The sequence below is a fragment of the Ostrinia nubilalis genome, chromosome 27, assembly GCF_963855985.1.
Source record: "Ostrinia nubilalis chromosome 27, ilOstNubi1.1, whole genome shotgun sequence".
Taxonomy (NCBI): domain Eukaryota; kingdom Metazoa; phylum Arthropoda; class Insecta; order Lepidoptera; family Crambidae; genus Ostrinia; species Ostrinia nubilalis.
In genome coordinates this window covers 7524012-7632793 of record NC_087114.1, presented here as the reverse complement: position 1 = coordinate 7632793, position 108782 = coordinate 7524012, and the positions used below count along the sequence as shown (strand labels likewise).

Genomic DNA, 108782 nt, shown 5'->3' with positions numbered 1-108782 from the left:
GTGAAAATACACAGTACGGCCGCATGTGCCGGTCGTAACATAGTGCAGGGCTCGTGTTCTAATACGGTTTCCTATTATCGATAAATAGAAGTAAATTATTATTTTCTATTTTCTAATTTTGAATGAAAAAATCATGAGTTGCTTGCGATTTTTAAGTTTTTACAAAAACAATAACAATAGTAGAAGGGATTAGTAACTGTCAACTATGTAATTACTATAAGAGCTAGTTGAAAGCCTAATATAGGCATTATTTTTGATAAACATAGGCGGTACGAATTTCGCCATAATTAAAAAGTTAATGCGCGATAGTAGTTAATAATAATTACAGTGATCCTGTTATTATTATTAAAGTAAATAATAATATATTACCAATATTGTAAATACTGGTAAAAATCGCAAGTACCTACTTAACCCATGACTTTTCATACAAACTTTGTCAGTCTATAACTTCTATACTCCATCGATAACGACATTGAGCTTTGGTTGGGGTAAATTAATATAAGGTAACTTCATTTAGTCCCAATAATTGATTCTGAGTTTTTCGTCCATACAAAATGGAACTGACTCCTTTATCATGCAAAAATCGTTAAAGAACATAATAATAACGTATAATAATAAAAAGGTTTTCATACAAGCATTTTTTAAACCAATTTCGAGCCTTGCCCCCAGGATTTAAAGTATCGATATCTTATCGACTCCATTTTATCTTTCTTCTCTCTAATTACTTTTTTTCAAAGTGTGCGTCACGTCACGCGGCCATTGATTGGCCATAAGGCACGCCTTCTGGCCAATCACAGCACTTTTAAGCCGGTTGCACATGTTGTCGTAGACTCTCAGTCGCTTTGTTTTTACACAGTTGAATGTGTGTGTGGGAGCTGTGGTGGGGGAAATGTGGGGACACTGGTTCTCGTTGTAGTTACGCGCGACTTCATATCTATTCTCTTTCTATGATCTGAGCTCAAAACCCTGATAAAAGTTTTTTGCACTAAAATATTCCTGCACTATTCCCAAAGGAATAGAAACCTTTGCTAAACCTAACTTCTTAATTAAAATTGGATTGTTTCGTCATTTTACATGTCTTGGAGATTTACGTCAAAATTAAATTACCTTTCAGAATTACTTCTAAAGTTGCATCATCGATGGATCATACTAAAATTACATCTATCCTGCAGGCAGCAGTACCTGGGAGAGATTCAGAAATAAACTGCAGTGTTGCATACTATTCTAGTTCAAAATATAGACAGTTTACTATAACTGCGGCTTCGCAATAAAATTTGATATCATTGATTGTCGCAATCGGAAATACTGAATCAGCATGAATTTTAATTTAATTTTAGATACAGGGAGTTTTGCAATATCATTAAAAATGGCTGAAATGATGATGATGATGATGATTAAAAAATTTAACTAAATAAGTGTGGATAGTCTGTCTAACTGTAAAAATAGCTTAAAAGAAGATAAATCTTTAGTTATATCACAGAATAAGTAATAGTACAGGTACAGAAGGATTACTCCGCAAGACGATTTAAATAAATGCGAGTCTTGCTACGACGCGATACAGTGGAATTCAGCTCGCACAGCACTACGTACCTACAATTTTATTCACCTACAAGTTTTGTCTCTTTCTATCGCGTGCCTCTGAACTCTTCTTACGCTGTTAGGGTTGCTGTCTAGTGAAAAAAATAATTAATCTACTTATATGTCATGAGGTACGTACCTCATGACACGTATGTAATGTAAGTACGCATTCATTATGGAAAACCTTGGGAGAGGCCTTTGTCCAGCAGTGGACGTCATTTGGCTGAAACGAACGATCGCATTCTGAGCAGTAGTCATGGTAGGTTAGGTTCCTATACTATCCTAAGAATTCTTGATTACCTACATGGCCAACATACCTTTCAGCATCTTTGGGAAGCGAAAAAAAAGATAAATCCGGTAGATTTCTTTTCGAATTTAAACACCCGAACGCCGCACAATAATATTTCTTTCTCTTTATGTCCATTTTTAAATAATACTTCGATCATAGAATTAGGTACTACAACGCACGCCAGCGTCCTGACGGGCGCGCGCGTGACACTCGACTGATATAATACCCGCCGGCGGGGCGCTTCGCTGTAGGTAATTATCGGATGTACCGCGCGGAGTGAGCCAGGCCTGGTTATACAGGGTGGCCAAAACAGTGAGGTCTAAAAGAAAAATTTAGATTCCTTACATCAAGGTGTACCTAAATCACCCCCATGTATATAATACGATTGTGCTTAGTTTAGGAGATCGAGTCAATTTTGTGATATTTTAAAATTTTATGACCTAGTAGGTTTTAAACATTTTTATCTTTTTTTTGGGTTGACTTTTTTCGGATTTCTTTTTTTCGACAGATTTGTTATTAATTGCAGATGTTTGAAAAAAATAATCACCTTCCTATCTTTGATTCAAGATACAAAAGTTTTGCTAGAAACATTAAAATTATGCTTTTATCAGAATACTATCAAATTTTCAACTTAAAAGTTTAAGTAAAAAAAAGAACTTCCATAGGTCCAAAATCATTTTAAAAACTGCGCCGTTTCCTAAACATTCATAATAATACAAAAAAACATGTACTTAATGGGCCACTATTTCCTGTAATCGGTCCACTAAAGTGGTAAGTCGGAGATTCCGTTACATGTTTTTGACTTCCTTAGAGTGAATTAATATTAGGAATCCTCTAAGTTTACATTACGTAGAACAGATTTAGAGCAGTAACTGGATAAAACATGTTTTTATTCTCAACGAGGAAACTCTTGCCCTTCATCACACCTGGCGGAAACTGATGATTAGGCTGAAGGTGGAAGGGAACTTCAACTACAGAGGAACTATAGCTTCCTACCTCGAAATTCTGGATTCTTCACTACGTACCTACAATTTTATTCACCTACAAGTTTTGTCTCTTTCTATCGCGTGCCTCTGAACTCTTCTTACGCTGTTAGGGTTGCTGTCTAGTGAAAAAAATAATTAATCTACTTATATGTCATGAGGTACGTACCTCATGACACGTATGTAATGTAAGTACGCATTCATTATGGAAAACCTTGGGAGAGGCCTTTGTCCAGCAGTGGACGTCATTTGGCTGAAACGAACGATCGCATTCTGAGCAGTAGTCATGGTAGGTTAGGTTCCTATACTATCCTAAGAATTCTTGATTACCTACATGGCCAACATACCTTTCAGCATCTTTGGGAAGCGAAAAAAAAGATAAATCCGGTAGATTTCTTTTCGAATTTAAACACCCGAACGCCGCACAATAATATTTCTTTCTCTTTATGTCCATTTTTAAATAATACTTCGATCATAGAATTAGGTACTACAACGCACGCCAGCGTCCTGACGGGCGCGCGCGTGACACTCGACTGATATAATACCCGCCGGCGGGGCGCTTCGCTGTAGGTAATTATCGGATGTACCGCGCGGAGTGAGCCAGGCCTGGTTATACAGGGTGGCCAAAACAGTGAGGTCTAAAAGAAAAATTTAGATTCCTTACATCAAGGTGTACCTAAATCACCCCCATGTATATAATACGATTGTGCTTAGTTTAGGAGATCGAGTCAATTTTGTGATATTTTAAAATTTTATGACCTAGTAGGTTTTAAACATTTTTATCTTTTTTTTGGGTTGACTTTTTTCGGATTTCTTTTTTTCGACAGATTTGTTATTAATTGCAGATGTTTGAAAAAAATAATCACCTTCCTATCTTTGATTCAAGATACAAAAGTTTTGCTAGAAACATTAAAATTATGCTTTTATCAGAATACTATCAAATTTTCAACTTAAAAGTTTAAGTAAAAAAAAGAACTTCCATAGGTCCAAAATCATTTTAAAAACTGCGCCGTTTCCTAAACATTCATAATAATACAAAAAAACATGTACTTAATGGGCCACTATTTCCTGTAATCGGTCCACTAAAGTGGTAAGTCGGAGATTCCGTTACATGTTTTTGACTTCCTTAGAGTGAATTAATATTAGGAATCCTCTAAGTTTACATTACGTAGAACAGATTTAGAGCAGTAACTGGATAAAACATGTTTTTATTCTCAACGAGGAAACTCTTGCCCTTCATCACACCTGGCGGAAACTGATGATTAGGCTGAAGGTGGAAGGGAACTTCAACTGCAGAGGAACTATAGCTTCCTACCTCCAAATGCCGGAATACAGTAATGCTATTAACATTATTGTTATAGTGACAGACTTAGAAAAATAGAGTTGCTAGCCAGGCAGACTTAGATCAAACCCTACCGCCAACCAAACCGAGCAGAAAATTTCACCTCCACTGGGAATCAAAGCCGGGACCTCTGAAACTTACCTCTTACCACTTGAAGACAGAGTCAGTTGTTACATTTTACTGTTACCCTTGAAATACCTACTACAGTGAGAAGAAGAAGGAGGGATATTTGGTTTATGTTCATTAAAACTTACTTAAAATAACAATGTGTTCCAGAATTTCGAGGTAGGAGGCCATAGTTCCTCTGTAGTTGAAGTTCCCTTCCACCTTCAGCCTAATCATCAGTTTCCACCAGGTGTGATGAAGGGCAAGACCTTCCTTGTTGAGAATAAAAACATGTTCTATCCAGTTACTGCTCTAAATTTGTTCTACGTAATGTAAACTTAGAGGATTCCCAATATTAATTCACTCTAAGAAAGTCAAAAACATGTAACAGAATCTCCGACTTACCACTTTAGTGGACCGATTACAGGAAATAGTGGCCCATTAAGTACATGTTTTTTTGTATTATTATGAATGTTCAGGAAACGGCGCAGTTTCTAAAATGGTTTTGGACCTATGGAAGTTCTTTTTTTTCCTTAAACTTTTAAGTTGAAAATTTGATAGTGTTCTGATAAAAGCATAATTTTAATCATTCTAGCAAAACTTTTGTATCTTGAATCAAAGATAGGAAGGTGATTATTTTTTTCAAACATCTGCAATTAATAACAAATCTGTCGAAAAAAAGAAATCTGAGGAAAGTCAACCCAAAAATAAGATAAAAATGTTTAAAGTCTACTAGGTCACAAAATTTTAAAATATCACAAAATTAACTCTATCTCCTAAACTAAGCACAATCGTATTACATACATGGGGGTGATTTAGGTACACCTTGATGTAAGGAATCTAAATTTTTCTTTTAGACCTCACTGTTTTGGCCACCCTGTATGTCCGACAGTTAGTCACTAACAAATCTAAGATAGGCCTACAAGAATTATTTTCGATAACTCGACAATCTATGGCTTGAATGCTGTTACGTTCAGCTTACAACGCCCTATTACTAATTTGTACTTCCCAGCCGAGTAGAGACCTCACCCCAGCCGTGGGGTGTGGTGTGGGGTGGCTATCTACCTAGGCATGTAAAATTTGCCAGTCCAATATCACCCTTGCAGATTCTATGCATATTTGCAAGCTTCCATCCCAGTAGTTTATACGTTCATTACTGAATTGAATTCGAATATTTTTGGACTATTGAAGTAGATATTGATTTTAGTATATGACATAGAAGCAACTTCTATTTTTACTAATTTTAAGCATACCTATGGGCTGTTTATATGGAATTTGCCCTTTAAACTAATCGGTTTGGATTTCGTATTTTCGGATGTTATGTAAACATGTTTTGAAATCATTTTAAGACTTTTATATTGTTTTGCCAGATAAACTTGATAAAAACCTAAACGTAATACCTCTTTTATGATACGTGTAGCGCCATCTAGCGAGCGCCAACCGAAGTATTCAACTTTGCCGCCGATTTCTCTATCGCAATAGTTGTAATGGTAATGTAATCGTATTTTTTATCAGTAATTGCATTAATTTAAAGAAACGAAATCTATTGTTACCGGTCAATTGCACATATTCATGTGAAGAAACGCGAGAGCCGTAATTGGAACTGGCAAAATGATTATAATACCTAATCAGAGGCATAATACACGTTCGACAACAATCACATGCCCATTTATTTTAGAACGAATAAGTATGTATAGTAATGTTTACAACTGATGAGCTCCGATGACGTAAGCTGTGTTGTGAACCGCGCATTTCAAGTCCGAATAATGCCCGTGGATGTGTGAGTGCGACATTCGCGCGTGTGCGTGACTCCCGCAAGTGGTAACCTTAATTTCCAACTTATGTGTGCGTGTTGTTAACATCTGCACATCAATTACGAAAATTTTAATTTATTTAATTACCGCCAATACGATGTAGGATAACTTATTTATCGCGTATTAAATTTATCCATTGTTAAAAACGTATAGCCTTGAAACTTCTTATCGAAACTCATTACGAGTGCGACGTTGCCAGTGCTCCGCGCTATTGCGTCGCAATTTTAATGGCGGCCATCTTGTCTGGGTTATCAGGTGTGCAAGTACTTGCGATGATCAAGACTTTTTTGCCTATCCGTAACAACCTCATTGGATATCCACATGGACATGTATCGCCAGCCTTAAAATTAAAAACCGTACCGTTAGCCAGTTAGATGACCAGCTTGTTTGAATGATTACGTAACCTGAAAGAAAAGTTGGTACCTACACGCATTTCGCATTCCAAATCATCATCTACACGAACATAATAATAGTGCTATGGATATGCGAGCGATAGGTGCCGAGATCATTCGAGATTCGTCAGCTCAGAGCATCCTATGGAGTGCATATCCATAGCTATCTATGTCAGGCAAGTGTCGGCGCAATATGGGTTGGATACGTACATTGAGCGGGTCGGGAGACTGGCCCTGGCGCGGACCACGAGCCCCGGGGCCCCAGCTAAGCTCTCCGGCCGACCCACCACCAGATAGAACACAAATTCGGACATTTTCAACGCAAATTCCACGGTATCGATCACGCACAGACGCCATTTTGAACCGACACTGAGCGCGGTGCCGCGACGTTGCCACGTCGTTCCCAGCCACTATTTCTGGCGCCCTCCCCCCGCGCGCCTTCACGACTGAGGTCGTCAAACAGCGACAAAACATGATTTGGATCGGCCACACAGTGTACTTAAATCCTTATTGGAAAAACGAAAACAACATCTACATGGCTACGGAGCGAGGGGGGAGGCGGACAGCTCTGTGATAAGATAGTTATACACAGTATAGAATGTGCAGCGGCTTTCACCGCGGGAAGGCGCGACCGCGCAAGCTCGCGCCGACATATGCCATTGGCCAGTGTCGAGATCGATAGGCAAACAGCGACGAGGACACCGACCCAGAAACATAATGCGCTCTATAGCTACAACCGCACGGCTCACTTTGCCGCGGCAGCTACTATAAACAAACTACCACACCACCACATACAAGTCCTCACGTACAAACGCACGACCACAGCCGCGGAGAGCGACGCTCGGCAATGAATGTATACGTACATAACATCATGTATTATGGCAGTTTTCTAGAGTCGAAATTCCTGTATCACGTCGCGCCCAGCGCTCCCTACCGAAGGACAAAGGGCCGATTTCACACGAAAAACAAAGGGAAAAGCCGGTGTGAGGATAATAACATTTTTTTTCGTTGCAATCGCGGCGAAGTTTATAACAAGTGTATGGACGTTGCCAAGTCGCACGGTTAGCATCGTAGAGAGCGCGCGGTCTACACTTATGAAATTCAGATTTTTTCACCAACTGCACATGACACGATAGCATTCTGATAACACTTTTATTGAATAATTGGTCAAAATTAATGAATTTTCGACGCCTAGCCTACCACGTACGATAACGCGGCAGGTGTGACTATCATCTATATACAATATGGTACTATACGATACCTATCTGCATTGATTGAAAGCTGTTTTTATCATCAAAAGCAATCAGAATCAATTAAAAACGTAAAATAAAGCTCGAAATAGGAAAAGACGCAGTCTGTCAACCATTCACTCACCTGTATTTTTAATCGAAATGTGCTTCTTTCTTCACAATATTCACTGGGACGCCACTTCAAGACGCAACAAACAAGAATATTAAGGTATTTTAAGGATTTTAAATGATTTGATATGCACAAAAAAATTATACATTCCGCGAAGCATACGTCCTACGCGCAGTTAGACCGAATGCGAACTGTTGGTTTGGTTTGGGTCGCCTGACGGGTGGGAGACGGCGGGCGGAAAACCGGAGAGCGGGCGAGCGAGGGAGACCCGAAAGGGCAATGTTTTACAATCGCAAATGCATTCAATCAGTTAAAATACTTACGCTGGTACAACTCTAAAATCGAATCATATTTTTAGGACAAGATTCCATTAGAAATAGGTATGTTTGTGTAAGTAAATAATAAGACAAGTATTTGTTTTGACTCGTGACTAATTGCGTTTCCTGTCGATCATTTTCTTTATTGACGTTTCTTGACACTTTTTTTTCGTCGTAATTGCTACTAATGAGGTCGTATAGCTGAATTAATTTAAGAGATATTGGTGTGGCGTGTAAATAGCCACACCAGGAATTATTATTTTTCCCATCTAATAATAAGATAGATAAAAATTTTATTTGAGCGCAATGATGTAATTTTACATGTTTTTAATATTAAGCATTACTATTTTATATAGTTTTTATTATTTGTTACTAAATTAGCTATTCAACAGTTCTTTTTGTTTCAGATTAATTGGTGTTATAAATTAAAGCAAAATTATACTTGACTAAGTTGTTTATTTATTTATGCTATTGCATATTTGGAAATTATTCATTAAAAAAATAAATAAGCTACAAGGATCTGTGTGAACGTGGCTAAAAAAAGAACTGACGGATTCCTTAGGAATTTTGACAGCTTAGCTTGGAACTAGCGCCCTCTTCTACGTTTTTTCATATTGTCACTTTGTTGTATCTAGAAATACACCAATCAGAAATCGGTGCGTGTATTTTGACAGGAAGATAAACTTCTTTACCACGTCGAGCAAAATAATTCCCATTATTTCGAATTTTCCGTGGAAATTACACTTATTCTGTTGCGTTATCTAAGTGATTAATAAAATGCTGTACAGCAGCAAGTATTTTGTCGTATTTGCAATTTTATTTGCGGCTGTTTCGGCCAGAATAGACCCAAAGAATTTGCAGTGTTTAGGTTTGTAATAAAACTTTATTTTAATCACATTTTAATGTGTTACCGTGTGATTAAAATGATATAATCCATTCCAGTGTGCCGGACGACCTTCGAAGAGCTTAATGATGCGATAAAGAAGATCGATAAATGGAAAAAAGTTGATGTAAGTAAAACTTTTGTATCCCTCTATTTATGTTTACATTCTTATTAATCTAAGTTTACATTACGTTTATTAAAGAAAATTAATTTCCTTCGAGTATTTCAGACAAAACTTGTGTTAACTCTGGATCACAATTTTGTCTTCTTACTTAGGGCTGAATATTCAGAGATTAAATTTAAATACACAGTCCAAAGACTTGTTGCTAACTAAATTAGGTCTGTAATAAAATACATTTGACTTGATATAGTAACAAGTAAATGCACTGTTTAGCATTATCATAAAAAAATTAAACTTAGCTATGTTATGCCAGTTACAAGCAATTCCAATGCAAGTATCATTGAATGATACAAAATATATTTAATTTACTTGTAAAAGAATTTTAAAGTTAATTAAAGGGTAGGTAAAGTCACAACCTTTTTAATGCTAATGTAATTCTATCGGAGCAAGTCTTTATTGAACTAATCATAAAAAGTGTGTTTAATGTCTACATTATTACTGGAAGAATTCCCATGAAATCCTTTGAAATCGTACAAGGTGGGTACAACAAAATATATGTAATAATGTTTATTTCCATACAATTTCTAGGTTGGCAACTTCAGAATGGATGCAGCTGGCAATACACTGCAGGACAAAGTTCCCGCCCATCGCTCTGCAGTGTATATCTCTGAGATGATTGATGGAATCTGTAAGTTAATAGTCGATTGAGGTCTATAGAGAAAATATTAATAGATTTCTGCCTGCACAAAGAAACAGAGAACTAGGCCTATGTTCAAACTAACTGTAGATGTATTTGAGTGCAGTTCAATTGAAACCTACAAGATACAATAGTAGTAAAAATAATAATGTATTTTTGATCCACTCATAAAACTCTTAGCTCATTTTATTTTTGCAAGTACGCTTTTTAAAAGCAGTTTTACACTTCCTAGTATTAACCCTACCACTGCTTCGGGACAATAAATGGGCCAGTGCTGAGAAGAAGCAGCGCAAGAAACTAAGTCACTATTCGACGTTGAAGTGACAATACCTCGTAATCATCATTATCATCATCATCATCATCTCAGCCATAGGACGTCCACTGCTGAACATAGGCCTCCCCCAATGCTTTCCACGTTGATCCATTGGTAGCGGCCTGCATCCAGTGCTTCCCTGCTACCTTTACGATGTCGTCGGTCCACCTTGTAGGTGGACGTCCCACGCTGCGTTTTCCGGTACGCTTCCTCCATTCCAGAACCTTGCTGCCCCATCGGCCGTCAGTTCTGCGTACTATGTGCCCTGCCCATCGTATTGTACTTCACCGTCGTATTGTGCTAACAAAGAATTATTATCTGTATATTCCAGGCAAGAAGATGGACGACTACGTCCGAGTGTACTACAAGTCGACCGGCAAGCTGGCCATCATGCAGCTGGTCATGCCCAGCGGCACAATGAATCCTGAGTTCAGCAAGACCACGTTCGTGACTGACGACGATCTGAACAAGAGCTTGGAGTACTATGTGAGTTATTTGGGATTATGCTGTTTTATGTTGGTATTTTATGGGTTGTGAGTGTTCAGACTTTCTTACTTTAGGCACAGAATAATAATAAGTACTACGTACTATCTGCGTTATTTTTTAATTTCCTATAAAATGCGATAAAATGTTTAGTCAAATAAGGTTGAGAACTATTGTATCAAATTCGTCTCGAGATCGATTTAGTAGACCACAACCTAAACTGATTCTTTGGTTTGTAGTGATCAATGGATTATCTCTAGCCAACCACGGCACTGTATGTACCTATGCAAATTATTGTTTTGTCGTATGATTTCGTGAGTTCAAAAATAAACACGTTAACAGCGTGTTCTGGTATTTATTTGGCGACAATTTTCAAGATTCCCATAGAGATTTTTCTTGATGAATTCAAATTCACATATTAAAGGTTATAATTTGTTTCTTTGTATTATTACAGTGTGAGCGAATGTTCGAAGCAAACGAGGACGAAATCACAGATCTGTACAAGAACCGGCCCGAGGATGACGTCATGCCTGATGCTGAGAAGGAGGTAAGGATTTTTTGTTTATACATATGTTACAGGAAATGTATGAAATCCGTCATTGTATACAATTCCTAGGAATTGTGTATAAGTCCTAAAATCACCCGGAAATGTGTGATGTAAATTATATAAGACACATTTCCTAGGAAAATTACACATTTCCTAAACAGCAATCGGAAATGTAATTAAGATATTTTTTTTACACAAAATTATTTTTATTACGCCACTTTTTGTTCTCCGAAACTTAAATGGCGCTACCGCGCCGCGGCAGCTGTGTATGTGTAAGGTCGCAAGTCTAACCTAACCTAACCGAGACTTTGTTATCCAGCTACAGGAGTACTAAAACCGGGTCCGTGGCTGAGTCCCCCAGTATTCGACGCACCCGTGGTTGAAGCCCCCGATTTAAATAAATTTAATATCATATTTTTTTCGGCTTTTGCACTAAGTACAGTCAACGAAAACCATGCATGTTTGACGCTATTTAAAATGAAGTATTTATTTTTTTGTTAAAATACTTAATTTTTTATAATTAAAACTTTTATTTGTAGGTAGTTAGTTAAATGTAGAGAGAGTAGAGTTATTTTAAAGACTGATTGTTACAATTATTTTGATTAGGTAAAACGATTTACATGTTATTATAGGTAAATAAAACCTATGATAAAATATGATAGGTTAAAATAAAACCTATTATATTTTTAGGTATCACTATGGTAAAATAATATTAAACGTTTATTTGTACGATCAGTATAAATATTTATTCGTTTATAAATATTTTTGTGACTGACTGTACATTTGATTAAAAATTGCTTCTATCTGACCGGGGGCTTCGACCACGGGTGCGTCGAACACAGGGGGACTCGGCCACGGACCCCTAAAACCTTCATGTCAATAATAGTTTAATAAAAGAGATGTTAAAATTAGGGATTTCCAATACTTCAGTGTAATATGCGTGATGCCGAAAGAAAGGTATGCCAATAAATTTTAGGCAAATATTTTTTTCGACCAAAGTATAATAGTGCGAAAACAACTGTCAGGTTAAACAATAATAATTGTGAGTTAAAAGTACCTATCGGCCAATGTGGTTTGGCTAAATGAAATTTTAGGCGTACCGAGGGACACCCGATCACGCGACCGCGCTTGTGCCGCTTAGTTTTATACATTTCCTAATACAATATTGGAATTCTATAAAATTCCTAGGAAAAGTATACATTTCCTAGGATATGTGCGTATTAAAAAATCTCTGAAGCAATATTTTATACATTTCCTAAATAGCTTCGGAATTGTATACATTTCGAATATACAATTCCTAGAATTCATACATTTCCTGTAACACATATAAACATAAACTATCCGAAGTAAAAAACAATAAAAAATTAATGATACTACTGTTATGGCATAGAGGGTTGAGTGTGAGTTTACTTACATCAAACGTCGTCGTGAGCGCGTAAAAAAACCGGCCAAGTGCGTGTCGGACTCACGCACAAAGGGTTCCGTACCATTGATTTATGAAAGATTACGCGGTATTAAGCGGTTTACGATTTACGAGGTATTAAAAAAAACTACTTACTAGATCTCGTTCAAAACAATTTTCGTTGGTAGTTTTTATAGTAATGATGTACATTACTATATGTTTTTTTTTACATTTTTCATTTTCTTATATTTTAGAAATTTTTGAGTTTCAGTTCTAAGTATGGGGAGTCCCCAATATTTATTATTATTATTTTATTTTTGCATCAAAATCTTAATGCGGTTCACAGAATACATTTACCTACCAAGTTTCAACAGTATAGCTCTTATAGTTTCGGAAAAAAATGGCTGTGACATACGGACGGACAGACAGACATGACGAATCTATAAGGGTTCCGTTTTTTGCCATTTGGCTACGGAACCCTAAAAACGACATTAAATGTATGACGGATTGTACAGCGCCCCTAGCGGAAACTTTCAAGAACTAAAATTTTCGTAAAGACAACGGAGTGATATTACTGGCGCATCCATCTGATATGTCATGATACTGGGTGCGATCTAGCTCATGACAGTCCTAACACCTTCGTCTTCGAATCGGTAACCCAAACATACTGGGGGGGCACCAGACCATTCTGGGGTGCCTTAGCCAAAAAAATCTATGAAGATTTTAGTTAGGGGCGCTGTACAACCTGTCATACATTTTAATGTTATTTTTTACGCAATTGCTAGCAAGCTTACCTAACGTAAAGTCATGGTAAGCACTCTTACGCTCGTATTCACAAACGATGCTTGCTTAAGGTTAAGTGAAGCAGCAAATCGAACGCACAGCGTTGAATAGAGCTCTGTGATTGGTTCGTGTGTCACCCTGTGCGTCCACGCGCACTGTGAGGCCTCATAGTAATGTTAATTAATATTTTCCGCCACAGATCTGCTTCAAACAAGCCGGCTACTGCGAGGACTGGATGCTGCCGACTGAGGAAGACACCACCTGGACCGAGGAGATGGAGCGCGAGTATGTCAAGGTAAGAAAAGAAAACTCCTTCCCATATAATAAGGTATTCTGCATATAATAAGGTGATAGTAAGAATAGAAAAACCTTTATAAATGTCACAAAAAACAACAACCATTACCCTTAAAGTAATATAATGTATCGTGTAATGTAATGGAAATAGTATGGGCAAGCCTGTTCATCTCCGCGAGTTTACATCGAAAACAAGACACGCACGATGGCCCACCTACAGGATACTATTCGACAAGGCCTCACATACGAGCGCACATTGACTCACGCACGCGTATTCTTGTGTATGATGGAAGAAAATAAAGAAAATGGTGTCACATCATTTTACCGAAGTCAGCCCTATAGCTTCGGCGCAGTGCCGATCACTGACGTTTGTCAACAAAATGGTGCTTGACTCTTGAGACAAGCTAAATTATACCATATTGTTAATGACATTGAGCATACATTTTTTTAAATACCTTCGCGAAGTAAAACTTCTGTACGTAGTACTTATTATTATTCTGTGGTAGTACTTATTATTATTCTGTGGTATGGGCAGCACTTTACAAGTAACGTAGTGTAGTGCCACACGTAGAATTCGTGTTCCATTCGAAGTAAGCTTAAAATACATAACCTCCTTGTCAGGAATCGCTGAAAACTGTTATATTTAGAGCTGAACTGAACTGTTTATCTTTTTAATAATAAAATTGTTACATTTTTATTTGCTACCTTGGGGGAGGCCTCTGTCTAGCAGGGGACGTCATTTGGCTGAAACGAACGAACATTTTTATTGACCATAAAACAAATGTTTCAACATCGTTTGGAATCAGCTGAGCGTTCGTAACGTCACATAATCCCGTCCATACGATTTTTGTAACTGTGTTGTGAAGCATATTGACGGAATACTTTGAAAACGAATAGAATTAAGTTCATTTTTCCTCGCGTCGCTTGACAGCTTTAAAGTAATTCGTAGTTCATTCGTTTCAGCCGAATGACGTCCACTGCTGGACAAAGGCCTTCCCCAAGGTAGCAAATAAAAATGTAATGTAATGCAATTTTATTATTAAAAAGATAAACAGTTCAGTTCAGCTCTAAATATAACAGTTTTCAGCGATTCCTGACAAGGAGGTTATGTATTTTAAGCTTACTTGGAATGGAACACGAATAGACATGTTGACACCACCAGTCAATTGACGTACTTTTTAAAACTGTCAAAACGAAACTCTCCCATAGATTTTTTATGGCACTACAAGCAAGTGACGTCACTATTTAGTCAACTCAATTAAACTACTTTTTTCAATTACAATGCGACTAAAAATCGTAATTTACAGTTAATTTTAAATTAATTAAGTTTTTAAGACCAGAATGAGGGGTATTTTAAAAAAAGTTGTGGTTTCGAATTATTGGGGTATGGTGTCAAACTGTCTATTCTACGTGTGGCTAGGGTTGCCAGGTCCAAAATCACAATTGGCAAAGGGCAATTAATGTCATAGCTTACGAGTGAGTACTGTCATCGTATCATCGGTTGCCCAACATAACATCCTGATGCGTGCGCTTCATATTATTCTGTGGCTCGACTTTCGCCTAGCGCAGCAGGCCAAATAAATAAAAAGCCTAACAAAAGCCGGACAGGCTGGACAAGACAATATTTGGCCGGACAAGACCGTAAAAAGCCAAACATGTCCGGCTAAAGCCGGACGCCTGGCAACCCTGCGTGTGGCACTACACTACGTTACTTGAAAGAAGTAACTTATTAGTAACGTATTGCCTTACCAGGTGCACGGCCCAGACCCGTACGGCTTCAGTTCGTTCGGCGCCGGCGTAGGCGGGCCCGGCGGGCTGGGCGGCGGGCTGGACGCCGGCGACGACGCCGACTTCGACGACGCCGCCGGGGACCAGCTGGACGACGACGAGCTGAGGGACGAGCTGTAGTGTGGTGATGGCAGAGTTCGACAATATTGTGAAGTAAAGAAGAAAAGAAAGAAAGAAAATAACTTTATTTTGGCAACAACAAATTCAGGCAACATAGACATACACAAAAAAAATAATAACTAAGTTGCCAAAAAAGGTCACCCACTCAGTAATATCTTGACAGTGTGACTGCCAAGACACTGATTTTCAGTGGGTGCCTTTTGCAGCGCTATACAAAAAAAAAAGAAATTAGAAGAAAAAAAACATAAATTAATCATTCAAAAAATTAAAATTAAATAATAACAAAATACATCATTCATTAAATTAAAACATAACAATATTATTAAGTAGTATAGAAGTATGACTTCGTTACCTACCTTTGAAAACTGTGGCCCACAATAAGAAACACTGTAATAATAGCTGGAGTTCGACAATCCTGCCCTGGCCCATTTATTGTCCCGAAGCAGTGGTAGGGTTAATATTGGGACGTGTAAAAGTGCTTTTTAAAAGCATTTGCAAAATTAAATGAGTTTTTAAAGAAGAAGGCTTTTTAATCCGTAGTGTCAGCTGTAGCCCACAATTTAAGATGCTGAAATAAAGTTATCCGGCTCGAAGGACCAAATGAAAATCGACTTCGTAAACCTCTTGTCGTGCCGTGGCACTCAAATTAAGAGACCTAGTAAATAAACTCATAAAGCTCTCTCAAAAAACCCATTTTATTTTTGAAAGTAGGCTTTTAAAATCACTCACACGTCCCAGTATTAACCCTACCACTGCTTCGGGACAATAAACGGGCCAGTGCTGAGAAGAAGCAGCGCAAGAAACTGTCACTATTGTCAGCCTCTTCGTTTCCTCTATGTAAACTGTGGACCACAATTTAAGAGACTGTAATAAGAGTATCCGGCTCGAAGGACCAAATATGTGCTGGTTAGCTACGAATGAAACAATTTATGTATGAAAACCAGAGGGAAAACTAAATTAAATTACTATAACATACTAATAATTTATGGAATGGTTATGTAAGTCGAAACAACTGTCAAACCGTCAAAGACTTGGTGTCAGTCAGTCTTCACAAATGGCTTTATTTCGTGAAGGTTTTTCAGTGTCAGTTTTCTGTTTTATTCACTAAATTGTCGAAATCTATTGGCGTCAAATGTAAATGTGGAGTGTGCAATAGAGATTATTGTTGATGCTAGTATTAATGTCACTTGTGTGTGTGATGTGTCATGAAATCATGATCGTAAGAAATCGGAATAGGTGTTTTTTCATAATACTTGTTGAAGTTAAATTAGTATACCTGGATAAACCAAATGGGATAAATTTTGGGTTAATAATGTGTCAAAAGAAAGCGAAATTCTACAACATTATACGAGTACCTAGTTAAATTATAAATTAAGTAATAATATTATTTGTCATACTAACTTTGTCGTAGTTCATAAAAAACACCTATTCCAATGCGGGTAATGTTTCTATAACTAGGGTAACTTGTGGCCAACATACTTAAAACCATGACAGATTTCAATATAGCGTCTTCCTAAATAAAGTATATTTACTTACTAGCTTTTGCCCGCGACTTCACCCGCGTGAAATTTAGTTTGTCACAGATCGTCATAAATTATAGCCTATATGTTATTCTGGGTTATAAACAATAATACTGTAAAGTTTCATCAAAATCTGTTCAGTAGTTTTTGCTTGAAAGAGTAACAAACATCCATCCAGACATCCAAACTTTCGCATTTATAATAGTAGGATTGACTGATGTCATATACCGGATGATCATAAGTGCCACTTGTGGTCTAAACTGAATAAATATTTTTGATTTTGATTTTTGATGATCAGTTTTACATTAGATCTAAAACATTTCTAATTCAAACTTCACCCTGTACACATACATTCCAAAATATGTAAAATTGACAATATAATAAATGTGCCTTATTAAATTAGACGTAAAGATATTATAATTACTCAATATGTCATTATTAAAAATAAAATATGTGCTGAGATTATCTGCATAATGATATTGAGTTGTGTTTATGTATAAAATTGGAGATTAATTACACTTTTTTGAATAATACGTTACTTTTATTATTATTGTCGGCCGTTTGGTGTAGTGGTGGCCGGGCAGAAATTGAAATTATGAATTTTAATTTCTGTGACGGGTCTGGGTGTTACTATGTATAATATGTATGTATTTACAAAAAAAAAAGTATTTAAGTATGTTTATATCCGTTGTCTAGTACCCATAGTATAAGCTTTGCATAGTTTGGGACTAGAAGCGTAGTGTAAAATGTCCAAGGATATTTATTTATTTTCCGTTGTAAGTACTAATTCCAGTACGCACCTAGTACCCACCTAGAAACTACGTTGTTATTCACAAAATATGAGCTACTTTAGCATTGCAGTCACACTTGATGTGCCCTCGAGTGTACAAAACATACGTCCGTATTCACAAACGATGCTTGCTTAAGTGAAGCAGCAAATCGAAAGCGCAGCGTTGAATAGAGCTCTGTGATTGGTTCGTATCACCCTGTGCGTCCACGCGCACTGTGAGACCTCATAGTAATATTTGTGAATACGGGAGACAGTTTGCATTTATAAAAACTTGTCACAATAAAGACCTGCCATCTTGTTTAGTTTTAAGGTGAACCAGGGTATCTTGTAAGTGTGAGATGTCCGATGTTGTTGTGAAATTAAGAGTGATTTAAATGTATTAAATTTGTTTTTAAATTTTGACTTTTATTTATAAATAGCGGCCGCCCGCGACTTCGTACGCGTGGATCCTGTTTTACCCCCTTAGGGATTGAATTTTGCAAAATCCCGTCTTAGTGAGCACCTACGTTATAAAAGGAACCCCCATGCAAAATTTGAGACTCCTAGCACTTGTAGTTTCTGAGAATTCGTGATGATTGGGTCAGTGACCTTTCGCTTTCATAAAGATAGATGATCGTATAAAAAAACGTGTAATGTTAGAGTATTTTAAAGAAAAGCAGTTTTCTTAAGAAAAATATATATATTTATTCCTATATCACATTAGGCAAGAATTATAATAAGCAATACAAAATATAATAAACATTAACTTAAAATGTCATCTTAATTTAAGATTTTTGAATTGGTAAGACAGAATCAAAGAGAGAAAGTAACATAATTTTATTCTTTACATTATTAAATAAAATTGTGATTTCATTTCATCAAAAAGCAATATGTTTTTTATGTTGTCAAATATGTAGCTTATTTTAAACGGTTTTATCAATTAACCAAACTAAAGTACCTATCTACATTTTAATACATTAAATAAATTCTTTGCATCGAACTGTAACAAATACATTTACATAAGACCTAACACATAATTATTATTACCCTGAGTAATTAGGTCAGGCATTCATAGCAATTCATTAAAATTAATCATCATTATAAAAAATATTCTGAGTAAAATACTGCATTTATAATAAATCATGTGACTTATCTAAAGTAAGGCTGGGTTGATCCATCCATCTTACTTTAACTATAATAAACGTCAAAAACTCCATACAAAAACACCGGTTATCGTTATAGTTACGGTTAAAGTTAGGTGGTGCAACTCGGCCATAGTATTTGTGATATTAAACTTAACATTAACTTAAAATTGAGTATTTGACACCGACTCATTTTCTAAACTTGAATTTAACTTGAATGAAAATGTCAATTAGTTTTTAAATACATATCCTTGGAGGCCACTGTCCAGCAGTGGACGTCATTTGGCTAAAACGAACAAACGAAAGAACTGTACAATTAATTATGTATTTTGTTTGATATAGTTGTATAAATGATTGGAGGTGTCAAATACTCAATTAACAGTAGATTCTAAAAATATTAAAATAACTACGTGAAAATATAAATTTAAAACTTCATGACAATAACAAATTGAGCATTTTATCTATTTCTAGTGGTATTATAACATCATGGTTAACTCAATATACTTTGTGTCTATGAGAAACACTGGCGATATTATTCTACTGATTTTTAAGTTTAGTTTTTAAGATATAAAATATCTAATAATCCTTGGCACTATTGTGAAATTCTAGTTCCACAATCCTTTAGTCAGGTACCGTCAGGAAAATATTACATTGTTTTAAATTATTATTACGTAATTTATTTATTACTGTCTTTAGTCACTTGCATTCAGCAAGTATACAAAATTAGGCCACTGTCAGCAGTTAGTGTTCTGTCATATCTAGTACCGACAGCAAATAAAAAGTAATTATTTCACATAATTAACTAATTAAAACAACGTTCAGAGCTCTGAGTCAGGTACGGTCAGCAAAGTTCAACACTTACCGTACCATAAAAAAAAAGAGTAACGTTTTTCACAAGTAACTCCTCCCAAGTTTCATTATAAGGTACCGTCAGCAAATAACGAGCAATTTTTTCACAAGTAACTCCTCCCAAGTTCCATAATCAGGTACCGTCAACAAAATTTGCTGTACTTAATTAGCTTAATGTACCGTCAGCAGTATTAATATAGTCTGGTCTGCGAGCACGTAGAATTTTGTCCAATGACCCCAAGCTACCCATCCTTATCGCTCGCGCGTAATAATATTGCTGTTGCGACTGTGCGACGCGCGCCCGCAGTGAGTGTGCGAGCGCGACAGCAACATAATTACGCGCGAGCGATAAAGATGGGTAGCTTGGGGTCATTGGACAAAACTCTACGTGCTCGGAGACCAGACTATAGCTTAAAGTACCGTCAGCAGTATTACTACCACAGCCAGAACCGTCAGCAAATGAGCATTTTTTCACCTCACGACCTCAAGAGTCAGGTAAGGTCAGCAAATGAGCATTTTTTCACCTCACGACACGACCTCAAGAGTCAGGTAAGGTCAGCAAATGCACAACAACATCAGCACTCAGCAGTAAGTTTTCTACCACATCTAATACCGTCAGCAAATGAGCATTTCTTCACCTCACGATCTCAAGTCAGGTACCGTCAGCAAACTATAGTATACCGTCAGCAACACATGCTTTTCTGAAGTTCGCCGTGCGCAATGCTGTCGACACTCCATGCGGGTAGTTCTACTTTTCCTGTGTGCGTCGCCGCTTCTTCTGTGGGAGAACCTGGAATGAAGTTCGTATTGAAAGTTTTAAACTGTTCAGCGTATTTCACGCATATAAAAATAAAAGTTCATATTTTTGAAAACTGGCCCATTTATTGTCCTGAAGCAGTGGTAAGTTTAAATAGTGGGACGTGTAAAAGTGCTTTTTAAAGCCTATTTGCAGAAATAAATGAGTTTTATGAGTTTTTTACTAGATGGCGCTACTGTCTTGAATTAGAACGCGGTGTGATTCAGTCTAAAATATAAAATACTTATGCCCGTTTTCACCATCAATTCCTCAAATTCCTAAATTTTAAGTGACCCCTATGTAAACAAAATTCCTGTTATATGTTACCATAAGGGTCACTTAAAAATTAGGGATTGATGGTGAAAACGGTCATTAGTCGAGTTAATTTATAAGAGTTCAGTTATAGTCTAATGCCCGTTTTCACCATCAATCCCTAATTTTTAAGTGACCCCCATGGTAACAAATTACAGGTCTCTTAAAAATTAGGATGGTAAAAACGGGCATAAGTGTTTTTTCTTTACACAATGGTTTTTTTTTACTTTCTAGTTGCACCATGCTTGCAAACTTTGATTTTACACTATATCCACCTGGGAACCGAACCCAGAACCTCCGAGTTGAGAGATCCTCACTCTTTTTTAACGCAGGACCAACCATTGTGGAAATCCTTGGTCCTCATAGGAGGACTAAATTAATCAGAAGAACATAGGTTCTTCTGATTAATTTCGTTGCGGGTCCAATGACAGTTTAACTTTCCCCCGGGACAAACTTGACCTTCACTAGTTGGGTTTTTATTTTCGGTCAAGCTGTAGATCCTGGCTACACAGGAGTTGCAGCGGTGGGAACGAGAGGTGGGAATAGTCCCGTTTTGTCCAGCAATGGACGTTATTCGGCTCAAAAAGAATAAGGAACCATCAAAAGCTGCATTCTACGTACCGGTGGGTATTTTGTCACTTTCTCCATCTGCCGAGTCGTAGGATCGAATCGCGCCGTTACTGCTCGACATCTTCAGCAGGGCTGTGGCTACGCTGAGAAACACTTGGTCTATGCCCTGGAAAATAATTAAATTGTTGTTAAATTTATCTTTAGCCCTGGCCAGACAGATTGGGTAGGACTGATGTTAGTAGATCTTCAGATTTACTTAACACTCACTGTTTGGGTTTCATTGAAGTTTTCTGGCCCAAAGGAGGAAGATCCAGGGAAAGACAAATGAGGTATTTTAAGGCCGGGTCCTCTCCTTTTAGACACTAAAAATGAAGGATAAAGTAGCTAACGTAGATACGGGTTCAAAAGAACTAAGGAGAGGGGGGGGCACCTCTCAGTATGCTTTCTTTCTCACCTGGTCGCTGTAAAGCCGAGAGCCCCGATTACGGTAATTTTGAACGTCTCCAATCCAGACGCGCTTCATGATTCTGCGATACGATTGGTCAGCGTAATGATCAAAACAGCGTACGTCAGCTGTTTTGACCAATCGTATCGCAGAATCGATGAAGCGCGACGTTAAAAAATACCGTAATCGGGGCTGAGGTCTATTCTTTGCTTCCTATAAGTGTTTCTTTCTTCTAACCTGGTCTTGCATCGCTAATTTCTACTGCGCTTTAGGTAAAAAGGGGTTTTCTTACTTCTTACTTGCTCGTCCTGATGTCTCGTATCTCTGTCCTGTTCTTTCCTCCTCTCTCTCCCTCTCACCTGCTCGAGCAACGGAAGGATGTCTTCTGTCCCCTGTCCTGTCCCTACCTGTAACTAGTCTCTCTCCCTCTCACCTGGTCGCGCAGCGTCGAGGTCAATCGAGGTCTCCTATATACCCTTGGAGGTGTGGTCTTCTCTCCATCTTTTCTGCTCGTCACTTGACTGATGTCTTTTTTTTAATCCACAACGAGGAAGCTCTTGGCCTGTATCTCACCTGATGGTAAGTGACGATCAGGCCGAAGGTGGAAGCGAGCTGCACCCGGAATCCTCAACCACGGAGGAACTGGCTGTCTTACCTCTAACTGCCGGAACACAACAATGCTGTTAACATTGTTGTTATGGGCATGGCGACAGACTTAGGTAAGATGGTGGTAGCTAGCCAGGCGGACTTAGAACAAGCCCTACCACCAAACAAACCGAACAGAAAAATCTGCCCCCACCGGGACCTCTGCGTCTGAAGTAGGTGGTATTACCACTAGACCACAGAGGTGGTCTCCTGTCCCTAGCTGTAATAAATCTCTCTCTCCCTCTCACCTGGTCCCTCAGTGCCGAGGTCTCCCGATACTGTTTTTCTGCCACAGCCAGGGCCACTTTCCTTCTCACCTAATCTTGCAAGGCCGAGGTCTTGCAGTAAGTGTTTCTTTCTTTCCTTCTTACCTGGTTGTCATTGTTGTACAGACACTATGGAGTCGGTCCTTACCTTGCAATAAGTTTCTTTACTTCCCATCTGACCGAGGTCTTCTATAGACCTTTGGAGGCTGCGTGATGGGTCTTCTCTCCATATTTTCTGCTCATCACTGATGGCTCCTGTCCTGTTCTTACATTGTTGCTGTCTCTCTCTCTCTCCCTCTTACCTGTACATGCAAGGAAAGGATGTCTCCTGTCCCTGTCCTGTGCATGTTCCCTGTATAAGTCTGTCTCTCCCTCTCACCTGGTCCCTCAGCGCCGATGTCTCCCGATACTGCGCGCCGATGGAAGCCGCGTACTGCGCCGCTTCCGAGTACGGCACCGCGCGCCGCTCCGACAGGTCGCTCTTGTTGCCTACCACCGACATCACCAGCGCTTCGGCCGCGGTGCTGGGGCATTGGGCTCCACTCTCTAAGTTACCAAAGGCAAATGGAGGAGGCCAAACTAATTTGCATTAGTCGCTTTCTGACCTAGAGGAGGGTAGGGGGGCTGCTGATCGAGGGAAAGGCACATGAGATACTTTAAGGCAGGGCTCCCCCTTTTAGACACTAAGAACGAAAGATTAAGTAGCTAATGTAGGTAGGGGTTTAAAAGAACTAAGGAAGGGGGGTCCTTTCGATATGCCTTCTTTCTTACCTGGTCGCTGTAAGGCCGAGGTCTATTCTTTGCTTCCTGTAAGTGTTTCTTTCCTTCTAACCTGGTCTTACATCGCTAAGTTCTAATGTGGTTCTATAGATAACAAGGGTTTTGAGAGACACAATGGAGTCTATCCTTACCTTCATTATCTTCTCATATGATAAGTTTCTCTACATCCTATCTGGTCGAGGTCTTCTATAGACCTTTGGAGGCTGCGCGTTGGGTCTTTTCTCCATCTCTTTTGCTCATCACTGATGGCTCCTGTCTCTGTCCTGTTCTTACATTGTTCCTGTTTCTCCCTCTGAAAGGTTGATGTTTCCTGTCCCTGTCCTGTGCACGTTTCCCTGTATAAGTCTGTCTCTCCCTCTCACCTGGTCCCGCAGCGCGGATGTCTCCCGGTACTGCGCGCCGATGGAGGCGGCGTACTGCGCCGCTTCCGAGTACGGCACCGCGCGCCGCTCCGACAGGTCGCTCTTGTTGCCTACCACCGACATCACCAGCGCCTCGGCCGCGTTGCTGGGGCATTGGGCTTCGCTGGAGCACGACCCTCTCTAAGTTACCAGAGGCCAATAAAGGCGGCCTACTCTCTAAATGCTGGCTAGACTGGTTGGGGAGGATTGGTCTTCCTATTCTAATTCCTAAGTCGCCTTTTACGACGTCCAGGACTTCGGGATGTCAATCTGTGTTGCTATGGAAGTCGATCTTTGGATGGTCCTTGCCATAAGTGTTTCTTTATTTGTTGAGATCTAATCCTGACTTTGTGGCACTGGTTTATTTTTTTACTCTTCACCTGATCTTGCAAGGACGAGGTCTTGCAGATAGTGTTTCTTTCGTTCTTTCTTTCTGACCGGTTGTCATTTTTGTATAGACACTATAGAGTCAGCCCTTACCTTGGAGTAAGTTTATGGAATCAGGTCGAGGTCTTCTATAGACACTTGGAGGCTGCGCGTTGGCTCTTCTCTCCATCTCTTCTGCTCATCACTGATGGCTCCTGTCCTGTTCTTACATTGTTGCTGTCTCTCTCTCCCACTTACCTGTTCATGCAAGGGAAGGATGTCTTCTGTCCCTGTCCTGTGCACGTCTCCCTGTATAAGTCTCTCTCTCCCTCTCACCTGGTCCCGCAGCGCGGATGTCTCCCGGTACTGCGCGCCGATGGAGGCGGCGTACTGCGCCGCTTCCGAGTACGGCACCGCGCGCCGCTCCGACAGGTCGCTCTTGTTGCCCACCACCGACATCACCAGCGCTTCGGCTCGTTGCTGAGGCATTGGGCTCCACTGCAGGACTCTTTCTAAGTTACCAGAGGCATATAATACCTTAGGAGGGTTGGGGAGACCTGATGTTCGTATCGTATGTTAATTGCCCTAAGTCGCTTTTTATTACACTCTATTCTTCTTTTTTCCTTCTCAGCTGATCTTGCAACCTCCGACGTGTCCTGGGGACCGATGGAGGCAGCTAGATGGTTCTTCCATTGTGACAGCTCTCATACCAGACGCTAAAGAAGTCGGTGCTTACATGGTCCTCTGTTAACCAGGGCATCTTTCTCACCTGATCGTTCTTTCCTTCTTTCTTACTTGCTCGAGCAAGAATAAGGTCTTCATATACCTCTCTCTCTCGAGCATTGGACTTCTCTTTTCCATGCAGTGTTTCTTTCTCTCTCTCTTACCAAGTTATGCTAGGCTGAGATCTTCTGTGCCTCTCTTTCTGTCCTTAGGTCTTCTGTGCCTGTTGTCCCGTTCTTATCTTACTACAAATGTTGCTATCTCTCTCTCCCTCTCACATGATCATGCAAGGCCGATGTCTCCTATCCCTTTCCTGTCTCTGTCATGTAACATAGTCTCCCTCTGACCTGCTCGTGCTAGGTTGATGTCTTCTGTCCCTGTCCTGCTCTTACACTGTAATATCCTATCTCTCCCTCTCACCTGGTCCCGCAGCGCGGATGTCTCCCGGTACTGTGCGCCGATGGAGGCGGCGTACTGCGCCGCTTCCGAGTACGGCACCGCGCGCCGCTCCGACAGGTCGCTCTTGTTGCCTACCACCGACATCACCAGCGCCTCGGCTCGTTGCTGGGGCATTGGGCTCCACTGCACGACCCTTTCTAAGATACCAGAGGCAAATAGACGAGGCTTACACACTCCATGATGGCCAAACTCATTTGCATTAGTCGCCTTTTACGAAATCCATTGGAAGAGAGGGTGGTGCCATGGGTGTACCCAGTTTTTGGTCCAGAGGAGCATGACCATCTAATATACTAGAGACAAATAGAGGAGGTCCACACTACAGGCTGGCCAGACTGGTTGGGGTAGCCTGGTTTTCGCATATTTGTCCCTAAGTCGCCTATTACGACATCCAGGAATCCAAGATGTCAATCTTTGTCGCTATGAAAGTCAATCTTCGGATGGTTCTTACTTACTATAAGCTATGATTGCCTCTTTCTTTCATAACTGCTCGTGCAAGGCCGAGGTCTTATCTTTACTATGTAACACAAGTGTCTTTTTTCCTTCTTACCTGGTCAGGGTCTTCTATAGGAGGAGATGGAGGCCTCAAGATGGTTCTTGCCGTGTTTCTTTCTCTCTCCCTCTCACCTGGTTATGCAAGGTTGATATCTTTTGTCCCTGTCCTAATCCTACATGTAACAAACGTCTCTATCCTTCCTTTTCATCTGGTCGATGATGTCCCCTGTCCCTGTCCACCTTATCTTATCACAAATGTTTCTATCTCTCTCCCTCTCACCTGGTCCCTCAGCGCGGATGTCTCCCGGTACTGCGCGCCGATGGAGGCGGCGTACTGCGCCGCTTCCGAGTACGGCACCGCGCGCCGCTCCGACAGGTCGCTCTTGTTGCCTACCACCGACATCACCAGCGCTTCGGCTGCTTGCTGGGGCATTGGGCTCCACTCTCTAAGTTACCAAAGGCAAATGGAGGAGGCCTACACACTCCATGCTGGCCAAACTAATTCGCATTAGTCGCTTTCTGACCCAGAGGAGGGTAGGGGGGCAGCTGATCGAGGGAAAGGCACATGAGATACTTTAAGGCAGGGCTCCCCCTTTTAGACACTAAGAACGAAGGATAAAGTAGCTAACGTAGATAAGGGTTTAAAAGAACTAAGGAAGGGGGGTCCTTTCGATATGCCTTCTTTATTACCTGGTCGCTGTAAGGCCGAGGTCTATTCTTTGCTTCCTGTAAGTGTTTCTTTCCTTCTAACCTGGTCTTACATCGCTAAGTTCTACTGTGGTTCTGTAGAAAACAAGGGTTTTGAGAGACACAATGGAGTCTATCCTTACCTTCATTAACTTCTCATATGATAAGTTTCTCTACATCCTATCTGACCGAGGTCTTCTATAGACACTTGGAGGCTGCGCGTTGGGTCTTTTCTCCATCTCTTCTGCTCATCACTGATGGCTCCTGTCTCTGTCCTGTTTTTACATTGTTGCTGTTTCTCCCTCTGAAAGGTTGATGTCTCCTGTCCCTGTCCTGTGCACGTCTCCCTGTATAAGTCTGTCTCTCCCTCTCACCTGGTCCCGCAGCGCGGATGTCTCCCGGTACTGCGCGCCGATGGCGGCCGCGTACTGCGCCGCTTCCGAGTACGGCACCGCGCGCCGCTCCGACAGGTCGCTCTTGTTGCCTACCACCGACACCACCAGCGCTTCGGCTGCTTGCTGGGGCATTGGGCTCCACTGCACGACTCTTTCTAAGTTACCAGAGGCAAATAGTAACTTAGGAGGGTTGGGGGACCTGATGTTCGTATGTTAATTGTCCCTAAGTCGCTTTTTATTATACTCTATTCTTCTTTTTTCCTTCTCAGTTGATCTTGCAACCTCCGAGGTGTCCTGGGGACCGATGGAGGCAGCTAGATGGTTCTTCCATTGTGACAGCTCTCATATCAGACGATAAAGAAGTCAGTGCTTAGATGGTCCTCTGTTAACCAGGGCATCTTTCTTACCTGATCGTTCTTTCCTTCTTTCTTACTTGCTCGAGCAAGAATAAGGTCTTCATATACCTCTCTCTCTCGAGCTTTGGACTTCTCTTTTCCATGCAGTGTTTCTTTCTCTCTCTCTCTTACCAAGTTATGCTAGGCTGAGGTCTTCTGTGCCTCTCTTTCTGTCCTTAGGTCTTCTGTGCCTGTTGTCCCGTCCTTATCTTGCTACAAATGTTGCTATCTCTCTCTCTCTCCCTCTTACCTGCTCGTGCAAGGCCGATGTCTCTTATCCCTTTCCTGTCTCTATCATGTAACATAAGTGCCTCCCTTTGACCTGCTCGTGCTATGTTGATGTCTTCTGTCCCTGTCCTGATCTTACATTCTATCTCCCTCTCACCTGGTTGTACAAGGCGGATGTCTCCTGTCCCTGTCCTGTCCCTAGCTGTAACAAATCTCTCTCCCTCTCACCTGGTCCCGCAGCGCGGATGTCTCCCGGTACTGCGCGCCGATGGAGGCGGCGTACTGCGCCGCTTCTGAGTACGGCACCGCGCGCCGCTCCGACAGGTCGCTCTTGTTGCCTACCACCGACATCACCATCGCTTCGGCTCGTTGCTGGGGCATTGGGCTCCACTGCATGACTCTTTCTAAGTTACCAGAGGCATATAGTACCTTAGGAGGGTTGGGGAGACCTGATGTTCGTATCGTATGTTAATTGCCCTAAGTCGCTTTTTATTACACTCTATTCTTCTTTTTTCCTTCTCAGCTGATCTTGCAACCTCCGACGTGTCCTGGGGACCGATGGAGGCAGCTAGATGGTTCTTCCGTTGTGACAGCTCTCATATCAGACGCTAAAGAAGTCGGTGCTTACATGGTCCTCTGTTAACCAGGGCATCTTTCTCACCTGATCGTTCTTTCCTTCTTTCTTACTTGCTCGAGCAAGAATAAGGTCTTCATATACCTCTCTCTCTCGAGCTTTGGACTTCTCTTTTCCATGCAGTGTTTCTTTCTCTCTCTCTCTTACCAAGTTATGCTAGGCTGAGATCTTCTGTGCCTCTCTTTCTGTCCTTAGGTCTTCGGTACCTGTTGTCCCGTTCTTATCTTACCACAAATGTTGCTATCTCTCTCTCCCTCTCACATGATCACGCAAGGCCGATGTCTCCTATCCCTTTCCTGTCTCTATCATGTAACATAGTCTCCCTCTGACCTGCTCGTGCTAGGTTGATGTCTTCTGTCCCTGTCCTGCTCTTACACTGTAATATCCTATCTCTCCCTCTCACCTGGTCCCGCAGCGCGGATGTCTCCCGGTACTGCGCGCCGATGGAAGCCGCGTACTGCGCCGCTTCCGAGTACGGCACCGCGCGCCGCTCCGACAGGTCGCTCTTGTTGCCTACCACCGACATCACCATTGCTTCTGCTACGTTGCTGGACAAAGAATTAGCGAGTTAAATAGTGAGGGAATAAAGGCGACAATTGCCTGACAGTGTCACTCACTAGTGCTTCAGCTACGTTGCTGGACAAAGAATTAGTAGCTTAAAGAGAGTGGGACTAAAGGTGATAATAGCCTAACAGAATCAGGCGCTTCTGCTACGTCTGACAGTTGTCAGTGTTGCTTCAGCTACGTTGCAGGACAAGGGACAATTGCCTGACAGTGTCAGTAACGCTTCTGCTACGTTGCTGGATAAGAAATTAGTGGCTTAAAGAAAGAGGAAATAAAGATGATAATAGCCCAGCTGTGTCAGTGTCGTGTCGCTTCTGCTACGTTGCTGGACAAAGAATTAGTAGCTTAAAGAGAGTGGAAATATGGGCGAAAATTGCCCAACAATGTCAGTATCGCAACTGCTTCGAAACAGAATTAGCGAGTTAAGAAAGTTAACAATTGCTGGACAATGTTAGAAGAACTTTCGCTACGTTGCTGGACAAAGAATTAGCAGCTTAAAGAGAGTGGGACTAAAGGCGATGTCTGAGAGTCCTCCGCCTGGACATGAGCTCCCCTGGCCTACCTGGAAGTCTTTTAAAGACTTCGGACGCAGGTCGGCCGTAGTAAGGACAATCTGTTCAGATGGGGATTCTTGGATGGCTCAAACTTGGAGTGCAAGTGTGGTTTTGTTCCCCAGTCGACGAAGCACATGATGTCATGCCCTGCGTGCCCATTAGTGCCCAAACAACTGCACGCAGGAAGATTTAATGAAGGCTACTGACAACGCCACTCTTGTGGCGGAGTTTTGAGCTGACGCTGTGTAGGTTTGTTGTCGACACTACAAGAAGAAGAAGAAGAAGGCGATAATTGCTCAACAGTGTCAGTGTCGCTTCAGCTACATTGCTGGACAAGGAATTAGAGTTAAATTGTGAAGGAATAAAGGCGACAATTGCCTGACAGTGTCACTAGCGCTTCAGCTACATTGCTGGATAAGGAATTAGCGAGTTAAAAAAGGAACAATATTGACTGAGTTTCTTCTAAAATATCTTTTCAGCAATAAACGAAACCACAACATCACTTCGAGATAACAGTCTCGAGGTACAGTCGGTGGTAGGGAAAGCATATTATGTTAGACGTGTATTGTTCTTCTCTGTCGTTACATTCTTGACAGAGACAGACAGAGTGTTGTGGGTGGTTGTTGTTCCGGTCTTGTTTAAGATTCTGATTGTTTCAAGCCTAAGTAGATATACTAAAGGAAATTTATAATATTCAACCGTAAAGTTTAAGGCTCAAAATTGTGGAAAACCCATTTCTATCGTGAGCATTCTAGCTAGCTGGAGGGTTTACCGTTGTTATAGCTTTTCACCGCGGCTTTGCCCGTGCCCGGCATAGCCCCTTTCCACGTCCCAAATATAGCTAACCCTACCACACCACCACTGAGAAGTGGCGGAAGAAACTTGAACTGCTAATTCATTTGTTACTAGTTCGGGCCTAGTGGCGATAGCACCTATGACATTACAACTACCCTATGCTCACCTCTGAAGCTCCTTCACCCATCCTTTAATGGCTGCGAAGCTGGCAGCGCTGCTGATGTCGAACACCAATAGCGCTGCGTTGGCGTTTCTGTAGTACATGGGCGCCATGGCTCTAAACCGCTCCTGGCCAGCCGTGTCCCACACCTGGAAGGATGAAGACTATAGTCTGGTCTGTGAGCACGTAGAATTTTGTCCAATGATCCCAAGCTACCCATCCTTATCGCTCGCGCGTAATTATATTGCTATCGCGCTCGCACACTCACTGCGGGTGCCAGTCGCACAGTCGCGACAGCAATATAATTACGCGCGAGCGATAAGGATGGGTAGCTAGGGGTCATTGGACAATTCTACGTGCTCACAGACCGGGTTTTAGGCTGTAGACATTTCCTATTTGGTGTTTGGCTTTACAAGCGTGAATTTCAGTCTGTCCCAGAAAGTCTGTGTCCCCCAAAAACCGGGATAAAAACCATTCGAAGGCTGGTTGTAGTGTCACGCGGACTGTCAGTGCGGATCGCTACGCACAGCCGATCTGTATGAACTGCTAGGGAGTGAGCGATTCCTCCGGACCGCATTACTCTAAAACGCTCCCTAGAAGTTCATACAGATTGGCCGTGCGGAGCGGGTCCGCACCGGACGGTCCGCGTGACACTAAAACCAGCCTAAGTCTCAAAATAAATATCTGTAAATCTTTTAAGCCTGTAACAAACAAACAAAAATCCCACTTTTCACAAAACTACTCAAAACTAATCGGGCAGCGAGAAGCGGTGAAAGAAGGTTGTTCTCTCTTGGCTATTGTTAAAGCTATGTCTGGTCTAGACTATCATCATCAGGTCATTTAGTCTCCATTGCAGGAGCAAACCCCTCACTAATTCACTGGAGGCAAGTAGAGGATACGACTACTCCCCGCTCTGTCCAGACGGGTTAAAGAGGACTGATTTTTGCTGAAAAGTAGTTGTAGTTACCCCTTCGCCGCTTTGGGAAATCGGCAAATAAAAACATCATCAACATAACCAGGTCATAGTCCGACGGATTAGCAAGCTGAAGTGGCAATGGGCAGGGCACATAGTACGCAGAACTGACGGCCGATGGGGCAGCAAGGTTCTGGAGTGGAGGCCGCGTACCGGAAAACGCAGCATGGCACGTCCACTCACAAGGTAAACCGACGACATCATAAAGGTAGCAGGAAAGCGCTGGACGCAAGCCGCTACCAACCGGGTAACATGGAAAGCATTGTGGGAGGCCTATGTTCAGCAGTTGACGTCCTATGGCTGAGATGATGATGATGATCATGAACCAGGTCATTTAGTCTCCACTGCAGGAGCACGACCTCTAATTTACCAGAAGCAAATGGAGGATTTCTCGTATTTTTCACGGAAATTATCTCCCTTATTGTAGCTATAATGGAATTGAAGTTGCCTCTACCCCGCTCTAGGAAACCGCTAGCAAACAGCAGACCATCAGGTCGTTTAATCTCCATTACAGGAGCAAGAAATTTACGGTAGATTTGGCCTTCACTCCCATAAAACGTAATCCTTCGATTGTTTTCTTTGTCTTATCATTGACATTAACCATTTATTTAATTTTATCGCATGTGCGAATTGCAGCGCGATTTCCGCATATCAAAGTAAAGGATTTAGCCAAATCTGGCTTTATGTTATCGTTGCGACAAACAAAAAGAAAATGCTTATGCTTGTGTTTTACCTAAATTCCAGATTTAGATAAAGCAAGGCCGTATGTTATTAGTACAAATTTGATTGGAATGAAAATGGGGAAGTAGTTTTACTTTTTTCATGGTCTTTAAGTCCTGAAAGAAGACACACCCCTGCAACTCCTGTGTAGCCAGGATTTACAGCTTGACCGCCAATAGAAACCCAACCAGTGAAGGTCAAGTTTGTCCCGGGGGAAAGTTAAACTGTCATTGGACCCGCAACGAAAGTAATCAGAAGAACCTTTGTGGAGTTTTCCAAGGCCAGCTCGTCTTAATAATAATATCTTTTGGGTAATAATATTAAGTGGGTTCGTTGACATACCTGTAGCTTCACTCTAGCGTCATCCACGCTGATATTGCAGGTGAAGAAGGAAGCTCCGATGGTGGGTGAGATGTGCTTCGAGAACATTTTGCCGATGTACCGGACCACCAGGCTGGTTTTCCCCACTCCTGGAATAGAAGGAGATATTTTTATAGCATTTTTGTAACCATAAGCAGGAAAAACTAATATCCGATATTATGGAGCCCGCAGAATTGCCAAACTGATTTGAATTGCAAAGATGATGGCCGTTGGGAGTGTTGGGACAGTTCTCGAGTGGTGACCATGGGCCGGAACAGAAAAACGTAGTGCGGGCAGGCCTCTCTCCTCCCATTAAGTGTGGCCGTGTTGGGTCCCGTCGTGTAGGTCGGGACGTCCGCGGAAGGCCACCCGCCTAGCCACCACCATCTTACCTAAGTCTGTCGCCATAACAACAATGTTAACAGCATTGTTGTGTTCCGGCAGTTAGAGGTAAGATAGCCAGTTCCTCCGTGGTTGAGGATTCCGGGTGAAGCTCGCTTCCACCTTCGGCCTGATCATCACTTACCATCAGGTGAGATACAGGCCAAGAGCTTCCTCGTTGTGGAAAAAAAAAAGGCGCTTTGGTCGTTTCAATAGTAGGTACCCAAGGCGCCGACCACTATGCGGCAGAGGGAACACTCACATAACCTGCCGTCCCCCGGCGGTAGGTATGGATAGGCCATTTTCCTGGGTGGGCCTGGATGCGGGCAGCGCAGGATCGATCGTTGTGAAACTTTTTGTTAAGTATTTATTTAGTTTTTGCAATCATTTCTCTCACACAGACGGCGGTGCTACTGTTCATCCGATACATTCGATAAGGCTTGTCAACACGCGGCTTAAGGGCCGATTAGATATAGTATAAGCAATAGACGGTAGATAAAACACTTACTTATGCCGATAAAGTTTTAAGATATTACATCCATTGAACTTGAAAAAACTTAGCTAAGTTTTTTGAGCCACTTTTTGGCTCTGCGCCACGCCTTGTTTGGGAAAATATGCATGTTTTTTCTTTGTTTCTTAAGACAAACAAGACAATGTGTGAATGTAGGTATTTCATCATCATTTCAGCCACAGGACGTCCACTAGGCCATCCCCCAACGATGTCCATAATGACCGGTTGGTAGCGGCCTGCATCCAGCGTCTTCCTGCTACCTTTACGTTACGAGGTCTGTTAACCTTGTGGGTGGTTTGTAAGTTTGTTGGATGTAATTTCTGGAACTCGGAAATTGACATGAGGAGATCCGTAATCAAACTAAATTCGCTGACAATGACGGATTAGCAAGCTGAAGTGGCAATGGGCAGGGCACATAGTACGCAGAACTGACGGCCGATGGGGCAGCAAGGTTCTGGAGTGGAGGCCACGAACCGGAAAACGCAGCGTGAGACGTCCAAAAAGGTGGATCGACGACCTCATAGTAGCAGGGAGGTCCAGCACCTCCCTGCTACTATGAGCAGGCTGCTACCAAGCGGGCGATATGAAAATCATTGGGGAGGCCTATGTTCAGCAGTGTCCTTTGGCTGAAATGATGATGATAATGATGGTTGGACATAGTGCAATCCGCTTTTAACTCAAGTAAACCTGGTTTTTGTTGAAGGTCATTAAATGTCACACAACTAAATGATGACTCAATTAAGTCATCCATTTGTCAATATTGATTACAGATAACGATATTGATTTAGCTGCATGATCGATAGATTGTTTTATCGTTAAGTTTATACACAAGTGTTCTGTCAGCAACTGGATTTTAGTTTAGCACGTAAAGTTAAATCATCATCATCAGGTCATTTAGTCTCCACTGCAAGAGCATGACGACCTTTTCTTATTTAACAGGATTTGGCCTACTCTCACGCTGGCCAGACGGGTTGGGAAGGTTTGACGTTCGCATATTCGCAGGGACAAACTTGACCTTCATTGGTTGGGTTTTTATGGCGGTCAAGCTGTAGATCCTGGCTACACAGGAGTTGCAGCGGTGGGAAAGAGAGGTGGGAATAGTCCCGTTCGCATATTCGCCTTTTCACGTTAAGAGTGGGGGTGATGCTATTATTCTCAGCCGAAACCACACGGTACAAAGTTTTTGTTACCTAAGTTATACCTCAGTTTAATTTGTTGCAAAAGGTATTTGAACCTTTATAAGAATTAAATTATGTGTAACCTTGGGTCTAAGGGGGATGTAAGTACGAAGATAACGGTAAAGCTTTCGGTATCCGGCTCGAAGGACCATAAACTGGGGCTGCTGGTAGGGTTGCCAGGTCCAAAAACACCAAAGCTGGACTCTGTGCTTCATTGGGCCTGGACATTTTACCCTAAAAGCCGGACAGTGCAATGCCGGGGGGTGCAATTAATGTCATAGCTCACGAGTGAGTACTATCATCATCGGTTGCCTAACATCCTGATGCGTGCGCTTGGTATTATTCTGTAGCTCGACTTTCACCTGGCGCGGCAGCCACATAAAAAGCCTAACAAAAGCCGGACAAGCCGGACAAGCCAATATTTGGCCGGACAAGATCGTAAAAAGCCAAACATGTCACATCTGGCAACCCTAGCTGCGGCGGGATGCGTAAAAAGTATTTTCGTACATGTCCATTTTTTAAAGAAAACGGATCTTAGCTATTCAACCTGCGTTGCTAGTTTTTCTAGGTGCCCACTGAACTATGACTTGGGTTACATGAATGGTACGTACCGGTGTTGGGTTTCAGCAAGGCTGGTTCACGCTCTAACAGACACACGGCTTATGTACTTAGAATTTCGTACTTCGAGGCGTTTTCGTAGAGTTTTTCTATTATTATATCCTGCTTCGACTATTGATCTACGGATACGTATTGAAATCAAATTCTTTCTTTTCAAAGCATACACGGGGACAATATTATCGGATGGTTCGTTCGTTCGTTTCAGCCAAATAACGTCCACTGCTGGACAAAGGCCTCCCTCAAGGTTTTCCATAATGAGCGGTCCTGCGCTGCCCGCATCCAGGCTCTTCCCGCGACCTTTACCAGATCGTCAGTCCACCTAGTAGGAGGCCTGCCCACGCTACATCGGATGGTGTTGAGATCAAATTGGTGGATTTTTTGTTATAAACTAATGTTGATTTACCTTGACTGTGACCTGTTACTAGACTAGGGGCAAAAAGATTTTAAGATTTTGAGACTTTGGCAACCAGCAAAAGGGCAACAAGGGACCTTTAAGTTTATTTTTATTGGACGATTATTATAATTAGGACACAAGTTACAAGGGCAACAAAGGATATTGGTTCAAGTTTTATTGGTCTTTGATTTTTTTATGATTTTCAAACATGTTTTTTGCTTTTAAAATCTGTGCCAAAAAACTAGCCGACTCAAAGTCAATCTTTGGACAATTTACCTACATGCATTGATGTATCCTTCATATGAATTCGATAACTGATGCAACTGCTTATCGTACAAAGATAATGAATCAGAGCGTGCAGCCGGTGCATCGAGTGTTTACAAAGATAACTTTAACTAACTAAACGAGGTAATGTTTAGCAACATTGTTTTGACTTTAGTTGGGCAGTCAATTGACATTTGACCTTAAGCTTTAACCACACCAACGCGTGCAGATCGCCATCGCCGGAGCAATCATAGGCCAATGACAGATCGCGCGACAGTCCTCGCAACCTGTCATTGACCTATGATCGCGCCGTGATCGCGCCGGCGATGCCGATCTGCACGTTGGTGTGGTAAAATTTAAACACATTTGTCGCCATCGCCATCGCGCACGCAGGTTGATCGCACGAGGTAATTGGGCGATCAGTTGACTTTTGACCTAAAGTGTGTTTTTGTTTTGTTTTTTATAACACGTTAACCCCTCGTGGGTTAGCTTAAAAATAGATGCTAGTCACGACTTAACGAGTGCTACAATAGACCAGTGGCGGCCAGGATTTGAGCCAGCGTTCCTCGGATCTCAAGTCGGCCAGTTGGGGGAGGTATTTGTCCAGCAGTGGACGTCATTTGGCTAAAGCGAACGAACGATTGAGTATGGAAAAGAGTCATAATTATTGTCTTTAAAATGCAAGGAATTTTATCGCATTTTTATAAATTAATCAATCAAAATAGGTATTATCATAAAGCTAGGTGCTTTATAATGACAGAGTGCGGATAATATGTAATTATAAAGTATTTAACCATGAGGATATGCCGACGATATACACCTACCTAGAGTGATACATTACGATACAATGTATTGTTAATTTACTAATTACATATTATGATAAGTGTGCCCTTACATACCGATACTTCATAAGGAAAAGTGTTCGTAATAATTAATGATTGAATGCTATGAATAACTAGCTTTTAACTCGCATTTGTGTAATTATTTTAAGTATTTAACGCAATAAAGGAAATGTTAATTACATACCTAGTTTATTTCCTGCTTTTATTTATATCTGACTTACTAGACTGCTAGAGTTTGTTTGCTTGAACGCGCTAATTTCAAGAACTACTGGTCCGATTTGAAAAATTATTTTCGTGTTGGATAGCCTATTCGAGGAAGGCTTTAAGCTATAAAACATCACCTTATCTGCAGCCAATAATAGAGGCGGAGCAGTAAAGAAAAATGTTGCAAAAACGCAAAATGTTATTCAAACTATTTTCACGCGTACTAAGTCGCGGGCACAGCTTGTCAATGATGGATCTTCTAATCATCTTGCTTGTATATTGATCCTGTAATAGAATCGCGCGTTTAACCTCAATTAGAGGAGCTGTCAATCATTATTGTCTACAGTGATGATGGGTCAACAAGTATCAATGGCAAATGATACTCTTCAAGGCCGGTAACTATTTAGAAGGCTTCTTTACGTTTGCCGCAATTCGGTAAGTGTTATATATTTTCAGTTTGCCATCAAACTATAGGAGAGAGAGGAGAGGTGTGATTCCACTGCAAAGTGAAGTTTGTTTTGTAATTTGGCTTTCATTTTATTGATTTAATGTCCAAAAGATTCATACATAAGAGAAAGACGGTTAGAAAACCATGAGGAAGAGTAGGAAGAAGTGATGGGGGGAGATGAATAAGATTCGGCAACCATCAGTGCGTGAGTCTGACTCGCACTTGGCGATTTACAATACTCAATTATTGCATTACCATCATTACGGGACTATTCCCACCTCTCGTTCCCACCGCTGCAACTCCTGTGTAGCCAGGATCTACAGCTTGACCGCCATAAAAAGCCCAACCAATGAAGGTCAAGTTTGTCCCGGGGGAAAGTTAAACTGTCATGACATCATTTGAGCCAAAACAGCATTTACCATCATTAGTGGTCCTGACAAGGAACCCTTACTTAAGGATAGCGTAGGAGGATCGCCGACGGAGGAGGATGGCTGGCAGCGGCTGGAGTAGGTAAAATGAAGAAGATCGTGCTTGGTAGCGTTTTTTGGAGGAGGCTTACTACGCCCAGCCAGAGTCCTGTAAAACCTGAATGATGATAAAGCTAATATGCTGTATTCAGCCGCTTCTCATCATCTATCATTTGCGCTGGTTCTCTAGGCTCTAAGGCCCGGTTTTCACCAAAGCGAAAGGAGAGATTTGTTTGAATAAAAATCAGATTTTGTTTATTCTCACATTTGTTCTCCTCTTCGCTTGGAAAACTTTGGTTATTCAAATTCAATGTCAGATTTCGTTATTTTTTTTTAATCCACTACGAGGAAGCTCTTGGCCTGTATCTCACCTGATGGTAAGTGATGATCAGGCCGAAGGTGGAAGCGAGCTTCACCCGGAATCCTCAACCACAGAGGAACTGGCTATCTCCCCATCTCCTAAAGTATTTCCCCATCTCTACGGTTTGGTGGAAACTAGGCCTAACTAACGTAGAGTCAGTGTTGTTAACTAGTAGGTATTTACGCAAGTTGATGAGCTCATTTAAAGTAGGTAATTTAAGCACTTCGCGCAAAATTCAAGCATTATCACTCCGAAATCTTACAAAGGTCGCCCGCGCAAGCGACCGAGACTTCCGGTCAATTTACGAATTGACCGGTTCCCCTAATTGGCTATGGTTAGGGTTCCATAGACAGTTTGACTGTTTTCTACAGACATGAGGATATAGGTAATGTGCCCGCGATTTCGTGAAAAACGTTTTGAATATTTGTCCCGTTTTCGCAACTTTTCTGGTCGTGGGTTTGATTCCCGCCTTCATCATCATCATTTCAGCCATAGGACGTCCACTGCTGAACATAGGCCTCCCCCAATGACTTCCACATCGCACGGTTGGTAGCGGCCTGCGTCCAGCGCCTTCCTGCTGCCATTATCAGGTCGTCGGTCCACAAGACTAACCAAGATTAAAAATTATACTGTTATTGATGCACTAAGATTAACAATCTGCTACAGAATGGTAGGTAGGTATAGAACCTGACCTAAATCTAGATATTAATCCATGCCTAAACCCAGGCAGGTAATCAAGGATGTTAGCTATTTTAAAAGGTTTTATAAACAATGTTTTTAATTCTAAGCCTAAGCGCAGACCACCATCTTTTAGTTGGCCGATAGTTGGGCCTGATTCGAAGGCAAATCGGTGTAATGTGCGCACTTTCATACATGCCCATACTGATTAACTGCCCAATTAAACTATTGGCCAACAAAAGGTTGATGCTCTGTGCCTAGGCTTGACTTTATTTTCTGTTGTATGGAAAAATCTACTCAGTTATGAATAATTAAAACTTAATACTGTGCTATGTTGTTGTGTTAATTGTATTGTTATTGTTTGTTCTTTGTAGCTGTGCCTTAAATAAATAAGTAAATAATTACATATGTTATAAATAGATGCTAGTTAGTACAATATTAATAGGTAGGTTTAAAATAAGTACCTAACGATAAGCAACTAATTGTTTGTATAATTTAATTTTCCTTGTCATCTGTGTAGATAATGTTACTGGTTGAGGTTGAACTGCATTTGTTAAAATAGTTTATTAGTTATTTTTAAACTTTTAAGCTTAACAAACTGTAGGAAATAATATTACTTGTGCGAAAAGCTGGCTGGACCAATTTTAATAGAATGAAATGAGGATTGCTTACCTACCGAAGTCTTAGAATACCTATAAAACTTTTTTATAGGTCCATAGTGAATACACTAATATTTTAAAGAGGAAGCAAAGATTTGATTGTTTGTTTGTATTGAATATCCAAAACTACTGGACTGATTTGAAAAATTCTTTCACCGTTGTAATCCTACATTATTTCTGATGAATATTGGCGGTACGAAGTTCGCCGGGTCAGCTAATAAGTTGTTAATAATAAGCTAATATAGTTGGCAACTTGGCAAGGAAAAGTTAGTTTAGTAATACTTTTTTGCTATTTTAAGGTATTGGTTACTGGTTAAAGTGGAACGAAAAACAAAAGAAAAGTTCCAACTTATATAATGATGATGATGAATACCTACTGACAAATTAAGTACCTAATTGATAATTTAACAAGTTTGAGCATGAATTAAACATTTTTATGTCACTAGTTCAACTTTTTAAACCAGTTTCCGAACATGCCGATTCGTTTTGTAACTTCTCGTGAAGTCGATGTTTGATTGTATAACAATTTCACTATTTTCATACCGTAGAAATATTTTATTGATGATGAAATACACTTACTTAACTTCTAATCAGTTCTGAAACATCCGAGCAGTGAATTTCCAGTTTTTAAATTAAAAATAAGCGATTGCAATCTCACCTTGTGATCCCAAGACAACGATTTTTGCTTCAATGACCTTCATTTTTTTGTTCACAACTAAATAACATTAATCACAGCACGATTAATAAACAATTTAACATCGTTAAACAAAGAAAACAAAACAAAAAACTAAGTAAACAAAAGTCACATCTTCACTTCACGGCAGCAAAACGATTACTAAAATATAAAACGTACAAATTAAATGAGTTCATTTTTGTCATACAAGTAATTTAAAATGATACCATTTTTATTTGGTCGAATAACACACCTGATAAAACTGTCAAAAAAGCGACATCTAGTTAGGGCAACCAACTCATGTAACCATGCAGTGTTAGCGCTAGCCACTTTTACAACGCCATCTGTTTATCATTGTAAGCATGCCAAAAAGCATCCTTTAGTTGCTAAGTTAAAATAAAGATGGCGCTGCAGAACAAATTTGTAATCATGCAATATTACATTTTTGGGAAAATTAGTCTAAAAATGGTCGAAGAAGAAAGTGGCTTTGTCTTACCATAAAGTAGGTACCTATTCTACTTGTACATAGGTACGTTACGTTGGCCCCAATGATTAAAATTCACAAAATAAATAAGTTTTGCAATAAACAGTTACATAAGTTGATAAGTAATTAGCAAGTAAGAAGTAAATACGAATGAAATAGGTAGTGATTTTTTTTCACAATGAAAAAAATACGATTTCAATAAATGCTTATCAATCTTTGAATTAAAAGTAAGTAATACAATATCATGTAAAAATTAAGATATAATATTTAATCTGTTACATTAGGTACACAACGGCAAAGTTATTTGGTAATTAAGTGACTTGATGAGTTAATAAAATTTTTATTACCACTTCAAGTAAGTACATAACTTAAAAAGCGATTTTTATGGCATCAAGGCCGAAACCCTGCCATATATTGGCAATCACCATAATATTTCCCATAAAACCATGAGCCACAGATCATAAAGTGGGATATAAAATGTGTAGATCGCATTTATTTATGGATTTGGTCTAGTAAACGAGATATACAGGACGATTTTGCAATCAATGTCCAAATTTTTTAATTGTTTTACGTAAAGAAAACTTATTTTTTTCATAATTTAGCATTTTTTTACGCAGCGCGCGGTTCAAAATTGGCACACGTGGATAATTTGCTTCGTCCATAGAAAAATACGTACCTACACACAGTTATCTGCAAAGCTTAATACATAGATATAATGGTGCGCGAAAATAAGCCCTAACCATAAAAAAAAACCGGCCAAGTGCGAGTCGGACTCGCGCACCGAGGGTTCCGTACTTCCGTACAAACCTGCAAGGTTTACAAAGTTCGTTCATTACGACAATCGAGTCATAACTATGTTTTTTTTTTCACGGGTTAAAGGCAATTAGATCTAAGTATTTGATATGAATTTCAACTTGATAGCTCTACGCGTTCATGAGGAAAAAAGTAATAAGTTTATATTTATTAAAAAATATATATTTTGTAATGTAACTAAAAATTTAAGGTTTTCGGAATTTTTCCTTTATGTGTGCTATAAAACGTTGCTTCATGCCAAATTTCAAGATTCTAGGTCGACTGGAAGTACCCTTTAGGTTTTGATTCCCTTGCGAGTACTTGCGAGTTTCAAAATATGCAGCTTAAATTGCTGTTTCTTTTGATTGCGTTAACATAGAAGTTTGATTTTGTTACAGCTTAAAGGTATTATAGACCTGATTATTTGGTATGAATTTCAATTTAATACCTCTACGCGTTTATGAGGAAATGGGTAGTAAGTTTAAAATTATTTAAAAAATATATATTATGTGATGTAACTAAAAATTTATGGTTTTCGTAATTTTTCCTTTATCTATGCTATAAGACGTTGCTTCGTACCAAATTTCAAGATTCTGAGTTCACGGGAAGCACCCTGTAGGTTTTGATTCCCTTGCAAGTGTCAAAAAATTGCGGCATAAACGGCTGTATCTTTTGATTACGTTGGCTTAGAAGTTTGATTTTTTCACAGCTTCAAGGGACAGTAGACCTGAGTAATTGATATAAATTTCAGCTTCATACCTCGACGCGTTCCTGAGAAAAAGGGTCTTGACAGACGGACGGACGGACAACAAAGTGATCCTATAAGGGTTCCGTTTTTTCCTTTTGAGGTACGGAACCCTAAAAATTAAGATATGGACACCCGCGAATTAGATTTTCAATAAAATTTTTCGCGAAAAATACTACGGTTATAAATAATTACGATAAAGTTGTACTTATTATTAAATTGTTCTAATAGAGCTTATTATTTGGATACTGATTGCAAAGTAACCCTGTAAGTATAGCCGCCTGGTAGTTGGAGTGAAAATGCGGGTTCGACTTCCGCTTTAGACAAAATGTGAGTACGAGTGTTAAATTTATAATAGCCATAATCTTAGCATTATGTGTAAGCTGTGTATAATAATATTATTCACCTTGCCTAAGTATCATCGTCATCATCGGCCATTTAGTCTCCACTGCAGGAGAACGACCTTCTCTAAAATAGATGCAAAAGGAAGGATTTGGTCTACACGCAAAGTTTAGTAAGTTATTTTGACTCTGTAAAGAAAAACATTTCTATCTCAGATTTTTATTGCAATTTTATAACATACAAATTCAGTCATTAAGTTGTTTTTAACCAAGTTTGTCTCAATAAAACACATTTTTACTGATAATTTTTATGGCACGAAAAACAAAGAGGCGGGAAAAATAATCCAAGATGGCCGATTTGTGCTCGCTTTCCCGGGGATTTCTGGCGCCATTACAATATTGACATCTGCCATTTATCTATTGCTGTTCTTACAAGGCTTAATCCAAGCGTGATAGGGTCGCTTTCAGCTTGTTTCGTGGCTGCGAAATTTTTGTTTTTGTAAAGGAGCCCGCCACAAGTCAAGTTGCAAATCGGGAAACATTATACAGATTAAATTTTCTAGGAACTATACAACGCGATCTAACCAATTTTTTACATAACAAAGATTTTTTTATGACGTATACGTAACTACTCGATTTAAAAATTCGATCATCATCATCATCATTTCAGCCATAGGACTTCCATCCACCACTGCTTAACAGGCCTCCCCCAATGATTTTTTTTAATTACCGATTTGTAGCGGCCTGCATCCAGTGCCTTCCTGCTACCTCTTTATGAAGTCGTAGGTCCACCTTGTGGGTGGAATTTGCTGCCCCATCGGCCGTCAGTTCTGCGTGCTATATGCCCTGCCCATTACACTTCAGCTTGCTAATCCGTCGGGCTATGTCAGCGACTTCAGTACGGCTAGCACGAACAACTTTCGAGTTCGAATCGTTTGCGTATTCGAATTGCCATGAAAAGAATTAGTACGAAAACTACAACAGCGCCCTTGTGAACGTGTCGTAAAGTGATCTTAGTATGAGAAATGGTTGCACGAAACTTATTTTGAAATCAAAATTGTCACGTTATTGTTTAATTCGAAGGTTGAGTATCGAATTTTGTCGAATACGCAAACGATTCGAAGACGAAAGTTGTTCATGCTAGAGCAGCAGTTGGTTTACGTATTTTCTATTAATTTCATACTTAACTTATGGACATAGTGTACCTTTTAAAATGAAACTTAACTATAGATAAGAAAAACACAGAATCATTTGCCTGCATAAATGATTCTTAGTACTTCAATATAAAACTAACTCAATATTGGTGACTTAACAAAAATCTGTAACGTGGTTTTATCCACTTCATACAGTTACCCACTCAATGGCAGTCCCCCAAGAAATCTCGTCGAATCCGATCTTTTACATACATACAAAGCTGTTTTACATAAAAAAGCAATTGGCCTAACATATACAGCAGTTAACTTACGAAATCGACTGCTAATAAATTACTTCAATGGAAATCGTTTAGCTTTTGAGTTAACGGACGAGTTTAAACTGTCAGGGATTGTAATAGAATTATATTCCAAACTGCCTTTATTAGGTTTAGTAATAGATAGTCGGTGGACTGACGACCTACTGAAGGTTGCGGGAATCACTGGATGTGGGCAGCGCAAGGCCGGTCGTTGTGGAAATACTTGGGGAGGCCTTTGTCCAGCAGTGGACATCTTTTGGCTCAAAACATTGAAAATACTTCAATGTAAGCAGTTCTCTGAATGGAGATTTTGTAAGTAGTAAGTTGGTGTTAAAATAAATAAGAATCATTCTAATCGATTTTAAACAGCGGCAGGTTGAATCAACCTGATTCTTCGAAAGAAAAAGTAACTTATTCACTTCGAAGGATTCATTTAGTAAATTATCATTGTTAATGCAAATTACTATTACAAATAAGAAAGACTGCAATAAAATCAAGTGATTTTTTCATCTATTATTGGCTATTAACATAAATACAAACATTATTCTTCTAAATAGCTACGAACGAGGCGAAGGCAACATGCCCACTCAGCCTCGCAACAAATCGCCCGAAAAACTTTATGATACATTATCCGAATTACAAGGGAGAATCTAATCTGTACAAATATGTTAAGCACTATGTAAGAAATGGGACTAATTTAGATAAAAGCCCGCGAAATGCGGACAAAGTGGTCGTAACGCGAGAGTGCCGATAAATTCGCAGCGCCATCTGTAAATGGGTTCCATGTATTCATGAGGCTGGCTAGATGGCGTTAGTGGGCATTAATCCGCGTTCCAAAATCAAATGCTGTGCAAATAAAGGGTATTGTAGGATGTTGATTTGGGATTTTGGGTGAAAGTAAACAGTCGTCTTGTGAATTCTCAATGGAAATGTGATTGTCTGTTAATTATTGAGTGGGTTTATTGATTTTGCCTCGCAAAGTTACCTACTCGTTAAATACCGTCTATACCTTGGAGTATGAGTACTTATTCTTTGGTCTATACCTACTTACCTACATACACCCATATGGCTTAGTGGTTGGAGTTGGTCCAGGTTAGACACACAAAAACTGTAAACGAACCAAAGTCGCTGACATATCCCGACGTATTAGCAAGCTGAAGTGGCAATGGGCAGGGCACATAGTACGCAGAACTGACGGCCGATGGGGCAGAAAGGTTCTGGAAAAACGCAGCGTGGGACGTCCACCTACAAGGTGGACCGACGACATCGTAAAGGTAGCAGGGAAGCGCTGGACGCAGGCCGCTACCAATCGATCAAAATGGAAAGCATTGGGGGAGGCCTATGTTCAGCAGTGGACGTCCTGTGGCTGAAATGATGATGATGATGATGATGATGAGACACACAAAAAAATAGATCCTACAGCGTACTTCAGCTTGACGTGCTGTAGTCCTACTTCAAGCTGAGCATGCATACGACAAGCAACGCACATAATCTAGAAACTAAGTAGCATCACATAACCTTGTCCCCGCAGGGTAGGTATGCAATTTCATTTTTTTTCCCGGAAAAAAAGGGTACTATGTTAGAACAAAGTAGGTACACTATTCGTCTATCATTAGACTAAGGTCTGACTGAAACGTAATTAATGACGAATAAACTGGAGTGCGTCAGGAGCACATTTGTAGCTTTTATAGACAAGCGTTTAATTCAAATTCTTTATAAGTATTAGCCAAGGTCTCCAGACGACCTCATAAAGGTAGCAGGAAGGCGCTGGATGCAGACCGCTACCAACCGGGCGATGTGGAAATCATTGGGGGAGGCCTATGTTCACTGGACGTCCTGTGGCTAAAATGATTCCAAATAAGCTTTTAAAAAGCATTTTTACACGTCCCAGTATTAACTCTACCACTGCTTCGGGACAATAAATGGACCAGTGCTGAGAAGAAGCAGCGCAGAGCAAGAAACTTAGTCACTATTGTGTAGTAGACGTTCTTAGATGTATTACTTTTACACGTCCCAAATATAGCTCATCCTATCACCACTTCGGGACAACATATTGGCTGGTGCTGAGATGTGGCTAAGGAACATCAGTCACCTTTGTCAGCCAAGTTAATGACGAATAAACTGGAGTGCGTCAGGAGCTCGTGTTATGAGTCGTTGAGCTCGTCCTTGCGACGATGGCTGTTGTCCCGCGGCGCAATCACACGAGAGAGAAATGTGTGGACATGACCACATACTTTCGTAGTAGTTTTTACAAGCTTGGGGCCCTCATCATCATCATAATTTTATAAAACTCATAAAAAAACTCATTTATTTCTGTAAGTAGGCTTTAAAAAAGCACTTTTACTTTTCAGCCACAGGACGTCCAGTGCTGAACAAAGATGTCCCCCTATTTTCAGATTAGGCGGTCCGGCTTTTTTAGCGCTTTTCCACAACCATTGGCTCTACCATCTTGTAACTTCTTAGGACAATGTTTTACGCTGCCTGCACTTGCTTGAGCTCATTATAATAGATAGTTTAGGCCTATCGATTCGGGCATCATGGGCTCTTTTTCAGGTATCCACCACACACATTGAATAATAATTTATGGTAATTGTTTCCCGTTTGGTTAGAATAATGCGATTGTATTTCAAGCCCTCTATTTTACTCTAGTAGCGTTTGTTAATTTAGGTTAGAATATAATTTCTAACAAGTCACACACCACACAGTGTTTTTATCACACTCAAATTATTTTATTAAAAAATTATTTCAACTCTCTAAACAAAAGCCGCATCCACACTATTCCCTCGCCGCAAACGGGCAATCAGCCAGCGATCGCCAACACGACAATACCCCTCCTTGATGCCAAATTCAATTTGCACCAATCAACGGGCGTCGTCTTCCCGCCTTCGCGCTGTTGGGCCGTGGCGTTCGTTTGAATTTTCGAACGCCGGAAGCGAGCGTTTTCTTTTTTTGTGGAATTCTTTTTTGATGAACGTTATGGCTGGAAAATTGTTGTGCTGAAATATTATCTACTGCTTTATTTTGTCTCTGCTCCTTTCTTTCTTTCTATTGTTCTAAAGAAGTTTAAAAATAGGTTTGTTCACATAATAAGTTTTGTTCTTGACTTTAGTTCTATTAAAAAATATTTAATGTACAAAGCGGCTCTATTTAACAGGCTTTGAGGTCTCTAAGGCAGACAGTCATGTCACTATTCCCTAAAATGGTACATAATTGTATTCTCTAGGTGGTGGGCAGGCTGGCCTAGAAAATGCCATTTTATCCACCTATGGCGGCGCAAAGTCTGGTATCAAAGCTGTGGCCTGTGAGCTCAGTTACCATAGGATGGAGAAAGATTTAACCAGCACGATCTATGACACCAAAAATTACAATGCCATCCGAGTTCAGCCTTTTCTCTAGTACGATTTCAGAAAATGCTGTATTTCCTGAACACTATAATCCGGACGTTTTCAAGGCGAGAGTGAATAGACACTTACAGGGCAGATATGTACCATCCTAGACTGCATCTCACTTAACACCAGGTGCGATTGCGGTCTTATCTAGCATTAAAAAAAAATGTATAGTTTCATGAACCATAAGACAATCGCCGACACAGATAATAAAAAAAAAATGTATAAAAACGTAAAACGGAACGCAGTTTCGCCGTCTCTAGTTTACAAAATGTAACCAGACTAACAGAATCAATGACAACTGTAACGGAGGGAATTGGAGTGCAAATAGTATCTCGCACCTCAAACAGAATACAAAATCGGCCGGGGAATATCAATATTTGATATTTGATTTTGTAACGGCACCGTGACGTTTCGCGCGCTTTCGGCGCCGCCATTTTGGAAGATTATTTTTGGCGCCTAAATCAATATTTTAAACCGAAACTAATTTTGATTGTGTTAAACTATTACTCGATCTTATCATTTTATCCTTTCGTTCGTTTAAGCCGAAAGACGGCCACTGCTGGACAAAGGCCTCCCCCAAGGTTTTCCACAAAGACCGGTCCTGCGCCGCCCGCATCCAGTCACCTACCGCGACCTTCACCAGATCGTTGGTCCACCTAGTGGGAAGCCTGTCCAGGCCCACACTACGTCTTCCGGCTCGTGGCCGCCTCTCGAGAACTTTTCTGCCCCAGCAGCCATCAGCTCTACGAGCTATGTACCCTCCCCATATCCATTACAATCTTTTAATGTTAACTACGGTGAGATTCGAACCCACCACTGTCGTGGCAAAATTAAACGTACCTTTACATTTTTAAGTCCTGAATATCATATAGGGGAAAGTCTAGTATATTGGACCGACTATTTAATTGTACCACCTTCATTGTGGTTAATTACAATAAAAAGTATTTAAGTATTGTTTAAGGGTGTAATATCCGTTGTCTGGAGGTATCCATAGTACAAACTTTGCTAGAGGCGCAGTGTAAATGTCCAAGGATAAAAACTCATAAAACTCATTTATTTTTGCAAATAGGCTTTCAAAAAGCACTTTTACACGTCCCATCCCAGTATTAACCCTACCACTGCTTCGGGACAATAAATGGGCCAGTGCTGAGAAGAAGCGGCGCAAGAAACTCAGTCACTATTGTCAGCCTCCTTTTCAAGGTTTTACAGTCTTTAAATATAGTCATAGATATTTATTTAAGGATGTCGTCTGACTAAGTGTGACGGCACGCGGCAGACAGTAGTGACTGAGTTTGTTGCGGCGCTTCTTTTCAGCACTTGTCAAAATTAAATGTTAGTCTCGAAGCGCTGGTAGGGTAAAAAGATTATGAGACATGTAGAGGCTCCTTACGAGCAAAATATTTGACGATTTTTGTAGTAGTCTATACAAATAAAGAAATTTTGACTTTGACTTTGAGTAGGTACCTGTACTCTGTACATCCAATATCTAAACTTATTTATACCTATCGATTACATAGATTACAGGCACAATGAGTTCGATACGGTAACAACTCATCTGTTGTAAGTAGTTTGGATAAGCCCCATCAATCAGGCCCCACCCCCTCTGGGCTGGGTGTATAACGCGATCCTCTATTTGAGACCCGTGAAATACTCAAGTGTGAATCTGGGGGAGTTAAGTAACTGTTAAAGTTCAAGCTTGAGTAGTCAAGACATTTTCATATCATTTAAATTAGGTAGGTACGTAAAAATGCGTTACTAAAATAACGAACAATGAATGTTTCATTGGAGTTAGACTCTAACTAAAGTAGAGGTTATCAATCGACTGTTGATAACTATTTATCAAGAACTTAGCTTGCATTATATTCAGTCCGACACAGCCTTTCTGTCATGCAAAGGTTTCCTTCTATTTTCGCACAAAACGTACCATTTAATTCGACTGGAACAGATTAAGTTGCAAATTCGAAGGCTATGGCCCGGTTTCCACCAGATCCAAACATATCTTTTCGCTTGGTGGAAATCGGGCTGAAAACTACATCCGCATTAAGAATACGGCTTTTTCAGTAGCTCAAAACATTAAAAGAGGATGCAAGACATTGCCGTCTCGCTCTCCCGACGCGCCAAGAATACGAATCTTCGCGTTTTTCCAACGCAATCTATAGTTCAGTTGAAGTAGTGTAGGGTGGCCATCAATTTGTATTATTAAGGATAATTAGGAATTGTTATTGATAACTTTTGTTCGTTGTAGATTGTGCGGATAAGCTAATAAATTATTTATACTTTATGAATTTAATAATTATTTATTAATAAATACGTACCTACTTTCTATCAACATTTTGCTAAAAAACGCAATAGTTATTGTTTTTATTATTCTTGAAAATGTAATGAGAACAATCTCATGAAAATGTAATGCCCACAAGGGCAAACTTTTTTTGATCCCAGAACTAATTTTTTTCACATGTACCTATTATTAGAAAACATGATTGTTTTCAGTAGTCCAGTTAACCATTTATTCATTAATCATGATCTAACACACCACAGGATTAACGGTTGTTATTTCAACTTGTATTTTTTACAATTTACATTATGATGTTTTAACGGTCTTATCCTTTTTGTAGTGTCTTGAATAGTAAGTACAATTTACTTCGTTTTAATTAGGGATGTTATGGATGGATTATGTAGTTTCGGTTATGGATACGGTTACGGATATAGGAATAATATTAAACCGGTTTCGGTTACGGATCTTTTTTTATTTCGGATATCCGAAAGTTTCGGTTACTTTTACGGATATCCATAACATCCCTGGTTTTAATGATCTTATCCATCTAAAGAGTGTCTTGTTTCGTTCAAAAATGGCTGTTACCGCCCATCACCGCCCCCTCACTCAATTTACTGCTCGGAGTTCAAAGCGGTCCGTTCGAGGTCTTTGAAATATTAGCTTTTGACTGAAACTGTAATGGATACTGAGTAATAGGACGCGTGGCTATTTGATGTTTCTAGTTATACAAGGCAAAAATTCCTGTTGGATCCAAAAGATGATTTCATGATCAAATACAACAACTTTTTATAGAAACAACATCGAAAAGTCACAAAAAAATCACTTAAATTATGGTAACAACAAGGAAGAAGTGATTTTTTTGTTATTTTATAATTATCACCTCCTTTCGGAACAGCAGAGTTTTTTTAAACAGTTTTATTCTGTAACCAGCATGTCAAAGCTTCGATACGAAATTGTAAATAGTTCAAGTTTAAGATTACTTAACTCATACCAGTTGTTTTCGTGTCAATTTACAATTAAAAATTTACAGGTGACTTCAATGTTTAATGCCTAGTTAGTCTTATTTTTAAATTACTTAGTACTTATGTGTGTTTGTTGTGTCAATGAAGGTTTTTTCCAATTGTATTTAACCCATCTGGCCAGCGTGGTTAGTGTAGGACAAATCCTCCATTTTCCTCTGGTAAATAAGAGAGCATCGTGCTCCTGCAGTAGAGACCTAAAGACTTGATGATGATGATGATGGCATCGAGCATTTAGTTTATAGTTGTTAGAAGTTGGGCTTTTGATCCGGGAATATTTAGAGGGAAAACAAAATGAAAGATATTCTTTTAACATAATGACTATATTTTGTAAATCTTTACATAATTAAACACATTACTTAAGAGATCGCCATTTACATCTTATGAATATTAATACTATGTTATAATTAGAATAGTATACATTTGTTCTTACGACTAATTTAGCGTAGTTTTTTTTACATAAATACTATAAATAATATTTAAGATTTATTTTATTTATGATTAATGTTAATTGCTTTATTCTAAAAAGCATATTTTACAGTGAATTATAAATAAATTGTACATGTTTTTCTGATTAGTAAAATAAAATAAAATTAGACTTACATAAAAAAAGATATTGCATTATTTTCGCGGCCTATTAAAATTACTTTTTGACATAAATGTTTTTTTATAAATATAGCTTTACTGTGAGTACAACAGTATTTTTTCTGAGTTTTGCTCTGTTCCTTTGCTGTCTGCCTGTAATTTTGACTATCGAGGAAATCTTCTAAAGTACCTTTAAAATATATGACATAGACACAGCATACCAAAGTTACGCCCCTGCCCGTTCAATAATTATTTAAACTAAACATAGTGCGTATATTTACAGACATTATTTTTATAAAATACTATACGAAGATATTATTAAAAAAACTCTCAAAGAACACATTTACAAACTATGCTACAAAATAATACTGATTGTAAGATGTTTGCTTAAATAATATTAGTTATTCTAAAATAATTTAAGTTTTACTATCACTCACTCTACTTATTCAGTCAATAGTAAAAACAAGATTTGAGTGATGCTTCTAACAAGTTTTATCTTTGGAATAACCTAATCCTGGACATAAAATTGCAAAATAATAAAATTAGCTACTTTTTGTGAGTTATAAAAATTCGATTTACACAAGTAAATATTTAATAAGTATGTTCTATGTATATTATTAAATTATTTGGCCTATTTCAGTTCTTCATTCATTGAAATAAAATTACGAACTAATTTTATTAAAAAATGTCTATAATAAACATGAAATTTTGGACACCGCACGATTCAATTGTTAATAATAGAGGGAATAATAATTACATATTTACAATAATTAACCAATTAATAAATGCACGATATTATGCGATAAATAGAAAAATAAAAGTCACAATTCACTAAAAATACTTAAGAAAGAAACTAACGCCCGTATTCAAAGACATTAGGTACTATGAGGTCTCACAGTGCGCATGGACGCACAGTGTGACACACAAACCAATCACAGAGCTCGATTTGCTGCATCACATAAGCAGGCATCATTTGTGAATACGGGCTTCATCTTTTACCAAGAACCGGATTGATTTCGTTATTAATTAATTTAGAAATAAATTTTTTCTCACATTAACCCAGCGAACACTGCCTAAGTTGCACCACCTTAACTTTAACCGTACCATGACTTTAACCGTTGTTTTATTTGACGTTTGTTATGGCAAAAATATAGAGCAATTCACGAAAAAGAGCGATTTGCATAACTTTAATACAAGAAACAAAAATAAACTTGCCGTTCCAAATTTCAGATTGCATAAGATTGGTAATTCATTTATGGGAAAATGTATTAAATTCTTTAATAAATTACCACAAACTGTTGTAGAACTACCCATTCATAAATTCAAAGCACATATTAAAAGTACCTTAATGAAAAAGGGCTACTATAAAGTCGATGATTATTTAAAAGATAAAAATGTTTGGGATACGTTACTGCCTAGCTCGCATAAATATTTATAACTTTGTACATTTTAAAGCATGTAAACCTTTGAAAAAGAGGCTGACAATAGTGACTGAGTTTCTTGCGCTGCTTCTTCTCAGCACTGGCCCATTTATTGTCCTGAAGCAGTGGTAGGGTTAATACTGGGACGTGTAAAAGTGCTTTTTTTAAGCCTATTTACAGAAATAAATGAGTTTTAATGAGTTTTTTTTAAAGAGAGTTTTTTTTTTAATGAGTTAAAGTAAGATGGTACAACCCGTGGTAAGTATACCATCGTATAATATTTACAACAACAAAAATAAATTACAATCTAATAAAACCTTTACTTTCATACCACGTACGGCCTAAACATGTCCATGCCGGGCCGTCCGCCATCTTGGCTCATCACAACCATCCCTCGCCTGTTGTTTTCCAAATTAGAATTAAAATTAGCTGCCGCCATTGCCCTCTCTCGCTCCAACGTGATGATTCTTTCCCTGTCCAACATGGCGGGAGGTTTGACAGCTGTCAAATCGGCGGCCATGTTCTGCGGAGGTTTTTCAGGCTCCGGCGGCTGTAGAGGTTCTTTCGGTTTGCTCTTTTCTTCGTTGTGGGAGTGCGAATCCTTTTTGGAGTCTTGCTGCGCCTTTTTTGAGCGTTTCCACTTCATCCTGCGGTTTTGGAACCATATTTTTACCTGTGGACAAAGAAGAATTTGATCAATTGTTGCAATAATTTAAGTAGAGCAAGGCTGGCAATGACCATCTTACTTTAACTTTAACAAACGTGCAAAATCTGTTAAAATCCCTACAAAAACAGCGGCTATCATTAAAGACGGTCAACTCAGCCTTAGTTTTCCACAATGGAAATAATGGGATAGGGAACATTATTAACAACAATACTTTTTAATAAGAGAGATGACAAAATATTCTCTACATCGCAAGACTGGAAAATAAATCCCTGAGTACTCCTCAAACACAAAAACATCTAAAACACGTTCCCTCCCGAGACGACACTAAAAACAACCTCTTTATGACATTTGCGAAATGGCGGGAAACACCTGTCACTATGACAGATACCGGATTTGCGTTTACAAATCTGACAACCGTATCCTTAGGTGTGGGCAGAAGCGTAAACTACGAGTTTAGCGTAGAAAAAAGAACTCTACACGTAGATACTAGCGCCACTGTGACTGTAGAGTTAAGTTGGTATTGTAAATGCGGGGACAAGATTATAGGGGTGGCAAAACGTATGCCATAAAGGTTATTGCCTGGGGTGTTTGTGGGTTTAAATTAATCTCTCGTACCCTTGTCGATGGAGTATGTAATTGAAAGTGGTTTCAGTTTAGCTAGACGATTTTATTTAACGATAATAATCTGTAATTTACTTAATCGTTGTTAACTAGTTTTGTTGCTCACAAAATGCGATAAAGAGCCATAAAGTGGGTTCGAACCTCAATATTTCTATAAATAAAGTTCATATTTTAATAACATTTATAAGAATAATGTAAAGCTAAGTTTTGAACTTTACAAGTACTAGAATTTGACTAAGGTGTAGAGTTTGTTTAGTAGGGCTTAGAGTTAGAAGCTTGGCTCTACATGAAATCTGATTTTTAGGGGATTGCGTAAAACATCTCGAAATCTTTGAGGAAGATTTTCAGCAGTGAACGTCGTGTAACTGAAATATGATGGAAATGATGATGATGAGTAAGAAAACCCTACCTAATCTAACCCCAAGAGTCTGAGTTACGGGATTATTCGATCTACAGCTTGATCGCCAGTAAAATCTTAATCAGTGAAGGTCAAGTTTGTCCCGAGGGAAAGTTATAACTATCATTGGACCCGCAAGGAAATTAATCAGAAGAACATAGGAGTTTGAAGTTAGGAAGTTTTTTAGGAAGGTCTATGTTCAGCTGTAGACGTCCTATGACAGAAATGTTATTGATGAATTAAGTAAAACCTTACACACCTGCGTCTCAGTGAGGTTGGGACATACTTGTTCTATAAGGTTCTGGAATAGGGGCAACGCACCTGTAAATTCAGCGTTACTAGGTTACAGAAAAGTGCTAGATGCAGGCCACTTATAACTGACCCTACTGGAAATCTTTGAAGGCAGGTCTCCAGAGGGTGAAATTGAGGCCAATGTCCACTGTTTAAGTAGAAGTCTTGTAGCTGGAATGAGGATGATAAATTAAGAAAGTCTTACCTGCGTCTCAGTGAGCATCAAGCTGGTAGCCACTTCGAACCTCTTCGGCCTCGACAGGTACTTGTTCATCCTGAACTGCTTCTCCAGCTCCAGCAGCTGTTGCGACGTGAACGCAGTGCGCGGGCGCCGCGTCTTGCCGAGAAGGGCGTGTGGGGCTCCTGGGGAAGAGAGGTATTGGTCAATTTGGGTCCAAACTGGTAGCATTTGTTGTCTTAAGACAACACAATATTAAAGATACTTAACATATTATGGGCATTTCTTGTCAACATTTTTAAACAAAAATGGAAAACATTGACATTTTACTCTCTTACCACTTTAATATTATATCTGTGATAAACTGTAAATGTAACCAGCTTTGAGACAGATAAATAATTTCTATCTATTTATTTGTAATAGGAAAAATTTTTATATAAAATATTAGGGCAATAATTAGAAGTAGTTTCCTCGTCAGCCAGACAGTTTTGACAGTTCCAACTCCTTGCCAGTTTTTTTTAGGATAGCTACCAAAGCCACGATGACCCAAACTTCACGATTCACAAACATTATATCCTATATTAGGAGCATACGCTGACAAACTTTCAGCTTTTATAAAATGACGTAGGTCTGGCGTTCACTAGCTCTTAGTCTAAAACAAAACTGAGATCGTTGTCTAACAGCATGGACTTAGGGTATGTGGAGCTCCTAGATAAAAATTTTCTTCAGCAATTCCCCGAACATATAAAATAGAAATAGAAATATTATTAAGTCGAAAGATAAAGCACAATTAAAACAAAGCCTATTTTTTAACATACGCCAGATCGCCAAAAGTGATGACCAATATTAATTAGGCAAACGTAATTACACCCGCAAACCGAATCGCGGTTCTAATCGTCCCGTGCATTCGGTATTAATCAATATTAATCAGGGAAATGAAATCGCCGGCATTTATTGCACAAAGCGCGCCGCTATCTGTGGGCCTACACAATTGGTCAAGGGTGAGCCTTTTCCCAGACTACTACAATGTTTTTTTGTTCTGGAATTCAAAATGAAATAGAACTCATAAAAACTCATAAAAAGTTTCGTTAATTTTAAATACCTAATCAAAATTATTTTACCACTTTCTCCGCCCGCGTGAATTTCAGTTTATAACAGAAACATAATCTTTCCATTTTGAAAACCGCCATAAAAACTACACTAGGTACACACTTGTTCCCGTGGGTCTTTAACTATCTCTAAGTATACTTTTCTTTCGATTCAATGGTTGTAAAAAGGAAGGTAACAAACATCCATTCATCCTCACATTTTTTTTAAATAGCTAACCTTACATTATTTTTGTAATTAACTACCGTAAATTGTTATACTAAATAAATGAAATATTTTTATCTTATTTACAAATTACTAATCTCCGATTCCTTAACGCCAATTCGACCGAGGACCCCAAAAAATTATAATTATCAATTATCCCCTATCCAACATTTGGTCGTGTTTGCACAACGCGATAAAATGGCGGGAGCGCATCTGTCAACTTTTGGCGCGCTGTCACTTTGACAACTCGCAGGTCTTTTTGTATGTAGTTTGTTTATGCGCCGTAATTGGCTTAAATAGCATGGAAAATATTGGTTAAAGTAATTTTGTGAGGGAGTTGGCTCGTTTAGGCGCGATGGCTAATTTGATAATTTGTTTAGGGGGACGCTAGTACTGAATTTATTAGTTTTGGATTGTAAACTATTAAAGTATTTAGTGCAGTAGTTAAAATAGGGCGGTTTTCGCGAAGAAAAAGAATATTTTTTTTATTTTTGAAGGGGATTGTAAATAGTTTTTTTATATCCAAAACCAATTTAATATAACATTGTTCCTTCTTTATTTTATGTTGACCACCACCAGAGAAGAGGGAATTTGAACTCTTATGTCTTTCTTTATACCTTTACTCGTTAAAATGCACTTTAAAATGCCAGATACCCGTTCAAATATTCAAGAAATGTTTAAAAATAAATTTAAAATGGCGGCTCTGTCAACAGGCGTCCGTGCTTAAGTATCGGCATCAAAAATCAATAAGCTGGATGTTGACCGTACAAATCTATTTTTTTGTTGACCGTACGTGATATTTCGGCCCTAAGAAGGGCTTTTTAAATGTAATTTGTTTTAACAGAACTAATGTTGGAGTAATAACGGTTTATGGTCTATTAAAAGAACCCACTCTTTTGAATAAGATTTACTTGATTCAAATTGTCTAAAAATATAAGTGAAAATTACACTTTGACAATTTTAGAGCACATTCTAGCAAGAGCAAAAGTGTAGTAAGGCAAAAGTTCAATACAATTCCTCCAAGTACCTTTTTAATGGCACTAAGGACTGGTTCCTATGCAGGATCCTTCAAAACTGGATAGTCGTGTGAACACTCATTATGTCATGTATGTTTGTAATTTGAATTTCAAATTCGAACGGATCGGTTTTTTGCTGGACATCTGTGGTGAACTGAAAACAGTTCATGCAAAGAACTGGATGTCTTCGTAGGAACAAACCCTAAGCTCTACATTTCGTAAGTTAATATTTTGGGCAGTTTAAGTGGTTGATGATATTTATCAGAGAATGAAGTCCTATAGATTGGATATTATGAAACAAGAAACTTCCAAATTATAGGTACCTACAAACTAAGCATCATTATCAGAATTTGTAGCTGTAGGTATTGTACAGTCAGTGTTAAACAGTTCGAGACACTCTAGAGATCAAAAAATTGACAAAACAACCTTATTCCAATTTTATTGTAACACAAAGACACGATGCGAACTTTTTGAGGCTGACTGTATTAATTAATATCTAGTCTACGCAGTCTCGTAGCTATGATTGCTTCAGTCATAGACCATAATGGCTACTTTTCTATACCAGACCATAATGCGTGGTCAGTACAATTTGTAATTAAAAAGACTAGCTATAATAACATCACAAAGACAATGCACATCACAACAGTGACGTAATACTATATCTATACCAAGACACACGTCTTGCCCGGGGGAGGGTAGAAATCGAATTAGCTGATTGGCCCGTCGCGCTCGGCGTGGCGGATAAATTTATTGTGACGATTCGGAGGTCCACGTTCGATGCTCTGGGAGGTCATATTGACAATGTTATTGTATAGATTATAGAATAACATTGTTGTGTCGTGTATAATAATATACCTACTCTTGATATCTATCTATATAATATGAAACTCAAAGGTGACTGACTGACTGTCAGCTTGACTGACTGACATAGTGATCTATCAACGCACAGCCCAAACCACTGGACGGATCGATCTGAAATTCGGCATGCAGGTAGATGTTATGACGTAGGCATCCGCTAAGAATGGATTTTACGAAACTCCAACCCTAAGGGGGTAAAACGGGATCCACGCGCACAAATTCGCGGGCGGCCGCTAGTTAATTATAGAATTTATAGGCCATAGAGAGTCCTCAGATAAAATGAAGCGAGAATAGCCGAAAGGTGAATGGTATTCGGACTGGCCAGCCCTGGCTGACTCCAGATTGGAAAAACGCAGGAAAAGAAAACGATTTTAGAAGGCACACGAATAAAAAATCTAACTCTACGTTAGATTGTTTCAAGATTTTTATATGCTGTCGCAGAGTTGTCGTTTTCCGGCAAGTCTACTCTGACTTTCTAGCGATAAAATTGCCTCTATAAATGTTATAATGTACTTAATATCTTCATAAAGAAACATAAATGAGAGGTAATTATAATTATGATCTGCCGTAATAACATTTGGTTAGTCATTTGGTTAGCCAACAAATACCTACTTGGTTTGTAATAAAAAAAATCGTTCAGCGATTCCTGTGTCGCAAATAATCTTGATATTGTTTAGCAATTTAATCACAAAATAGGCAACTTAAAATAATATGGGTTTGCGTAATAAACATTAAATAAAAATCATCACTCTTATTTTGTGCATTACCAATAACAAAATAAACTGCTTTACATGACGCTTCAATTTTCCGCCCTTAAAAATATTTTAAATATTTCCAACTGTCTATTTATCCATTACATTCTTTATCAACTCATCCTTGTCATCAATTTAATCTGCACATGCACAGACGAAACCCATGTACCAATTGTGGTAAAAAACCCCATAAAGTAAGCGCAGACGAAAGCCGTGTTCTTTTTATTTTATAGCCGCCATGTGGCGGGCCTGTCCCGTTGATATGGGCAGGGGTGCCGTAGGGGTACTCAGTAGGGTTGGTTAAAGAATGTGTGAAGGTATTATGTTCCTCTGAACCGTTTTAATAAAAAAAAAGTAAAAAAAAAGTCAATATGTTATATTTATCACTACTTAAAAAAAAACTACTTTTTACAAAGGTATAATTATTGAAATAATTATGTATTTTCTGTCAAAATCTATTCTATTAAGTAGGTTATAACTAATTTGTTTTTTAAGCGAAAGAGCGTGGGTTCGTTTGTTCCCAACAGAGAAAACATAATGAATGTTCTTTTAAATAAAAAAAAAAAAATAGTTAGCTGGATTTAAAACATACCCTACATAAGTGGGGCAATTTTTTTGTGTCAAAAATAAATTAACGTACTTCATGAAACTCTGTTGTGTACTATCCGATAGTCGATTGTTGTCCCCCAAATAATATGCAAATGTAATGTACATCCTAATTGCCTATTTTATTTATTGGCCAGCTAAATGTACGATACAAATTGCGATCATTATAGAGTTAAAATGGATTTAAATTGTTTTCGCCGTCTGTCGCAAAGTTATATTGTATTTATTAGAAGATATTTTTTTTACATTCTTATCCAAGATGTAAAATAAGTCCTACGAAAAAATTAATTGGTACTAGTGTTAAATATTAAATTTAAGTATTCTCAAAATAGTTTCTAAGTCATATAAAAGCATTTAATTTTAAGCTTGAACTCGTACCCTACTTAGAAAATACTAGCGGCCGCCCGCGACTTCGTACGCTTGGATCCCGTTTTACCCCCTTAGGGGTTGAGTTTTGCAAATTTCCGTCTTAGTGAGCACCTACGTTCTAAAAGTTCGTGATGAGTGATTGAGTCAGTGACCTTTCGGTTTTATAGATATACCTATGGTATTTACTTATTCTCTACGTATTTATTTAAATACTTTATAGCTCAAAATAAATATCGAACAGAAGGTGGACTTAATGTTAAGCATTCTCCGTCAGTCAACCTTTGGATTTTGCAGAAAGCTGCAAGTGCGGTGCAGGTTAAATATAAAATGTCTCAAAACAAGTCATAATTCATATTATTAATACATTTTAACGACTTACAAAAGTTTGTTTTGAGATATCGAAAACATTTCTGTATTTCAATAATGTCAAAAACCTGACCACGCCATTCTCATAAATTTCGTTTACCACTAATCATAATCCCTCCCACCATCAACCATCAATAATCCAGCCGGGCATCGAACCTACGATGCCATACCTATCCAAACAAACACATCTGCTCCAATTTCACAATTAAATAGCTTTCCATAAAATCCACAGCAATAATAATTAAGACCTGTTAAGCCGTAAGTTCTTGAGTGGCGACCACGAGCTGGAAGACGTAGCGTGGGCAGGCCTCCCACTAGGTGGACCGACGATCTGGTAAAGGTCGCGGGAAGTACCTGGATGCAAGCGGCGCAGGACCGGTCATTGTGGAAATCCTTGGGGGAGGCCTTTGTCCAGCAGTGGACGTCTTTCGGCTGAAACGAACGAACGAACGAACGAAGCCGTACATGGCAACACCACCGTCAGATGTCACACTTGTCACCGAGTGTTGCCACTTGCCAGTTTACACTTTACCCCACAACTTTATGGGCGAAAATCGTTTGATGTAGATTAAAATGGGGTAGTTTTTATACAATATTTATCGGCACGATTAGTGAAATAGCTGAGGGTGACCATTGTTAACTAATTTGTTTGTTTTTATGTTTAGTTGTAGGGTGTTGAGTTAAATGCGTCCCAATTATTGAAACTATAAATCGAGGGCTGGTTTTAAGCTTGATTTGGTATTAATGGTTCGATGCATTTAATTAAATTTATTGTAGAAACTTTGTAAGCCCTTGAAAAAGAGGCTGACAATAGTGACTGAGTTTCTTGCGTTGCTTCTTCTTAGCACTGGCCCTTTTATTGTCCCGGTAGGGTTGAAGTAATGCCCCTGCATTACTTCAACCCTACCGGGACACGTCCCTACGTGTAAAAGCACTTTTTAAAAGCCTACTTGTAAAAAATTAATTACTTTTATGATTTTATTCATGTTGTAAGAAGTGTTGCGATGGCTTTACATTAGTGACGACTCTACGAAAGTGTCAATGTAAATAAATTGTCTTCTTCTATCGCGGTAACAGCTTGGAGTCAAATATTATGAGCAGAATTGAAAGCGATAAACGTCTTCTTTAAAGTTCCTCCGAAGTTATTATACTTACGAGTACTTTTTTATGAAACATAACACGAACAAAATGGCTACGCTCTTATTATAGAGGAAAAAGCTTAATTTAAGCTTTGCTCGTGTAAACTTTGTAATTTGTCATCAAAATTATCCATTACGTCATCTAGGATTACCTACAAGTAATATAGCTCTACTGCAAAATATATTTCAAAATTGTTTCAATAGTTTCATTTGTGGAGATTATAATAATTAAAGTCGTATTTAAGTTAATTTACATAACACTTAATTAAATTACAGTTAAACAATTAGAAGTGTACCTAAACTCTAAAACACACAAAATTCAGCAGAACTCATCCAAGCATATAAAATGTAGTAACAAGTAACAATGAACAATGTATTGTGGTCTACGTCACATCAAGTTTGACACTGGCATCTTAGTCTCTGGTATTAAGGTTGTATTTTGAAACAATAATGTATAGTGTAACGTGACGTATGTTATTTCGAGTGGGCGGGGCTAGTGCACGCATGCGCTGTACAAGTACCTACCTCGAAGCTACATAAGCTGTCTTTGGTTTTTGTTAGACCTAAAACCTGACAAGTGTGAGTCGGACTTTTATATGAAGGGTGGACGGGAGATTGAACATCATGTAATTTGTGTCAATAAAAAATTGTAACTGTTTCCCTTGGCCACGCTATTCCTGAAAGATTTAAAAGAGGTTTTGTAAAAGTAATGCCCAGAAAGCTTAGGGAATGTCTGACCATCTTCCTGCTCTTAGTGTTATACTGGACAAAAGCACGTTAACTAATGTATTTTAGCAGAATAGAGCACTTATGTATCTGTAACAACCTATTCTTTGCAAATAAATGTCTTTGTCTATAATTTTAGAAAGAGTTTACCGTTTTAATTTGCGAGCTCAGCTAGTTTATTCTAAAGATCGATATCTTAGGCTGTATTTTGTCTTAACGCCAATATTGCATTGGTGTGTCTATCAGTAGAACGTATCGACAATCGCCCGTCAACATAATATAACTGTTTTTTTGGCTTTTCATAGGTATTATACAATACTTTATTTCAGCTAATTTAAATTTCCCTTTGCTGAAAACCCAGCTTGAAATAGGTTTGTGACGTCACTCGTTGACAGGTTTGGTTTGTTAAAGTGATGTAGGTACGGATAAAGGCACATCAAGGTAAACACTGTGGTATTTTGTGCAGTTTCAATTGGACAGATTTTGCTAAAAGCACCCATTTAAAAAAAGCCGCTGGATTATTCTGGTGAACCCACTTATTCGTTCGTTCGTTCGTTTCAGCCAAATGACGTCCACTGCTGGACAAAGGCCTCTCCAAGGTTTTGCACAATTAACGGTCCTGCGCTTCGCGCGACCTTTACCAGATCGTCGGTCCACCTTGTGACACTTGTAACACGAACATTTTTAGCTTAAAACTGTTAGGGGTTAACAGGAAAATCGTGAATTTAGTTCCATCACAGAAAGTCTAGGCTGTCGCGTGTTTCCCCTACCGAAAACTGGGATACTTAAGTAAATCTATGATTTTCCCCGAGTCCCTATCTCTCCAGTCTCTACAGTTGCTTCTGGCGCAAACGTGTAAAAATCAGTTCAAGGGTTAAAATCCATTTCATTCTCACAAACTTTCACATGTTATTAGGAAGAAGGATTTGTGCGTTTTTATCAGGAACCGTAGAAAATTGCACTAAAATCCATACTTATAACAAATCTGTAGAGAGGTCAATTCTGTACATGAAATATATTTTCAAAATAACTATCAGGGGGTGATTGTGATCGATACTGATGCCAAAAATGCAAACAGTAAAATTTTTGTCTGTCTGTCTGTCTGTATGTTCCTTATAGAAACAAAAACTACTAGACGAATTTTAACGAAACTTGGTACAATTATTCTTCGTACTCCTGGACAGGTTATAGTATACTTAGGAATTCCCACGGGAACGAGAATTAGCGGGAAAATCCTTTTGTATGAAAAATCTAAACCGCTTAAGTTAGACGCTTGAAATTTGGCATGCAGGTACCTTAGTAAACTTAAAGCTTGGTTACAACAGGATATTGCAAAATTCCCAGGGGAACGGGAGTTAGCGGGAAAAAACATTTGTATGAAAAAATCTAAACCGCGTAAGATAGATGAAGGGGGTAAAACGGGATCCACGCGTACGAAGTCGCGGGCGGCCGCTAGTTCTAAAATAAGTTTCCATCGATATATCGACATCGACCCGCCCCCGCACTAGTCACGGGGATCTAATTTAGAAAGGGCCTGTTGTTTGTGCGTATAAATTGCTCCCTATAATTGGCTTACGTTCCCTACAGGGGGCGCTGGCTTCTCTGTCAGCGGAATTGTTTTTTGTGGAGACGGACGCTTCCTAATTGAGTGTTCCAGCATGTCAGCATTACTGTAAAAGCAATATAATGTTTTGTCTTACATATTATTTGGCCTTGGGAAAACTAACTTCCTACTTTTTTCTATTATTTCAACCGGCAGTTGTGACTGAATTTGTTGCGGCGCTTCTTCTCAGCACTTGTCAAATGCTGGTCTCGAAGCGCTAGTAGGGCAAAAATAAAGAGACATATAACGGCTCCTTAAGAGCAAAACTTTTATATTTATATTTGACGATTTGTAAGCACTATTTAATAGTCCATGCAATAAAGGAATTTTGGTTTGACAAATCAATGAATGCTTTTCACTCAGAAGTTGGACCGACGACCTTACATAGGTAGGGAAGGCGCTGGATGCAGGCCGCTACCAACCGGGCGATGTAGAAATCATTGAGGGAGGCCTATGTTCAGCATTGGACGTCCTGTGGTTGAAATGATGGTGATGATGATGAATCTATCCTTTGATTTACTGCGTTAGCCAGCGAAATTTTAAATAAAAGCAATAGTGTAAATTCTGAATAACTTAAATTGAGTGTTTTCTTTTTCCCATTTTAAGATCTCTCTCTCTCTCTCTCTCTCTTTCTTGTTGTTGCAATAAGATACTTTTTAGTGTACACCATGCAAAATATCAGGTTATCGGTATTGTCTACAATTTTAACCTTTTTAAACAGTTAAAATAGAATTACTTCAATTCCGTTCACCGCTTCCACTCAAACCCCGTCCGTACCCTGCCGGTCGGAATTTCGTTAGGCAGTTGATTTTTAAATCAAGTAAAGCGTTAGGTTAAACTAATTAGTTTAATTTGCCTAATCAGCAGTTATTTGACGGTGAAGTAACGCAGGTAATAATTACCAATGGATGTTGATTTATTTAATTTGTTACTTTAGAGAACTTATTTTGTAATCAAAATGTAAGTGAAGGATGACCAAAGGATAAAATTTCTATAGTCAAACGATTCTGAAACGGGAAAAAATCGGAACTAATGACCCAGCATTGCTAGTAGCGCCGTCCTATAAATATCATAATTATATGGGACATTTTAGTGTTGTCCAACTTGGCAAAAATCGGAACTGTATCCCAGTATTGCTAGTAGCGTTCGTTCGTTCGTTTCAGCCAAATGACGTCCACTGCTGAACACAGGCCTCCCCCAAGGTTTTCCACAATGAACGGTCCTGCGCTGCCCGCATCCAGGCTCTTCATGCGACCTTCACCAGATCGTCGGTCCACCCCTACTAGGTGGCCTGCCCACGCTATGTCTTCCAGCCCGTGGTCGCCACTAGCGAACTTTCCTACCCCAACGGCCATCGTCTCTCTCTACGAGCTATGTGCCCCGCCCACTGCCAATTGATTTTAGCAATTCTGCGAGTTATGTCGGTTACTTTATAGATTCATCCATCATCAGGTCATTTAGTCTCCACTGCAGGAGCACGACCCTCTAATTTACCAGAGGCAAATGGAGGATTTGGCCTACACTCCCCACGCTGGCCAGACGGGTTGGGGAGGCCTGATGTTCGCATATTTGTCCCTTAGTCGCCTCTTACGACATCCACGGGAAGAGTGAGGATGGTCTTAGTGTTTATTCTGTTGTATCGGAAGCACACGGCTTAGTTGATGTAGGAAAAGTATTGTAGAGGCCAGAAAAACGTGAAAATATTTTAAGCGGAGTCAAACAAGTACACAACTAATCTTTTAGTACAAAAATCGAGATAAATCAGATAGATAAACTGATCAGTTGAACTTACGTAGCTACATCTAAAAAACTGACAGTGTTTCTGTGAATTTCAAGTTAAAAGTTCACATAAACGGATGGTAGGTTAGTTGAGGCTTCCGGCGACTGGGACCGCAATTAACTGGGACCGCGGTCCCAGTCGCCGGATCCGTAAAAAATAAATAATATTTGACCGTGAATGTCTAGCTTAAATAAATAGCAAACATTACTTGGACAAATGCTTTTGGCCTTAATATAATATTTTTTAACAAGTAGATATGGATTTAGATTTATCAACCAACACCCCATATTTTATCTTGAGCGCAATCATTTATCAATAAACTCGGTATTTGTGCAGTTATGAGAAGTATTTATTGATAGATTTCATCATCCTTTTATCTAGAAAAATTGGTCAAGTGGTAGGCAACTTCGTCTAGACAGCCTTAGTCACGGTAAAACTGGGATGGGTGATCGTATCTTTACGAAACCGAAATCTACGAAGAGTCTCTATTGGCTCCGTGCACGATTACAGCGCCAACTAGCGTCCACAACTTTGTGGGTTCTGTCACATTGACATTTAGGTCGTATATTTGTGAAAAAATATCGAAATGAAAAAATAACAAATATTTTCAACTAATAAATTGTTGTGATACCACGATTTGGGTGGAAAAAAGGTTTTGAAATCATTTTGGTCATTCAAATCAAATGAGGTAAGTCCAAAAAGTGTGTTTAATTTTGATTGTGTCAGGGTTTGTTTACTTCATTTATAGTTGTAGTTTTACAGTAAAACAAAAAGAAAAAGCTACTTTAACGGTTTCATTATATAACAGTAAATATATTTAAATGTTTCTGTATCGCTAATAATAAATTAAATATCGTTTTCAGATCGAAATGAGTATCGTTTTGAAGACCGGGTTTGTGAGAGTTACAATATCAAATTCCAACCACAAACCGTATTTAAAGGAAAGTTGTTGGTATTGGCTGGACAAGTCCGAGATGTAGAAGAATTAAGAACAAAACAAGGGCAGAGTTCAATAATTCACGCTCTCATCATAAGGCAAACATCTGTGCACAACAACTACTGTGACTCATTTTTGTACTACCACGTTGTATAGTTTAGTTATTTCCAAATTGTAAACGGCTATTAAAACAGCCCTATCGAAATACAGTCCACTCTTTTATTTAAGTTCCCAGTAGGACCCTTTTCATGCGATTAATTAATTATATTAAAATGTATTATGTAGAATCGCTTTGCCATTGACAGATACATCTGATGACAGAGCTTACATTATTTCTACTTTTGACCACCATGAGCGCTGCGATAGATTATGTCCCCCCCACCTAGTACTTCGCACCCAGCGAATAGTCTTCTTCTTTTTTCGACAACAAACCTGTCAGTGTCAGCCCAAAACTCTGCTACAAGAGTGGCGTTGTCAGTAGCATTCATTAAATCTTCCTGCGTGCAGTTGTTTGAGCACGAAGGGCACGACATCATGTCTATAAATACGTCATCTCTATAAGTATTAAAGTTATTTTTTCACCTTTTGTAACGCTAACTGAGCAGTCTTATGATTTTTCTTCTTTTTCCTTTTTAAACCTGGCTCAATGTATTAAAAATACTAGGTCATTTAGAAAATATAGTTTTTTTCAATGCAGTATAGCTCAGAGATAACAGAAACGTAAGTTTTTCAACGTTTTTAAGCTTTGCTCGGGGAAAGAGCTGACAAAACTGTTTACATGTTTAGCACGGCTGTATATCTTGTTCATGGTGTTGTATGTTATTAATTGACTGACAAAGGCGACACTTTGGTGTGCTTTAATTACCCATGGAAATCACCCAGGGGATCAAAGTGAACAGACACAATAAGTATAGTGTCTGAGTTTCTTGCGCTGCTTCTTCTCAGCACTGGCCCATTTACTCTCCCGAAGCAGTGATAGGGTTAATACTGGGACGTGTAAACGTGTTTTTTAAAAAGCCTACTTACAAAAATAAATGAGGTTTATGAGTTTTTTTTAGTTTTTTGTCTGCTCTACCTTTTGTTGTTCTGATGTGGTGGTAGAGCAAACTATGTATATTTGGGACGTGGATAAGTGCCCTGAAAAGGGTCTTCAATTCTTCATACAAACCAAGTACTTGAATTTACTTTTATAACACTACCCTTCTACTAAATATAAAAATCTCCTTCAACCGACCCTAAACACCAAACCGGGCCGGTTTTTATCGCGCCAATATTGTCAATTTTATTGCTCGCACATATGGTGGCCCCGCACCTGTTATGGCGTCGATATGGCAAACCATCCCTAAACGTAAGGGTGGATCGGTTTGGCACTAATCGGGGCTATAATGGTTATTGCTGTTTAATTTTTGGTGTTTAAATTAGGGTAAGTTTTGATGGTTTGTGCGCGAAGAGACTAATTGAAAGTAATACCGAATAATGAGATTTTGTCGAATAATTAATTATTATTGTTTTAGGCTTAGTTAAGTTTTGTTTTTAATTCATTGACCTTATGTAACTAATCCATATTAAATAATGTTTAAAAGCAAAAGTAACTCTATGTCTGTTACATTTTAGGCTTAAATCACAGAACCGATTAAGATCATCATAATCATCATTTCAGCCATAGGACGTCCACAGCTGAACATAGTCCTCCCCCAATGCTTTCCATGTTGATTAAGATTAAAATTTGAGATACAAGGAAGAATGAATGGTAAGTAGTTTTAGTTAAATACTGGTTATACCATTTGATACAGATTTTGGATGATATTTATACACTTGAAATGTCATTTTACTTTACACTACTTAAAAGTGAAAACTGCACGAAGCCACAATAACAAAAATCGTTTTAATTTATACTCAAAGAAAATAAAGAAATTTTTAAACAAAAATGCCTCTAACTCACGTTTTTCGGGTGTAGAATCTTTGAAACGATTTACCAACCCCTAGTCAATCCATTATTCGCGTAAATACCAATAATAATACAATATCACTTGTGATTTTCAATAATCTGATGTATTGTGGACGTGTATTACCAATTTATAATGATAAGCTGTCAAATTCGTCGTCAACTGATATGTCTTATCAGTGATCGATCGAAATAACACATTTCAACGTTATCTGGTTGTTTTGCTACATTATCGAAGTAAGATGCTGTGATGAATTCTTAAAGTTCGTGCCAATAGTAACTGACAATTTATCCAACATAAATAATGAACACTGAATAATCAAGGAACAAAACTCCCAAATATGGCGCTTTATTTTCCCGCTTAGGTATTCTACTATTTTTATAGAAACCATCACAAATTGCACCATCTTATATAAATGCGAAAGTAACTCTGTTTGTCTGTCTTGCTTTCACGCCTAAACCACTGAACCGATTTTGATGAAATTTTTCATAGAGATAGTTTGAGTTCCGCGAAAGGACATTGGATAGTTTTTCTGTGACAGAAAAAATTCCACGCGGGCGAAGCCGCGGGCGGAAAGCTACTATAAAATATGTCAAACTCCATACAAAAGCACCGGTTATTGTTATAGTTACGGTTAAAGTAAGTTGGTAAAACTCAGCCTAAGTAGACAATGTCCGCAACACATTTTTTTCAGTGCCTCTGACAAAGCCACCATAGTAAATCACCGCGTGTTTGCTGTCGCCCCTGTTTGTCTATGCCACATGCCACTCTATCACCCCTGTCACGGGGGAGAGTGACGATTTTTACACTGTTAACACATTCGGAAAGGAGCAGTGATAAAATCAGATAATAGTTGTAAGTTGTAAGTTTTCTAAGGGTTGATTTTTCAATCGTGGAATAACTTTTGACTGAAGAATAAGTTGGCATATTGGTTTTAGTATGAGAAATATGTCAAAATAATAAGTTTATTGTTCAGTTAAAAAAAGAAGAAGGTACTGACGATTAAAAATCAGCCCTAACTAAGTATCTTGCACAATTTGGAGCTTGTTTTTGATGTTGGTGTGATAAGAAAGGTAAAACTTAAAAATTTGTTGTTTTTTTCATTTTCAAAAACCTTTCACTATTGGCTTCAACGTCCATGTATTGCTGGATACTTATAGAATACAAGACATAACTACTTTTTATGACATTAAAATTGTTTCTGTTTTGATCTTTAAATTTTTTTACTTATTTACCAACCGACTTCAACAAAAGGATGAGGTTTTCAATCCGGTTGGTATTTTTTTTAAATTATTGAACTCTAATGCCACTCTAATTGGTACATAAAGCGTACTTAGTACCTTAGGGATTCTTTGCCAGTTAACCTTCGAACTTAACCGAGAAAAAACATAGTTTCTGGAATGACTGGTTTTAAGGAATGACAGGATTAAAAATGTTTTAAAGAAAAAAATGAAACTAAAAGACACTAGTACGAATATCAACTCCTAAATTCTAAACTGCCCCCAACCTAATCATGTTAATTGGCTAACAACCTCCCCCCACTTATGATGCACCAGGGGTGCTAATGACGTCACATGTCGTTAAACGAAGTGCAAATAGTTAGCACCCTTGCACTGGTGCAGCGTTGGATTGTTTTCAACGGTTAGATTGTTTTAAACTGGCTCTGCCTTATTTGATAAATTATTTATTTGTCTAAAGGTTATCTATTAGTTTAGTAAGAAATGTCTGGGTGAGATGTATAAGATAAGGAAATTATTAACACAGTCTTGTATAGTTATACTTTTTCTTGGTGTTACGGGCAATGTTGAACTTTTAAATAGGTCTGTTTTAAACTGCCTAGGTCCTGTCTAGGCCAGTAGAATTATGACATGAAAATTAATCAAATCGGAAATAATTCCTACAAAAGGTTTTATTGTTTTAATGGCTTCAATTGTTGCTCATTAAGACTAGGTATCCTAAGTTTCTTCTTAAGTGATGGGGCCACCCGAAAGTGGTATTTTTGCGGTTTTACGGTTATACAGTATAAAGGACTTGCAGTATCGAAAACTGATCTTCATGGCGGTTGAAGAGCATTTAATCCTGCATTGAATAAGACCAAATTCATATATGTAGAGTGTGTCCGGGCATGTAGTGATCAAACTTTAAGGGCGTAATCTGTATATGTATCTTATCTTATTTGTAAAAAAATACTGTAGATGTATCTTCCGTCGGTGTAGTTATGTATAAAATGGTGAAAACTTACCCCCAAGCTCCGGTATCCTGTGGTAAAACATGCCAGTCCTGGCCAGCCACTCCAGCTGCATGTGATGAAGCACCCTGTCCCCTGGATGGTGGAAGGCAGACGGCAGGGGAGCGCCAGGGGGCAAGGTACCAGGGGACAGTTGAGGGTAGTTGAAGAGAGCCGCCGATTGCGCTGCTACCAGCGCCGGGTTTTGAGGCAGGAGGCCCGGTTTTGGGATTATGCCTGGAATAGACGAATATATTTAAAGCTGCCGGATAACTTTGTAGCTAGGTGTATTTTTAATATTGTTATACTAACACTAGGTTTGATATGTTCCCAGGCTTATAATAAATTGATTCGTTAGTCTTTAATTCAACTATATTATGATGTTCACTACTGAACAAAGGCCTTCCCCAAGGATTTCTACAACGACCGACCCTGCGGTGCCTGAGTTCAAGTGCTTTCCGCGACTTTCACTAGATCGTCGGTCCACGGAATTGGAGGCTTCAATTTACATTTTGAATTAACTTAAATTTATTTACTCTAAATTTTACATTTTAAATACATACATGGGCCGTGTTTTGGCAAATTTTAAAGGATAGGACTTGGACTTTAAAAACTTCAGTGTCGATTTTAGTCGATTGGCTCGGATTATACTTCCAAAGAAACAACGAAAATTTAGATTTTATAGGGCTAGTGCCTCAGGTATGGGAGCGGCATGGAAGGGTGTTTTAGAGACGTCAAACGTCAGCAAGACGTGGCAAGACTTCAGTTTTGTATGCTCTGTCACTTTATAAAATATGTCAATGTCACTCCTCCCGTGCCGCCCGCACCCATACTTCGAACACTGAGTTAAGCGCTAGATCTATAGTTACAATGTAGGCTTAACTTTTATAATATTGATTACAGTGAAGTGGAGGCAGCCTCAAGGATATTTCTTAACACATCACAAAACAATAACCAAAGATTATCTTATTAGATAAAAGGTAATATCTATCTATCTGACTCAGAAAAAACCCCAGGAAATTATTCACAGATAGATATTTGAAGTACTCAATTTGTTGTTTTATTACAACACTAGCTGACCCGGCGAACTTTGTTCCGCCTTAATGGCAATAAATAAGCAGACTTTTTTTTTAATTTCGAACGGGATAAAAAGTATCCTATGTCCTTCTCCTGGCTCTAAACTACCTCCCTGACAATTTTCAGCTACATCGGTTCAGCCGTTCTTGAGTTATAAGTGAAGTAACTAACACGACTTTCTTTTATATATACAGGGTGTTTGGCGCATCGTGTGCCAAAATTATTTGGCGGATAGAATGGGTCATTTCCTATATTTTCAGCCCCCATAACACGTTCCATGCCAGGCGGATACTTTTATATTAATTTTTAGTAATTTCACCAAAATACCCAAATCGCATCATTTAATTTCAATTTAAAAAAAAACTACTAGGCGTAGCCTCAAAGTAAATATTTTGTGAAGTTTTTACCTGCTTTGAACTTATTGTAAAGTAAAAAAAAAGGTTCAAAATTCAAAATTTAAATATCAGTCCGAGTAGAGTCAATGCACTAATTTAAGGAATTTGTGAAGTTGTTGTTATTATTTAAACAAGATAAGTATACCGTTTGAATGGGAATAGACTAGAGAAGTTTTGATAAAATCCGAAGATCGCTATCTCTTTTAATTTTTTTATTATAGCCATGTAAACTTAATTGTTCAGTCCATTTTTAACTTTTCGGAAAACTTCAAAGCTGAATTTAAAAAAAACTAGATGATATTTGCCAGTAAATTTAGATTTGATGCAACCCTACATCAATGCACGTCAAAACAAAATATTTACTTTGAAGCTACGCCTAGTAGTTTTTTTAAAATCGAAATTAAATGATGCGATTTGGGTATTTTGGTGAAATTACTAAAAAAATTCATATAAAAGTAGCCGCCTGGCATGGAACGTGTTATGGGGGCTGAAAATATAGGAAATGACCCATTCTATCCTCCAAATCATTTTGGCACACGATGCGCCAAACACCCTGTATATATAGATATAGATAATATAGATATAGATTTTCTAACGTTCTATTATCTAGGTATGACTAGTAGGTTTTTTTAGATAAAGATACTGATAAAAAATACTCGTAGGTTGAGAGAAATAAGGACTTTGGCAAATATCAGGCTCATTTTATTTTACGCATTTTGGCATATCTTTTTTAATGCCCTGTCTTCTATTAGATAGGTAGTTCGGGACTATTCCTACCTCTCGTTCCCACCGCTGCAACTCCTGTGTAGCCAAGATCTATGTCGGCCGTTTGGTGTAGTGGTTCAGAACGGACTACTATGCCGAGAGGTCCCGGGTTCGATTCCCGGCCGGGCAGAAATTGAAATGATGAATTTTAATTTCTGTGACGGGTCTGGGTGTGACTATGTATAATATTTATGTATTTAAAAAAAAAAGTATATAAGTAGTATATCCGTTAAGCTAGCACCCATAACACAAGCATTAAGTTGCTTACTTTGGGGCTAGCTGGCGCTGTGTGAAATTGTCCAAAGATTTATTATTATTATTATTATCTACAGCTTGACCGCCGACAACCCAACCAGTAAAGGTCAAGTTTGTCCCGGGGGAAAGTTTAACTGTCATGATACGTAAGCCCGCACTACACGCGTCTTATAATTGACTATTCCGCTGAAACGCGTAGAACGCGCCACAAAGTGATTATCATGATACACTATCTGAAGCCTTTGTGGAAATCCTTGGGGGAGGCCTTTGTCCAGCAGTGGACGTCATTCAGCTGACTGAGTCTGAAGCAAGTCTGAAGTTTCATTGACGTTTCTTCTTTTTTTTCTGCCTCGCCTTATATCGTTTTCGTCGGTCATTTGATTCTATCTTGAACGTCTTGTTCATTACGTTTGACGTAACAAATATCCATCCTGTATTTTTGTTATGCCAAACCTGCTTTACTACCGCAGGAGCCAACTCACGTAGGTTATACTTACTTAAAGGTATAGTTCTTGCAATTCACGAAGGTAAGTGAGCTTTGTGTGTGTACATTTACATGCACATAACGATAGTGTATTGTCTATCAAAACTTTTGAAAAACTAACAGTAGGGAGCCACCACACGTAATAAGCTCACTCGCCTCCGTGAATTGCAATAACTTTATGACGCGACTTCGTCCGTAGAAGAGTCCGCGTTCTCATAGGATTTATAAAAGATTTTTTAACGTTATTTACTGTTTGAATACTAAAAAATATTTAAAATGTAACTTACCAGGCCTATAGCTCTCATATTCCTCATTCCCTCCCTCCACTCCCGGGGAAATAGGCGGACTGTAACTTCCCGACCGATTCCCATCCTCAGACACTGGGCTCCCACTCCTGGGACTGCTCTGTCCACTCCTGGGACTCTCTGCTCTCTGCTCAAAGCTCTGCCCTTGAAACTTGTCTATGGTATTCTGTTCTATCTGAGCGTCATAGTTTTCAAATCTGTTTATGTAGTTTTTGTTTTGGATTAATGCTAAATACTTCTGCTGCGCCATTCTGTCCTGGAGAGTCGTCTCTGGCTCGATATGCCTCGACAATAACGCGTCAATGCAAAAGGATTTCTTGCCTTGGTTCAGTATAGTTTTGTCCTCGTCCAACTGTTTGTAATACTTCATGTTTTTAGGGCTGCTCGAGCGGCTATGGTCGCCATCATGGTCGATTTCTAAAGGGCGGTCTTGGTCGGAGGAGTCGCGGCGGTACATCGGGTGGGGTAATATCTGGGATGACATGACGGCTCGTTACATGGTACGTCTGAAACAAAGAGTAGTTTAAGCACAAGGGAGTGCTAGTTGGCAAATAGTTAACGGTCGGTCGTCGGTATTGGCTGCATGAGATTCAATGAACGCTAGTTCGATCTCCGTCATTCCTGGACTATTGTGGTACCTACTACAGAACCCACTACTAAAGAAGAACGAACGGAATTGGCCAACATTCAAAATCAATCTCGTGTTTATCTGACTGCTTAGAATAGACTAATAATAGGTAATGATTGCTCTGATTTACTTCAAGAAAAATTTCCTGTCCCTATGTAACCCAATCTTGAAATACACAAGTCTTCATAAGTGTTGGAATTATAAACGCTCCTTAACTAACACAAGCACATATTAGCTTAGTACGTGGAGGAGTTAACATTGATTTTAACAACCTTTATTGCCCGACTATGCCGAAGCCAAAGCCAAAGGAAGGATTATGATTTTCGCAGTCTACTAGTAATACGAGTATGTGTATGTCCGTAGCACCTAAACTATTGATCTGATTTTCATGAATAAAGTAAGTATAATTTATTTTAAACTTTTGCGTTGCATAATTAAAATTTTTCAATATTATCTATCCGCGTATCGCGTTATATAACCTGTTTAAATTAATCCCACTAAAAACATTCTGTAAAAAACTAGCCAAGTCTCGATGGAGCTGCTTGTTTATCTCTAAAAAGTAATGAAATCTAGACAAAGTCGTGCCAAGTCTATGGTTCCTTACTGCGATTTCTTTATTATTATAGTTAATGTTGTGTGACTTGGCCGTTGAAGGGTACAAAACCAGGTGCTCCATGATACCATTGCACCAATCTGTCGCCAGAACCGCTACCCATTGACGATGGAAAATTGCCACTTGGAAAACGTTGATTCAACAATAACCATTCAATTGTAGGTTTAATAAAGCTGCGTATTTCAATAATACTTATGTATGATTATCTTAATAAAGATTGTTCAACGGCCAAGTCACACAACATTAATTATAATAATAAAGAAATCGCAGTAAGGAACCATAGACTTGGCACGACTTTGTCTAGATTTCATTACTTTTTAGAGATAAACAAGCAGCTCCATCGAGACTTGGCTAGTTTTTTACAGAATGTTTTTAGTGGGATTTCACTTCTTTTTGTAGAAAGTGGCAAAATTATTTAACGTCGTCGTTTTATCGATATTTTTTTACGATATTAAACACAAATAAACTCAACGACCTTTAAAATGGACAACGAATCAGAATTGTTTTAATAACATAACCTTAGCGAACCTTACAATATAATAAACGAAATCAACGAACTGCAAATTTACACAACATCAACTTAATCGACGGGGGGCTCTAGAAAGGAAAAAATCTGGACACCGCTTGGACGCCGCTAGCGCCATCTAGCGGTGAGCGATACAGGCGAACACCACGGTGCCGGAGTAGTATTGATTATGAATGTGGTGTTACTCCAGATCTTCGATTTTCCTAGTTTTTATAGTTTTCCCTTTATGTGGCCATTAAACCCTAACTCTGTACCAAATTTCAGCTCTCTGAGTTGATGGGAAGTACTAGTTCTATTTTGATGATCATCAGTGAGTGAGTGAGTGAGTGAGTGTCGTAAATGCGAAACTTTGCTTTCGCATAACTTCGGAACTAAATGACCTACAGACTTGAAATTTTGGATTTTAAGTATGTGATTATAGCTTACTAGATGACGAAAATTTCTGCGTTCTGGTCTTATCCAGAGGTTCTCAAATAGGGGCCTGAAAATGCGGCGAAATGGTTCCAGTAAAGGATGGTACGGCAGTGTTTGCTTCGCGCTCGACTTGGCGGGGGCACTGCCGTGCCCCCAGATTCATCCGGGTAACATATATAGGCAACATTTTAAGATAAGGTACTCATCCGAGCCAACGAGTCGAATAATACGTTTTTTTTCCGTAGTCGGGTTACATTTTTTTATCTTTATGTTTAATAAGAACGGCAAATGGACTTTAAACCAAATACCTACTACCTATACTTTTTTAAATTACTGAACTAGAAATGCGCTTATTTGCATTAAAAAACAATTGAAAAAAGATTGCATTATACAACACATTCTGTTACAATTTTCACTAAATCTTATTTACTTTACGGACTCACATAATCCAATCATAGCCGCCAAGTAGGTACATACAGGTTTAAGTGTGCGTCTAATACATAGAAAACATTTGCTCTCCATTACAAAATTTGCATATAACCAGCTTGATTGGCTTGTATTGGCCAATTAGGTGCCGTTAGAGTATTACGTGACTAAATGAAGATTTTATAAATAAACTAACTTTGCCCGCGACTTCGTATGTATATTTTTTCAGGTTTATTTTTTAACATTTTTCACGCTCTAAGCTTAATAGTTGTAGCATGTTTTTATAATAGTTTATAGTCTTGCCCGATAACTATTCAATTAAAACCGGTAGATCCTGAGGTTAGAACGTTACACTAACCAAGCAAAGAATATTCTTAAAATGTAAGTTATGATTTAATTAAATTATGGCATAATTAACAATCGAAAGAATGAAATTATTTGTTTCATTCAAATTTTTAATTAAAGGCATTCGTAGCGCCATATAAAAGACATAAACGCATTACGGTAGAAACTTGTAACCAAAATGTGTAGGTACTCTAAGTATTCAGTACTCACTTGATACTGTAAATTATAATTGCTCTTATATTTCAACTTTTTGTATTTTTATGAGTCATATTATAAGACGAACTTTTGAGTGAAGAACCAATAATTTTTCATATGAAAACTATTTTTTAGTATTCACAAATATTACTATACTATGTGGTCTCACATTGCACGTGGACGCACAGGGTGACTCACGAACTAATCGTAGAGCTCTATTCAACGCTATGCGTTAGATTTTCTGCTTCACTTAAGCAAGTATCGTTTGTTAATACGGGCGTTAAAATACGGCCACCCCCACTCTTCCCGTGGCTTGGACGAATTAACGTCGTAAGAGGCGGCTAAGAATGAAACAAATAACAGGCCTCCTCAACCCGTCTGGCCTGCGTGGGGAGTGCAGGCCAAATCCTCCACTTGCCTCTGGTAAATTGGAGAGGATCATGCTTCTGCAGTGATAAAACTCATAAAAACTCTCATAAAGCTCATTTATTTATGCAAGTAGGCTTTTTAAAGCATTTTTACTAAATCTGGTGACTAAATCATCTGATGATGATTATGATGCTATTGGATAATCAATTAACAATTTTTGATAGCAAAAATCTACGCAAATAAACCCACGGGAAGAAACTACATAGTTCAATATTAGAAGACTAGCTTTCCGCCGTGTTTCCGTGGACTACTTTATGTACATATTTTACGGAACCCTATTTTTTCCAAAATAAAATTTTGCCTATGTTACTCGTGGTTAATGTAGCTTTCGAATGGTGAAAGAATTTTTAAAAACGGTCCAGTAGTTTTTGAGCCTATTCATTACAACCAAACAAACAAACAAACAAAGTTTTCCTCTTTATAATATTAGTGTAGATAGTTGCTATGGACACCGTCGAGTAATCATAAAATATAAAAATAATTTCAAATTACTTATCAATCACGGCACGCGCCTCTATCGACTGATATCGTAATTTTATTATTAATAATGGCCGATAATAATAATAATAGTTATTTACGGGCGATTTGGTGAAATTGATGGGAAAGCCAAACACTCGCTTATCTATGGGTTTGTGTGCGTGCGAATATTAAATAAACGACAGGTTAAGTTTGTTTGTAGCTTCTAAGTGCATTTCATACGGATGTGGAAAGTTTACAGCATGTAGTTAGTTAAGATTTGAAAGAAAAGTTAAACTAAAGATGTAGTAAAGATAATACTTTTCTTTACCCTTTTTATAGTTTTGTATTGATAGCTTGAAAATTAATTACTTAATATATGTATAACTACGAGTACCTATACCTTGACATCCACTTACCTATTTTAATGAGATAAAGACCGAGACCTGTAAGCAGGCACGAGTTTGGGAGCGGAAATAGGCAAGCAGTGTATGATAGTCTACACTCTACACTAATATTATAAAGAGAAAAACCAAGTCAATTATTCATTCAACTATTCATTAGAATAGGCTCAAAAACTACTGGACCGTTTTAAATAATTCTTTCACCATTCGAAAGCATTATCCACGAGTAACATTGGCTAAATTTTATTTTGGAAAAAATAGTGTTCCGTAAAATATGTAAATAATGTAGTCCACGCGCGCGAAGCCGCGGGCAGAAAGCTAGTTAGTTTTAAATAGGTTTGGTTAAGCAAACCTCGTTTAAATATAGCAAGATCAAGTCACAATGTAACTATGTAGGTACCTACATAGTTGTTTGTAATTGCGCTGTGAATTCTTTTGACTCTTTAATTTAAAGAAAGCAGAACAATCAATTTATTCACTTATAAATTATGTTTAGTTTTCTTAAATGACTTCATACTTTTAAAACTGTCACTTGTCATCCCCTTTCCCCTAGATTTTGGTACACTAAAGGTAGACTTTCCCTATTTACTAATCAATATCGTTGCGGGTCCCCAGACACATAAACTTTTCCCGCGGGTCTACCCAACGTTCACGGTTCTGTTTCATTGGCCATAAAACTGAAGTGGGCTGTAACAGAAGTTTCAGTGGTAAAAACGAACGTTTTCTTTGATAGAGTTGAATAGTTGGTAGAGTTTGACTAGTATGACGCGAGAGATTCAAAGATCAAATCTGAAAATGGGCTACATGTATTTTGGTTTTTATAGTGTAAATTCACTTTATGTTACGTATTTGTTCCTAGTATTGTCTCTAGCATGGTTTTGACTTAGGCTATTGTAGCTTGAATAAACCTGAAAAATCTGTAAAATCACTATCACTACATAGTATAAAACAAAGTCGCTTTTCGTTGTCTGTCCCTGTGTATGCTTCGATCTTTAAAACTACGCAACGGATTTTCATGCGGTTTTAGATATTTGTATTAGATATAGTGATTCAAGAGGAAGGTTTATGTGTGTTACTTAGCACCCGTGCGAAGCCGGGGCGGGACGCTAGTAAATAATATGATGTTTTTCAACATTTTGGGAATAGTAAGAGTGTTCATATTCGACATTCCTATTGTAAAAGTTTTTCAGGACGGATTTTGTTGAAACTTTACAGTATTACTTATTATTTATACATCAAAATAATACGTAAACTAATAAAATACTGGCGGGTGGCGGAAAAATCTGGTTACTAAGCTAGAATAAGAGAAACATGCTACGACCGTATATTCTAATCAAATCATTTACGCGACGCTGATTTTCAGCAATGATCTTCGGGGAAATTTAAATTCAATTCAATTATTCAGTACTTAGAATGGCCTTTTCAGGGCGCTTAATCTTAAAACGAAAGGATATTAAAAATAATATAGAGAAGAAATATCCTTTGAAATGGCACCCTATGTCTGTGTATGGATAGTTTTGGTCACCGTACACAAGTCAAGAAAGTTATTTGTTTATGGGCCCACAAGGGGCACTTACACATTCTCACGTTCCTCTTTACACGAATAGCTTTGGGACGTGTTTATTGTATGTTACGAAGTTGTGTGAGACGTGTGTCGTAGTGTTTTATGATGATCGGAGAAAGAACGAACTTTTGTTATTTATTGTAACTTTTTCAGCATTTTGTCTTGTTTATGACCATTTGAAAAAGATTTTTGGTTGCATATATTCGTGTTAAACGACAATAAACCCTTGCGATTGTGTAGGTAGATATAATTAGCGACATAGTTACTTAGATCAATAAAGCCGATTTTAATTTATAATTAAACTTCGCCGACATAATAATGTAAGAGGAAATTTCAACCGCTGTACCAAAATAGCTAAGGCAATATAGTTCTTACAATTTCCACAAAAATATTTAGTTATCCCTAAATTTCGCAGAAGACTCTGGATTTAATTGATTGTCCTTATCACACTAATATTTGACCCCTGCGGGGCTTAAACCTGCAATTGCAGACGACGTTAAACTTCAAACTTTTTCTTTAACAAAATGTTTTTCGTCTCTTCTTAGACCAGATATTTATGTTAATTTCTTTCTAATTTTTAATGTACAAATTCAACTACCATAGTCATCTTTATTTTACATTTCTATGTTGCGTAAACACATGTAAATGCTCGAAAGTTAATGCGTTAATTAAAAATCGAAAAATTGTAAACGTTGTTAAATTCTATTATTTAAATAACTTTATATTTTTTCAATCATACAAGTTCTTTTCTTGAATCTTTTTTGTAAATTATATTTTTTTTATATTTGATTCAAAATAAAGTAAAAACTTTTCTTTAATTTCAAAACTTTCAACAAAAAAAAGCACTCACCTCACAAAAACAAAAGAAAAAAACCGATTGCACAGATTAAAAACCACTTCACAACAGAGTCCACTCACTCGCGCCAATTTTGATCCGATTCGAAATTGGAACGCGCGTTCCGAAACCTGCCCCGTGCAGTAGTTAGTAACAACTGAATTATTTTATTAGTGCCATGGCTGGCGCCCATTATCGGCCCATATTGTATCGTATGTGGACTTTGCTGGGCGGTACTAAGCGACCAAGCAATATTGAGCTCTTGTCCTTCTCGCGACACTTAAAATTGCATGCCATTGTATTTTGGATTGTTGTTCACGCCCCACCCCATTGTGTTTTGTCCTGCTCTCTTATTTTCTGTCTTCCTCGCTCCCAAAGCAATGTACGCATGAGTGGTTGCATTCTGTTCGAGCAAACGCTAACCACAATACTGGATTTTGTTATTTGTCGAACGAAACTAGGACCTTTTCCGCTTAAGCTCATTTTGTTTGCGAGATTTCGTGTATTTTTAGCGGCGGACATTACACAATTTAATGTAGTAATTTTGGACTTAATCTGGTTATTTACGGACGTAGTAGAAGTTATTTTAAATTATTAAGTAGTCTAGGCTAGACTTGTGCACTTGTTTATTGTATTTTGTACGTTAGAACATTAAAATATGAGATTGAGTTTTCTTATTTGCAATTTACCGTTTTATTCCTATTTTAGTTTTTAAATATAGAAAGCTCTATCTAAATGTAATTTTATTGTAAAGCTATACGAAAAGCTATTAAGCTTTAGTTTACTTGGGAATTGATGTTTCGTTGTTTTTGTAACGACGTAAGCTGAAGTTTTCAATTTTCATAGTTAACGTTTAAAATTACTCGTACTCTGCCTAGTTACCTAATTTTGTGGCAGTTTTTAAATAGAATAGATATTTTCATAATACGATTATAAATTTCATCAACCCTACCTTATCCTTTAAGGACATGATATCCAATTTTTAATGAGCATCTCTTTCATATTTAACAACAATATGATGATTAAAACCACTCCTTCTGGAATAACAATGAACTATTTCATTTATTTACGTGTTTAACCCATTCTCTTTAAATTGAGCAGGTAGGAATACAACAGTAAAGATTGTCTCCAATTTAGTTTCAAAAAACTAGCTCCCCATCAAGAAAATAATCACCCGATCGACGGTAACTCCATTACGTTCCCGAATCAGAGCACACCTACACAATCGGATTCCAGACATTTTGCAATCAGGCAATTCCAGGGACATTTCCTACTTAAAACAACGTTTGGACACTTCGGAACGGAACTGAGGAGCGAGCGAGAAGGTATTATTCTTTTTTTACTCCATTGTTTAGGGCGGGGTAACAACTTTTTAAGCCAATCGCGTTGTCGGTTAGAGAGGGACGGCGCACCCTTTTATTAAGACAAAGAAAGAGTAAGACGGTGTTCTTTTTGGCATGTTTATGGTTTGAAATGAGTTGCGGACTGGAGAGCTTTTGGTGGAGAATTATTTTGTGTTTGAGTGGGAATATCTAGTTTTGGGTAATAGTTAATTGTCTGAGAGCTTGGTAGATTCAACTATGAGCACTAAGTAGCTTAAACTGTTTTGTATTTTGTTTTACGAGCACAAACACACTTCAATTCGATTTAAAAAGTACATCGCACTATAAAGTATTACAGGGTAGGATTAATATTTTTTGTTACTTTTTGTATGTTTGTTACTGTCATGTCATTAATTGATACAATTTTTTCGTGAGATTCGGGTCAATCGATTTTAGCAGTAATGTTCAATAAGATACGAGGAACTGATTATGAACAGAGAACTGTTTTAATGATCTCTACAATGTACTTTGCTATGAACAGCTTAAATTAAAAATACTATAGAAGGGTGTTATTGTTGATTGCCGTTTTGTTTGCAAGCTTGCATAACTCTATTAACGCATACTAAACAGTTCCAAATTCAAAACACAACGGCTCAAAAGTCAAAACTCTTCCCTTTATTCCCAAAAACTCCGAATGGAAATTATAATTCTATTCATTAGCCACCCCCTCACGAATTGTTAAAATTAATCTGTCCCAACTCACCAGGGCAATTTGGGAGACATTATAATCGTATTTATTTCGGTGGAGTCCAATTTGCGCGCCAAACTTCGGCCATAAATAACGGCGGCCATGTTTGTTACGTCGCGGCGCTGGGACGGAGGCTTTTGGCACGATGGATCAAAAAGGTTTTTACTTGTTAAATGTCCATTGGTAGCTCTTTAAATATATTGTAGAAATATCTAATCGTGCTATACGTTTCATTTACTTTAGATCACGAGCAATCTGTGGGCTCTGTGGTACATAATATAATTTTAGATAGGTGAATCTAAATTAGAGCATTTTCAGCTCGGTTTGGTTGTATTCTAAGGCCGCCTAGTTTTCCCAACAATTTTTATTTATTTATTGATGCTTTGTTTTGGACATAGCGTGACAGCCTAACCTTCCTCAATAAATGGGACATCCAGCACAAAAATGTTTTTTCTAATCGGACCAGTAGTTCCCTAGATTCAAACAAACAAACTACTCTTCAGCTTTGTAATTAAATGCTTCAAGAGGTTTCGAGCTTTTTAAAAAATACACTCTGTATGATATTAGTTACACCAGTAAAAGTATCCCATAAAAGGATCAAATTCTAGGAAGTAACAATTACATTTTACCACAAGCTTTCGAATTTGGACAAACACTTGACAAATTCACCTGTAATACCTACAGACTTTTTCCCATAGATAGCTATTAACCAAACAGCACTATTACATTCACATTAACTTTCCCACAGTCAGATTATCAGGTATTCTGTTTGTGTACTTACACTGTTTGCGTCCGCGGCCGCCAGCCGCAGAGAGATAGCTAAATCATGTGGTTTGACATTTATAATGGGCTGAATCGACCGATGATTGGGTTGGCATGTTCATTTAAATACATATAAGGCTACCAGCTTTCCGATCGCGGCTTTGCCTGCGTAGAATTTTGTCTGTCACAGAAAAACTTTATCGCGCGCGTCCCTGTTTCAAAAACCCGGATAAGAACTATCCTATCTCCTTTCCCAGGACTCAAACTATCTCAATGTCAAATTTCATCAAAATCGGTTCAGTGGTTTAGGCGTGAAAGCGAGACAGACAGACAGACAGAGTTACTTTCGCATTTATAATATTAGTATAGATTCTACATAGATGCAAAAGAAATGTTCAGAAGAGAGTTTTCTTTATAATCACTCCCCGAATTTTCATGAGAGCAATACAGACACAAAGTAAACGAATATTACCTTGCTCTTTTTCTTTATTTATTGATGAAAGCCCACTGTTCATCCACAAGATAGACCGACGACCTCATAGGTAGAAGGAAAGCGCTGGATGCAGGCCGCTACAAACCGGGCGGATTGAAATTTTTTGGCGGAGACCTATGTTCAGCATTAGACATCCTGTGACTGAAATGATGATTGATGATTGATGAAAACCCAACTCAAATACTTTGAGTAGTAAAATTAAAGCGTAGAGACAGACAAAGTAACTTAATTTTATAATATGTAGAGTATATTGAGATTTAAAGTGGACATCTTGCCCTCGTACGAAATAATTAACAGTTTATGAAATATGATTCTAGCTGGTATAAGCTCTAGCTTTGACAATAAACATAATGTCATAAGATCAGAATACGTGACAGAAGACGTGATGACTATCAATGATGACTATACAATGTTTCTCTTGTAAGAATCTTTTAAATCCATATTCACAAACGATGCTTGCTTATGTGAAGCAACAAATCGGACGCACAACGTTGAAAAGAGCTCTGTGATTGGTTCGTGTGTCACCCTATGCGTCCACGCGCACTGTGAGACCTCATAGTAATGTTTGTGAATATGGGCGTTAGTCCCTATTAATAATATCTTGAAGTAGAATGACTGAATGATCCACTTAGATATTGATACAAACGAAATAACGATAAGTACCAAGAGTTGACAAACCCAGATAAATGATTTAAAAAGCAAATAATTCACACATAATCTGGCTTTATCTGACAGGTGTCAGACAGCTGTCACGGGCAAATGGGAGGAAATTACGAAGTGATTCAGATAAGCTGGTGCTAGTCAAGATGAATGACTTGGCGTTAGTAGTTATAGTGATATAATCGTTCGTTTCAGCCAAATGACGTTCACTGCTGGACAAAGGCCTTCCCCAAGAATTTCATAACGACCTGTCCTACGCTGCCCGCATCCAGGTGGTAGGATCCTCCGACCGTCACACAACGTCTTCCGGCCCGTGGTCGCTACTCGAGAACTTTTAAAAATCTGTCAAACTCCACACAAAATTCACCGGTTATTGTTATTAATCTACTTTTTTATAGACATGTTGATGCACACATGTTTGCATTATGTGGGGATCGAACCCGCAGTTTAGTAGTCCGTTTGCAAACCACTCAACATTTATTTCATTAAGTACATTTTTATGTACTAAGGTACTACAAGGCTAGTTTCCTAAAAAAATTTTTTTAGTCCTTGATGTTTAATATCAAAAAATATTGGACACATAGGTATATTTTTATTTGTCAATCTAACAAATAATAATTACATAGTTATGGTGCGTTGAAGTTCCGCACGACGTCACAACGTGCGGCACTTTTATGCAAGCATTGACGTCACGGGCCTCTTCTTATGAACTTTGGCGCGCTTTATCTCTTTAAATTTTCATTAGTTTGAAAAAGTGCAAAATACGTGTAGAGTATTTTTTGATAAGTTAACTGACGGACTAATTAAAACTCTTGCTTTTTGACCCAGGAAACATCCCTAATAGTCTCATTCGAGACAGTCATTCCACTTAAAAGATTTTATCAAACTGTTTAGGCAATTTTAAACGGAAATGCCCAGATGATATGAATTGGTTAAGAACACACTTTTAGAAAACTTCTCCATGATAACCGATCTCTATTTACCACCTCTCATTTCACAATATTTTATAGTTTATCTATGAATTAATCTTATCTCAGCATCTTGGAAAGTTAGAACTAGTTGACTCACAGTTAGAATTTCCACTATCCTGTTTTAAGTCAGTTAGATTTCCACTATGTACGAGTAGCGAGGATCTACAGCTTGCCTGCCAAAACCCAACTTGTGAAGGTCGTGTTACTCGTATTTGGGATAAATATAGGTGATGTAGGTATATTAAATTGGATCCTCAACGGATTAATTTAAAACAAAAAGTTAGGTCAAGCCCAAAGTCCTAACTAACTAAAGCTCTATGCTCATAATCATTTTACAACAAGGTTGTCAAGGTTTATACTGGGACATCTGCACAGTTAAAGTGCTACTAATTTACTTCCACGTATATGCTGACAGCAATGGAAAACATAGACTTCTCTACCAACGTCGGTTTTAATACTCCATTGAGTGTCTGCGAGACACGACTTTTAGGTATTTGCCTTATCTAAGTAATGAGTAAGCGTACATCTTACAATTGGATCTAAAAGTCATTATTATCAGCAAAAAGGCTTTCAAAAAGCGCTTTTATAAGTCCCTGCTTCGGGGCAATAAACGGGCCAGGGCAGAAGAAGCGCAAAAACTCAGTAACTACCACTTACCATGCTAAAATAGGGTTAAACGCAGACTTTAAGCAAAACTATGTAAAAAACTTATATATTGACATATTTTAATAGTTTGTTGAAGGCAAATACACAATTTGGATTAAACCATCATCATCAGTTATCAGCCATCGAAATGGGTTTGTCGTACAGATGAGAAAATAAATCTTGTCGTTTCATCGATCTACAATATCATGACAAATAGCCACAGTACAGAAAGAAACCAGTAATCTTACTACAAGCACAGAATGCTACAATCAAAGTTAAATAAACAAACACTTGTAAAAGGATAAGTAATAAACCTCTAAGTAGTTAAGTTCTAGAATAAAATTGTATTTGATTTTTCTTCATTTCCTGTATGTGTATGTAAAGAATAAGATTAAACTTTATGAGACTGAATAAGTCTGTGATATTCATTACAATTTAATATTTTAATGGGCAATCAGGCTGATTCAACTCACTAAAGTTGCACTTATACCACAAAGTTTTACCTTTCCAATAGGGACTCACCGACTTATTAAAAGGCTGAACATAAATATTTAGTCTACACTAATTTAAAGAGGAAAGATTTGTTTTTTTTTTCGTATTCAGTAGGCTCCAAACCTAGTGGAACGATTTGATAAAATATTTCCGTATAAGAATCCTACATTATTTCTAATGAACATAAGTGGTACGAAATTCGCCGGGTCAGCTAGTATAAGTCACAAAAGTAGTTCATTTTTTGCAACGAATCCATCATAAGCACTTTTACACGTCCCGTTTGAGTTACTGCCTCCTCACTTCACTGTGTCCACCCGTCAGTCAGCGATAAGCTATCACCAAACATGTTCGCTTTATAATCTCCATTTTATAAGCGGTGACATGCGCAAGCGCAAACAGGCGATAATTTCAGTTCCCACCGATTAACTTGTCAGCGACTTGTTTGGGGATGTGGCTTGGGCAAAAACTTGCAGGTTTCATTCACAGGAAAGGAAAATAGTTTAATAATTAAAATAGTAGTTATTCGAAGTTTTATTTCAATTATGTTATCATTTTACATTTTATCGTCGAAAAAGCAGATCGTAAATGTGGAAAGCAAACTTGCATATCCGAAGGTGATATAAACCTAAAAATATGGAACAAATTAAAATTCATCATTATACGAGATTGTTCATCGGACTTTGCCATAGGTGTGGATCGTGGGTTTGAATCTTGCTCAGAACATTTTTATACAACGAACAGAGGGCCTAGTGTGAGTTTACATCAAACGCGCTCACTAGTGAGCACGAAAAAAAATTACATTAAATGTATGATGGATTGTATAGCGCCCCTAGCGGAAACGTTCAAGAACAAAAATGTTCATGCATTTTTTTAACGCGCTCACTAGTGAGGACGTTTATGTAAACTCACACTCAGCCCACAGAAGTCTGAGTAATCTGTTTCAGTCATTATTGTCTAGCTACATAGAACATCACTCATCATTTAGTCTGCCACAACTACATGTTATTGAGTTTTTAATACTAATTCTTTTCAGCACTGGCCTACAGAATTATCCCGAAGCAGTAATTAATATACCTAGTGCTTTTTAAAAGCCAACTTACTGAAAATAAATGAATTTATTTTGTTTTTGAATTTGTTGTATGTGAGACTAAAGTATAAATGTTACGGTCAAAGTGATAAATGTGAAAATTATGAATAATCGCCGGTTATTATGAATAATTACCGCATGATTTGGTAAATGTGATTAATATGAGGTCATTTATGTGTGTATAAAACTAAATAGGCGGCTTAGGGGTGGCCCAAGGGCCACCCCCGCCGCACCTTAACCTATTTTTCACTTTAAATCAAAACATTATGTTATAGGCATCATGGAAAAGTAATATTATGCAAGAAACATTCCAAACTCATTATGCCAAATTATATTAATATATGATATCAAAACGTTCAAAAGTTTGGCTGTACACGAGCACGTACACAAGATGTTGTTCTCTTTTATGAAATTTGTTAGTACTAAGGTTGAATTATTAAATAATCACTGTTAAATGTGATTAATTTATCACTTTTACCGCGACTGTCGGTAATTATTCATAATAACCGGTTATTATTAATAATTTTCAATTTATCACATTAACCGTAACATAAATACGAAAGTACCCAAAACATACAATCAATTGTTATTTTCTCTACCGCAATAAACAACAAAGCTTATTCCTATCAATTTCGTAACAATTCGTCTGCATTACAGTTATACATTAACTCAAAGCTTTTCAGAAGCTCTAACCAAAGCAAACATTGTTCAATCGAGCTTCCATTCCGTTATCAGTCTTATCAGCAGACACTAATTGACGTTAAGTGACGATAAGTGACTCTAAGTGTATGTCAATATCGCTACTGGTACACTGACTACTTTCATTTTTGATTATCTGCTGAAAAAGGGGGATTTTTTGCTTACATAACAAGACCGCTGTTTCGTAGTTACTTTAGTTTTATTTTTTCGCTTTCTAGATCCTGGGGTTCAAATCATAGATGGAATAATGATGTTTTTAAAGAGAAGTAGTAATTTGTATTGCACAAATTACTAATTCTCGTTAACTACACTCAGAGGCACAGAATTTGGCCCAAGCCTAAACAACCAGATATGAGGCCAAATAGGTGTTGTATACCTAAATTTTATGTGACATGTTAACAGAACATTTGTTTTTGTTAATTTAAGAGGCTAGATTCATAAAATGCGTCTGTTTAACTTTTGTGACTCTAAAAACGCATTTTGTTGCTGGGGCGCAAAGAGTACCTACGGGTACTTAAGTTTAAATTCGATATTAAATGTTGTAAGGGTTTAGCGTTTTGTTTTTATTTTATAAATTAATCTTAAGGTTATCCCGTTTCTAGAATTTGAGAATAAGTAATGCCCATTACTCCAGCTCGAGTTGCTCAAATAGTGTTGCATAGAAGTCAAGGGCGTACCCAGTGGGAGATGGCTGAAACTTTAAAATTTTCGCGTACAAGCTTTAAGATACACGTAAAATTTTCAGTAGTGTCATAAGTTTTAAGTAGGTACCTATTTAAAAAAGTTATTTTAAGTTTGTAGAAACCGGCTCTTCATTTATAAGGTAATATTTCTTTGCAGTGTGTTTTTTAACTAGGTATTCTCTGTACGTAGTTTCCATTACTGTCTCTTACGCAAGTTTCCAAAAATACCATAATTTTTATTTCCCCATAAGTGATTAATCTAATCTATCGTTCCATTCGGCGATCCTAAATGGACTCCCGCAGCTCGGCCAGAGCAAACGGTGGTAATACCAGAGCAAACAGCCATAATGTGGGCGGTCATATTTACGCGTAACCACTCTCCATTAAATGATAGGGTTTTTTTGGTTATGCGGTTTTGTAGTTGCGAAGTATGACCTGTGAACTGGATCTGTTCTGATTTTGCTTCGTAAGCAGTGAAAAAGCATTTTGGTAGTCATTAAATGAACTTTTTAACTAGGTAGGTACTATTGTTGTGTTGTTTTACGAATTACCTACTGTTTCTACAAGCGACAATTAGATACAGTTACTAGCGGAAGTTTTACCAATAATAAAACTCTTTTTATGCAAAACAAGACAGGTTTTTAGCCACAATCACACCTGATGTTAATTGAGATACAGTCTAGAATGGTATGTACCTGCCTGGATTGTAAATGCCTATTCACTCTCGTTTTGAAGAGTTGATACAGTGTTCAGGAGAGACGGCGGAGAGAATTCCAGACCCTAGTTGTTCTCATTATAAAAGAGATAGCGAAACGCTTAGTGCGAGCATGGTGCGAGCTAGTGAAATGTCTGTGAAAAACTGAAAATGGATGATAATTAAGTTTCAAAGTTACACAATAGTGTTTCTATTTGTTTCCACTATCTTCCTCCGCAACTTCTGACCAGCTATTTACTTTATAATTAAAACAATCATACCTACTTAACATAAAAATAAAAACTTAGTTTTTATGCCTAGGCACTTAACCTTAACTAGCGGCCGCCCGCGACTTCGTACGCGTGGATCCCGTTTTACCCCCTTCATCTATCTTACGCGGTTTAGATTTTTTCATACAAATGTTTTTTCCCGCTTACTCCCGTTCCCGTGGGAATTTTGCAATATCCTGTTGTAACTAAGCTTTAAGTTTACTAAGGTACCTGCATGCCAAATTTCAAGCGTCTAACTTAAGCAGTTTAGATTTTTCATACAAAAGGATTTTCCCGTTAATTCCCGTGCCCGTGGGAATTCCTAAGTATCCTATAACCTGCCCAGGAGTACGAAGAATAATTGTACCAAGTTTCGTTAAAATCCGTCAAGTAGTTTTTGTTTCTATAAGGAACATACAGACAGACAGACAGACAGACAGACACAAAAATTTTACTGATTGCATTTTTGGCATCAGTATCGATCACTAATCACCCCCTGATAGTTATTTTGAAAATATATTTCATGTACAGAATTGACCTCTCTACAGATTTATTATAAGTATAGATTATTAATTACTTAAAAAAAACTGATTATTACAGTTCAACTGTCCTCGTAGGTCGTAGACGCAGTCGTAGATGCTCGTAGCGCGTAGCGTTACGATGCCTGTAGCATCGTAGCATTGCATTAATTACGAAACTACGAGTGATCCTGAAATTAAAATCGCTCTTTTTACGAATAATTACTGTAACGACTGTTATACATTATTATTATGATTAATTAATTATGACAGATTTATTAAAACGGTATTAATCTCTGAACTTCAAATTCGGTCCCTAGGCAGTCAAAGTATCAATAAAACTATAACACGTGATTTTTTTTTATCGATGCGGATTAGTTGTGAACGTCAGAATGGCGGGTGTATGGTCACAGAATTGAATAATATAAATATGAATTTTTAATACCTGACATGTACCTTGGTGTACCTTTAGTTATTAATTTTGTACCTCCCTAAAACGGGAACAATTACAATTACAAAATGAGCCGCCAACCTGATATCAGGTTGGCGGGTGTATGCCGAAATTGGACGAAACAGGTAAGTTATGGTTTTCTTATATTTATCATTATTTAGTACCTCAGATGTACCTCACAAATATATTATTATAAACCAAATGCGACGAATAATTACCGAGAAAATCGATACGAAAAATTTGATGTCTACCATTTTTTTTATGGCCACCATTTCTTATAACAAGTTAGAAAGTTGATACTGACACAGATAATACATACCGTAGTACTTTTTAAGTCTGTTTTTATGGCACGCACACTTTTGCATTTGCCAATGCCATTAATTTGCTAAAATCAAAAAGTATTGATAGTAGCGCCCTCCTGTAAATGTCATAAATAAGGTTGTCCAACGTGCCAACAATCGGAACTAATAATCGGGACATAGTCTTCTTCTTCTTCTAATATTATTTTTTTCTTCTTTTCATCTCTTCTTCTTCATTTTCTATTCTTCTTCTGTCTCTTCTTTGTTTCTTCCTCTTCTTCTTCGACTCTTCATCTTTTCACGTTCTTCTTCTTATTATTATCTTTTTATTTTTTTGCCTTATGTCTTTTTATTCTTTTGTCATCTTTTTATTTTTTCGTCTTATTTCTTCTTATTTTACAAATCAGAGAAACAGAAGAAGGACAGGAGAGGAAAAAAAAGAAGAGAATAAAATTTGAAGAAGAGGAAGACGATGTCTCGATTATTAGTTCCGATTGTTGCCACGTTGGACAACCTTATTTATGACATTTACAGGAGGGCGCTACTATCAATAGTAACTTTTTGATTTTAGCAAATTAATGGCGTTAGCAAATGCAAAAGTGTGCGTGCCATAAAAACAGACTTTAAAAATACTACGGTATGTATTATCTGTGTCGGTATCAACTTTCTAACTTCTTATAAAAAATGGTGGCCATCAAAAAAAAGGTGGACATCAAATTTTTCGTATCGATTTTCTCCTTAATTATTTGTCGCATTTGGTTCATATTGATTATTTGTGAGGTACATCTCAGGTACTAAATAATGATAAATATTAGAAAACCATAACTTACCTGTTTCGTCCAATTTCAGCATACACCCGCCAACCTGATATCAGGTTGGCGGCTCATTTTGCAATCGTAATTGCTCCCATCTTAGAGAAGTACAAAATAAATAACTAAAGGTACACCAAGGTACACCTCAGGTATTAATTAATCGTATTTATTTTGTTAATTTCTATGATCATACACCCGCCATTCTGACGTTCACGATTAGTTGCCATTTGGTCCCATAATTTAATTTAATTTATCAATCATTGATCGCGGCTTCTCCCGCGTGTTTGGTCTGCCATAATAGCCTATGTCACTCAGGGATAATCAACATCATTATCTCAGCCATAGGACGTCCACTGCTGAACAGGCCTCCCCCAATGATTTCCACATTGCAAGTCCATTCAGGGATAATGCAGCATTCTAATATTAAAAGATTTTTACAATCATCTTTATAATAATCGTATGAAAAGTGAAACATCATCTACCAAAACCTTAGAGCACCATGTACATTGTACAGACTCTAGACCGCAGGCAGTTGAGCACTCGTTTCGTATACTTACTGAGTTATATAAGGGAATCGGCACAATACATAACAGTAAGCAGGCGCGATTAAAGCAATTAGACGAGAATGAAACGGAGAGCTATTGTGGGTGGCACAAGTTGAGGGCGATGGTGGTTTTGGGAAATTTTATTTTACCCACACCAGTAGGCCTAAGATGCGCGCCGTGATAACTTTTATCGACGTCAAAATGTATGGGCAAAATCGATAAAATGGCGTGATAACCGCTTATCGCGGCGCGCATCTTAGGCCTACAGAATATAATATTTTGGTCAATCTCTTTCCCTTTTAGATTACGATTCTTAATTTGAAAGAACGCTTATCTTAATATAGCTTGGTTGTTCCCTACCTTACTTAACGGCAGAGCGGAGAAGTGCCAGGCCGTTAAATTCTATAGAATTTGACAGAGCGGAGCGAAGACGAGAAGTGGAAACAATGAAATCTGATTGGTTATTCAACACACTTCTCTGCTCCGCTTCTCTTAGGTGGAAACCGCGCCTTAGCGTTGATAGTGTGTTTTATGACATAAGGCTAATATTTTTTTACTAACATACCTGCTTGACGGCCCGACGACTTCGCAGAATATTAGCTGATACTGGCCCGTCTGGCAAACGTAAGTTTAAGCAAAATATTCTTGCGTCTGGCAAATTAGGGAAAGCCGTATTCTTGTGAATTAGACCCTCCCCATTTGCGGGGGTGAGGCCCGGGCGGGCGTTTGGCCGTCAGGCGGCTAATTCGCCGGGTAATGGCTCCCCCGGCATATCTTTAATCTGATCGCTAATTGGATGGGGCGCAGGCCCGGATGCAGGGGCAGGTTTTTGGATTTTCATTTTTTGATAAAGTTCTAGAAGTAAAATTATTTTTTATTCTACTTTGAAGATATTACGAGTGACATGAAGATAACATGATTAATATTTTGTTTTATTTTAGAAAGTCGTAGCTAAATTCTAGCAAGTGGAGTGGAATGAATTTAAACATTAATAAGTTAGACGACTATAGTCATCATATTAGGTAATGCACATAAGCCAAACTTTTATTGATCCTGAAAATTTAATTGATTGAAAGTATATTACTCCATTTTTAGGTGCTTATTCAGATTTCCAGACTGGACAAAATAATCGAACAACAAGAGAACAAACAGAACAGAGCATTAAAAGGGATAAAATTAGATTTTGGGAAATTGGTAGAGTTGGTTGTAGGAATTAACATGTATTAGTCTATTGTGTGTTGTTTTTTGAAACTTATGCATTCCAAATAATACTTACTTCAACATTTTCTTAAAATAACAGTTTCTCTTAGAATTAGCTTTTAAATCGGAAATAATTCCTACAAAAGATTTTATTGTTTTAATGGCTTCATTGGTTGCCCATTAAGACTCTCCTAAGTTTTCGACTTCGACGGAGTTGTGCTTAAGTGGTGGGGGCCCCCGAAAGGGGCATTTTTTCTGTTCAACCTTAGACCAGGCATACGGCTAGGCAACGTAGTCATGCAGGAGGATACAAGGAAGAGGGGCAGCCACAGTAGGTAACACAGAGTCGTTCAGGTGAGTGCCAGGAAGAGGTGCAGCAACCGCAGTTAAGGAACGGCTGGGACGAACAAGGATAGGCGCATCGAGCTCGTAAGCCTTGATAGGGTTACACTGGTTGAGGTGGCCCTTTTCAAGACTTGGAAGCCTGTGGGTAACAAACCATTGGACATGGAGAGGGTCATTAATTATACGTATATTTTCTACTTTGCCGAACTTTAGCGCCAGAACGGTTAGTCCAAAACATATGAATTTGGTCTTATTCAATGCAGGATTAAGTGCCCTTTAACCGTCATGAAGACCACTTTTCGATAGGGTAAGTCCTTTACGCGGTATAACCGGAAAACCGAAAAAACGCCCCTTTCGGGGGCCCCCACCACTTAAGCACAACTCCGTCGAAGTCGAAAACTTAGGAGAGTCTTAATGGGCAACCAATGAAGCCATTAAAGCAAAAAAATCTTTTGTAGGAATTATTTCCGATTTAATCAATTTTTGTGTTTAATTCTACTGGGCCTATAATGTTTTTTTCGATAGATAAATTGCGCTAAAAATGCCATCTCCTATTTTCATAAAAATGTGGCTGTACCTACCTACCTTCTATGTTCGTTTCATAAGCGAATACTTATTTTGAAGATTAAAGAAATATCTTTGTGCTTATAAAAGTAATAACTGAACAGCTTAAAACTTAACAAGAAAATTATGCGTCTAATACATTCTAAACGAACGAGACCCTAATATCATACCCTAACGGCATGCTAACTACCCTCAAGGAGCGAAACGCCGAATGTAGCATAGACAAGATTTTTATTTATACATAGAGCTTGAAAGAGGGTAGAGTGAGAGAGAAACGGTGGGTAGGAGGGAGAAGGATGCGGTGGTAGTATTAATCAACTCAGTGTTGTTCGCAATGAGCGGGCAGGGCCGGATTCAGGGCGAGATAAATACTTTAAAAATGTTTTTAAAAATTGTTAACGAACAATGCCAATTAACTAGTCTTTTGTATAGTTTTTGAGCTTATAGAGACATATAATTTAAAGACAAGGTGTTTTCTATCACTTTAATCTATATCTATACTTATAATAAATCTGTAGAGAGGTCAATTCTGTACATGAAATATATTTTCAAAATAACTATCAGGGGGTAATTAGTGATCGATACTGATACAAAAAATGCAATCAGTAAAATTTTTGTCTGTCTGTCTGTCTGTCCGTCTGTATGTTCCTTATAGAAATAAAAACTACTCGACGGATTTTAACGAAACTTGGTACAATTATTCTTCATACTCCTGGGCAGGTTATAGTATACTTTGGAATTACCACGGGAACAGGAATTAGCGGGAAAATCCTTTTGTATGAAAAATCTAAACCGCTTAAGTTAGACGCTTGAAATTTGGCATGTAGGTACCTTAGTAAACTTAAAGCTTATTTACAACAAGGAATTCCCGAAATTAGCGGGAATTAGCGGGAAAATCCTTTTGTATGAAAAATCTAAACCTTTTAAGGCCGGGTAGCAGAGAAAATGGCGAAAATGAGGTTTTCATTTTTCATTTTAGAGGTACTGAACAGTAAAATTAAAGGCTAAGATTTTTATTGGGCATAGTTGAGGATATTTTCTAGGGCTATTAACGGATGGAAACACGATTTGATGAAGTTGACTCGATAGAATAAATTCCCAAAGTTACCTCTATTCGTTTTCTATTTATGGTTTTATTTTTAAAATAAGCGATTTGAGATTCTAAATCTTTTACTAAACTAAAGTTCAGAAATAACTTGAGGGCTTTTAACGGATGAAATTTTTATATTGCGTCTTATTTAGTTACTATGTTAAAAAATGTGGAAAAAATCGTCCATGACGGCTTGGACAATCTCAATCAGTCGCGCGGTGGCGCTTACGGAGGACGGACGCGTGTCAGTTTTTTGGTCGTGACAGTTCGCGATTTGTCAATATTTTTGACAATGATGACTTTGATGAGTCACAGTATAATAATATCAGTGTTACTGGAGAAAGCTTACATTCAATTCAATTTTGTCTACCTATTGAAATTTAAATCGTTCGCATCCTTTTAAACGAAGACTCTACTCATGATACATAGTAGGTACATTCCTCAAATATGAGACAAAACCAATGAGTTAAAATTACATTTTAATAGTACCTACATACAATCGTCTTACACTCTTTAGAAGAGCACACTGACACAAATAAATAATAAAAAATACTGTCTAAGGTCTGTAGCTAAAGGTCTAAGCTGTAAGATAGAAAAATCTTCTAGCCAAAAAGATGGCAGATGCAGCAGATGTCAACGGATTTAAAACTGGAGTTCATATGACTCCTTGTAGACTTGAGTCTCTAGAGCGTCCCTTCCTCCACCATGCGTAAGAATTTTCACAAAAATACTGTCTAAGGTCTGTAGCTAAAGGTCTAAGCTGCAAGATAGAAGAATCTTCTAGCCAAAAAGATGGCAGAAGCAGCAGATGTCAACGGATTTAAAACTGGAGTTCATGTGACTCCTTGTAGACTTGAGTGTCTAGAGCGTCCCTTCCTCCACCATGCGTAAGAATTTTCACAAAAATACTGTCTAAGGTCTGTAGCTAAAGGTCTAAGCCGTAAGATAGAAGAATCTTAAAGCCAAAAACATAGCAGATGCAGCAGATATCAACGGATTTAAAACTGGAGTTCATGTGTATCCTTGTAGTTTTGAGTCTCTAGAGCAGTGGTTCTTAACCTTTAAGTCATGAGGGACCATTTTACCAAATTTCTGTCTTGTCAGGGACCACCTCATAATCGGTCAAAACCAGTTTGACTGCAAAAATCAGTTAAAAGTGGTTTTGACCAAGGTGTGCAAGTGCACATCGTGGACTACTTGGAATGCCTCCAGGGACCACCTATGGTCCGCGGACCACCGGTTAAGAACCACTGCTCTAGAGCGTCCCTTCCTCCACCATGCGTAAGAATGTTTCAAAAATACTGTCTAAGATCTGTAGCTAAAGGTCTATGCTGCAAGATAGAAGAATCTTCTAGCCAAAAAGATGGCAGATGCAGCAAATGTCAACGGATTTAAAACTTGGAGTTCATGTGACTCCTTCTAGACTTGAGTTTCTAGAGCGTCCCTTCCTCCACCATGCGTAAAAGTTTTCCAAAAATACTGTCTGAGGTCTGTAATAAAAGTCTAAACTGCAAGATAGAAGAATCTTTTAGCCAAAAACATGGCAGATGCAGCATATATCAACGGATTTAAGACTGGACTGGCACCACCTTGCAATGTCATCCTCTCATTGTTATTTGTAATGTAAATTATTTTTAAAATGTATTTAAAAAATAAAATGTTCGTTTTATTATTTCAATAATCTGACCTCTCAACTCAACTACACTACACAAACACCTTTGTTTGCAACTGTACTGACGAAACCTCGATATTATACAGTTCATTTAAGATGGCAAGCTTTTTGCTGCGTTAATGCACTCCAGGTAACCGTGTGTGATGCTTATTGCTCATAGTGATTTTCGATACAGAGCCCCGTACATACGTTATACATAAATTATGGAAAGAAAACACCCAGACCAATACAAACAAATACTAATATGTATGCAATTTTAGTATGATATTTTTATTTATTAATAAAAAAAAAGACTGAACAAAATTGATGCGTGTACTGATTAATGTAATTAACCACATGCAAAGCTTTGTGAATTGCAACAACTATAATTTATTATCCAAGCTCTAAATAATCGCTACTAACTGATCATAAAAAATGTATGTAATAAAGTTTTTCCAATCGCTCAAGCTCCCGAGGATCTGCCGATAGGTCGGGTGACGTAATCTTGAAATTCTTTTAGCCGGCGCGGAACTTACGGAGGGTCGGGTGACGCCACGCCTCTTTGAACCGTGTTTACTTTGGCAGTTATATTCTATGTTTATTAGATTCTAAAATATTATATTCCCAAAAATTTTGAAAGTTGTTTTAATTTGTATCACTTGGATATGATTTGTATTAGAAAGTGCTGTGAGTGTGACGCTTGAACGGAAGGAAGTCAACCTAACCTAACCAACTGCGTATTTCCAAACTGCGTATTTCTATACTGTGTAGCCGCGAGAGCTCTTTGGCGCGCTGTCTTCGGCGAAGTATTGCGCGCGCAGATTTTGACAGCGCGAAATACCTACTTTAGCAGAAATACCAAGCCTTAAGTTGACCTGAAGTGATGCAGTGACCGCGCGCTCTCCGCCCTCTATCTCGAAAACGGTTCACCGTATAAAAAAAATTTTTAAACAAAATTTGTAGAGAATTTAGTATTCTACAATATTGATAATAAATACAAATAGCAAAAAACCCATAGGAAATGAGATATTTCTAAAAAAAGCGCAAAAAACCGTTTTTGTGACCGTTGACCTTGAAATTTAATAGTTGCTTACACCCTACCATATGTAGGTTTTGAGACGAACTTTTAGGGTGTCAATATACACGTATTTACAGACTTACAGCTGGGTATCTCGAATTCCGAGGTGAACTTACTATTATGACTGGACTATAATAATCTAAGTCCGATGGCAAGTTCAACTCAAATTACTCGTGGCCGACAAACTTTGGGGAAAATTCTTGTACTGTTATCAGGAACCTAGTAACGCCATCTCTCGATCAGTAGCGTTACTAAGTTTCCTCTAAAATAGGAGGAACCCTGTTTTAGTAAGCCCCGCCCCATCTTTGTACTCTGCCCTGTTACAACTAATAGATGGCGCTTACTAAATAAAGTATGTGATATTTTTTTATGGTAACTTAACAATATTGTAACTGGCGTTGTTTTCATGTAATTTAGCTTGTCGGCGCCGGACACAGATGCTGCAAATTATTATTGATGATTAATAGTACCAATCTTAATAATATGTTATCTGTATAAATCTGTAGAGCAGAAGGTTTGTGATTCCTAAACGTAACACCCGACTGATGCGCAGAAAAAGATAACTGTCAATCAGTTGTGTCATGTCAAGTGTGAGCAGGCGGCTGCGAGGTTATCTTTGAAAGCGTATTGAGTTTGGTGGAACGTTAAATTGTAGGAAAAGTGGTTGTCAACCATCCAAGATATTATCTCCTTGCCCGTTAACCCACGCCTATGGAGATTCCACCCCTAGAGTTCCTTCTGATAGAGACCCAGTGCCTTTATCAGAAGTGGGATTCGAAGGGCACTATTCAAAGGAGATAAATCTTTCAGCATGCACACCTACGCTACGCAACTCATCAAGTTTTACATGGAGGATGCTGGCTCAGACATTGAGAGTTGGTGCAGGTTGACGGAAATTATTGTGATTGACGTAAACTGGAAGGGCCTTTGTGAGTGAGTGAGTTGAGGGGGCCGGGCCAAGGGCGCCCGGGCCACCCTGTTGCCGTGGTTGAAGGGGCTGTTTACGCCCGGGCCACGCTGGTGTAATGTTGGTTTCCTGGTCGCACGGCTGCATGCCTGGATCAGCAGTAGTAGTGGTAGTTGGGTTTGAGGTAACTGGTTGAAGGAGCCTTGGCTTAAGCCTTGCGCATCGGGCCATGTTACCTAAACTCTGGTTTCCTGGTCGGCCAGCTGTAATGTTTTGGTTTCCTGGTCGGGCCAGCTGTAATGTTTTGGTTTCCTGGTCGGCGGGGCCTCACCCCGGGCCAGCTGCAATGTTTTGGTTTCCTGGTCGGGCCTGACGCCCGGGCCAGCTGTAATGTTTTGGTTTCCTGGTTGAAAGGGCTTCGCGCCCGGGCCAGCTGTAATGGTTTGGTTTCCTGATCGAGGGTCATCACGCCCTGATCAGCTGTATTTATTGTGATTCTACGATCTGATATTCGCACGCTCTGTAGTCAGGAATGGACGAGCTGTGATAATAAGAAATTGAATGTTTACAGATGGACAAACCCTGGACTAAGCGCACGAGGCCGTGCGATAGTCAGGCTGGCCGTGTCGGCGCCGGACACAGATGCTGCAAATTATTATTGATGATTAATAGTACCAATCTTAATAATATGTTATCTGTATAAATCTGTAGAGCAGAAGGTTTGTGATTCCTAAACGTAACACCCGACTGATGCGCAGAAAAAGATAACTGTCAATCAGTTGTGTCATGTCAAGTGTGAGCAGGCGGCTGCGAGGTTATCTTTGAAAGCGTATTGAGTTTGGTGGAACGTTAAATTGTAGGAAAAGTGGTTGTCAACCATCCAAGATATTATCTCCTTGCCCGTTAACCCACGCCTATGGAGATTCCACCCCTAGAGTTCCTTCTGATAGAGACCCAGTGCCTTTAAGCTTATTATTTTCCAAATATAATTCAATAAAGTTATTGATTTTATAAGAAAATCAACGTCATTTCCCCCTGGGTTGAGTTACTAATTAAAATTCAATTTGGCTGCATTTTGAGGTTGAGGTAATTTGGATAATAAAACAGGTTGTGTATAGGCTAAAATCTTTAATATTAACAACGATATACTCTACACAAGTTATAATAAACTTCCGTATAAATTACACCACACTACGGTCTTGCCATTTTACAACCGACAGCGTCGCTGTCAAATTTGACATGTTTTTGGTTTTGACAGCCCGCCTGTCAACTAACAATGTGGTCGACGTCGTTCTGTCATCGCTTGCGTCCTTTTTATCCAAAATTAGTCACAATAAAAACAGCTATTAAAATTATGATAGAAAATGTTAGATTATTTTAAGTCTAGTTACTAAAAAAAGACGCAATATTCGATGACATTTGTGTTTAGTTTTAGTCAATGTTTCACTCGGAAATATATCTGCGAAGGTTTTCACAAGCAGGTCAGTTTACCGCCAATTTCTCGATGACAACTGTCAATGATAGCACAGATTATATCAATATGAGATAAGTTCGTAAACATTAGGTTATGTAGTTAAAATCTGTTGTATTTTTAGAGACATTTATTATTATTATTTATCGTTAATGGTTCGAAACATTCACCTATAACTATAACGATTTATTCCTAAGTTTCATTACCTCCTATAACACGTCTACGTTTCTCTATGTGGATGTGAACTAACACCAATATGTACCATAAAGATTTCATTAAAATCAACGGAAAAATGCTTTTTTGTACTTATTATAATGGCCTCGTCGAGCTACTGTTTTATTAAGATAAATTCTATCCAATTACCTGAAGATATGTTGTTCTTGAGTGAAAGTGAATTAACTGACTAAAACCATTTCGACGGAACCACTTTTTCCCATTATTTTTAAAATATAGCCAACTTTAGTAACGCCTTTTTCGAATCAACCCAGCAGGTTTTTTTAGAACTAATCTCTATTTATAACCAATATTATTGTTATTGATAAATTTTAGTCCCCAAAAATCCGCTAGAAGGCTCTGTTTGTCACAATAGAAACATAATTAAAGCTTTAATACATAATTAACGTTAACTTGTAATATAATTTAAAAACGACAAATTGAACTATTTATTTCAACAATAACATTGTCGACTTATTTTAAGAAATAACGCTTTGTTAGTTGACAAACGGCTGGAGTTTTTAGATTTTTCGAAGTTACAAATGACAACTGTACAAAAACACAGGAGCTTAGAACTAATTAAGGAATAACGTAACGGTATTTGTTTATGAGAATGTTGTCTATGCCCCGACTGTAACGGTATTAACGGTAATCGTTGAAAATATTGTAACAAATGTATGACGTTAACGGAATAACATGGTAGGAATACAGGCATAGACAAATTAGTTTATGGTCACGCTTTTTAATTTAATTACACTTGAATTTCCTAATATTCAAGTTTTATTTAGTTTTTTTTTTTACTGAAATGGTTTTAATATGGCATTACATTATTATGATTAATTTATGATTATGTAATAAAAATAAAAGCGTGATCATATTTTTAAGTGAATAATCAAGTACGAATATATAATTGTAGTATACAATATATAATTTATATATTACTGATAGAGCAATGTACAATATATACGTATATACTTTTATATACTGTTTTACAACTATTTTATTATGCATTTTAAACAGCATCGTCATTACTCGTGTTTTTTTAAATATATTCGTACTTGATTACATAACAGATTTGAGATTTTAACATAGAAAAGTCATTAAATAATCATATAATAAACAATAATTGTATAAACTTACAGTAATGTACAACTTATGTTTAAATAATTATTATGGGACGAGGATGGCACGGACTGGAATGTATATTTGGAATTTTGAATGAAACTCAACCATAATAGACAATCAACAATGGTTTTTGGAACAAATAAACTTTAGTTCATGAGATGGTGTCATTCCACTTTTTATATTACATTTTAGACTAAAAACTCAAAATACACATTCCAATCCATGACCGAAGTAATTAAAAAATAACTAAAAATCACTAACAGAATCCACATCCGGGGTCCGAAGCGTCGAACGCGCGCGTTTTATTTATTTATATTTATAGTAAAAAAAAGTAGATATCACACTACGCTCTAGAGCTTTTATATCGATAAAAAATGACTAGTTCGAGTTCACAGTGAGATCTCCGCGCGACGTCGCTTCGAGTTCGAAGTGAGAAGAATACGCGGTACCGCTTTTCGGTAGTTGATAATAGATGGCGTTACTAGGTAGTTATTTTGAATCAAACTGTCTTTACTTTTCTTCCCAGTGAATAAACGATTGACAGGCGAGTTCAGAGGTGGAAAAAACTATTTTTTTATATTCTGCTAGTTATGAATTTTAAACTGGTGTGCGTTTTTACCAAATTGTGTGACAGTTAAGTTAATTAAGATTCGTAATCGCCTGGCAGGTCTATAAATTGATAACAGTCTTTACTTTTTATCCATTGAAGAGAAAAATAGACTCGCAAAGAAATGAGTTGTACCGTGTATTTTACTCACATTCATAGTTGTCACGTTTAGATAATAGATGGCGTTGAACGTTTTTTAGACGGCGCTATTTAAAATAAGGTTAATGGTAACTTTTTATGACTAATTTGTTATTATTTTTGATGACTAATATTTCAAAATCGTAATTTAGTGCCCTGGTGAGAAAGCCAGGAAGTTTATTGCATTTGATTTTGATGCTTATACCAAATAGACTTCCAATTTTATGGTAGGTAGGTTCTTTATAACAATGTAAATCAATTTAAATCATCGTTGATTCATTTTTATGTCCATACATTTATGTATTATTAGTTTCAGTAGCACAGAACGTGTGATAAAATAAATTTAAATCTGCCATTTTGAAAATTTAGTTATAATTGAAAACTGTGGCAGTGGCTGTTTTGGTTTCACGCTCAAATGCTGGCATTTGACAGTTTACAGTACAAAGTATATTTACAAGTTTTTAATATTTAACAGTACAACACCCATACGACTTCTTTGCTGAAAGTTTGTATAACAGATGTATGAGTTCACAGCAGACTTATCAACTCGGAAAGGGATCAACACGATCGCCTTTCGCGCTGTCAACTGTGAGGCGAGGCGTTTAAGTTACGGTGCGGATAAGTGTGCGTTGCAGTATGGAGTTTCATACAAAGAATACTGACCGCCTCGAGTTGATACGGTTACGATCCCTTTCCGGGTTGATAAATGTGCTACGTCCTTAAGTCTAGGATGTTTTATTTTTACCAAGGGCTGCTCTCATACCTCAGATTATGTGCTGGACTTATGGTGCAAAAAAATAATTCATTAAACAGTATTTAACCTGTTATACAACTTCCAGAAAAGAGGTGTACATTAAATTTAGATTCTTAGTTATTGTCTAAAGATATTTGCCTGCGCTACTTGTGACTGGTTAGCGCCATCTGTACGTGTGATATGGAAACTTTATGCCTTCTATGTTCCTCAATATTGGTTTTGGGCTCACTTGCTCAATATCTCAATCAAATTGAAGCTAAATTGTTTATAGTCTACGCCAGTAGAGAAAGGCAATTTTGTTAAGCCTTAAACGTCAGCCAGTCTAAATTGTATTCGTTTTTGGACCTTCAAACAAGGGTGCAAGGTTCAATTTAAGGTGTAACTATATTCCCTTTGCCGTATTAAGGGTTAATAGAGTACTATACGTATCGATTCAAACACAGATTGAACTGTGTCAGTATCTTCGCTTTGCAATCCAACATAAGTAGTCAATATTTTCAGCTTAATTTGTTAATAAAATGTCAGTCTCCATTGGAAAAGACTGTAAAACAGTTTTTGATCATTACTGTATCTCTGTTAAGTTTAAGTCAATAGAAACAGTATATTTTTAGCTTTAATGAACATTTCTGCAAGGAGCCCTTGTACTCTTTTATTACGTCATATCTTTAGGTATTCCCTCGATTGAGGATACGTCAACTCGAGAAAGTTTTTGTTAAAACGCCTATAGCTGTCTCGCTCTATCGTTATACTGTTTGAGTGAGACGACTAACAGATGAGGCATTTTATCAAACCATAACTTGTTTTTAAAAGAGCGAATGCTCTTAAATCATCCTGTGGATCAATAATGTGCGTATTAAATGACATATTTAAGTCGTATCCGAGTATAAAGGTCGATTCACAATTAACGTAACGATCGTATGGATGAATAACTCGCACTGTTGTGGTACTGTGGCTTTATTAATAATGTGAATCGATCTTTATCATTAATAATTAAGAGTTAACATTACATTCAATATGTTTGGCAAAGTTATGTGTATTAATTTTCAAGGTAAATATCGAATAACTCATTTGGTGAAAACCAATTGCAAAATTGATAAAATATCTTTTATCCACAATAAGCAAGCTTTTGGCCTGGATCTCATGTTTATTTAATGAAATTATAATATACATTGGTGGCATGAATACAGGCTGGGCCAAAAAATTTAAACAAAAGCACGCTCTTGTCTCGTGAAACACCTCATAGTGGTAAAAAATTCATGAAATTATGCACATTTTCTCATCACTCGCGCGTCCCTACCTCAAATAGTATTCGAGAAATCATGCGTTGCTATTTGCAAAAAATTTTGGCTCACCCTGTATAGTTGCACAGTTTTTTAGTGTCATCATCATTTAATAAGTATAAAGTTAATATTCTTTCGGAATAGAGCAACAACCACGAGCTGTTAAACGAAACCGATTTTGGATGACACTGGATATCATTTGTGTGTCACTGTTTTGTATAATAAATGAATCACTGAACCAGTCACCACGTTTCTGAAGCACTATTTCTCATAAACATCCACGATTTCACTAACGAAAAATCTGAAAATATCTCAGTTCAAATTTTCAGCGTGCTAATAATTGCCTCCTAACTGTCAAATAGTTGCAAAAAACGGTTCTGTTTGACGTGACGGCGACGGCATCACGCATCTCTTTTTATCACACAGTGTTGATGCTAGTGACATCTCGCTCGCTCAGTGGCCTAATTCACGTATTTTGACAGTCAAGATCTCGCTGACGTTCAGAAGTCGTGTCATTGAAAAACAGTTCTAAATCTGTATTCACAAGGGTCATTTTGATAGAACGATTACTCGATAGGATCGCAACTCTAGTGTTTTGTTGTCGTTGAAGTTTTGTTACGTGAATAAGGCTGTTCTTTGTTGCTCTATTCCGCTAGGTATATAAACTGTATGGTAATAAGTAATACACATAACTCCGCCACACATTCCCGTATACTATGTTAGTAGATACTTGTGCTTAGCGGCGAGGGTTCCTTGTGTCGGGATGCGGTCGTCTGGGATGGTTCAGCACTGTAAATAGTTGTATGTTTTAGAACTATGTTATAAAAATAAATTCTACTACTATTGTGCAGTTGACATCACTTTGCTCGAAGCGTTGGTAGAGCTCACAGATCACAGAAACTAAAGGGAGATGTGACAAGGGGGCGGGGCCGGTGTCGCAGCAACATGCCCAAAAACAGAACACATTGCTCGTGACAGCAATGATGACAGCAGCGACGCACTATGGAGCGAAATTGCGATTTATGGACATAGCGATTTTTTTCACAATTTCTATTTGAAAAAAATACCTATCGATAGGTTACGTTATTCTGATGAATAAATGCTGCACAAGTTTTTCTCTAAAACCAATAGTTTGACTGGAAAAAAATATTTTCCATTTTCGTTGTATGGAATGAAACATAAAGTGGTCGATTTCGACTAAGCCTTGACAGATCTTGCTTTGAAACTACTTGAGCCTTGTTTTATGGCTTGTTGACTGTAATCCTACGCTATCAGCGCGTATCCAAAGTTGCCCGTTCACAAGTTATGAGGTTCTGAAAAATTAAAAAAAAGTAAGTAAAAGTGACTTTTTTTTGGAATATCTTTAAAGATTTACCAAAAATATAAAGATTTTATACATTAATAATGTAAATTAACCTTAAATTACTGCTAAAAACACATTTAAATAAACTTAAAAGGAATTAAATCAGCGATTTTTTTTTCACAATTTCTGTTTAAAAAAAATACCTATCGATAGGGTATGTTATTCTGATGAATAAATATTATGAACGTTTTTCTCTAAAACCAATAGTTTGGCTGGAAAAAAATATTTTCCATTTTCGTTGTATGGAATGAAACATAAAGTGGTCGATGTCGACTAAGCCTTAACAGATTTTGCTTTGAAACTACTTGAGCCTTGTTCTATGGCTTGTTGACTATAATCCTGCAAAAACAGCGCGCGCCCAAAGTTGCCCGTTCAGAAGTTATGAGGTTCCAAAAAATGAAAACTAAAGTAAGTAAAAGTATCTTTTTTTGGGTATAAATCTTTAAAGATTCAACTAAAACATGAAAATTATATACTTTAGTAATGTAATTAACCTTTCTCTTGTCGTCTTATCTAAAGAAAAGTCAATTTTACTTACTTTACTTTTCATTTTTCGGAACCTCATAACTTCTGAACGGGCAACTTTGTACGCGCGCTGTTAGTCTAGGATTATAGTCAACAAGCCATAGAACAAGGCTCAAGTAGTTTCAAAGCAAAATCTGTCAAGGCTTAGTCGAAATCGACCACTTTATGTTTCATTCCATACAATGACAATGGAAAATATTTTTTTCCAGCCAAACTATTGGTTTTGGAGAAAAACGTTCATAATATTTATTCATCAGAATAACATACCCTATCGACAGGTATTTTTTTTAAACAGAAATTGTGAAAAAAAAATCGCTGATTTAATTCCTTTTAAGTTTATTAAAATGTGTTTTTAGCAGTAATTTAAGGTTAATTTACATTATTAACGTATAAAATCTTTATATTTTTGTTAAATCTTTAAAGATATTCCAAAAAAAAGTCACTTTTACTTACTTTTTTTTAATTTTTCAGAACCTCATAACTTGTGAACGGGCAACTTTGGATGCGCTCTGATAGCGTAGGATTACAGTCACCAAGCCATAGAACAAGGCTTAAGTAGTTTCAAAGCAAGATCTGTCAAGGCTTAGTCGAAATCGACCACTTTATGTTTCATTCCATACAACGAAAATGGAAAATATTTTTTTCCAGTCAAACTATTGGTTTTAGAGAAAAACTTGTGCAGCATTTATTCATCAGAATAACGTAACCTATCGATGGGTATTTTTTTCAAATAGAAATTGTGAAAAAAATCGCTATGTCCATAAATCTCAATTTCGCTCCATAGTGCGACGTCATAATGTAAACAGTTTACATTGCTTGCATAGTACTAAAGATTATTCGAACGTTGAGTACTGATACCGCAGTGGATAATGAGCACATATTTTGATTACTTTGTGTGTGTGAATTTCGAACTCCGCGCATTAGTTGGCATCTCTCTATATCTCTATGGTAGAGCCCAAAAGATAAATAAACTTGTAAAGAGGGGTACTTTTCATTTGCCGACGTTCATTAATGTCAAATATTGGTCACGATTTTATAAAACTTATTTTATTTAATTAATAATAAATTGTGATATCATCACATTACAGGCTATAGATTTTGTCAACAATTTTTTTTAGTCGATAAATGACAAATTAAGCTGTTGAGGTTTGTTTCCAAGGTTTCGAACCTCAGTTTATGTCAATAAAGCTCAAACTATGTTAGCAAAAATTCATCTACCATCAGCCAAAAACTCGTAGTTTTATATTACTTGAGAAAATAAATTGCAAGTGGGAATTGACCCCACGACCACTACCATGATGCCACTACTCTAACCTCTGAGCTATTGAGCTATAGTCTGGTCCGTGAGCACGTAGAATTTTGTCCAATGACCCCAAGCTACCCATCCTTATCGCTCGCGCGTAATTATGTTGCTGTCGCGACTGTGCGACGGGCGCCCGCAGTGAGTGTGCGAGCGCGATAGCAATATAATTACGCACGAGCGATAAGGATGGGTAGCTTGGGGTCATTGGACAAAATTCTACGTGCTCACGGACCGGGCTTTATAAAGCAATATTATTTGTAAAGATATGGAAATAAATACAACTACCTGGATGCATCGGACCGGGCGACCGCCGGCACCAAGTG

General features: G+C 38.1%; 3 protein-coding genes and 1 long non-coding RNA gene across 4 annotated transcripts; 2 read left to right on the top strand and 2 right to left on the bottom strand.

Annotated features, from left to right (window-relative positions):
- The first annotated feature begins 8870 nt into the window (after window positions 1-8870).
- Window positions 8871-15662, top strand: LOC135085069 (protein seele). Its single transcript, XM_063979848.1, has 7 exons — window positions 8871-9047; window positions 9122-9189; window positions 9772-9871; window positions 10525-10679; window positions 11131-11223; window positions 13608-13703; window positions 15455-15662. The coding sequence occupies exons 1-7, from the start codon at window positions 8957-8959 to the stop codon at window positions 15608-15610; spliced, it is 759 nt and encodes a 252-aa protein (XP_063835918.1). The 5' UTR covers window positions 8871-8956; the 3' UTR covers window positions 15611-15662.
- Window positions 15663-20022: 4360 nt separating this feature from the next.
- LOC135084725 (uncharacterized) lies at window positions 20023-40438 on the bottom strand. Its single transcript, XM_063979468.1, has 6 exons — window positions 40274-40438; window positions 32593-32720; window positions 30564-30706; window positions 28888-29032; window positions 21620-21734; window positions 20023-20680 (listed from the first exon to the last, which is right to left on the bottom strand). Exons 1-6 carry the CDS (start codon window positions 40314-40316, stop codon window positions 20574-20576), a joined length of 681 nt encoding a protein of 226 aa, XP_063835538.1. The 5' UTR covers window positions 40317-40438; the 3' UTR covers window positions 20023-20573.
- A 12589-nt stretch (window positions 40439-53027) lies between these two features.
- LOC135085070 (homeobox protein Hox-A4-like) lies at window positions 53028-80865 on the bottom strand. The gene is made up of 5 exons (XM_063979849.1): window positions 80711-80865; window positions 73843-74366; window positions 70595-70816; window positions 54971-55128; window positions 53028-53462 (listed from the first exon to the last, which is right to left on the bottom strand). The coding sequence occupies exons 2-5, from the start codon at window positions 74342-74344 to the stop codon at window positions 53115-53117; spliced, it is 1230 nt and encodes a 409-aa protein (XP_063835919.1). The 5' UTR covers window positions 74345-74366; window positions 80711-80865; the 3' UTR covers window positions 53028-53114.
- On the top strand, window positions 65961-66615 carry LOC135085075 (uncharacterized). Its single transcript, XR_010260016.1, has 2 exons — window positions 65961-66157; window positions 66333-66615. It is a non-coding gene; the product is annotated as an uncharacterized LOC135085075 (long non-coding RNA).
- Window positions 80866-108782: the final 27917 nt, after the last annotated feature.

What these genes read in the sequence shown, in the direction of transcription:
- LOC135085069 (XM_063979848.1), top strand. Translation starts at nt 8,957, where the DNA reads ATGCTGTACAGCAGCAAGTATTTTGTCGTATTTGCAATTTTATTTGCG. An exon ending in ATAAATGGAAAAAAGTTGAT is followed by an intron (nt 9,190 to 9,771) that starts GTAAGTAAAACT and finishes TACAATTTCTAG; the next exon opens with GTTGGCAACTTCAGAATGGA. An exon ending in TGGAGCGCGAGTATGTCAAG is followed by an intron (nt 13,704 to 15,454) that starts GTAAGAAAAGAA and finishes TTGCCTTACCAG; the next exon opens with GTGCACGGCCCAGACCCGTA.
- LOC135084725 (XM_063979468.1), bottom strand. Translation starts at nt 40,316, where the DNA reads ATGAAGGTCATTGAAGCAAAAATCGTTGTCTTGGGATCACAAG. An exon ending in CGTTGTCTTGGGATCACAAG is followed by an intron (nt 32,721 to 40,273) that starts GTGAGATTGCAA and finishes CTTCTATTCCAG; the next exon opens with GAGTGGGGAAAACCAGCCTG. An exon ending in CATCCGCGCTGCGGGACCAG is followed by an intron (nt 21,735 to 28,887) that starts GTGAGAGGGAGA and finishes ATTATTTTCCAG; the next exon opens with GGCATAGACCAAGTGTTTCT.
- LOC135085070 (XM_063979849.1), bottom strand. Translation starts at nt 74,344, where the DNA reads ATGTCATCCCAGATATTACCCCACCCGATGTACCGCCGCGACTCCTCC. An exon ending in CAGGATACCGGAGCTTGGGG is followed by an intron (nt 55,129 to 70,594) that starts GTAAGTTTTCAC and finishes TCTCTTCCCCAG; the next exon opens with GAGCCCCACACGCCCTTCTC. An exon ending in TGATGCTCACTGAGACGCAG is followed by an intron (nt 53,463 to 54,970) that starts GTAAGACTTTCT and finishes CTTTGTCCACAG; the next exon opens with GTAAAAATATGGTTCCAAAA.